The sequence below is a fragment of the Lissotriton helveticus genome, chromosome 12 (assembly GCF_964261635.1).
Source record: "Lissotriton helveticus chromosome 12, aLisHel1.1, whole genome shotgun sequence".
Taxonomy (NCBI): Eukaryota; Metazoa; Chordata; class Amphibia; order Caudata; family Salamandridae; genus Lissotriton; species Lissotriton helveticus.
In genome coordinates, this window is record NC_136073.1 from 384899157 (window position 1) to 385043335 (window position 144179).

Sequence of the window (144179 nt, forward strand, 5' to 3'; positions counted from 1 at the left end):
GACCACTTTGAAAGTCTAATCGGCTGCAATTCTTTGCCTTTTGAAGTTCTTGAGGTAAACTTAGGAAAACAATTTATCTGGTCCCTTGTCTGTTTAAAGAGTTGGCCAAAATTTCTCCACCATCCCAGAAGCAGTTTCCTCAGTGGGATTTGTTTCTGGTATTGAGGACTGTGACCTGTTCTCCGTTTGAACCACTTGAACAAATAGATTTTTGGATTCTGCCTTTAAACCCTGCTTTATAGTTGCTATCATGTCGGCCAGAAGGTTAGGAGAGTTAGGTGAGCTTTCCCATAAACCACCATACTGTAAAATATTTCAGAACATGATTGTGCTGACTTTGTTACCTTCGTTTATTCCAAAGGTGAACTCCCCTTCTCACAGATGGAAGGAGTTGATTTTGCCAGCATTTTTTCCTAATTCGCCTTCAGAGGAGCAATCTAGACTTCACTGCCTAAATGTTAGAAGGGCTTTATTTGGATAATGTATCCTCTTTAAGGTGGTATTAATCTTTTTTTTTCAATTCTGGGACAGTCAGAAGAGAAGGTAAGCCGTCCACTAATTCTTTAAGTTGTTGGGTGAGAACTTTCATTTCCATAACTTATGAAGCAGTATACAAGGTGAACAACCATTACAACACAACTATTACAACGACATACCATTACCACGCAACTATTACAACGCAAGTCATTACAACGACTTGCGCTGGGGGGCGCTCTAGGATAGGGAATAGTTTAATTTACTATCCAACACCTTCCCTACTATCCACGGGGACTGGACTGGAGTTGGAATAGTAAATTAAACTACTCACTATCCAGCACCCCCCAACGCAAGTCGTTGTAACGACTTGCGTTGTAAAACTTGCGTGGTAAAGGCATGCGTTGTGAAAGCATGCGTTGTAATGACAGACATCCGTATACAAGGTTCCTTCAGCAGGTATTCGGGGTTGATCAATTTTGACTTTATCTGTAGCGGAGTTGCAATGAGGACCGATAAGTGAGATTACTTTGTAAATCCTTATCAAATTGATCACACCTCATTAGAGGATGTGTTTGGGTCTAAAAGTTTGGATTCGATGACGTAATTGAATTCACTGTGGGTTGCTGGTTATGTTATTGGGGTGAAATAAACCCAGTGTGGGGTGCACGCAAAATCTTCAGTTGTCTGACTTCTTATTGCTTGCAAGATCTCACATTATATGGACTTGAAGTGAATCCGGGACGCTGGGGTAATGCATCAGTTACTTACCTGGTATTTGCATTCCCATAGTCCTTCTCCCTCGCTTCAAGTCATAACCCCTCCCGCCCTCCTGATCCTGGCTAGTACAACTGAGTTTATGCTTTGTTTGGGCTTGGTTTAGATACAGGAGGATTCCGGCTGGGAGGGACTTTTTATGTAAAAAGAAGGAGTGGGGTGTCTAAGGATGTAGGACTGCCTCATATTGTATGGACTTGAAGCAAGGGAGAAGGACTCAAGGTAATGCAATTTCCAGGTATGTAACTGATGCATTTCTCCGAATTCTAGTCTTCCTCACCAGAGATTTATCTTCAATTCATTGCCACCCAAGTAAGAGTTTAAAGATCAAAGTTTTAGGATACTGTGATATAAAGTGAAAGTAAGTATTGTTCATTTGGTTAGAAAGTTCTTATTTTCATTGGACATCAGAAGATGGCAGAGTTAAGTCCTACCTATAGCAGCAGGAAAGGAGAAGCTAACGAGATGCAATGGTAGAGGATAGGTTTAAAGTTTTTTTTTTATTTTTCTCTTTGACAAGTATAGGTGGAATCTGTACCTATGATGAGGCAGAAGCAAGGAATGGGATGACGAAAAGGTAATGTTCAGATCACTCTTATGTTCAGAAGTTGGTGACAGGGTGCATTGGCTGTCATGTGGATGAAAGATGAGGATAATGCAAGGTTTCTGGCAAAGGAGAATTTGCAGAGAGGTTCTAACTGAGCAAATACAAGGGTAGGGACATCGAAAAGAATTGGAACCCTTAAGATGAGCTAAGTAACAAAATGCAAAGCAGTTCTACATTTGATTAGAGTCTTCAAGTTGTTTCATATCAGCAGGTCGAACAGTGATGCATATTGGTTATCATTTAATTAAAAATGGTGGGCCTTATTTATGAAGGCCTTGCGCCACCGGTGCCTCACTTTTAACATGGGAAAAAGTGACGCACCGGTGGCGCAAGGCTTTCATAAATGAGGCCCGGTATGCTTTGTTCTATTTAGTTAGTGGGAGATGCATACCAGTGAAAATACATTTTTGGGACTCATACACTCTGGAGATTTGGGACAATAAACAGCCGCTTGCATCATCCTCCACGTTTGGAAAGGAACTCTACAAAAATTAATAGTATTTCCTCTCATTCATGCTTGATATTCTTCTCTGCTAATGCTGATATCTGCTTCTTCGTTACGTTCATTTGTGTAACTATTTATCATTGTTTGGACTGTTTTCTTTTGTTCGGTAATCAAATTACATGTGTTTCTATATGAATTTCTTTCTGTGAAACTACTCAGTCTAAAACAATTCCCCACCCTCATTTTTAGGACTGGATGCTATATTAATCTATGTTTAATAACGATGAACGCTTAGATTCATAGCAACTTTTTAAGAGCTAACAAGTACTTTTTTTCAGGATACACAATTTTATTTCGTATCTGATATCAATTAAGTCACATGAAATGAAATTAACATATGACAAACATTACGGATCAGTGAATTATATGTTGGACCATAAGAGGATACTATCATTTTTGCAAATTGTGCTGTGTGAATTTCGAGGAATTGTGCAAAATTCCAGGAAAATTCCCCATTCTTCCTTCACTATAATTTTGCTATCAATTGTTGATAATTATACGGTGTGGCGAATTACGTCTGCGCTATTTAAATTCAACGCAGGTCTAGTTGTAAACCGATATACATTAAAACGTCTTTCTAATTCTCTTTCAAATATAGTGACTTTGCTTTTTCTTGAAAATCCTTGCGAAGCACTTTGGTATTTAGCAAAGCAAAAAGCTGTACAGTGCTATCACATCCCTAACGCTGGGCTGAAATAGTTGTCTGCGCTCATAGCCGTTAAGTATTGAATGCTGGGTGTACTTTTCTCTCTATCATATACTCACAAAGATACAGCAGGAAGCCTGCCTTTCTTTAGTAGCTATTGGCTGAACAACAGCAATGGATTTATCTAAGCCCATTCTCAGTGTTCATGTAGAGTATCCTATGCTATTGTGTCAACAATAATTGAGCCTTACACAAACATATCTCATTATATTGATTTTTATATTGTTAGTTAATATATCTAAGCACCAATCAATAATTGGCAGCCTTGTCATTTTAAATGTAAGCGTTTCTTTGAAAGCAGGTTTTTTTTCAAGATAGTACAAATACTATGAATACGGTAGATACCCATGGACATAATGACAATCGTGTCCCTCGAGGAAAAAAAGATTCCTGCCAAAATGCATGGCATGTATAATACTCAAGCATCAGTTTCCAGTAATTGAATGTAATTAAGACCTACATATATATTTAAATCTATAGGATGAGACTATTGCGCCCCAAGGATCAGACGAAATTGTATGTAATGCTGTTGAAAATTATTTTGCTATTTTTCTCTCAGAAAAGATTTACAATCCATTTCTAATGTTCAATGCAGGAACATATTAAATTATTATTAAAACATGAAGACATACTATCAGCAATATTCAATTGAATGAAAAAGTATTAAAACACTTGACTAATTGATTTCTTTATTGGATTATAAATATATAATCATAAAGGAGCAAACATAAAACCACATTAAAATATGTATTTACATTAGTACAATAAAAACATTAAGAATAAGAGAGAAAGGAATTCATAATTAAAAACAAAACTATTCTGCTTTCTAACACCCTTTGTGATCAGTCCAGCTTCTATGCCGGTGATTTAGTACTTAGATACAAACAAAAACGAGGGTTTGCAATGCAATAGGTCTCGCATTTGTGAGAGTTAGAGCTATTGGTATTGTAGACAATGTCTTTTACTGACGTGTTTTTGGTTTAGAGTGGAGTGGATGTATTTTATTTGAAGTGGAATTATGTGGGTTGAATTGGAACAGTTAGTTATGGAATTGTGTAGAGTGGAATTGTGTGGTGGGGAATGGATTTGTGTAGTGGAAGTATGTGGCATGGTGAATAGATAGGGGTGAGAGCTGCAAAGAATAGATAGAAAGGAAGAACGAGAGCGATAGGTAGTTTATGCACAAAGTGATGAATGAACTCTAGATAGAAGAGCAGAAAGAGTATCTGAGAAAGAGAGAAAGAAGGGGAGAGTAGGCCATAGACGCATAAAGAGTGTACACAGAAGAGATCCTAAGAAGCAGAGAAGAGAATTGGTTCGAGGGACAGAAACATTCAAAAGGCAAGTAAAGAAGTTGTGCTTGAAGACCTGAAGTGAACTAATATGAGAGTGGTGGGAAGAGGGTGTGAGAGAACGAAAGAGAGGTGTGAGAGAGACAAGAAGAAGGAGCACCCGGAGGGTGGGGGATGCGAGAGTTTTACGTTTGGGCTTGGATGTGCCACTGCCTGTAGCTACTTCTTCTCCTCTCAATGAGTCTAGATTCACAACCAGTAAAACCAGGTCTGGAGTTTTAAGACCTCGTAATTATTAGTGCAGAAATATTAGACCACTCATAGTTGCCCAGACTGCTCTGGGAAACTCATAATGGGCTCTTATGAAGACATACAAAAAGGTTTTAGAAACACTTGACAGCTGTCTGACAACATAACTCTAATCATCATTCGTCTGAACCTTTCAAGAGCTGATGTAATGACAATATTTCAGACATGCAGGTTTGAGGGTTATTGGAAAAAATCGCTAATTGTGAAACCTTCAGTTCACACAGGGGCTACCTCTTTCCCACCCAGCATGCTAAATTGATATACAGAGTACCAAGGTTAAGCTGATTTATACGTAGATAGGAGTGCACAGTCCTACCCATCAGAATCAATCTTAGTAAGCAGCCAATTAGGCTGCAGCACCCGCCAACAATCATGTCATTTGATTCAATCTCTAATATTACTTACAACAGGGTGGATACCAAAACACATACTACTGCTCAAGCCAATGATATATATTCTTTAATCCAAGAGATTCAAACGTTTAGCACACAAGGAGGATCATTCACACATCTAAGACAACTTGAATTTTTAGCAAGAAGACCTCTTAATCAAAGACTCAATGTGTCTACTTTAATCCAGTCCCACAAAGTAGAGGGAATTCCAAGGGGTCTATGTCTACCAATCAAGCCTATGTTATTCCGTTTCCAATTTAACAAACCCTTAATGGATAAATGGCACGCCATTTTAAACAAGTGTTCACTCGTTTTGATCTTGTTACTTGTGGAGGTACTATCTAAGACTATAAAAGAACTGGAAGAAGAAATTGACTTCATCAAAACAGATCTAAGCAAGAGCCGTGAAGTGGTTTTCTGGCACACAACTCTAAAAGATCTGAACGAAAAACTGGATTGCTATGGAAAAGACACACAAGATCGCAAATTGCGAAATACAAAAGAGACACAATTGACTACAAATTGAATGAAGTGTACACCTTGGCAGAGGTGTACGCACAAAGAAGACATCCACCAAAAGTAGTCACTTCATCCCAGGAAAGCGTAGTATCAGACCAAGATTTTTCATCAACTAGACAACTAATCAGCGTGGACTCTGCTCAAACTTCTCAATTAACAACTGGAGAAAGCTCATCCATTGCTGACACACCAAACCAACAACAACAACAGGCTTTTTTTGAGAGGGGGCCATCAACTGGCAGACCACCAGACCCAATCAGTTAAAAAAAATCAGTTGAGGCCAGAGAAACTATTAGTCAGAATCTCGGGAGCAAAACCAAAATGTTACTGTTAACATATCATCCAAAACGTTAAACACTCAAGAACTGCAGGTCCTCATTAAAGGAACCTCTTCCATACCCACATATCTTAGCGATAAAATTGAAGTGGAAGTATTTATGTTTAAATTCATGCGTGACTTAAGATTATGACATTCCTTCAGAAACAAAGTTCCAACCTTACCTGACAGCAACTTTCAAGCAGAGATCATGGGTACACAGGAATACCAAAAGTTTAAACCTCGCAGTACATTCATGGCTACCATTTCTCACGAGACACTGGATGTTTTTGAAATATTGGTTAAGCAAGATTTGAGCAAATTGAATTGCAGGCCTAAAATCAAAACAAACCTCATCAAATATGAACAACGCATCATCACAGAGTTGGCAAATGATACATCATTAACTTTTCAAACAGCGGACAAGAGAGGAGCGTTTGTTGTTATGGATACCACCTTTTATATGATGAAAGTAAATGAACATGCAAGCGATCAGACGACTTATAAGAGACTCACACACGATCGGTCTAATGACATCAGAAAAACTCTGGATGACATTCTGAAGAATGCTTTGGAAATGGAATGGATTAACTATAATACTCTCAAATATTTATTGACCAACTATCCCAGATGTCCCAAGCTATATATGCTTCCCAAAAGTTCATAAAAATGTAACTAATCCACCATTCATACCTATTGTTATTGGATGCAGGTCCATCTTAGAGCCATTGGGAAAATATATTGATTGTTTTTTCAACCCTTTGTCCAAGAATGGACAACGTACATTCGGTACACCACACATTTTTTGCAACTGCTAAAACAAATAGAGAACATAGACACTTCTAACATGATTTTGTGCACGACTAATGTGACTGTACTGTATACATCAATACCACTGGCTAAAGGAATGGAGGCCTGTGAATGGGTATTACTACAACAAACTAATGTGCCAGCCAACAAAGTGTTTATTTTAGAGTTACTACAATTTTGCTTACAGCATTCATACTTTAAATGGAATAAGGAATTTTTCCTGAAAATTAGTGGAACATCCATGGGAATTTCCAGGAGCCCCTGCGTATGCTAATACGTACATGGCTAAATTTGAAAATGACCCCCATACTTCACTGATCCAGGCCGGCAGAAGAACTTACTATTCTACAGTCGCTTCATTGACGACATCTTTTTAATTTGGTCAAACACTAGGGAAGAACTAACCAGCAGACTATCGGAGTTGAATCAAAAAAATCCACAGATTCAATTTACCCACTAAATGGACAGACGTCAGATTTTATTCTTGAACGTTTTAATCATCAACACCCAAGGCAAATTAGAGACTTCTGTGTACCATAAACCAACTGACAAGGCAAATTAGAGACTTCTGTGTACCATAAACCAACTGACCGAAACAATTCCTTACTGTATACCAGTTTTCAACCAAAGGCACTTTTGCACAATTTACCATATTCACAAATTTTGAGATCAAAACGTATATCATCAACAGCACACGCACTCTCAGAAGAAATGGATCAACAAAATAAGAGATTCTTGGCACATGGATATCTTTTGGAAATAATTGCTGCAGCTGAGTTAAGAGCTAACAGTACAACCAGAAATGAACTGCTGCAAACTAAATCTAGAACAGATCAGGACAGGTTGGTCTTTGTGTCCTCATTTTCTACAAAATCTAACCAAATTAACAAGATTCGTAATCATCGATGGGAACTGCTCCAGTGTGAAACAGATTTTCAAGGTCTGTTCAACCTTTATTTCCATATACCAGGAGCAGAAGTTTGAAGGAACTTATAAATAAAAGAAAATTTCAGAGCATGTCGGCAGTAGCTTGAGCAGGCACAAGAAAATGTCATAATTGCGTGTATTGCAATAACATCATCACAGGTTCAACCATTTCACATCGCCAAAATGGAAAGATGATCATGTTGCGTGATTTGGCCGATTGCAACTCGATGTGTGTAATTTATTGGATCAAATGTCCCTGCAGAAAGATGTACGTGGGTAAAACTGAAAGAAAGATTAAGGTTTGGATCACCGAGCATAAAAGCCATATTCGCAATAGGAATCCCAACTCGAGTTTGGCATCACACTAGCAGCCGCGGTGCATCCATTGGGGCGTGGGGGCGTAGCCCCCCATGCCCGCACCGCAGCTCTGGTGTCTTTGAACGAACTGACAATTGTGTCAGTCAGCATGACGTCGGACCACCCACCGGTCCGGCGTCATGTTGACTGACATGATGGTAAAACCAGGAACAACAGGCAGAAGCACAAGTGCGCATGAGTGGGGACGGAGGGCACCCTGCTCACTCATGCGCACTACTGTCTGCTCTGCTGGCTCATGCCCATTAGGAGAGCCAGGCTTAAGCAAAGGCTCAAACCTCGGTCTCCTAATGGGCAGGCGGGCGAAAAGTAACCGTGCCCTTAACCAATCCTGGTGCTGCTGGCAGCACCATGATTGGCTGAGAGGGGTTAGCAGTGCCACCCACCTGCCAGTCCACTCCTCCCCAGTGCCATTGGAATCGTGAAGGCAGCAAACGACTTCCCCAACATCACCCTGACCCGATCCGGCCAGCCAGGAAAGAGACAGCTCAGTAACAGGCAGTAAGGTAGGGTTAACTTTTAATTTCCTAGGGTAGCCCGCCCCCTCCTCCCTCCCGTGAGCATGCCGGCCGGTATTTCACCCACAGCCTCCCTCCCCGCCCCGGAAGGCATTTCCCATTAATGCCATTATATACTGCTTCCATAATGACCCCCCCCAGTGCAGCCGCCCACATGCCCTTTCCGTTCCAGCCACGATTGAAAAAAGTCCCCTCATACGCATAGTATCATCTCCACCGGGGGTGAGGGGCTACTTCACAGGATGGGGAGGCAGGAGGCAGGGTTAGGGTAGAAGTGCCAGGGGCCCAGAGCCGTGTACCCCATGCATGTTTGATGGGTGGGGGTGCGAATCTGCAGCCATTGGCATCATTGCTCCGAAGGGCAGAGCTGTGTAGAGGGCTCTGGGTTTCCAGTTCACCCTCTCTTTCACTCTGTGACCTCAGCTTTTCACCATTGTCCGTGTGAACAGAGACGAGAGATCTTGTGACAATACGGCGGCACCATGGCATGTGCGTGTGCAGGCCTGTATGATAAAATAAACTACAGTTTCCATTCAGGGACTGTCATTTTCCATCCACAGAATCGCAGCAGCCGTCCGATTTTGTGTTTCTTCATTTACCCACACCGACACCAATCAGCATAGTGCTGTTTGCTGCTGTGTAAAGCGTTTCGTGTAAATCTGCTTGAATTTCTCTCTTGCCAAAACATGTATTCAGCAGCTGGTATGGTCTGCTTTACCTTGTCTTGCTGGGTCAGAAATGTATTTATGGATGGAGATACATTTTTGAATGCATCTCACAGCCTTGCAACAGATGCATTAACCCATTGGAACTCTTGAGACAGAAGTTTACCGAAGCACTACTGTGCCTTTATGAGTGTTCCGTCGCGTGTTGACAAGCCATATTCAATGATGCTTGTGTTTAGCTGTTAATGAGCTCCCCGCTTTTTTTACACTGACTTGCGGTAATTGGCTGATTTATTGCTCTTTCTTTTCTTCATAGTGAAGCAGACTCACTCGCTTCATCAAAAGCAGTTCTTCAATTGCCTTCGAGTCGCATTCCCACTCTATAAACACTAACAATCTTCACTCTGCACTTCGAAGAGTGCTAGTGTTTATAGAGCGAGAACGCAGACTGGTGCAGTCGGGCCAGGCCCAGTGCTTCTGTACAGTGCTCCTTTGCTTTGTGTAACCAGGTTGGTGCTTCACAAGTGTGCATCCAGTACAACACCTCTAATGTGTTACAACGTTTATTTACAGGTTTTCGTGATCGATTGATTCTTTTAGGGTGTGCAAAAACTCTTGGAAGCCCAGAAATACCTTTCTGATTGACTATAATGAGACTGATTCCATATCGCAATTATGTTAAGCATAACATTTCTTCTTGAATGCTGCTAATCTGTTACCGGTTTAGTTCTTTGTTTAGTTGTGTGCAGTTTAAATTAAAAAAAATCTGTGAGGTTCCCAGCATTGTATCTTGAAGTTTGCTATGAAGCTCTGTGGGTATACTGAATAGGCAGCTACCATCTTGTTGTAGTATGACATCCCTTTATTAATGTAATAACTGCACTTTTACAATTGCATTATTAACCTTCTTGCTTCTGGAATTTGCTTGAAAATGCACCATTTGCCCACTCTTTTTTCAAAAAGGTGCTTGCTTGCCACAGTGCTCGACCAGAAACGTTACGCCACACCACTTTCAAATGTCACCAGCCTCCCCTGCACACTAGTTAGATTTTAACCATACTATACCACAATTGAGATTTATGGTACTGGAGAAGATAAAATTAATACCGGAATGTCATAACGCCAAATGGTTATCACAGAGAGAAATTTGGTGGATGAAATTTCTGCATACCATGTTGCCCATTGGATTAAATGACAACCTTGATTTGGCATGTTGTCTCTAAACTGCCGTATATCTAGACTTTTTCTTCTCTGAATATGATCACATACACTAGTGTCCTTTCTGTATGTTCTACATTTAATCTCTTTTATTTCTATGCACACAACACGCAGTTTACAGTGCAATACCTACATCCAGAATTCACACAGGCAATCATAATTTTAAAATGCCAATTGTAACCTTGTGAATGTCTGATGACATTCAGTTGTTGTTTCATATGTTATTTGTCTAATCAATATGAGCTGTCACTGCATTATTTTGTTTTTTATTCACTGCATGCTCTTGATACCCTTTTTATCAGATGAGGTCGTCATTAACAAGTATTTTTCAAGTCAGTTTTGCAACACTGTGGCGAAATGTTTAAAGGATGTACTTTGTTGCATATTCATATATACTTTGAGAAGCAGCAAGTATTTCAGATGATCACTGTTTTTTTATAATGATAGTTAAGTTAACATGAGGTATTTCCTCATTGTTGTCAGGAGCATTGCTTAGATTTGGGCATTTGATTTTAAGCATTACTTGAGATTGCATTTGTTGAGTCTTTTAGTTATTATTAGAATATTAGGCAATTTGCGGAATCAGTTAGAATATTATTCCAAGATGTCCACCTTGCAAATAGGAGACGACTACCTAAATGCTGAATGCTACTGTCTTTTATTTTGGCTATTCAGACGAGATTTCAAATGAGTCCACGCTCCCGAGAATTCTTACTTCCGGCAGCGGTTCATGTGTAGTATGCGGTCCGCATTGCTTGATGCTATAGGTAAGCTGTTACCGTTGGACATTTCTTCAAGGATTAGTAGAGCCGTGATGCTGTAGGTCACTTATGGAGATTATTATTTTGCAGTTTGTCGAGCACGATACTATTGATGCACAGGATATCATGGAACTTTATATTGGGTGTACTGCCGCAGTGTAAGGTATGTGTAGGGTTTGATTACTGCAGATGCGCATACGCACATTACATATGGCTTGAGTTTTGTCCCTAAGCTCTGATTTTATATATTCAGGTGGCTGTCTGATATACGAGTACTGTGGGTATCGGATATAGTGCATATCATCATTGTGAATGTAAGTTGTGGTGTTTTTAGTCTTGATATTTTTTTCAGGTGAGTTGGTGGTTAGACCCTGTCGAGTTCACATTCATTGGTGAAGGTTGTGTTCACTAGCATCACTATTCAGTATTTGAAGACACTATGATGTAATACTTCAACATGTGGTCATGTTGTTACAAGTTGATAATGTTTTGTAATCCATCTAGTATTATTTCCTCCTTATATGCTTAACTTTGGAAATGTATGCTTTATTTTTAGTTCCCATGACGAAGGGATAATGTTATCCTGAAATGCATTGGGAAAACAACTTCACAGATCATTGTTTTTTGTTAATGCGACATATATGATGTCTGTAACAATCACAAGTTTCTGTACATGTCTATGACAAGATGATCATGGAAAGGAGTCCGTAATAAAAAAGATTAATATTTTGAGACATTGTGTGAATAATATATTTTTAACATTGAAGTATTGTTGATTATTTTGATTGTATAAGTAGGCAAATCATTATTTGCATCCACAATTGATGTTGACACACTCTGCTGCACTGTCCTTCTACTGAGACATTTTGCAAGAGAAGAACGTGTTGCAACGGGGCAATCCTGCATGTGGTGTTAATTAAGGTGAGTGATTCAGTTGTCATTGGCTCTTGAGCTGAGTTACATCATCATCACTGTGCATTTCGTTGATCACACTCCCTCTTGGTGACCATTGTCCAATGTAGTTGTGGCCCAGCTCACAAAGCTCTGAGTGCAATCACTTGTTGCGAATGTGTGTGCTAATAGTTCTCTTTTATATAACATAATGTGCAGCACAGATCTCAACAAATAATATGGCAACAACGCTGACAAAGCAATCAATACAACTCCACCAAAAAACACGTACATATTTTGCATGAAACATGGTTTTAAGGCAATGTATCTCTAAATTTTAGACTGATTATCCCCATAATGTCAGTCCACGTACCGGTCCCACCAACGGTGAGTGTCCAGAAATAGTGTCTCTGTAACAGACTGGGGTTAAAACTGTGCCTAACATTTACTAATTGTAGATGTGATCAGTAAATCAGCACGGATTTTGAAAATGTCTTTGTGAAAATAATCCTGATATGGTCAGACAGTTACAATACTAATATGCTCTGGCTTTGTTTGAAATTAGTTTATATTAATAACATTTAGCTATCCCTATGTGAAGCCAAGAGAAAGTGCTTTGACTCTAAACTTCGCGCTGACATCTTTAGCCATGATTGGTTTACTGATGATTACTTTTATTCATAAACTAAACAAACGGTAATGAACGCCAACTCCTTACTCTATCAAACAAAGCATTCTCTCAATGCACTCATATTTCTTAATGGAAGTATTAAAAATAGCATGTTTACAATGCATTCTGCCCAACAAATAGCATCTCGTTTCTGCATTCCTAAAACTCAGTATATCAAAATAAAGCTTTAACTTTTTTTTTAAGTTCAAGAAAATTTTATTTGAGAATAATAAGAGAGAAAACCAGGTGTCAAAGCAAAATACAACGTGGTAACAAATGAGAAATCTGAGCAGAATAAAACAGTCATGTAAATGTAAGCATTATAATCAAAGAAATCTGGGTGCAAAAATGAGAGAGAAGGAAAAGGAAAAGAGAAGACATATTAAGCATAAAATATGAAAAGCATGAGAACATTGGAAAAAATTGGTACAATAGAGGATAAGTGGAATGTATCGAGCAATTAAGGAGGTTTAGGAACTTCCTGTTGTGGAGGCGGAGGGTGAAACAGGCGTTTACTACAGGAGTCCAGATAAAGTATGACAGGAGTCCACAAGTCCATGCGCTTTGTAGCCATACATGCCGGAAAAACATGAGCAGTATCGAGTCTATGATTATGGCATACATTAAACCACCATGCTTTGAAGGAAATCTTGGAGAAGTCTTTCCAGTTGACCGTTATTTGTTGGAAGGCTGCGGCAAGTAATAGGTCAATGATCTGGGGTTTTAGATCAGCGTCAACCCAACAAGGGGAAAGGCTCCCTAGAAAGATATGTGTGTGAGAAAAAGGAATGGAGGTGTGGAATATTGAATTAATTTGAGTCCAAACCTGCAGCCAAAAATTACGTACATGAGTGCATAGAAATAACATATGAAATAAATTAGCTTGCGATGACGAGCAAGACCAGCAGGTGTGGGGAGTGTTGGGGAAGCGTTTGTGGAGGTCAGAGGGTGTGAAGAGAAGCCTATTGTAAATAAAAAATAGGGTCTGAGTGAGGGTCGCTGCCCTGGAAGACTTGCGGAGCTTGATCCAGATTTTGTCCCAAAAGGAAATCGGCCAAGAGACAGACAGATCATGCTCCCAGGATTCTTCCACTTTAGATTTAGATCTGGGGGTCTCACCTGTGTGAAGATATTTATAAATTGCAGCTGCTTTCGGCGTAGTACGCAAGAAAGAATGAAGTGTGGAAGTGGAGGTAGGTGAAGCAGGAGGTGAGCAGGGCTGAGAGAGGCTATTGTATTTTGTTAAGACTGCGTTTTTAAGCAGGTGGTATTTACCAGCAAAGGAGGCGGGTAAGTCATGAAGAGAGCGGAGGGTGTCGAAGGATAGGATGGAGGAGTGAGAAAAAAGTTGGGAGATCCATTGCAACCCTCGGGTATGCCAAGTTTTCCAGAAAAAGGGTCTGTTACGGATGAGTAGTGATGTATTATGCCATATGGGGGAGGAGAGGAAATCAGCAATGGTAGTAGGGGGTGAGTGAGTGGAAGAGATGAGTAATTTAGTGGTAAACTTATGGATTTGAGTAGAAATAGAGGCAGGTTTACGAGGAAAGGAGAGGTATTCAGCAAAGGTGAAGGGAGAGAGAAGGAGGCGTTCGAATTTGGCCCATAAAGGACATGGGGCGGTAGAGTCTTGTAGCCAAAAAGAGGCCTGCCTCAACTGGAACGCCTTGTGGTAAACAGGGAAGTCTGGGAAGTTAGCCCCTCCTTCTGATTTAGGACGAATCAGACGTGCTAGGGACATTCGTGGCTTCTTTTTATTCCAAAGAAAGGAGATTAGAATAGAGTTAATCTTTTTGAAAAATTTTGAGGGTATAGGGACCGGAATGTTGGAGAGGGTGTAGAGAACAAGGGGAGACAACATCATTTTAATGGTATCCAGGCGACCCCACCAGGATAGGTAAAGGGGGTGCCACTTGGATGTGAGATCCGTTAATTTTTGAATACATTTGGATAAGCACAGGGAGACTGTATCTGGAATGGTAGGGGTAATATGCATCCCTAGATATTTAATATTGGAGGATTTCCACGTGAAATTAGAGGCGGCAAAATCGGGTTGGAATGTGAATTTAGTCAAGGGGAGGATCTCACATTTATCATTATTGAGTTTATAGCCAGATATTTGGGAATAAGCTTGGACTTCAGTAAGAAAGGCAGGAATGGAAACGGAAGGGTCAGAAATAAATAGCAAAATGTCATCCGCATAGGCGGCTAATTTGATGTGGGAATTGGACAGTTGGAAACCATGAATGGAGGGATTTTGACGAAGCTTGGAGAGGAAGGGTTCTAAAGCCAAATTAAAAAGAAAGGGAGATAGGGGACAGCCTTGGCGAACCCCTCTCTTTAGATCAAAAAAGGAAGAAATCTGCCCGTTAGCACACACCGCTGCACGTGGGTTAGAGTAAAGTAGTGAGATTAAGGAGATAAAAACAGGACCAAAACCAAACCAACGGAGGGTGTGAAATAAATAAGTCCATTCAACCATATCAAAGGCTTTTTCGGCATCGAGGGCAATGGCCGCAAGGGGATAGGGTAATGGGCGAGATTTAGAGAGGATGTTAAAGAGAAGCCTGGTGTTGTCAGTGATAAAGCGGCCTTTGACAAAGCCCGACTGTTCCTCACCCAAAAGGTCTGGAAGAAGAAGGTCAAGACGCGCTGCCAGAGATTTTGCAAAGATCTTATAGTCAATGTTGACCAAAGAAATTGGTCTGTAGTTCTTGCAGTGTTGAGGATCTTTGCCTTCCTTGGGTATGAGGCAAATATGGGCGTCAGAAAAAGAGCCTGAGGAGGAACCTAAGGAGAGGAAGGTGCCAAGGAGGGAGTGGAGTCTAGGGATAAGGAGCTTTGAAAAATGGAGGAAAAATTCTACTGTGAAGCCGTCCGGCCCAGGGGCCTTGTCTTTTTGAAGGGTTTGAAGCGCTTGAAGGAGTTCTTTTTGGGATATATCAAGTTCTAAGTGGGAGAGGTCAAGTGGAAAGTGAGATGGTTTTTGAATGGAGGAGAAAAAAGTGTCCAGAGCGTGGGGGGTAGGCTGAGTTTCAGAAGAGTATAAGGTCTTGTAGAAGGTAGAGAATTCGGTGAGGATGTCTGCGTCTGTGTGTTTGAGATTCGAATTGGTGTCGTAGATTGATTCGATGTTTAATTTATTATGTTTCACCTTGAGATAATTGGCTAAAATCTTGCCAGCCTTATTTTTGCCACCATAGAATTTGGCACTAGATTTTAACAAGTACAAGGATGCATCATCCGTAGATTTTTTGTTGAATTTCATCTTAGCATTAACCAGGGCGGTCAAAGTTTGCTGTGAGCGGGAGGTGAAATAAGAATGCTCCAATTTCTTAATATCCAGAAGGATAGCCTTGGTAAAATCGCGAGCAGCTCTACGTTTTTTAGCAACGAATCCAATAATGAAATCCCTCGCCGCCGCTTTAAAGGCATCCCAAATGGTATGTTTGGGGACAGGGGAATCATCATTTAGGGAGAAGAACTCATGGGAGAAGGAAGTGAAGGAGGTGGTAAATTTAGGGTCCAGGAGGAGAGAATTATTGAAACGCCAACGTTTAGGGCCCGTTGATTTGGGTAGGATGTCCAATTGAACTAATGTAGGGGCATGGTCAGAGAGCAAGATTGGGCCAATTTCCGCATATGTAAGAGTTTGGGCAATGTTGTGGGTAACAAAGACGTAATCAATTCGGGATTGGGAATGGTGACATGGAGAATAAAAGGTAAATTCTTGAAGGTCTGGATTACAAAGACGCCAGGCATCAATGAGTTTGTGTTGGGAAATAGCTTGAGAAAAGGATTTATGAGATTTGTTAGGGATAAAGTGTGCTTTAAAATTCCTATCTAAAAAGGGATCCAGGGGCTGATTGCAATCACCTGCTAGTATAAAATTATCATCAATGAATCTGGTGATGTGTTGAGAAAATGAGTGCCAAAAAGTGGGATCACCAGTGGTAGGGGCATAAACATTTAGGAGAGAAATTGGAACATTCTTGACAGAGAGTTTGGCATAAATCCATCGACCTTCGGCGTCTGACTCTTGAGCAAGCAAGGAGTGAGAAAGAGCCTTGTGACATAAAATAGCAACGCCATTACGTTTACCATCTCCAGGAGAATAATAAACATCCCCCACCCAACTTCTTTTCAATTTAGCAGATTCATCAGCAGATAAATGGGTTTCTTGTAAAAAAGCAATGTCCACATTCAATCGTGAAAGATGAGATAAGATTCTTTGTCGTTTGATAGGGGAATTGACGCCCTTAACATTCCATGTAAGTACTTTCAGAGACATATGATGTCAAAGAAGAAGAAGAAGTCAAAAGAGAAAAAGGGAGTGGAAAAAAGACCCAGAAGATTAAAAGGATCAGGGAGATCAGGGAAATTGATGAAAGTCAATACAGTGCAATAATGAGCAAAAGGAGAAGTAGAGAGAAAATAAGGTAGGAAAGAGGAAAAGAGAGGCGAATAGTTTGAAGAAGAGGATAGAGCAGTCCGTGAAATAAATAGAATGAGAATGAGAGGACAAGAATAGAGAAATGTTCGAAAACCAAAAAAGAGAGACACCTGTGAAACATAGGACATTGGGAGAGTTAAAGGTGAAAAAGATACAAGAAGGAAAGTGAACAACCAGGAAAGAAGGGGAAACATACTTACGGAGGGTAGAAACGAGGAGGATTGAGCACCAGGGGGAGGATACATGAGGAAGTGGATGAGGGGGGGGCGCCAGGCAGAGGAAGCAAGCGCCAGAAGCGAACGAACCAACAGGTCGGAGGGGAAACGCCATACTTGTTATGAAACCTGCAAGGAAAAAAAAAAAAAAAGGGGGAAACCAATGGTAAGGGAAAGAAATGAAAGAGGGTGAGAGCAGAACAATAATAAAGTACAATGAGACGAGTGAAGAAAACAGTGGGGAATCGTACGAACTAACGAACGGAGATATGAGATAAACGACGAAAAAAGAGGGGAAGGACAAGGAAACATGAACGGCCAGAAAACACGGCATAAACCAACAGTAATGCGTTTAACAGTGCAAGACAAGTATGCATCTTGAGTAGGACTTCAACGCTTCTTCACGCAGGAATCATGGCGGGAAAGCAGAGGAGGAGCCAGAGAAGTCCATATCAGAGGCTTGGGTTGCATTCAAAAAGCTTCGAAGACGGACAGGATCTTCATATGTCGTAGTTTTATTGTTGTAGGTCACTCTGAATAGGCAAGGGTGAAAAAGACCATATCTGGCTCCAATGGCTCGGAGTTCTGGCCGCATATCCAAGAAGGCCTTGCGACGGCTGGCTGTGGCTCTTGCATAATCCTGCGCAAAGAAAAGACTGGAGCCCATCCATTGCAACCGAGGTGATGCACGAGCCGCTGAGATAACTTTGAGGAGGTCAGTGTACTCTAAGAAGTACATAATGACACCTCTTGGTCGTGAAGAAGGAGAAGAAGTGGAGGGAAGGCGACCCAGCCTATGTGCACGCTGAATGTTAAGGACAGTGTCCTCAGGTAGATGAAGTAGCTTGGGCAGAAATGATTTGAAGAAGGCAATGGGGTCACTCCCCTCACAATTTTCCGCCAGGCCGTAGATACGAAGATTATTGCGTCTGTTTCGGTTCTCCAATTCTTCAACTTGCTTTTGAAGAGAGGAAATTTGAGACTGCATGTGTGATACTTTAGAGGAAGACTCTTGGAGAGAAGTTAGAGAATGTTCCACCTTGGTGACTCTGGCATCCATCTGAGACCAGTTGTCAGTAAGAACCTGCAGCTTAGTATTCGTTTCTTCCATGAAGGGTCTAAGAGCACGGATCTCTTCCAACAGTAACTCCATTGAGACAGTTGATGTGGATCCCGGTGGCGATGGAGGGTCTTTGTGAAGGCGTTTCGTCGTGACCTTCCCTGAAGGATGGACGGACCGCTCCGTACTGGACTGCGACATTTGAGTGACAAGATCCTGAGAAGCTTCGAGGTGCGCCAAAGCAGAGAAGACTTTAGAGTTTTTAAGGAAGACACGACGCGGAGGCTTGGTATTGCGGTGGGATGCCTTTTTTTCCATAAGAGAGAAGCAGAAAAAAGTCAGTGGTGAAGTTCAGTAATAGTCTCTGCTCATCCAGAGGCGATGAAGAGTGTGCGTCAAAGTCTGTATCTGGCAAACCGCATAGGATGCAGGTGTACCAGGTCGCAAGGAAAATGGATGAAACAGCAACACATTCGCTAAAGGAAGGAGTGAACGCAGTGATGATGGGGGCGTGAAACCACCATGAGGACGCGTGTAGATAATTAGCAGGTGACAGAGCCGAGGAGGTCCATCAAGGAGAGGATATCATAGACGCAGGGGGAGCACGAAAGGGAGAACGTGCAGCAACGATGCTTAAAACTGTCTTGAGTGGTAAATAGCGCCAAACACATGCGCATGAGAGAAGACAGCAGTTTCAGCGAAGAGGCAACTGAAGGGGGAGAGTTCCTCAGAGAGAAAAGTTCACTGGCTTAAAATGGCTGCCAATTAAATAAAACTTGAGTGAAGCTTCATTAAAATGCGCAGAGAAGTGATATGTGGCACACACATGCAGCAGTGAAGCAGAGCAGTGGACTGTACCTGAGTAGGAAGACTCAGTGATGTGTGGGGCTCCGTGGCAAACTTAAAAGCTGGCGAGGCAGAAGCGTCATACTCCCCGGTGGCAGGAAAACAAAATGGCGGGCGCGACTTTCAGTCAGCCGCGTCCGCTGCAGAAGTCGGCAAAGCGGCAATTCCGCTGCTGGAAAAGGACCGCATCCTAAAGCCCCGTGTCGGCGGAGGTCTCCGGTCGATGGGATGGTGCTTTGCAGGTGCAGGCAGGGTAATAGAGGCGGCGAAAGCCCTCAGCAACCCGGAGCGCTCACATCCGCGCTGCCGTCCTCGTCGGGCGCCAAGCCACGCCCCCCAAAGCTTTAACTTTTAAGTCACAAAGTTTGGTTCTACAAAAAAAAATTCTAGCAATAGGATTCGGCATAGACCAGTTTTATTAGGTGAGTGTACAGCCCGCCACAAGAACAAGGACTCGTATGTTCAAATGTTTACATCTCGGGTGAGCATTGTCATTTCTATTTTAGGTACTCATATACACTGGGTCGCGGTGCACCTATTTGAGTCAGTTTGCATTCCATTCTCCGCGGGTCGTTTTTTATAGATTAATTTTATCATATGTCTGGCTAAATTAGTGAGCATCAGATCCACGATACATTTAGGTAATGATCCTATATAATTTGAAGTATATACAAAACGAATTAATAATTACATATTTTTCTTTTCGTTATAGGTATATTTTAAAGACCATATTCAAATCATCCATCTATAGACCCACCTGTGGGAGCCAGCATTGGGGTATGATGTTTATGTCACTTCTTTAGAGCTTGGTATCTGAAGTGCATATTAGTATATGTTATGCCACTTGTGAGGGCTATGGTGCAATGCATGCATCACAATAGGTCTTTGAGTGGGCTGCACAGCGAATCAGCGTGATACTTATTAATGTCTATATTCCTCTTTCATAGATTTTTCATAGATTTTCTGCACCAAATCTTGGGTGCATTTGAGTGCCTATATATTTGTGGGGGTGTTTTCACCACCAGCAAGTCCATAGACACATAGACACATAGCAAAATAATCCATATGTTTACCCATTTAATCATTGTTTCTATATTCGCAGGTACTATGCAAGTGTCCTTTGTATCCTTTTCCTGACGAAGAGGGGAATCTGTGTTTCATACCCATTGTTATTTCAGCAGCTCATTTGTTTTCAGTTTCTTATCATTTTGATGAAATGGCTCTTATATGTTAGGGAATATGAAATACTACAAGTTTATCACGATCTATATATTTTGTTGCGTTGTTTGTATATCTTGTTTCAGTTTAGTATGTCTGTAGAATTAATGAAGATATGATTGATGTGTGTGGTTTTTACATTTTTCAATATTTATAATATACTACTTGAATACAATTTGTAATTGTTTGTAATACGGCATTGTGATCCCCATATATGACTGTATACTATGTCAATTCTTGAATATATTTGAGTTTCCCAAGGTGTTTGCACTCAGTGTTGCAAGGTTGCACCATTCCACCATCTCCTCTAAATACTGTGGATGGTCTGATGGCTTACCTGCAATGTCTCCTGTTATGGTTGGCAGCCCAAGTTTTACACCCACAGAGAAAATGTTGCTCTGTCGGCATACGACGTGCAGTCCATCCAACTCAAAATATGGGTGAATGGACCTGGAGTTTGGCAGGTGGGGCACTCTGTCGACATTGCAAATGAGTGTCCTCCTGCCAAACTCTAAATCAGCCCCAGAAGCCCACTTAATGTGAACCATTACTGTCCCTGCTCCTCATGGGAACAGTCCATCACAAACCTTGACCATCTCCCTCATTCACCCTATGGCACACTGCTCTTTTAGTTGGGAAATTGGGTATTCACACCTTCCGAATCTCACTAACTATGCTACGTCCCTGGAAGTCAGAAATCAGTCGGCAGGCAGTGAGTTGACATCAGTGCTTATTTTCTGAAAGAATAAGTGCTGGGCCCTCGTCAGGAGACCACTGCAGCTTGCACCCCCCATTCTCCTATCAGTGCTGCCAATGACAATAACACACTACTAACCATCACACGCCTAAAAGTGTTACAATTCAAACAGTTCCACGCCCCAAAGCTAGAGTAATCGCTAGAGTAATCGCTAGGGTATCAGTAATTCTTAATATATATTTAAATAATAAACAAGTTTAATAAATAAAACAAGTATTGCGAGCTCCACTCTGAAATACACAAACAGCACCACCATGTGGCAGACTGTCATAAATGCTGTGTTAACAATTAATGGAGGTTGCACAGGCATTCAGCAGACAGTGAGGCGGGGGTGAGAGAACAGGGGGCATATTATCAAGGGGTTTATCTCCTCTTTTTTGGCTTTAAAATCCAAGAAAGCGGAGATAAAATTATCTCCCTATTACCTAGCTGTGGCTAACACCAGTTAGCGACAGCTAGTAGGAGATAGCGACCATCTTGGGCCCCACTTCGCATGTCAGTGATATTTATCACTAATGACATGCAAAGTGGGCGTGCCAAGATGTTAGCGACTGGAAACAGTCGCTAACATCGCTATCTCCTATTACCAACAAGCTAACACCTGCCCTGAGCAGTTCTTAGCCATGTTATCCAATGGGAGGTGGATAACATGGCTAAGAGCATTAGCTCAGTAATGCATGAATATCGCTGACTTTTCAGCGATATTCATGCATTGCGGCAGTTTTTTATCGCATTTGCGATAAACCTTGGTAAGGTTTATCTGCGATAAAAATCGCCGCAGCTCAGTGGTAAAATGTTGTCTCTAACCAAGCAATAGCGATAATTATCGCTATTGCTTGGTAATATGCCCCACGGTGTAGTGAATGGTTGTTAATCAAGCAGTGACAGTGATGGCGGGTTCCATAGCGAACAGACAGACTTTCACAAGACAGTGAATGGATGTCCATAGCCTTGTTAGTTCAACTTGACAAAAGCTCTCTGTTAAAAGTAATGGCTCGTGAAACAAGCAATTAAAAGCATTCAGTAGGATTCTAAGTAAGACCTAATTGATATAAGGTTGTAGCACTTCAAACACAACATTTCCAATGCACTATCTACAGTTCACTTGTTTTCCTTTTCCCATACTTCTAACACAGATTTTCATATAGCTCGGGCCTTGCTGTCATGTGACTTCATTTTGCAATGGATATTATGGAAAATGGAGAGCAACAATATTCCTAGACAACAGCTTTGGTACTGTGGAAGTGTACATGTAGATGCCCCTTTACAGAACACATGCTACAGACATATTGCTCTATGGAGTACCTATGTGAGAGTGTGTTTTTTTAAAGAAAACACTAATGGCTTCTTTTCAGTCTCTCAGCATTCATCATTTTCTGATTAGGGAAATAAAGCAGAGCAGAAACAGTGGTGTGCACGCATAAGCTGGAGTTAAAGCTGTAGTCCTGTAATCCCACAGACATTAAGATAGCTACCAGCTCGTATGTCGGTGCTAGATAATTCCAAAATTGTGCTTCACATGCATTTATCCTCGCTGCTTATTACTCATCCCATCACATAAGGCTGCTTTCTAGGGTCACTCGCAAGACATCCCTGGCAGCTGTCTTGAAGACAATGCACAGGAAGCGCCAACCGCCGCTGCCAATGTAGATGCCTAGGGTGGCAGCGAGGCTCCACGACCAGGGCAGTCACATGAGATGCATGAGACTAAGGGAGCCGAGGAAGGCCATGCTGGCAGCCATGGCGAGCATCCTGGAACCGAAGGGAGAGGTGGCAAAGTTTAGTGCCAATGTTTGTCATGCCATCAGAGCACCTGAGAGAAAGAGAGTGGCTGCCCACATCCAATCACCAAAGGGGGTGATACTTCTGCCAAAAGAACCCATTTCACAGAGCTCCAGTGACCACTGCCCTCCCTGGTTAGGCAGGAACTCTTACAACTAGTCTCTCTCTGGGCAGTCGGAGGAGAACCGCTACCAGCACCAACAAGAAAGCAGAGCAGCACCCAAAGGCGTGGCGTAGGTCTGAGAACAAGTAAAGGAAAGCTTGGGAGGAGCAAGGAGGACCTAGGGAAAAAGGGGAGGAACAGCTGCCAAAAATATAATTGGGTGAGAGAAGTGCAGAGAAGTGATAGGAGTGGGCATGAGGATCTGTTGGCAAAGGAAGAAAGATAAAGGCACACAAGCAGCGTGCGCATCCCTGCTCGCTCCCAAGGCAATAATCCATGGGATTGAATTTGCAGGAAAAGTTGGAACATGCACCCGCCATTAGCCATTTGCAGGCTACAATTCACAAAGGACACCCATAACAGCCAATCTAAAGTGTGGGAGGAGTCAATCCCCACAAAGTGCAGACAATAGATTACAAGCACTGTTTAGGCTCAACCTAAAAAAGAATGAACAAAGAAAGAGCGACAGACATGTGGGGGGCGACACAGGCATGCGCCGAGCACTGACACAAGCATGCAGCAGTGCAATAAAAAAAAGTGTTCCCCCAAATAACAAATAGGCTGTCCAAGAGTAATGAAACTGGACTTGGCTGGTGATACACTGTAAGAAAACAAAGTGACATATCACTGCCTAAACCAGTTACTAGGCAACAAAGAAGACCAACACTGCGCAGAATAAATGGTAAGCAGCAGGGGACCATGTCCTTTACTGAATACTACAGGTCTTGCAGACAGCGCATGCACACTGATGCTCAACCTAAAAAACAAGGAGCTTAAATGCAGTGTATGTGCCCAATAGAAAAGTAGGCAATCATCCTCAAAAGGGTCTCAAAATTGATGGACTTTTGCCAGCAAAAATCACTTTTTAGGAAAGATCCCCTGGAGCAATGAACATCATTGAATGGGAACAATGCTGATAAAATAAAATTCAGGCTTAGAATGGTAGAAACCCCAGTTTTTAAGGATTGGAACTTAAGTGCATATCTATGAAAAAGGCATACAGTGCAGCAAATCACCTTGCTGCGTTACGTGATAGGTAAAGGGCAGGAATGCACTGTTCACCATTACAAGGTGAATTCCTGTCTTTTACCTGTGCTGGTGCACAATATGCTGCCTAGTGCCAATACAGATACCTTTGTTTCATGCACAAAAACAATCCTCTGAGGCATTTTCTTCTTTCTATGTGTGCTTTAGATTGCAGCACTCATAGAAAGAGGAAGTAACAAGGAGAAATAAAGATATTTCTCCTTGTTGCACCTTATTTGCGGGGGGGGGGGGTGCAGCATTTTGATGCCGTCCCAGGTCTACCAGTAATGATAAATTTTGGAATGCACTAAAATCTATTGGTGGATGTGTAGGAACACCACACCACATCCATGGAATGCATCCCAGGGGCAATGTAATGCAAGGCAGCGATTTAGCGCTGAGGTGCTCTAGATTTATAATTTTTTTCTGTCTTGCACCCCATTGCGTGGCACAAGGGCGACCCAACTATGTGATAAATATGGCCCTAATAATTTATGTCTGAAGGTTTGATAAAAATTGCAAAAGAAAAGAAAATGATCCAAGAGTTGAGGGGTAGAGTAATCGCAGAGAAAATAGACTTAGAGTCAAATTGGCCAGTAAGGAAGCAGAGATAGCATCTTATGATCCCCAAACGAAATTTCGTCAAACGTGCCCTTTCCCATACATTATGTACAAAATATAGATATGACAGTTTGGATACACACAAGCTCTCTCATTTAGCATTATAATCTCCCCACTCTCTCTGTTAACAGCTACTCTGTTCACATAGAGTTCCTTGATCTTCCCTCATTACCCTTTTAAGATGGCACGGTGTGGTAAACAGCTCTGGCGTACCCAGGGCTTCTGCTGTTTTCTATATGTAGTTGAGACATGGAATCCCAAGCCCATGGTCATATGTCTGACAGTCATCAATAACTTCTTGGTTGTTATTGTTATATGCATTTATAGCACGCGTGGCTTCTCCGAATATTGTCCCGGCGCCACACCTGAAAGGATCATGTGCCAGAGTTTAAAACAAGAAGGTTTTCAGCTTTTTCTTAAAAGTCCGGGAGTCTTGGACGTTGCAGAGAGCCAACGGCAAAGCGTTCCACACCAGAGCAGCTTTCCGGACAAGAGAGCATCCGCCAAGCCTTTGACGAAATAAATGGAGGGATCTGAGCCAGTAATTGGGAAGAGAAACGCAGCTGTCTCGTCGGGACATGAAAAGAGAATCTCTTTTGTAGGTAACTGGGGCACTATGGGCAATCAACACGATTTTAAATGTAATCCGCACCTCCATAGGCAGCCAGTGCAGGGAGCATAGATTGAGGCACACACTACTCCTTCTGGGAAGATCCAACAGAAGGTGGGCCACTGAATTCTGCACTACCTGGAGCTTATTCAACAAATAGCCAGGGGTCGTGTACATACAGCGCATTAGCGTAGTCCAAGCGGGAAAGGATCAAAGCCCGAACCACGGTTTGCCTTGCAGCCTTTAGGAAAAGAGGAAGAAACTTCCTCAGCGTTTTTAAAATGCCGAAGCAAGAACCCGCTAGCTTCTTAGTCTGGATGGGAAAGGTAAGGTTCTCCTCAAACCATATGCCCGGATTTTTTGCGGCGAAGCCCAACAGGCAATGCAAAGGAAACCCTGCAGGCCATATTAACTCTCTGAAATTAGGCAGGAATTTGCCATACAGAAGTATTTTTTGATTTCTCCTCATTACACTTCAGCTGGACCTGAGCCAGCCAGCGAAATACCGAGAGTAGGCAGTGTTGGGCGGAGGAGACCTCAGCATCGTCACCATCCCAGGTAAACAGAAGCTGAGTGTCATCCGCATAGGCAATCACCTTAGCCCCAAGCTCCTCGGCTAAATGTGTCAGCGGGGCGACATAGATGTTAAAGAAAAGGGGGCTAAGGGACGAACCCTATGGGACACCTGTGTCTACTGGCTTCAGGTGCAGAGGTGCAAGGTTGAAGCCAAGCCTGCTGCGACCGATCAGCCAGGAAGGATGTAAGCCAACCTAAGGAGCAACCGGCAATGCCTATCTCTGAGAGGCAAGCAAGAAGTAGGGAGTGAGGCACCGTATTGAATGCCGCCGAGAAGTCTAGCATGATCAAAGCTGCCCTCCCTCTGACTCTGTGCTGTAAGAGGCTTGGAAGCCAGACTGCGCTGGATGCACCAAGCCAGCACCTTCCGCAAAGTCAGTGAGTTGTCTCGTGACCACCTTCTCACACAACCTTGGCAAAAGAGAGATTGGGCGGTAATTTCCAGGGGACAATGGATCTAGTAAATGCTTTTTAAAAAGAGGGAGAATTTTGGCCTGTTTCCAGGTGCCAGGCAACCGGCCCTCCGACAGGGACATATTGACAATATTGTTGACTTCTGGATTAATAATGTACGCAGCTGAGGCTAAAAGCCTAGCTGCACACAGACCAGCGGGCAAGCCCGATTTCAGACCCTTAAGAATTTTGAGGGTACATGGCAGCTCTGCTGGAGAAAAAACATATAGTTTATGGGTAGGGTCAGCTGGAGACTGGGGGAGAAGAGGTAGAGCTAAGGGTCCCATAGAGCGAACCGAAAAGGCCGCCTGGATGGCCTGAATCTTGTCCAAAAAACCTTAGCAAGAGCATTGCCAGGTCTCAGAGACAGGCAGCAGACAAACCTGGGCACAGGGAGCCACAAAACTTTGAACTATTGAAAACATTTCTTTTGAGTTGTTATTCGCCTGGTCAATGCGCAAAGAAAAATATCGGCTTTTGGCTCCAGCAATCGCCCTACAGTAGCTCTTTTGTTTGGTTCTGAGAGCGTGTTTCACCTGTGGGCAGTAGTTATTGGAACGCCGCGCCCTCTCCAATACCTTACAGTCATGTTTCAGTGATTGGAGCTTGGGCGAGAAACAGGGTTTGGAGAGGGAAACTCTTGCAAGCCTAGGTGCACGTGAGAGAGAGAGCGCAGTCACAGAATTGGAAATCCACTCTGTAAACCTCAACAGGCTCCCTTCAAGGTTCTGCAGACTAATGGATCGAGAGGAATCCAATGCACTATTAAACTGCAGAGGGTCAATTTTACTGAAAACTGGTGGAAGATCGGATCGAATTGGCACAATCCGCTCCGGGACTTCCCAGGAAAAGCAGATGAGAAAGTGGTCCGACCAAGAAACTGGGAGGGGCTGGTCCACCTGAATAGGTAAGTTGGAACAGATGGGGTCTATTATATGGCCATCTTGATGCGTGGGATGACAAACCCATTGTGAAAGTTGGGCCAGGTTGAGCAAATCCAGAAAGGCTCTGGAATCCCTGGTCTCTGGCTGATCAAGATGGAGGTTAACATCGCCTAAGACCAAGTAAGCGAAAAGCAAAGCACCTGCTCTGCCACAGCATTACTACAAGAATTAAGAAAAGTACTGGTCAATCCTGGGGGACGATAAATACGTGAGCCCCCCAACGTAAAATGGGCAGAGAGGTGTAGGCTAAAATCCAAAACCTCAGTGTCGCCTCAAACGTTGGTGTCTTCCTTGTGAAAAGTAGCTTCCCGAGTCACACCGAATTGGCCAAATAGGCCAAGCCCAATTCCTCATGCAAAAAATGTTGAGAGCTGCTTAAGCATAACAAATATCTGCAAAAGCAGTACTCTTCTTTCTGATGGAAGGTACAGTCTTAGAATGCATGTATTCTAGCTCAATATATAAGCACTGGTAGGCACTTACATTTTTGAATTTCCAGCAATGACTGTATAGGTTTGCTACAGACTATTCTGGATACACAAAACAGGGCATGGCTGAAGTGGAGACAGCGATGGGGAGACAGGGCAAGAAACTGTTGTGGGCATCAAATGTTACTCCCAAGTAAGATAATTCTTAAACCTGGGTAATGTGTTGCCCTTAATGGAAATAGGCCTAACTTTATTGTTATGTGAGCCACACACCATGTAATGAGTCTTGGTGATATTGATACCTAAGATTATCCATGAATGATACAAAATTCCCGACTGGAGCCCCTTAGGCCATTAGGTATGCAGAGGAGCAGGAACACGTCAACAGCATAAAGTAATGCAGGCACAGGGTTGAAATTGACGATGGGTATATCTTTACATTCAGTGGTAGGAAATAAATGTAAGTCCTTTATGCACAAGAGAAACAGGATCTAGGCCAGGAGACACCCTTGGCAAATGCCTCAGCGCAGGGGAAAATATGTACATTCCCATCCTTACCTAACAGTTTCTGAGACCCCAAGATGCAGTGCTCATAAGAAATCCACCAAACTTTGGGACATGCCCATCTGATGAAGGATGAGATATAGTTTGGATTGGCTCATGCAATCGAATATCGTGCTCAGGGCCATAAAGGCAAGATGAAGAGAGCTTTTCTTAGCAATGGTATATTTCAGGGGTCTCCAACCTTTTCTGTAGTGAGAGCTACTTCTGATCAGTGAAAATCATCGTGAGCTACTAAAGGCGAAGCAACGCGCACATTTTTTCAAGGGACCCCCCTTACCCAGCTTTATTGACTTTAAGTCTAATTTCTTTGGAGCCCATACTGTGGTTTGAACAAAATACTTAGAGTTCCGTGGAATATATGTTCATGTCTCACATTTTACTCTAGGGCACATGAGACGCTTAAAAAAAGTCTGCTTTATTTCAATGATTCCATAGTACTCATCCCATCTTTGATTAATAAAACGTCACAAGTCACCCGCACACTCAAGCAGTACATCCTTCAGTGGAGCCACAAACAAAGCAGAGAGTGTTGGCCTGGAAAGGAAAACACCTGGATGCTGTTATAAATGAGACAAAAGCTCTTCCTGGATTAGACTGGGCAGCTGAGTATGGGGTTCTGATTCCTGGAATGGGAAGATGGAGGCTGGTACTGAAGGTGTCTCAGTATTTCCAGATTGAGTTTCATGTGCTCTTAAAAACAATACCTTGGAGTACAAGACTTATTGAACAGCAGGAGAAACAGGGTGTTCCATGTACCTCACATGCACAGCCTCATGTGTGCCTGCTCCCTGCATCTCACATGCAATATCATAAGTTTGTTCCCCATATCTTACATGTAGTCCTCTGTTTGCTCCCTGCTCCTCACACACAAAGCATCATGCCAGCTTGTCCTTGTACTTCAAATGCACAACCTCATGTATGCCTCCCCGCTTTGCACATGTACAGCCTCTGTACCTGCACCTCACATTCACTGTCATGTAATTTGTTTCCCTTCACCTCACATGCACAGTGTCATCTCTGCTTGTCATCATAATGTGTGCCAGCCCCTCAAGTGCAGCTTTTTAATAGCCCCCTTCCCTGTGCCCCACATTAGCAGTATGAGTGTGTTCCCTACACCACACATAGGCTCATGTTAATCTGTCCCTTCACCTCACATACAGAGCTCCCGGTCTCTGCTGCACTTCAAATATTCAGCCATCATGTCTGCCTGTTTTAGAAGCTAGTAGTTCATCTGCAGAGTGGCATGTCTGACTCCTCATTGCACAAAATATTTTTATTCACGCATGCATCATTAATCTCTTCTTCCCCCTCCTCACCCTCTCCACGGCACGCCCTCTCCTCTTTATTGACAGTGGCTCTGGGCAAGAATATTTTTGACGCCAGGGGCTGAGAAAGGCTAGGGCAGGGTCTAACACTTATCCAGCAATTAATTCAGTGGCCATGGCACAGTGAATAAATCAAGACAGGACTTACCTTCCGAAAGACTCAGAGTCGGACTGGAAAAGGCAGGTGGTGCAGGCACTGATAGGGCGGTAGCAGTTCAATACTGCCTGTGTCACGCCACTTGCACGCCAACACGCTTTTCGAACCCTGCTGCTCCGCACCGGCAATGCACACCACGTGCAGGATGTAAGCACGGTGCAAGGCTCCTAAAGGGACTGGGAGCAGCTCCATTCCAGTAGTGCACACGTTGCACACAATGAAAAGCGTGGTGGCAGGCTCTTAAATGCAGGGATACAGCCGCTACGATGACTCAGATACGAATAACGTCATCCTCTTCAGCCCGACTCACCCCGCCCCAGCTAATCTTAGGCCTATCAGAGCAGCTGGTTTGAGTGAGGGTGGGCAACGACTCTTAAAAAAGGGCCTAAAAACGATAAAGACTATATAGGGCCAAGAAATTGAAAATGCCATTGTGAGCTACTCATGGGGCCTCTGCGAGCTACCGGTAGCTCGCGATTGACCGGTTGGAGACTGCTGCTATATTTCCCCACCAACAGGCGAAGATGAAGGCACTTTTCCAGCGATGCAGTGCGCGCAACAAAATTTGTTTTATTTATTTATATGTTTACTTACCTTTAAACCTCCGTAATCCATAGATTATTACCCCCCCCCTTCCCCTCCCCCTCCCCACATCATCGCCCGACAGGTACTCCCACTACCGACAGCAGCTGCAAAGGATCCTGGGGGACTCTCTCAACGTGGACAGACCGACCCACCACTTTAACCACAGAGTCCAAAAGTGGAATTGACTTGTCGCAACGGAGATCCTGCCTGTTGTCTTTTTTATAATTTGGGACAATGAAAGTCTGCTGCCAAGAGGCAGGAATCCTGCAGGGTACCGCAGCGTTCAACATGATGGTAATTATTGGGACCCATTGGGCATTATTCTCTTCATAGTGGTCCATGGGGACTCCATCCGGCGTGGGGTCTTTTCTAGAGGGGCTTTAAGAAACATCCATATTTCCCTCTTCGAGGTTAAACCTAATAGCTAAGGGGAAACGAGGGGAGGCCTCGTCCAAGTATATGGAAGGGGGACTATCTAATGAACAGATTAGCATTGATGTTAGTACCCAGAACAACGCTCCTATTTTCAATTTGCCTTTTGCAATTTACTATGGCCCAAAAGCTTTTAGTAGCCTTTACCTTGCACGACCTGGTAAAACAGATAAAACACTTGATTTTTAATGATTGAAGCTTATACTGTCGTACAAACTACATCATCATATTGTCACCATGGTTTTTGTCTTAGACATACACAATAAAGTCAACTTTTCCCAGATACAATTACATGACAAAAAGCTAAATGAAGCGAATGTTAATCTTTCTAGATATGCCGTATTACTGTAAAGTAACAAGGGCTCAACACATTAAAAGTAATTATCGAAGTTGTTTGATAGAATGTCCATACTGGTAATTAATCTTTTGAAAACAGTAAAAAGAGATGGGGTTTTCGTTGCATAGCGAGATATTTAATTACATACTGGGGGTTCCAACTGCACACCACGCAAGCAGATGCGCAACAAAGAATAACAGTAGAGCACTTTGACGTATAGTAGTTGTTGGACCGTCTAATTTAATTACATGCCCTGTGATCCATATTTGTTCAGTTTCAGTGAAGGTTAATCACTCAAGTGATTTACTGTGATATCTTTGCAAACAACAGGCAGTCACATTCACAGCAGGGTCTCGTTAACAAGCTTCAGAAATGATTAAAAACGTATCTACATTTTAAATACAGTATTTTTGGCATTTTGTTCGAAAGATTGTATATGTGTTTAGGGCCATATTACAAGTGGGAAGTTAAAGTGCATTACTTGCACAAGCTCTTTGCGCATGGAATGTAAATTTATGAAGGACTTGCGCCGCCGGTGCGTCACTTTTAACATGGGAAAAAGTGACGCACCGGCGGCGCAAGGCCTTCATAAATAAGGCCCAAGTTGTTCTGTAATTGCTAAGTGCAACAAAGATCACACCCTTTGTTAAATTTCGACAGCTCAAACCTTCTCAAATTTAACAAGAAGAAAAGTGCAGTTATTTACTGGAACATGCAGATTTTAGTGCGATAAGCAGCAAAAAAATGTGCGATAATTATAACATCTGATAAATTCAGGACACCTTTATAGCAGTTATTTATCTAATGCAAATTTGACCTGGCCTATTCATATTCAGGGCCTTAGAGCTAAATGTACAAATTCCCAACCACAAAAATGCATTTTTGTATTTAACCCGAAAGTGCCATTCGGTGTCCGAATCTCAATTTGGAATTGTGTGTACATACTGATTTGGTATTTGCAAGAGGTGTGTTTAGGGGGTCCCTTCCAAATACCGAATCAGAATGAGATGTATGAATGTTTTGGGACTGAAATGCGGACGCAAAACATTTGCACTTTACTTTGAGGATGTTTTAATAAAAACATTTTTAAGAGCAGGCAGTGGTCCCAAAGAATTACTGCTTACTACTGAAAAGTTAAATGACACTTTTCATTTATTATTATTAAACCCATAAAAAAAAGTATAGCTTTATATAAAGAGCAATCATAGACATTTATGGTCTGCTTTTTTCCAGCAGGCTACTGTCACTGTGATGGCAGTGAATCCTAGTGGGTCACAAATTGCAAACTACTGATTAACATTCATGCGGTAAGTCTATTTAAGACCCACTTCGATCACTAATGGGCCAGATATTACCTTTGTACATTATATTAGCGATTACCAAATATGGATTTGCAAAAAATCACTAGCCGTTAGTGCTTTAGTGCAAAAATGGGTGGTTGAAGGACTAAACAAGCAGAGGTGACACTTTTATATAGTGCTTTTGACATGATCACATCCTGGCAGGTTAACAATTTACAAAAATAGAAATGCACTGATACCCCTACAGTAGATATGGGTAATGAACAGTAGCTTGCTTTAACTATGGGGAGGGGCTGAGATGAGCTGGCCTATAAGAGCATATGTCTGCTGCCTATAATGCCCATGCCGCATGCATGGGCTATGATGAAAATTATGTATAAAAATTAACTACATTCATCTTTGAATAAATGCACAAAAACATATGTAATAAACCTTGGGAAACCAAATTCACAACAAAATCTGTAATTATTGACCCTCAGGTTCACTTCCTTGCATGTGTGTACATTTAGAACTGTATGGAAATTACATAGCATTCTAAATGTATGCCTGGAAAGTTGCAGCAGTTCCAGGTTTTCGGTCAAAGTCTTGACCAACATCTGTGAATTCCTTTTTTCCCATGTTAGACTGTACAACTGTATATTCTTACCTGCAAAAAGAAGCCTGGGTAAAACCAAGAGCTCTGGCTTTTTTTGTGAGGGGGAGTGTTTCATAAGAACTCAGAATCTTTGAGTGTGGTACTCCCAGATGCCCTAGAAAGACCCATACCCTCTAGAAACCAACATCCTTGACTATAATATTACGGAATCTGGGAGTAGTGCCTATTTGCTGAACAAACTATATAAGCAGAGTTATGCCGCATCTTCAAAGTAGAGTGTTATCAAAGGTATCAGAGGATGATATTTGTGTTGTAAATGGTGCACTTAAAAGGAATGCACAACAAAATATTACATAGTGGATACTTTTGATAAATATTTATTATTTTTGATGTACCTTTACAAAAGCCCATGTGTACATATCATTACTATGTGAGAACAAAAAGCTGTAAATCTTCAAGATTTCAACATGCAAAAGTGAAAATAATGAGGGCACAGGACAATTAAAGAAAATGATGTTTGTTCATATGACAAGTAAACCTATATAAACAGCAAATAGTGTCCAACAAACAAAAAAACATAAATCAGCAAAAAAATGTTGTTGTGTCAACAGTTCAACACATCGAGGAACACACACTTTATTTATTTACAGAGTTTTATATAGCGCAAACTTGACCCAAATCGGGTATCAGAGCGCTTTACATAGCACTAGTTGCATTATGTGGGGACGCATACAATTATTATTTTTTTTTGGTTAGGCACAGGGAGATTAAGTGATTTGCCCAGAATCACAGGATGTTCAGCGTCATTGCAGAGACTCGAACCCAGTTCCTCAGACTTGAGGGCAACCGCCCTAGCCGTTAGGCCAACTCCTCTACCCTTGGTCTCAATAAGAAGCTAAATATCAGAGACGTATTTTGACAAGAGAATCTTTGATGCCCTATCACCAGACCATAATGGGAACACCAATGGAACAATGCGATGGTCCTTGACATACTACAGCCTTAATCAAAAGCAAACCCAGGCATTCGCAAACTATGAAAACCATATGAAAGCTGATGTCTGATTGATGTTGACGCAAAGCCCACTTCCTCTCTGTACTTATTCTTAATGTCCATTTTCGAGTAATTGATGACCTGAGGTCATCCAGAAATCTAAACCTGTTTGCAAACAGATCTAAAATAAAGAGCCAATGTCCAGGCTCACTTTTTCATACAAAACCCTCCAGGGATTTTGGCTCCCACAAGAGTATATTTACTGAAGTGAAAAGGAATGTATGAATAAATATAAAAGAAATGCAAAACCAACTTTTATGAATTTAAAAAGTGATTTTGTTGCATGCATAAATTAGTTCCATGATATTGAGTTTTAAAATTTAATTATTGCCTCCTACTTTAGTTGGTCCTTTTTGACAACCAGCAAATATGAACATCTTAGTACATTTGTATCATGCAGATCCAGACTCATACAGCCTACCTCTATCTGGATTTGAACACAGAATTGTTCTTGTCTTCATTTGTTTTTTTCTATTAAGTATCTCTCTCAAATTGCTGACTTACAGTGTTTATGTAAGACAATAGTGCTCAACTTGTTATCATTGAAAATTAACTTTCCACTTTCAAGTAAGATAGTCAACATATCACAAAAAACTAAAATGCTAAATCACCCATAACTATTTAGAGACAAAAAAAAGAGCATACAGTAAATACAAAATTGGAATTACGTGTAATGCAAATATAGGCGGCATAGAAAAACAAATAAATTAGACATAAAAAAGTGATATGGTTGTATAGCACAAAAGGTGAATGCACAGTACAGGTGATAAGAATTAAACATGAAACAGTGACTGTCAATAGTATTCAGTATTTTTTTATTAGATCAAATGGATTTCCTAAAATTTCTTTTTGGCGAGACAAGTTGAAGATGTATCCACCCTCATACAATTGTAGGAATCTTCATCAGAACAAGGGATAGATCTAAGCACAATAACGGTCTATTTTCATATAAAGTTATTGTGTTAAGGTCAGTATAGAGAATAAAACAGTATTGGTGCAAATGTTACATGATCAAAAAACGTATAACAATACTGATTACATTCCCTTAGCTTTCAAAAGGGATAATCAAAACCTAAGTAAGAAAGCCAGGAATATGAATAGAGATGTAAAGATGAAAGCAGTGCTAGTGGGAACAAACATGTTCAAGGTCACACTTCTAAAGACACTTATGAAAACCTACTGAGTTGATGGAGAGAGGGTGCTCAGCAGTCCCCATCTGTACGCCAAAAGTGTAAGCAAATATCCATAGGAAACATTTTAAAAGAAAAAAAACTAAAAACCACAAGCTGAGGTGAAAATTACTTACAGTGAAGAAAGTAGGGATGACTGTTAATTGAGATGTATATAATGGCCTTGAAAATACCAGCAACACTTGTGATAAAATTGTGAGCTACCTGGAGGAATAGTGGTGAATAAAAAAAACTTCAGAGTGTTTGTCATTGTATGATTGCTTTATACTGCTGAATTCTCCTAATATCCTCAGTGGGATAAAATATCTTCTATTGTGAGATATAAAATTGCTTTCCTTTGAGCCTTCTTGTGGCACTAAGTATATGCGTGGGTCTCCGAGATAATAATCTATTTCCTGACTCATTCGCTTCAAACTGATTTTTATACACTTAACTGGGTAGTTATAGTTAGGTCAGCGATTCTGTGGGAAAGGTGTGTTTTGTGTTAGCAAGGATTTGGAGATCTAGTCCCCTGTCCTGAAATAAAAAAATAAAAACTAAAGTAGGGGCACATTAAAAAATACAAAATGGTGGCCCAGAGCTGCATTGTTTAATTTAGGAGAGGGGACACGAGCCCCCCCCCTCCCTGAGCCATATTTAGCACTGGGAACTGTATTCTCTGGGGTCTGATCCATTTAATATGGAGGAGGAACACCCAGCACCTCTCCCTGAGCTGTATTCGGCCACAGGGACCCCATTCCTCAGGGCCTACTTTTTCTTAAGGGGAGGGGCCTTGCAGGTCCCTCTCCCTGAGTATTTAAAAGGGCCTAGGGACCCCACCCCAAGGGCTGTCATTGTACTTTAAAGGGAGGAGGCATGCGGCCTCCCTCCCTGAGCATTTGTTGGACCAGGGGATCCATCCCCATGGACAGTTCCCTTGCTGTGTCCTGGGGATTCTTCCCCCAGACACAGCAGTTTCCCTGCCTGTACTGGCTTGGGGAGGAAAACTTGTGATTGTTTCCACCTGATGGGAGCATTTTTTTTAAATTCCACAAACTGGGAGCAAACACAACGTGTGCTCCTGCTGGCAGGAGCTTTAAAAATGCTCCTGCTGGCTGGGAGCATACTTTTGATCTGTTTCCCTGCCCTCACTAATGTGGACAGGGAAACAGATCAAGATATTGCTTCCACCCAGAGGAAGAAGCATTAATATCTTCTCTCTCTGGATGGGCGCAGTGCCTGCTTCTACAGCATGCAGGATGCAAGGTGGTAGCCCGATGGATCGGGGAGTCTCTAATTGTCATTTTATACACTCTAAGCTGGGCGACCATCTTAATTATTTGATATTTCATTATGATTTGGGTTAAGCTAATGACCTAGTTCTTTCTCCTGTCCCTATGTCTGCTACTTTTAATGGAAGAGGTTTATCCTCTATTATTGATTTTATTTTGGTTTCATTCACATTTGCTTCAAGTTTGTTATCTTTTGATATATATGGACTGTTGTTTTGAGTGATCACTACCCGCTTTGCCTTAAGTTTCTTCTGCAAGCTTTTGAGTCTTTGGGGAATAAAAACGTTAAAAGTACGGTGGGTCCATTAGAATTGAACAGAATCAATGGAAATGCCATCCGCTGTTCGAACGTAGATCCTGAGGTATTGACCAAGCAGCTTATTTCTTCCTATAAAACTGCTTTTGATATCTGCCTCAGTGAGTCCTCTATCCCGGAAGAAATAACTTCCTCTTTCAATGAGATAACTAATGAGGTTAAGAAGTTACTGTCCGCCCAATGTGGTTCTGCCCGTAAAACATCTGGTTCGTTTAACAGCGCCTGTTCTAAAGCGTATTCCAATCTTAAACTGGAACTTCATAAACAACCCAGATCCCAAAGGGAGGTAAGGAGGACTACAGCCATCTATAGGAAGGCAATGGCTGACAGAAAGAGATCATTGAGGGAGGAAGCGTGAGGGAAGTTACATGAGGCCGCCCAAAGAAAGGACTCTGCGGCTTTTTGGAAAATCTTAAGAACTCCAACCTTGATAGGGGACGGGAGATCTACCATTGAAATGGCTATTTCAGAAACGGACTGGATAAGCCATTACTCTGCCTTATATAATGGTCCACCCCTTAACGAGTATTCACTTCCGCAGTCTCCGTGTACATATAAGGGCAACCTACACGTTACCCTGGATGAAACAATTGTAGCCCTTGAGCGAAGCAAGGGGAGCAATGCCCCTGGTTCTGATGGGGTCCCAGTTGACCTGTTTAAGTCAAACGTTTTGTTATGGGCCCCTCTTTTAAAACAGCTGATTAATGCCAGCGACTGTTCGACCTTTCCTAAAACATGGTCTGAATCAATCATTGTGCCAATTTTCAAGAAGGGAGATCATCAAGATCCTGTATGCTATAGATCAATCTCCCTTCTTGATTCTATGGTAAAGGTGGTAGGTCGTGTCATCTTGCAACGGCTACAGGATTGGGCAACAGAATCCAATGTTCTATGTGACCTGCAGTATGGGTTCCGGGAGGGCCTGGTTACCCTTCAACAAAGTCTTAACCTGGCTATGATCGTCGGGAAATATACACAAGCAAAAAACGGGAAACTTTATTTAGTTTTCGTTGACTTGACTGCAGCCTTCAATTCTGTTGTCCATCTGAGGCTATGGGAGACACTCATTGATCTTGGAGTGGATCATGGCTTAATCGCTTTCCTGCATCGCTTCTAAGAGAGAGCTACAGCCAGCATTAGATTTGAGACGAAGGGGCAATGTACTTTGGGATTTCCTGTCAGAAGAGGGGTCCACCAGGGCTGTGTGTTGGCCCCTTTTCTTTTTCTTTTATATATAAATGGTATGGCTGAAGCACTTCTTAAGGGTGGCTCGGATTTTCCGCAGGTTGGTGGGAGAAGAAGTCCTACTCTCCTTTATGCCGACGATGCGATTCTTATGGCGTGAACAGGTAATGGTCTACAAAAACCCCTGACCAGTTTTAGTGATTTTATGGGAGACCTGGGATTAAAAATAAATCTCTCCAAGACATTCACAATGAACTGTGTTTCTGGGTCCCGGAGCACCACTGGTCGAGACATATTTTTGGAAGGAAGTAAGCTAGCTACCACAAGGACCTTCTCATATCTTGGTGTCTTTTTCAGTTATAACGATACTTGGACCCAAGCAATCGCCAGAAAAAATTGTCTTTTAATATGTCCACCAGTGCCTTGGCTACCTTAACTAAGAGATTAGGGAGGAAGCCTCCCAATGAACTTATACATATATACAAGGCACAGTGTATTTCTGCTGCGGTATATGGGGCTGGGGGCTGGGGCATTTCCAATCCCTCATCTTTGCAAATAGTAGAAAATTCCTTTCTTCGTTATATTCTTAATGTTCCACCTGGTATGTCTTCTTTTGTTTGCCATGAGGAGTTGGGCCTTTCGTATATTAAGGATCTTATTAAACTTGAGCCCATACTTCCCTGGCACAGAATTTGGGTTAGCGAACAGACCCAATTAAATTGTGACATCCTGCATGATTGCATGAAGCTAGATGGAGAATTGAAAATTCCTTGGCTCAGGTATATATTTCAGTTTGTTAAAGACCTTGGTCATCCTGAGTATTATTTAAACCAGAATTTAATGACCCAAATATCAAGAAAATCTCTGAAGAAAGACTGTTTGGATAAAAACCCACAGTCATTTATCATCAAGTTTAATTTTTTATTTAGCAGAGTTACTTAAAACCATTGCTACAAACAAGTCATTGAAAGTTCAAAAGTTAAAATCGATTAAAAAACATTATAATGTTACAGTCCATTAATAAAAAAATATTATTCTAACAACGTCAGTCTCTTTCCTTGTCAGCTGCAGTGCCGATCTGATTTAACATTTTCTTCTCCACTTTTCCTAAAAAATTCACAAGCCTGTAGTTAAGCTGCGTGCCCCAGGTGAAAAGCACGCTAACACGGCTTGCCTCCGTGTACGGATGCCTCTCTGATTGAAGAGTGGTTTTAAAAGCTGTCTCATTTCCTCTGTTAGGTCTTTGCACGTACAGATGAGATGCAGCATATCTTCCTCCGCTGTCCCACACAGACGGCATTTAAAATCAGATTGGTTTTTCAGCCAATGTGGAAAGTGCCTTGTGCATGGCAACACGCCTAGTCTGTATTTTAAATTTTTTATTTTTATATGTTTGGTGAAGCCGGAAGCTAAGTACTTTTGTGCAGCCTGAGAAGAGTAAGTGCCCAGGGTCAACCAACCATGCGACCTCTTTGCTAGGGTTGCCTTGTCTTTGATCCAAGATTCCATTTTTACAATTTTCTTTGTAGCTTTTTTGAAAAGACAGTGGCTTGTCGGGTTTGCCTAAAGGTCGGTTAGGCCCAGGATTGACACACTAGTAGCTAAATATTTCGCTGCTGGAGATGACTGTTTCTGTTGTAACTCAGTCCATAAGTGCCAATTTAAGGTGCCTGGTTTGGATTTCCTGACTCTGTCCCAGAAAATAACTGTTGCACCTTTCCTTGCAACAGTCTGGTTTTGCACTCCAAACTCAAGCCTTTTTGTGCTGGAGAGACTCGTGTAGGGAGACCTAATACCAATCTGTATACTCTGTATACTTTAGCAACCACGGTGCCCGAGAGCTTGGAATCCCTTCCTCTCTGTGCCTCGCTCCCGTAAGTTATTGTCTGAAGAAGTTGTGCTCGTATAACTTCGACCAAAGGGGCGAGTGAGGGGCCAGTTAATCTGGAGTTTAGGTTTCTCATTGACACGGCTAAGGGTATGCCTTTCCTTTTGATTACATCTCTTTGGGTAACAAAATGCCCGCCTTTGTCAATAATCACCCCCAAGGTATTTATACTCTGAGACTGAATCGATTTGGATCTTATCCCAGCACCAGACAGGTATTTTCTTCAGGTTCTTTTTGATTGTCATGGTTTTGGTTTTCTCCAGGTTGATGGTTAAGTCATTAGCCTCAGGGACGTGATGTCTAGAAGACGCTGCAGACCCACCTTCGTTTGACTAATTAATACTAGGTCATCAGCGTAAAGGAGACATGGTAGTGTTAGATTCCCAATCTTTGGGAAGTGTGAGTTGCAGGCATTTAATAATGGAATAAGATCTGTAAGAAACAGGTTGAATAGCGTTGGGGCCAGTACACAGCCTTGCTTAAGGCCTTTTGTTGTTGGAATTTTCCTAGATAGCGTTGACCCGTCGCCGAGCTTTACTTGTAAACTTGTAAACTTGGGGATTTATAGAGCGCAATTGTTGCCCGAAGGCGTCCCAAGTTTCAGTGTGCAAGTTGATTAACAGGTTCAATAAAACCTGGGGAATGCCCCAGCCTGCCAGTTTCACCCAAAGTTTCTGTCGGTTTACATGGTCAAAGGCTGCCCGGTAAACGATAAAGCATAAATGTAGTGGTGTTTTTGTGGCCTCAGCCTCGTCAATTAACAAGGCCATTGTTGTTATGTTTGTCGAGGTCCCCACGGATTTAGAGAAGCCTGTTTGATTTAGGGGAATGATTGAGTTATCTTCCACCCACAGTTGCAGCTCATCCAGCAGTGTCCCAGCAAAGTATTTTGCATCATTGTCCAAGAGGGCGACTAACCGATAACTTTTGGGGACAGGACTTATCACCTGATTTGTAGATTGGTGAAATTATCAAGATCCTCCAAGATGGAGGGAGTCGGCCTGTTGTTCTTATTTCCCAGAACAAAGGGCTAAGAGCCTCTGCCCAGTATTCTACGCTTTGTTTATAGAGCACGGGTGGGATTCTGTTAGGCCCCGGAGCCCCTGCTTGCCTTCCCTTCTTGATGTACTTATTGATTGATTTTGTATAATCACTTAAAGGAATAAGTCCCGATGATTCTCCTTCAAACAGTTCCTCAGAAATTACATTTCCCTCATTGACTTGATGCTTTGAGATCCTATACCGCTTTGTAGAATCTATGCTGGTTTCAGCGTGCGAAGCAGACCTTCCTTGCTTAAAGTGGTTTCCAAGAAAAGTGGCCCAGTCCTCTTCAGATATATTTGAAGACAGGCCCTCTTGCGTTGGGTGAGTAAATCTTTTTATAGTTTTCCAAAATCTCGCACTGTTTTTTTATTTGGTGTCCAGATGCAGTTTTGCCCATAGGGTATCCTCGTTGTTGTGCCTGGCATCCCAGATTGCTCGCTTTAAGCATGCTTTCTGTTGTCGCAAGCCAGCAAGTTTTATGATGTCAGTTGGATCCTGGCGCACCTGCCGCAAAGAGTAATTAATGCCTTTTTTTATGGATTTTACCTTACTCTTTTGTTGCATGGTAAAGTTAGCAAACCCCTGCTTTGTATTAGATTTAATTGGGGCGGAGTAAGTCGTAGCCAGGGCGTGAGTAAAGCTTATCCATTTCTCTATTTCATTGTCCCCAACCCGTGATTCAAATAGACATTTAGCATTTTCCTGAACGTTATCTTGCGATGCCAGCGTGAATTCTATTTTCCTGAGGTTAATAGTTGCAACTGTGCCCGGTAAGCCCTTCCGTTTTGTAAATCCAGGAATATTTGTAAGCAAAGTAAGTTCCTGGGGCCGGTGATCGCTGTCAGCTTTATCTCCCATATTAAATGAAAAGATTTCTTTGAAGAGAGTGAGGGACACAAAGGTGTAATCCAGCGTTGAATTTTTTGTTAAGGAATGATGAGTAAATGCAGGGGATGCATCACCTGTGATTCTTCCATTTGTTGCTCGCAGCATAAGATGTTCAAGATCCTCTATAAAAAGCTGACCAATTTTGGAGTGAGCTGCTGCTGAATTACTTCCCTGATGCGGTATGTCCTATAACTGGTTATGTAAAGAGGCTTGCTCTGCTTTTGATGAGCCAAGTAGATGTAGATTAAAGTCTCCTGTTAGTATCATATCCGATGTATTGAATTCACTCAAACAAGACTCTACGAAGTTAACCAATTGCTTTGCGTCATCAGATTTCCTCTTAGGATGTATGCATGTATTTATTAGTATTATCTCGTTGTGCCTATGTGATGGCCTTTTTATGGATGAGATTTTAATAGCGATTGTTTCCAGTGTTAGAGCAACTTGATGGACTGAATGTGTGCAGTTGTTGCTTACGTAAGTCACCAGACCACCCTGGAGATGACCGAATCTTGCTCTTCTAAGAGCTGGGGTAAAGAACCGTAGATATCCTTGTAGGTGAGGTGGATCCGTTAACAAAGTCTCCTGGAGGGCAATGATGTGGAATGACTTTAGATAATTCATAATGGCGCAGTCTGGCAACTTGCTGTTTAAGCCATTGATGTTCCAGGAGCATATCCGTAGTAGATTTATTTCACATTCTAAGAGATTATTGCCTGCTATCCTGTCAATTACTTATTTCATGCTTGGAGACGACCTCTCTCATGGGCCATCTTGGGTCTTCGTAGCAGGGGTCTCGATAGGAGTGATTCTGACGGTGGCTCCCATTGTCCTGAGACTGCCTCAGGTTGACCGGTGAGGGACCCCTTGCCCCTCTCAATATTGATTTAGACGCGTTAGGTCATTCGGACACCCGACAGTCCCCTTTATTTTGTAATAGAGGTGCAGGATAACCAGAAGAGGTAAAGGGTTTTAGTTCTATGCCCCAATTTTCAAATATTGATGATTCCAGTAAGATTTTTTGGGCAATGAGTTCCGACCCCCATGTTGTCCGTGTGGACTCACCCCCACTTTGGCCATAATTGATAAATTCAACTAAGTCCAAATCTTTTGAATTTACTTCCCTTAGTGAGGGTATGTGTGAAAATAAGCGAAGAATATTACCGCGATTCAATGTGTCGTGAGCCCCTCTAGATCTATATACTGGAACAAATTCTATTGTTTTCATATTCCTAATGTTTTTTTTTACTGGATTATCACTTTGTGGTCTGTTGATACACTCATGGGTGTTTGTACTTGGGTTAAATAACTTTACAATAGTTCCTGGCCTGCTCTGGGTATCCGACGATGTATTTATGGCAGTCCCAGCATATAGCTGCCTCGTAGATTCCACGCAGGCGGACTCAGTTCTTAAAATCTCATGTTTAGGTTCTGTATGTTCGTCTTCTCCAATTTTGGGAGCTGAGACCGGCAGATAGGTTGGCGTCCTTCCTAATTGCTGGTCAGGCTGGTTGCCAGAGATGGTGATTGTAGAAAATTAGCTGTCTTTAACTGTAGTTCCTGCAAATGATCGGTAGAAAATAAGATCCTGTGCAGTAGGATCTTTTATCTTCATTTCATGTGGTAATAGTGGTATGTTACCATTACAACGCAACTTTTACAACGGACTACTTTTACAACGCAACTTTTACAACGCAGGAACCATTACAACGAACTACCATTACAACGCATTTTTTTACAACGCAATACTTTTACAACGCAATACCTTTACAACGTAAGTATTGGTAAGTATATTATTATAGTAAAAATGTTATAAGTTTGGGTTTTTGGGTAAAGGGGTATTTTTAGGGTTCAGGGCAAGGTTTGGGTTTTTTAGTAAAGGGGTATTTTTAGGGTTCAGGGTCAGTTTTGGGTTTTTGGGTAAAGGGGTATTTTTAGGGTTCAGGGTCAGTTTTGGGTTTTTGGGTAAAGGGGTATTTTTAGGGTTCAGGGTCAGTTTTTGGTTTTTGGGTAAAGGGGTATTTTTAGGGTTCAGGGTCAGTTTTGGGTTGTTGGGTAAAGGGGTATTTTTAGGGTTCAGGGTCAGTTTTGGGTTTTTGGGTTTTTGGGTAAAGGGGTATTTTTAGGGTTCAGGGTCAGTTTGGGGTTTTTGGGTAAAGGGGTATTTTTAGGGTTCAGGGTCAGTTTTGGGTTTTTGGGTAAAGGGGTATTTTTAGGGTTCAGGGTCAGTTTTGGATTTTTGGGTAAAGGGGTATTTTTAGGGTTTAGGGTCAGTTTTGGGTTTTTGGGTAAAGGGGTATTTTTAGGGTTCAGGGTCAGTTTTGGGTTTTTGGGTAAAGGGGTATTTTTAGGATTCAGGGTCAGTTTGGGGTTTTTGAGTAAAGGGGTATTTTTAGGGTTCAGGGCTAAGTTTGGGTTTTTGGATAAAGGGGTATTTTTAGGGTTCAGGGCCAGGTTTGGGTTTTGGGGTACATGGATACAGGGTGAAAATAAATTAAAAATAATATTAAATTAAAATAAATTATATTAATTTTATGTTCGTCTTCTCCAATTTTGGGAGCTGAGACCGGCAGATAGGTTGGCGTCCTTCCTAATTGCTGGTCAGGCTGGTTGCCAGAGATGGTGATTGTAGAAAATTAGCTGTCTTTAACTGTAGTTCCTGCAAATGATCGGTGGAAAATAAGATCCTGTGCAGTAGGATCTTTTATCTTCATTTCATGTGGTAATAGTGGTATGTTACCATTACAACGCAACTTTTACAACGGACTACTTTTACAACGCAACTTTTACAACGCAGGAACCATTACAACGAACTACCATTACAACGCATTTTTTTACAACGCAATACTTTTACAACGCAATACCTTTACAACGTAAGTATTGGTAAGTATATTATTATAGTAAACATTTTATAAGTTTGGGTTTTTGGGTAAAGGGGTATTTTTAGGGTTCAGGGCAAGGTTTGGGTTTTTTAGTAAAGGGGTATTTTTAGGGTTCAGGGTCAGTTTTGGGTTTTTGGGTAAAGGGGTATTTTTAGGGTTCAGGGTCAGTTTTGGGTTTTTGGGTAAAGGGGTATTTTTAGGGTTCAGGGTCAGTTTTGGGTTTTTGGGTAAAGGGGTATTTTTAGGGTTCAGGGTCAGTTTTGGGTTTTTGGGTAAAGGGGTATTTTTAGGGTTCAGGGTCAGTTTTGGGTTTTTGGGTAAAGGGGTATTTTTAGGGTTCAGGGTCAGTTTTGGATTTTTGGGTAAAGGGGTATTTTTAGGGTTCAGGGTCAGTTTTGGGTTTTTGGGTAAAGGGGTATTTTTAGGGTTCAGGGTCAGTTTTGGGTTTTTGGGTAAAGGGGTATTTTTAGGATTCAGGGTCAGTTTTGGGTTTTTGAGTAAAGGGGTATTTTTAGGGTTCAGGGCTAAGTTTGGGTTTTTGGATAAAGGGGTATTTTTAGGGTTCAGGGCCAGGTTTGGGTTTTGGGGTACATGGATACAGGGTGAAAATAAATTAAAAATAATATTAAATTAAAATAAATTATATTAATTTTAATTAATTACATTAAAAAAAATATATTATATAATTACCAATACAAGGATACAGGGTACAAATAAAATAAAAATAATATTAAATTAAATAAAATTATATTAAATTTAATTAATTACATTAAAAAAAATATTATATACTTACCAATACTTACATTGTAAAGGTATTGCGTTGTAAAAGTATTGCGTTGTAAAAAAATGCGTTGTAATGGTAATTCGTTGTAATGGTTCCTGCGTTGTAAAAATAGCGTTGTAAAGGTATGCGTTGTTAAAGTATGCGTTATAACGTCATACATCCGGTAATAGTTGATGTTCAACTTCTTCCCTGGGTAAATTGCAGTCCTTGGGAGTTCGACTTCTTCCGATTTCCCCTGATGGATTTTGTTGCATGCAGCTCGCTAGAGCCGGCTCTTGTTTGAAGTTTGAGAGCAACCCTGGCCCGGTGCTCGATGTCCTCAGATGAATATGGCCCTTCTCCTCTAAAGGACTTTGATTAACTAAGTCACGTTTAGGAGATGGAAGACGATTAAAAAGACGAGCAAAATCCTCCTTTTTTGTGATTATTTTTTGGTTCCTGCCTTTTCTCCTCTGAGTTCGCCTTTGTTTGGCAGTAGAGGTTGCCCTTGTTTCTGCTGGCTTTTACTCCAGATCCCAAGAGAGTCCTGTTGCTAGTTCCTGCTTCTTAATGTCCTTGTCTTTATTTGGAGATCCTGTGCTTCCAGGGTTTGTGACAGGCTTTATTAGACATTGGTCTTTCATGTTATTTATGATTGTTCCATGCTTGACTTCCACCGGGTAGGAGGCCTTTTTGCTGTGCTCGGTGTTACGATTCAGAAAAGGGGGTGGTGATGAACAGAGTGTCTGAATTAAGCAGACCACTCTTACCCAGTCCAAAGATCAGGGCTTGATCCATCACCGTTATTTAGCTCACTGCCCCATCCCAGCTCAGAACCTGGCTATATGCAAATTAGTCTGTCCCTGGCCCAGTGCATCATGGGAACAGGGCAGACCAAACTACCAAGCCAATTCTTCACCAGAAAGGAGACAAGCTACCGGGGACCGGTTTCTGGCATTTCAGCCTCGTCGGCCCGGCTTGCTTGAATCCTGATGGAGCAGTGAGCAAGGGACTCATGTCTGAGTATACCCTGCCACACCTATAGTGGCCAAAAACGATTTAGAAAAGGGGGTGGTGATGAACAGAGTGCTCGGTGTTAATCCGTTCAGACTCTTTAACTTGGGCGCAAAAGTCCTCCAATATCAGGGGGAGAGAAGTAAGTTTGTCAACTATTGGGCCGCAGCCGCAGTGTATCTCCCGAACTTGCTGTTTCCCACGAGAGCTCTGGAAGAGTAAGTTCTGTGCGCCGAGTTTTTCATCAATTGCCACCACAAACACAGCCAATGTGTTTAATAAAGTTCACTGGGCGTCCATTTTGTCCGACTGGTATTGGAGTGCTTCTACCAGCAGTTGCACTGTCTTTAGTAAGCTGGCCCAGGCGTTTTCAGAGTTCAGCTGCTGGTGAGCTTTGGTTCCTAACTCAGGTGTTAGTGAGAGGACCTCCCTGCCCCGAAGCTCTTTCAGTTTTATGCTCTCTGCTGGGGTTTTCACCACTGAAGGGGAATTATGGGTATTTAACTTGAGTTTCCCTGGTGTTTCTTGTATGTGGTTTATCAATGAGTTATCCCAATCCCCCTCATCCAACTTCTGTATTTCCTTCACTTTTTCAAGCTTATGTCCAAGTACAGGTTCACTGATGTGCGGCGTTGATTACAATAATTGTCAAAACCTTGGCGATGGTGTCAAGCTGATCCTTGGTTTTTTAATACTAATGGGTGGAGAACCTATCTCTATTATGGACTGATCCTGGTTTGCTATGCAGTTATTCCCCAAACCCCTGCTGTAGGTTCTCACTGCGTCCTTCTCCTTGTTATGCCCTTGAGGTGTTACCTTCTAGTTTGATGTTTCTAATTTGCTTGATGAAATTGCTTTTGATGTATCAGCTTCTGGGTCATCCTGTGAACCCTGCCACAGTGGCAATAGTTTAATTTTGCGTTGTGCAGCTGATGTTAGGTCCAAAGTGCTCTGTGGATTGTGAGTTGGTTTATTTGATCCGGGGATACCTTTTATGCCAATTGTTGCTCTTTGGTCTTCGGCTGGAGGCCTATTCTCCCCATTATCTGGGAATATGAACGGTGAAATTGGAGTTTTAAGGCCTTGTGCTGCGATTGAACTTGATAAAAGAGCGTCCCCCGGATTTTTTAGGAACTGAAATTTTGTGTAGATTTTGGGCTGTGACCATTTTTGACACTTTTGAGTGTGTCCTTCCTCCAGGATGATGCCACTTATATTCAAACCCGCATCTGGGGATGATCTGCTGGTTCCAGATTTGTTTTGGGTAAGTGACTCGGCCAAGCTATCCTTAGATGACAGTGGTTCCCTTTTGCGCTTGCTCATTTTTTTCTCTTTTTTGTTCCAGATGAGCACCCCCTAACCCTACCAGATCTTATTTCTTTGTTAGGGGTGATGACAGAAACGTTGGTTGGCCTCCCTGACTTTGGCCTTTATTCAGTATTTCACACGCCCAGATCTCGCCCAGATCTCATAGAGCAGTTTCAAGTCGTCAAAGAACACACAACAGAACCTTGAAGAGGTTCCCGATTTCCAGCTACCTCCCCTGTCTGCAGTTACACCACTTGAAATTACACCACTTGAAGACTGCAAATTCCCAAAGTACCTCTCTCAATTCCGTGGCCTCCCCTCTTCTGTAGCTGTATAGCTTTAGAACGAGTACTAATCCTGGTAGTTATTGGAGTAAGCAAAAAAATATATATATAATTTTAAAATCTTTCTTCCAGCTGTGATTAGTTTTTCAAACTGGACTTTTGCATCTCATGCTGGTTAATGCTAATATCTTATTTCTAAATCAAATCAAATCAAATCACATTGAAAAATTGCCCCTCTGCAGTGCAAAGTGGGGTTTTTCTAGCTGGATACCTGGTTGGTGTCAAGAGTGTCAGCTGCTCCTCAATAGTGCAAGGCAAAAAAAAAGTACTGAGCTCCTCTGTGCTCCTCTGCTGCGTGTGTTTCTGAACAGACCGGCTCAGTCCTTTGTCCTTTGTCCTCGGTCCTCGGAGCTCAGCAGGATAATAGCCTGAAAATCAGCCTGCTTATGGGCGGGGGTGCTAGGGAGCACCTCCTTATCTTAAGAGCTCCGCTCCGCTCCGCACCTCTCAAGCTCCGCTCCCCCCCTCGCCTCACCAAGCTGCTCAACTCCGGCCCCTTCCAGCTGGCTTCGCTCCTCCAGTCGCCTCCTCCTCCGGGGAGCACTCAGGGACCGGCACTCAGCTGTGCAGCTCTGCAGTCCACAGGCCGCGACTCGCGGTATGAGCAGGCACAGTGCACAGTGCACATGCGGTAGCTCTCAGACATGTTTTTTCCACGCTCCTGCCAACTCAGCTTCTCTGCCTTCTCTGCGTTCTCTGCCTCGCAATACTGTTATGGCGCCACACTGCTCCGCCATTTATCATCAGCTAAGGCTTAAAACCTTTGCCATTGAACCGTATCTAAATTTTGTTCCTAAAAGCCATGATAGAGTGTTATTAACAAGATTTCGACTAGGAATAGTCCATAGGATTTTGTCTATTCGGTTAATGAATGATTGGTCAAGAGAACTCTCTGGGTGTTTGTGTGACTTCACATCGGAACAGTCTACCATCCACTTACTTTTCTTTTGTAAGTTTTTCAATTAACTAAGGAAATTTTGGATACTTCCCATTTTAAGATTCTTTGGCCTAAGGCAATGCCGTCCAACCCTCGTGCGACTGCAACTACGTAGAGAATGAATTTGTGGCTTGGAGGGTTTCTAGTTTCCTGAAGAAAGCTGTGTGGCTGAGGAAAAGTATGTCTTTTGAACCCCAATGGGTTTTTTCTCCTTTTAAATTTATTTGTATAAATATTTTAAAATGTATTGTTTTATCATCCTTTTTCGACCTGTACCTTTATACTGTGACTTATTTATTTTTTTGAATTTGATATCTGCTTTTATGATTATATGTATATGATCAAATAAAGCTTGATTTGATTTGATTTTCAAGGTGGGGCTCCCGCTCGATCACCATCATCTTCATGGTGGGTGCCTAGGCTGTGCACTGGGACTCCCACCTTTTAAGGGGTCCATGTCGGCAACATAGTATTGGGGATAGGGGCATGTGGCCCTCCTCCCATTTATAAACAAATCACCCTGGCATATTGGGTCTCCAGGGCCTAATGAGGTTGAGTGAGGGAGGCCACAAGGCCCCCCTCCCCTTTAAACCACATAAGGCCCTGTTGAATGTTGTCTCCATGGACTAATGAGGCTCATGGAGGAGGGCCAGGACGTCTTCCTCCTGTTTAAAAAAAAGGCCCTAGGGAATGGGGTCCCCAGGTTCTAAGGAGACTCAGGGAAGGAGGCAATGCTGACCCCTCCCATTTAATATAAAATTACCCTGGTGGATGGGGTCTCCAGGGCCTAATGCAGCTTAGGGACGGGGATCAAATTGACCCTGTCCCCTTTAAGAAAAAAAGGCCTTGTGGGATGGGGTCCCCAGCGCCTAATGAAGATTGGGGAGGAAGCCCCCCCCCTTTCTTATTGGTTTAGCCCCAGGAGATTTCTCGGGAGAGAGGCTGCTCAGTCTCCTCCCATTTTTTAATTGTATTTTGCCCTGGGAGATGTGATACCTGGGGCAAATTGAATTTGGCACTGGGGGATGGGGTCCATGGGGCTAACCAAGGATCAAGGAGGAAACTGTCCATGCCCCACCCTTAAAGTATATTTTTGGCTCAGGGGATGGGGTACCCAGGGCCCACAGGCCAATCCTATGCTGTGCATCGCCAAGCCTGTGCATGATGTGGGGTTGGCAGCCTGCTGGGAATTTGGCCATAGGATCTGGTGGAAGGCCAAGCCCTGTGACCATCCCACTTCTGTGCATGGCCAAAGGATCTTGCAGCATGCAGTTGGCTAACTGCAGGGAGTTGGAAGCAGGGCCTGGCTGCAACACAGGCCCTGCAGCTAACCCCACACATACACAAGCAAAGTCTGTGCATGTGTGGTTTTCTGCCTCCTGGTGGCTGTATGTGGAGAGTTAGATACCGGCTTGGCTGCAAATCAGGTCCTGCTGTCAACCCCACGCCACACATGATGAAAGGTAATGCACTGCATGAGATTGGCTGCCTGAAGGGGGTGTCAGCTGCCTCTGAGTGTTTGGCCATGGGGCATGGCTGCCAAAGGTAGTGCACAGGGTTGGGTTGGCTGCCTTTGCGGAAAGCCGTGGGCAGTGAGGGGGGGGGCTTTAAGCATGGTAAAAAATATTACAGGACTTGTGTCCAGCATGTTTCCCAAAAATGTATTAATTCTGCAGAAGTTGTCAACAGGGCAAAGATTCTACATAGTGACACTAAGCATTTATAAGAAGCCTAGAGTTGTTAGACAGAATCGTCGTAGCATGACAATTTCTACATAAAAAAGAAGACTGTGTGCACCAGGTACTCACCCATGTACATGTTCGTGTTTTGCTTCATACGATGAGTTATCTGTAAAGATTTCACCACAGTATGAAGGTTGCAGACTGTATGATCTTTGGCACCTTCAGACGTTGGGTATTTTAGGTAAATAGTGTGTTTTTTAAGTGTGCAGATACTTTTAAAATACTCTGTGGTGTACTTCCCATGAGAGTGTCACTTTCTGCAAACAGTGTGGTACAGAGTAAAGTCTCTCAATAGAGTAAACACTGTTTACATAACCCATTTTTCCACTCATATCAACTTCATTTCTCAGTGTAGGTTCAATGACTGAGAGAGGTTTGATGCCGATAAAAGCTGTCCATAATAAGGCATTAATATTGGTTAATTAATTAACAGATGTTAAGTATCTTGATGAACTTGGCTTTCTCTGAACAGTTCTATACATACTGAACACTGTGTGTAATGAGAGTTTCCCATATATCTGTGGTTGATCATTAATTTGAACTATGCTACCCTGTGATATGTATGGTAAGGGTCTATGTTCCACATACCAGATGCATGCTAAACCTAAGGGTCTTTTTTATCTGTGATGGCATTAATGATGCTTCATATTATTCTGAGCTATTTTGGACTTACTTTTAGGACCCTAATGCCATACTAATTTTTAGAGCAATGTGTAAAAAAGAAGCTTGAATTTGTCATCAGTGAAATCATCAATTATATCATTTCAGATGTCATCAGTGATGTCATAAATTATGCCATATAACATGTGATGAGTGATGTAATATGTGAGGTCATAACGAGTGAATGGTGGGGCACAATTTAGAGTTAGCTCTTTTTTCAGTTCAAAACGTTAATGATGTCACTGACATTTATCTAACTATAATGTTACTTTAATGTTTGTTTTGTTCAGTGAATTGCTAAGGTTTTCTTTTTTTTAACAAAACAAACCACATCCAATTATATCATTACTTTAACCTTTGTTTTTGTTGTTCAAATATGAATTTACCTTGAAAAAGCAAAAGACAAGAGATGCTTGAAAAAAAGGAACTGCAGGTTTAATTAAACACTGCCACAGGGACTACAGCCTACAGAAAAGGGACCGAGGACTAACTCAAAGTACAATCAATCAGATAAATTTTTATACAGTTTGGGAGCAATAAAAGTGCATCCGGAAAACCTTGATTGGTAAAAGAATGCGGGCATTAACTGTGGAATCATAAAAAAAGGTCCCTGATAGCAAATGCAGGTGGGCCTTGACCATGAATGGACACATTGAGGGCCAGTGGGTTGTTTGTCCAGATGTCTGGCAGGAGGGGGGCGAGATCCCTGTGTATACCATGTGTTTTGTGTCCTGATTGGCTGCATGTTCCCAACTCCAAGTGGCATCTGACTTTATGTTATTTTGGGAATGTGCGCTTTAAATGGGCCAATTTCCATGGACTATTGTGGTGTTGCTCCTCTTAGCTTGGGATTGAACCTGAGTTTTCTGTGTACACATTTGTCAGCCGGCTATATGCCACCCCACCTGTGACCTGTTAATCAGTTACTGCAGGCCTGGGTTGCAGAGTCAGTCTAATCACATATTTTCAAATTGGGGTTGATGGAGAGTTCATAACAGGCAAATTTAACAATAGCGATGTGATTTCGATTGTGTATGCAAGTGTACTAATATAAGCATTAGCATACATTTTATCAATATGAAAACAATTTACTGTGAATTTCCTGTGTTAAAGTAATATTTTATTACCATTTGTAAAGCCAGTCCCACTGCACACAGTCTTTGGAAGTTGCTTTCTGACAGCCTTTCCATAAGGGAAGGGGTAACATGGAAAGGCTGTCAGAAACCGACATCACAATCCGGACGGAGGAAATGCCATCCTTAAGGGACTATGATCGGTTTCCGACTGGCCGACTGGCTCCCTGAGCCCGTCAGAACCAAGTCGGATTTCCCGGCTGATTTTGTGTCCGACCACCATCATTGATATACGGCGGTCAGACTTCAAATCACTAATGTCAGTCGGAAAGCCTCCCATCAGCGGTCAAAGGCTTTCCGATCAACATCGAAATAAGGCCCTAAGTGTTTGCTCCCATTTGGCAGGAGTTTTAAAAATGCTCCCACCAGGCTGGTTTAAATACAGGTTTTTCTGCATACACCGGTGTGGACAGGGGAACCACTGTGTTCTGGGGTGGGCTCCCTGGGACACAGTATGTGAGCCTGTCCTGGGGGATGGGATCCCTGGGGCCATTGAAGGCTCAGGGTGGTGGGCCGGGTGCCCCCCCTCCCCCTAAATAATCAGCCCCAGGGGTGGCATCACATGGGCCTTTGAAGACTCGGGGAGGGGGCCACGCGCTCCCCCTGCTCTTATGGAATGCAGCCATGGGGCCTATAATTGGAGAATGCAACCCCCACTGACATTTGGATCACTGAATAAAACCTGTTTCAGCCCTTTCCTACCGGCCTATGTGAGGTCCTGGGCTTTTGTCAGGATGGGTAGCGAAGAAGTCACTTTTTTTTGCAGAGTTTTATATAACGCGAACTAGACTTGAACCGAATCAGGTATCAGAGCGCTTTACATATTTTTCAGTTACGTTACATGAGGACACACTTTCATTTTAGGCACGGGGAGATTAAGTGATTTGCCCAGAATCACAGGAGGCTTTGGCGTCGTTACCGAGACTCGAATCCAGATCCCCAGGTCCGAGGTCGAGCGCCTTAGCCGTTAGGCCAACTCCTCTTCCCAGGAGATGTGAATAACATGTGCATGCAAGTCGCATGTGAAAGAATTAAAGACAGGTATATACTTTCCTCAGCATTATGAGAGAATTACCCAATTTTAAAGGGGGCATCTGTTCCCATGGGGGCATGAGAGGGAGGCCTTGTGGACACACATTTTTCAAAGGTCCCGTTCCTGCATAAAACCTACTTTCAGCTCTGCTCCCCGCTTCAGGGGACGTGACTTCTTCAATACCCACCCTGACGAAAGCCCGGGACCTCACATAGGCTGTTAGGAAAGAGCTGAAACATGTTGGTGTTTCAGGGTCATCGGACCAATACATCATTTAGCCCTATATACTAATTTTAATCTTCCCTTCCACCCCACTCATAAAGGATACTTTTGGAGTGGGTGAGGAATTTTATCTTTAAAGTTTTGCCCCCACACAACCAGTCTTCATAAGTGCTGCCTGGAATATGGTTGATCCCACTTCGACCTTTAGGATTTGGGATGAGCCGGATGATGAAGCAGGTCACTTTTAGTGCGAGTGAGGGTTATTTAAAGAAAAGGGTCTTTTTCCCTTCCCGCCCACAATAGTGGTTGTGCTGTCACCTGGCGTACTGATCACCCCACTTTTCTTCACCTCTTCCTAAAGAACCATTCTGGTTCTAGAGGGGATACTTTTGTTTTTTGAACATTTGTTATTATTAATTGCAGATCTCTATGTTTGTGTCTTTCAAAATAAGCAAATGTGTAACACAGAAGACATTTTACAAAATGCCCTCTGAAACACATGCCAATATGGGTACCCATAAATTCAAATATGTACAAACAACCACTGCTCCTATGTATCAGGTGTACATTTCAGAAATACAGAGTTTTCCTTTTTCCATTCTTTATAATTTATCATTTGAATTGCTATATAGTCGGTACACAATTTTTGTCGGCTCTGGGTAACTTGGGTCACTAGAGAACCTATGAGCCCTATACATCCCCACAAACAGAAGGGCACAGTGGACGTAACAGTATATTGCTTTTGAAAGCCTGCCATAGTAAAAAGAAGTTACAGATAAAAACATAGACACAAATAGCTTTTTAACTCATTTTTTTTATTTCAACTGTTACATTTTGTAGGAACACTTTGAAAGATCTACAACAAATAACCCCTTGCTGAAGTAAAAATGTTGTATAGTTTTTGTATAGTTTTCAGAAATGTATATCATCCCTAGATTCACCATGGATTTCACACCCTATTCCATCACAAACTGGAAAGAGGTTAAAACACACAAATAGGAAAAATGGGCTATCTCCCACTAAAATGCCAAAACTATGGTAAAAAAAATGCGATCTTCTGAATCAAGTCTGCCTGTTCCTGAAAGATGGTGATTTTAGCACAGCAAACCTTTCATTGATGCCATTTGCCTAGAAAAATGAACACTTTCTTCTGCAGCACTTGTTTCCCATGTTGCCCCCAAAAAACAGATTGTAGGCATATTTTGACTAATTTTGCAGCCCCTCCAGGAGAATGCACAAACCCTCTGTACCTTTAGAATCACCACGATGCTGGAAAAACGGATGCAACTTTGGTGTTGATAACTTAGGTGGACAAAAAGTTATGGAGACCTAAGCGTGAACCCCAAATAGCCCAAAAAAGGCTTAGCACTAGTGGGTGGAGGCTTGCAGCAAAGGGGTTAATTTCTAAAAAAAACTACTGAATGGATTTACACCAGATCACATGAACTCAAAATCTGTGAACCAAGATCTAGCTTCCTGCAAACTTTGGTTTTATTTGGTTCATCAGTGTTTGTTTGCGGTAGTGCTTCTTGAAGAAATCTGTGGAAATTACACAGGGATGTTACATTATGGGACCCCCCCTTTTTTCTTGGCGTCTGCTTGACAGATTACCTGAAACTTTCCATGCACAAATTAGGTGAAAAAAAGCACTTTGTGGGAAAGTTTTTTTGAGATTCATCAGATTGAGCCAATGTTATTTACAAAACAAAAACATGTTTCTTATGGGACAGCTGACTTAACAATAACTGGCCAGTGGCTACTACTGCCGGTTAATATATATATATAAACCTGAGAGGTGGCTTCAGAGAGAAGAGGCTAAGACTCTGAGAATCAAAGTACATCATTCTTCTCAATAGTTAATCTCCTTATGGTCTGAATGTGGACAAAGATCTATTTGTACACATTGGAGGAGTACATGAATTCTGTATTCAGAGGCTGAGATTTGATCATTTTTCCATGTAACTTTCTCATTGTTATCTATGTTTCCCCATGATATTTTGTTGCATGGTGTTGTGAATTTCCTACGAATCATGGGATCTGCACATTGTTTGGACACCATAAACTAGGGGCTTGGTGCCAAGACCGATTCCGGACACACCTGCGGGATATGTTGGCCTACAGACCAGCTAGCGCACAGTGCCACTGTTAGCCATCATGTCCTTATCAGGGAGCAAATGGTTTCTGGCAACCACTGAACATGACAACTCTGACCCCTCGGGGATTGTGGAAACAGTATAGAACCTTTTGCTCAGTCACTCCTGTTCACTTATTCTCAGAGAAGTATAAAGAGAATACACAGTGGGAAGTTTTTAATAGGTTTATTTAACCAGCGTTATTCTTGTACAAAAATCACATGCTGCATAAATAGTAGATATACTTCTACCATAGTGCTAAAACAGTATATATATGCAGGCATATAAAACAAGGCAGTAATCAAGCATACTCCTACTATGCAAACCCTACTCTACACGTACCTAGAGTGTCTGTAGGTGTAAAGCCAAGAATTCTCCCAAGGGATGATCCAACCCCATTACCTGATGGGAGAGAATGAAGAACCCCATCTGGGTCGCAAACTGGAAACCCCTCACAACATGTCAGGCTGCTGCATGGTGAATTCTCAGCATGCAAGGCCCGTCAGGCTCAACTGAAGTGCCTTCTCTACTAATCTATCGAAATGCTCATCCTTTATAATAGAAAGAAGTTTTGCAATGTGTGTATAGATTAGTTATGTTATGAATTTGTAGAGAGCCCTGTCGCCCCCAAAGATATAGATTACATTTGTACATAGTGCAAAAAGAGACCTTGTACATGCTGTTAAAGGCATTGAGATAATGTTGTGTAAAGCTAGATGTGTAAACTAGGGGTGGGCGAAATTTGTGTAATCGCGTTACGCAAATCTCCGCAAAACGGTAACAAATCTCAGCAAACACGCAGAAATTCCGCGAACACGTGGAATTGCTTGTTTGCAATGCTTTTTTACTGTTCGCAATCGCTGTTCGTGTGATTGGGGGGAAATGTCTTGCGAACACGCTTTATGAGAACACGAACAAGCAGAAAAATTCGCAAAGTCGCGGAACACGGAATTTTGGGCAATTTTGCGTTCTCCGTGGAACGCGAAATTACCCAAATTCCGCCAATTCCGCGAGCGGGGCGGAATTTACCGCTCAGGCCTAGTGTAAACAAGTTTAGTTTCAGGGAAATTGATTCAACATTGTCGTGCTCTCAACTTTGTGGAAAAGATCACAGCTGAAAATGTTATTGGGATTGCAATATAAGAAATAAGCTGCTTCACTAGATGGGGCTAACCCGGGAATACAACAATGGATACTTTGGATGATTCCATCCTCTCTGTCTTCTCTTCTGCCCTCTAAGGCAAAATGATTATTCAAGATGCATTAAATGTGTATACATCTTGCTATGGAACTAAGATGTAATGCAATTCCCAAAATCAATTTATGTTACATGGGATTTTTTTGGGATTTTTTTAGGACTTGTTTAGGATTTATTTGCACAAATATTACTGACTATGAATAACCATTCTGGTTTTCTCTTTGACAGCTAGTACATGGTACAGGGAGATTTATTTTCAAGTTTTATTTCTCAATAGCTTGTTACCATTTTCTGGCAATGATGTAAAATGTCAATGCTAGACAGTTGATTTAGGGGTTGATTTGTAATCTACAGGCCAATTGGCCACAATTTTGTGTTAGAAATGCTGAAATATCAGATTTATGTTAGTAATCAACAAAGTCTACAAAATAGGTTTGATTTATATGTTGACAATATTACTTCTCGATTAATGAAGAATTTTCATTCTCCTGCAAACGAATGTGAAAAGGAGTTTGTCTTCTAACCCCATTTGGAGTTTTACTTGATTGTAGTGTGGATGCATGCATGGTGTTTTTAAAGGTGGCACCAAAGTCTGGCTGTAGGATTATTTGGATCACCATTTTGTTATAGCCCTAAGATGTTCAAGTATCATTTTTATCACTGGGAAAATATACTGGCAACCACATGTGCAAGGTGAGACATATATACAATAATCACTGTTACAGGTAAAAAATGTACTTATGTTAACAGTTTTTCCTGGTGGTCACTCTTATGTTCTTCTATTTTTACTTCCTATACATGCTTTACATCTCCCATACTTATAAACATCATGCTGTTCCTGCAATCATCCTTCATTTTTCCTCTGTTTTCCCATGCAACTGTGTACCAGTATGTCTTTAACTGACCTATATTTGCTATAAGTCACAAGAGGGTAGGGTGTCATCTGACTACCTATCACAGGCTATGGCTTTATCAAATGCCAATGCTTGGAAGAAAATTCATTTGATGACAGTTGATTAGCTGTTATGAGTGGTGATTAATCTAACCTTATCAAGTTCACTTTTGTTGTTACATTTCTTTGTGGGGAGACTATCCCTGGAAAGCTTGCACACCTTCTTGTTAGCAGTTCTGAGTACCTTTGAGGGGTAGGCTCCAAACTTAAACCTGCTGATCATTCTCTTTTCTTCCTGTATAAAAGTCTGAGGAGTCCTGCAAATGCAATTTTCTAACTATCAAATACAATAAAATATCGTCTAAAACACACATCTTTGATATTTCTGTTGATGATATTTTTGACATCCCAATATTTTTCACACATTATTTTTGTATCCAAATATTTTTTCTGATATTTTCTCCAAACATGCGCCACCAAAATCAACTCAACTGCACATGACATGGACACTGGCAATTGACAGCAGGGTCTGGCTAAAGACCAGACCTTTCAATCTTATTTATTTATTTTTGGAGCTCTAGATCAACAATTGGATGCTTGTATTCACAGCGCTGCGAGGCCTCCGGGTAGCTATGCGCTATACAAGTGCAATTTTCATTTCATTCACACTGGAGGACACTGCTAGCATCTACAAATTCAGATGCTGAATCTGCTGCTCTCTTGACACAATTATATGTCATTTTTTTATTAAATATAGGTGTCTGGGATCAGGTTGGGCTCATCCTGCCTCTTACATGCCCTTTCTCTTTTTGTTCAGTACACAGCGTTTTCACTCAACGGTGCGGCAAACAATCAGATCCTTTCAGATCGATGGATCCTGCTCAGCATCTTCAGATTTGAAATGGCAGATGAGAGAAAGAGCTCCCTTGGCCATAGGTTTTGTTTATTCTTGGATTTTGGGATTTGAGGATATCCACAGGCACTCAATTGTCAATATATCGCAAATGTTTACTTTTATGTAACCCCTTCTTCCCCAACCTAAACCTCTCTTGAAATGCTAATTTCTTAAAAACCACTCAAGGGATTTACACCAAACCAACAAAAGCACAAAGCTTAATTAAAGCTGTACCTTCATGCCAATATTGATATAATTCTGTTCAGCTATTTGTTTTATTTCAGAATGCAAATCTTCCAATGGGAATTAAAATGAAGAATCACACTTTTGGGACCCCCTCCCCTTTTCTTTTTCTGCTAGATTAATTGACACAAAACTTTCTGTGAAGTAAACAAAGCTGCGAACTTTTTTTGGGAAAGTTTAATGCAGATTATTTGTTACTAAAAACAACAAAAATGGCTTTCCATTGAACACTCTATCAATCAAATCAAATCAAAATGAGCTTTATTTGATTTTGAAAAATTAAAATCGTACACATAATCCAACAATACATCATCATACATATCATAAAAGTACTCATTTATGGACAGCCGTCATTATAAAAGCTTCTAAAAGAGTTAGGCTAGTAGTTGGGGGAATTATCTCTCAATCAATCAAACAATACTTATAGAACGCTGCTTGTCACCCAAGAGGGTATCCAGGTGCTGTGCTGTGGAGTCAGTCCAAGAGCTAGGTCTTGACTCCTTTCTTGAAGTGGGTCAGCGGGGGTGAAGTGCAGAGGTGGAGCGGAAGGGTGTTGCAGGAAATGGCAGCAAGGAGGGAGAAGAGATGTTTCTTACCTGTGAGATGAAGAGAATGGAGTTTCCTGGGAGGTAGGTGGAAGTTCAGGCAGTGGTTCATGTAGCCAGGTCCTTGCTCATGGAGGGCTTTGTAGTTGTGGGCCAGGGGCTTGATTTGGCATCTTTTCTGGATGGGGAGCCAGTGACGGTCTTCCAGTTGCTGTGTGATGCTTTGACAGGTGGAGGAGAAGTCTAGCTGCCGTTTTCTGGATCTCTAATCTAATCTTAACTACATTGGCGATATTGCTGCCAGTGACATATACATTTAAAAAGTCATACAAAGTGGGCCTCTGCAAATTTGAGAAATCTGCTTGAATTTGTGCATGATCAATCTGAAGTTCCCTTCATTTTATATGTCATTCATCTACAAACATGTTCAGCCAAATCGATGTCAACCTAAAATATGGCACCAGCAAACAGTATTAATGACTACTTGGTAGAGGCTGTGAATATGCCATGCCACATGGAAAGCAGTAGGGTTACCTAGTACTGAGACAACCATATCTTAGAGGAGTACAAGGTGGAGCCTGGCCTCTTGGATCTTTGTCATTGCTGGGAAGTGAAGATGTCTCCTTAGTCCATTTCACATATAATGGCAGTAATGAAGACTGGTGCACCACCCTGATTTCCTGAAACACTGTGGGCTACTGTGAAAAACAAAATGTCTGCTTTCCACTTCTTGCTGTTGCAAACACGAAAATGCCAACCATGATGTTGAAGAGATGGTACAACTGACAGTAGCATCCCTCTGAGTCTGGTACTCCACACAGTGCTAGTGATGCAAAGGTGTAAACAAATGTAGGAAAGGATAAGGAAGATGCAATCATCTAGTGCCAGGTAGTGGTTGAAGCAGCACAGTAAAAGCAACCCAGAGTGTTATGGTGGGCCATAATGGGTGGCCATTTCGTGGAAGGTAATCTCACCCACTTACCAGAGATCTCTCCCACTTACTAGAGATCTCCTGCGCATGTGACGTGGCTGGATGCACCAGGGAAACAAATGTATAGGGACATTTAAAAACGTAGAGGAGAAAAAGCAGGACAACAGTAGTGGTTATTTTGGAACAGTGTGAAAAGGACGTGAATGAATCCAACAGAGGAGCAATTAAGTTATTTGTGCCCAGTTTACACATAGGTGTAAAATAATAGCGAAGGACATACGAATGGTTCATGTGTCCATTTGAATTGTTATTTCACCTAGCACTTTGCTTTACAGTGGCAAATAGCACCATAAAGGACAAGAAAACTGGACTAAACTCCAGGTATAAGGGTCTTGTATAACATTTATTGCAGTTGTATTGACTAGTCCTTAATGACCCGGTGAATATGTTTCTAACCTTAGGAGTGGATGGAGATTTGTATGTCGGCTATGTAAAAATATACTTGATCTGCAGCTTACACTATACAATTGTAATTTATGACTCAAAATGTTTGAACTATGAAAGTTCCTTTCAAATGATTGAGGTGAAGAATCTCTGAAGAGGAAGATCTCGACAAAGCACTTTAGAATTCATAAGTGTCTGCTGAGTGCATTGTTTCATTCTCTGTGTGATGAAAGTTATATTGAGCTGAAAAATAAAATTCCTATCATTACCGATAGCACTCTATCCCTTTGTTTCTTCTCGCTTTACATTTAGAAATTAGAACACACTCCAAAGAGAAATCGAGTGACAATAACATTTTTGTTTTTTTAAAGAGCTTTAGAGTTCAATTTACGTGGCTAGTAAACTCAGTCCACTCACCTGTGTGCGAAATATATTAATGTACGTCTGATTGGACATCACCCTGGGCACAATAAAAGAACACGTGAGTGAAGCCGGAGTCAGGAGCTGTGAATTTAAGTGCCCTATAGTCCATTTAATGAGGGTTTTAAATTATTGTAAAATAAGGTTTTTGTGGCATTTAGCAGAGGAGTAGACGCAGAATATATGTCAAATATATCAGCGCTTTAAGTGGGATGACAACAGTGGGGGTAGGGGTGCTTAAAGTGGCATGACCTATATAACTTATGACTAAGGGCTTGGCTTAGACACGTTATTTACATGTCTCTGATTCCCATAGTATGGTAAACAACCGGTTTTCTGTCTCCTCTCTGAGCTTTCTGTTATTGTGCCCAATTATATAACACAACAACTGACGGTGGGGAAAACATGGCGGCCACTGGCTAGAGTGGTGCGCGCGTCCAGGCAGCTTCCCGATGCACCACTACGCAGCTGCTTCCAGACGGCTTTTGCTCTGCCCCGAAATGGAGCAGTGAAAGGATGATACTCCCCCCGGCGTGAAGAGAGCCTAGCATTCACTGCGTTTCACGCTATTTCTCGGCCGCATTGCCCGTTGGACCCTCACCTGCTGGGTTGCCCCGCGGATGTGCGTGTCTCCGGGGATACGTCTATCCCCTCCCGTCTTTTTGCCTCACTGGAGTCGGGCTGTCGTGGAGCTTGGGGGCAGCCGTAGAGCGGCGGCCCGGGGGCTCCTAACGAGCAGATTGGGCAGTAGCAGAGGGGCTGCTACTGACTTGAAGAAAGTGCCCCATTCATGCACGCCGGATTTTTCTTCTCCTACGACGGAGTCCTCTGGAGTTCCAGGAAGAGCAGAGCTGGATCAGGACACCAGAAGTAAGGTGGAAGGGGAGGTGGGGGTTCTGTTCCTAGTATTGTTGCCATTAACTCGAAAAACACTAGCAAGAAACAACCCCTCAAGCAGACTCCCAAAGCCCAAGGCCAAAGGAAACAGAGAAAAAATCAGAAAACTGGAAAAAAACAGCAAGTCCCAGAATGCACTATCAGTGAAGGAGAAAGTCCGGGTAAAACAGCAGGGGGTGCTAGCACTGCGGGATCGGCGAAGGAGGCATGTACAGGAGGGGGGACCGAGGCTAACCAGAAGGGGGTAAAAACCAGGGGCAGAGGGAGGAATAATACGTCAAGGGTTACTCCCTCCCTGCGCTCTTTTTTTAAGGTACTACCCCAGGTACTGGACCTGCTGCCAGCTGCTGACTCTCGATCATTAACATCCACAGTACTATCATCAGCAGTTACACCCACACCCGTACCCACACTGCCCGGGATGGCGGATGTACCTATTACACCAGAAAATGAAGGGGACCTCGGCTCCCAAGATAATGCACTAATAGCGCTGGTGGGGGCTGGCAACATAGTTGAAGGTGGTGTGGAGGGGGAGCAGGCGGAGGAGGAAGGCACTGGTGGAAACAGTGTCGGGAATACACTGGAAACTCTGGTGGCATCCATAACCTCAATGAGGGAAGAGATAAGAAATGATTTCTCAGTCTCCAAGGCTAACCAAAACGACATAAGGTCCTCATGTGAGATTTTAGAGAGGAAGGTGGATGGCCTTTGTGAGAGAACAGAGGTGCTGGAAGGGGCAGTGGGTCTATTGCAATATAGTCTCGAGATAGCCGAATCTAAAATTCAAAATCTGCGACGAGAGGGAGAAGTCATGCGTGAGAGGGTGGAATCATTGGAGAATTACTCACGGAGAAACAATGTTCGGCTTTTGAAGATCCCTGAGGGCAAAGAGGGTGGGGATCTCAAGGCGTTTGTAATCAAGTTATTAAAGGACTCTCTGGACCTCCAGGAATCAGTGGAGGTGCTTGATAAAGACATTCAACGGATTCATCATGACCCCTTCCGTTTAAAACCGGGCAGAACTAAAACCAGAAAGATCTTGGTCAATTTCCTCACTTATTCTTTGAAGGAAAATTTTTTGAATTTGGCACTAAAGGCAAAAACACTGAAGGGCCCGGATTTCACTTTCGATATACGGTCGGACCTGTCTAAATCTACTCTGGACAGGCAGTGGGAGCTAGGCCAGCGAATGGACAAGTTCAGGTCTCTAGGGGCAACGGTGCAGATGTGGTTCCCTGCGTTCCTACGCGTGATGTACAATAATAAAATGCACAACATTCGATCACCAGCGGAGGTCGATGAGCTTTTGGAATCCATTCACAATCACATTCACTCTCAGGGAGGGGTTTAGCCTAGAATTTCTGACCCCAATTTTTTATGCTCCACCCTGTTCCTATTGGTAGAATGACAGCCTAGGTAGTCGCCTAGGTAGTAGAGTGTCAGGCTAAGTATGGTCAATGTATCTCTTCTCTTTTTCCCTCTCTTCCTCTCTTCCTCTTTTTGCAGGATTTTGGGATTTTGAATATAAGGCAAAACAAAACCGTGGAATACTAGAGAAGGTGGGAGAGAATTAATAAAGTTATTCCCTCCGTTAACCAATGTTTGTATTTAGGGTCGAAATGTGGCCCTATTAAGGAGGGGAAAAGGAGGGGGGAGGGGAAAAAAAATCAAGGGAAATCAAGGTTTAAAAAGTAAAAGGGAAAGAAATGTATATATATATAAATCGAAAAAGGTTTGTGCACATAATGGGGGGGTCAATGCTCGATGGTGTCCACCTTTAAGTAGCACTCGAACAGCAGCTTGGTTTATGTATAGGTGAGGACGGGGATCCACTCGTAGACGCCGCTCCGTACGGGATCTGCCCGACGCGTTTCGAAGCTCCATTTGCTTCTCTTCAGGGGCTTTAACGGAAGCGGTGTGCGCAACCGCCGACCCACTTCCCCATTTATTATATAACACACCCACCGATGGGAAGCTCAAATGAGACTGTGCATTCTGGGAAGTGTGGTCCGGGAAGCACACAATCAAGTCCTGTAAGGACTCCACAAGTGGGCCCGTCCTCGATTCCAAGTACGACTGCTGCTTCACTTAAGTGACCCCCAGGGTGCCGGGGTGGTGCATACTCCGCGGCTGGACGGCCGCGTATAAATCAATGCTCGAAGGTGTCCACCTTTGAGTAGCACGCGAACAGCAGCTTGGTTTATGTATAGGTGAGGACGGGGATCCACTCGTAGACGCCGCTCCGTACGGGATCTGCCCAACGCGTTTCGAAGCTCCATTTGCTTCTCTTCAGGGGCTTTAACGGAAGCGGTGTGCGCAACCGCCGACCCACTTCCCCATTTAATATATAACACACCCACCGATGGGAGGCTCAAATGAGACTGTGCATTCTGGGAAGTGTGGTCCGGGAAGCACACAATCAAGTCCTGTATGGACTCCACAAGTGGGCCCGTCCTCGATTCCAAGTACGACTGCTGCTTCACTTAAGTGACCCCCAGGGTGCCGGGGTGGTGCATACTCCGTGGCTGGACGGCCGCGTATAAATCAATGCTCGAAGGTGTCCACCTTTGAGTAGCACGCGAACAGCAGCTTGGTTTATGTATAGGTGAGGACGGGGATCCACTCGTAGATGCCGCTCCGTACGGGATCTGCCCGACGCGTTTCGAAGCTCCATTTGCTTCTCTTCAGGGGCTTTAACGGAAGCGGTGTGCGCAACCACCGACCCACTTCCCCATTTAATATATAACACACCCACCAATAGGAGGCTCAAATGAGACTGTGCATTCTGGGAAGTGTGGTCCGGGAAGCACACAATAAAGTCCTGTATGGACTCCACAAGTGGGCCCTTCCTCGATTCCAAGTACGACTGCTGCTTCACTTAAGTGACCCCCAGGGTGCCGGGGTGGTGCACACTCCGTGGCTGGATGGCCGCGTATATATCAATGCTCGAAGGTGTCCACCTTTGAGTAGCACGCGAACAGCAGCTTGGTTTATGTGTAGGTGAGGACGGGGATCCACTCGTAGACGCCGCTCCGTACGGGATGGGGGGGTGGGGAACATATGCTAGCAAAAACAAAAACAAAATAAAAAAAAAAAAAAGGGGGAAATGAATACGTAAAACGTTACTAAAACACAAGGGATATAGGGAGGTTTTTTCTGTCTTTAGCACTGGGGTAGAACAAAGTAATGTCTCCCGACAGATGGATTTTTGGTCAGCCGCTTGGTTCAACAGCATGAGGCGGTGCGGAGAGGGGGAGTTGTCGGTGGACGCAAATCCGGCTATACATCTAGTCGGAGTAAGTATGGGCGTGTTTTCCAGGGGTGGGGGGTGGGTTGGGGTCAGGGAGAAAATGATAAAAAATCCTCATAAGGTTGCTCTCCACAAGAATGGTTGGCATTTTAGCTGGGTAGCTACTCAATTTGTGCTCAGATCATTAGTCAGGAAGGATTATGGAGGGGGAGGTGTGGAAATTTAAGCGCTAATGTCAGTCCAGTTCTTGTCCTGGAATGTAAATGGTCTGCGCGTGAGGAGCAGAAGAGATAGAATAATGCAATATCTTAGGGACTCCCCCGCGCAGATCATTGTGTTGCAGGAGACACATCTTTTGAAGGCAGAGGTTAATGGGTTATTGAAAAAGCACAGATGGATAGACAGATTCCACTGCACGGATCATAACGCTAACATAAGAGGAATCCTCTTTATTTTTTAAAAATCTGCGAAAGTTCAGATCTTGGACTCCAAGGAGGACCAAAGCGGGAGATAGCTACTGCTGAGAATCTCAGTGGATGGATGGATTTGTACAATGGTAGGGTATTACGGTCCTAACTCGGATGATACATCTTTCCTCGATGCCATCAGTAATCATCTGATCCCTTCTCTAGATCCCGTAGTTTGGCTGGGTGATTTCAATATTGTGCTCAACCCTAAATTAGATAAAACATCTAGCTCTAGACCCAGTGTACCCTCCAAATCAAGACAGACCCTTATCGCAGCCATGACTCAACTTGGCTTGGCAGATTTGTGGCGGGAAAGAGCCGGTAACAAACTAGGGGTTTCCTTTCGTAACTTAAAATATAAGCACAACTCAAGAATAGATTATGCTTTATTTAGCTACAGTCTTAAGGATATACTAAATGCCATTGAATATCTCCCGTCCCACCTGTCAGACCATTCAGTCCTAATGTTTATTCTCAAAATAGAGCCTCAGGCAAAACATCCTTCCTGGTCGTTCGACCGCACTATATTGTTGGAGGAGGAGGAAGTGGGTTTCCAATTATCTGAACGACATATTTTCTGGAGATCAACCTAGACTCTGCAGCAGTAGCAACAGTCTGGGAAACTTTAAAAGCTTTTCTCAGAGGATGTATCACAAACAGAGCCTCTTATAGGTGGAAAACATATCAGGAAATGATACAAAGGCTAGAGGTTGATATGAGGCTTTTTGAGAATAAGCTGGGGGACTCTATTGGGTCCCTAGAGGAGCAAAAGCCATTAGGAGCAATGAAAAGTCAGCTGGAGAATATTCTTCAGGAAAGGGTGATGAAGAGATGGGAGGCCAGTAAGATATCGCACTTTGAATTTGGAGAGGCGGCGGGACGGATACTGGCTCGGAAACTCAAAGCGGAACAAGCCATGAAATCTTTCAGAGAGATAAAAATGGAGGGAGAGTCCTTCGCAAGGACCTCTAATCAAGAGATAGGGCGAGCATTCTTCGAGTTCTTTGAGGAGATCTATAGGGAGGATACCCCGAATGACGTGGCCAAAAGGGACACATGGCTACGCAACATTTCTCTGCCTACTCTTTCAACAGTCCGGAGTAACTGTCTGGAGATGACCATTACAGAAGCTGAAGTGAGTAAGGCCATCGGGCAATTAAAGAAAGGGAAGGCTGCGTGGTCATTCCGGTGGTGCCGTCATTCCAACCCTGACGACCCTATTCAATAGAATACTTAGGAAGGGGGAAGCCCCCCCAAAATCTTGGGGGAAGGCGACTATTGTTCTAATCCCCAAGCCAGGGAAGGATTTAACAGAATGCGGATCTTATATACCAATTTCTCTTTTAAACAGCCACTATAAGATCTTTGCGTCCATCATGTCTGCAAGATTGTGGGCTGTAATTGGAGAAATCATACAGCAGGATCAGAAGGGGTTCATTAAAGGGAGGCAGCTCTCTGATTTAACATATGATTTGTTAGGGTCCATAGATATCGCCACGACCTTTTCTCTCCCCCTGGCCACACTCACCTTAGACGCGACAAAAGCCTTTGACGGGGTCAATTGGCTATACCTGGAGGCAGTTCTGAAGAAGTTTGGCTTCGGCGAGGGCTTTTGTCGTGTCATTTCTCTGATGTATAGCGCTCCATCGGCAAGGCTGTCGATAAATGGAGCTCTGTCCAAACCTTTTAAAATCACAAGGGGAACGAGGCAGGGGTGGCCGCTCTCTCCCCTCCTCTTCGATCCGTACATCGAACCTTTCGCTCAGATTCTGCGGGGAGATCAAAATATCCCATCGTTTAGATTTGGGGAGTGGGAGAGGCGGGTCGCATTATATGCGGAAGACATCCTTATTTTTACATCGGATCCAGATCAAGCATTTCCTGTTGTAATTAAGAGGGCGGAGGAGTTTGGACGTATATCAGGGTACGAGATTAACGCCAGCAAAACAGAGATCATGGAGTGGAATATCCCCAACTTACATCTCGGGGTGACAACTTCTATGAGGTACCTTAGCATACGGGTGGTTCAAGACATAAGGGACAAAGCTCAAATTAATTTGGAGCGTATACACAATGAGTGCAAGAAGTTCATGAAATCATGGACTCATCTCCCACTAACAATCTTGGGAAGGGTCAACCTGATCAAGATGTCTATCCTGCCTAAATTTATTTTTATTTTCAACTCCATCCCTCTGGCCTTTGTCGTCAAATCACTGGACAAAAGCCAGCAATCATGGACTCATCTCCCACTAACAATCTTGGGAAGGGTCAACCTGATCAAGATGTCTATCCTGCCTAAATTTATTTTTATTTTCAACTCCATCCCTCTGGCCTTTGTCGTCAAATCACTGGACAAAAGCCAGCGAGAAATTAACTCCTTTGTATGGAATTATAAATCCACCCGACTAGTGTGGAAAAAGCTGAGGAGGATTAGGGAGAAATGGGGGGCTTGCTTTTCCGTACCTGCAGTGTTATGCATGGGCTTTTCAGCTGTCCCATATAAGAATGCTTTTAAAAACACCAGTTGGTACATCTTCTGGGACGATGTTTAAGGCTATGCTGTTAGGAGCGGACCTGTCAACTGATGGATTCCTATTTAAATGTGGGGACCAGAAGTTTTTTAAAAAGATTAAATTAAAAATCTTATCATCCTTGGTCACAGCCTTGTCTCAGATTAGGAAGAGAATAGGGCTGGGCTAATATTCCAACTATGCACCGATATGGGACTCCCCTGGGTTGCCATTATGCTTGCAAGATAGACTGTCCATCCCGGTGAGAGATGCTGGGCTTGTAAGATGGGGGGAGCTAGTGGCTGGTGGGAGGCTGAGGGCTTGGGAGGATTTACGGGAATTGGTCGGCCCGGGCTTTTCTAAATTTAAATACCTACAACTAGAAAGCTGGGCCAGAGTGTTGAGTAGGAAAGGGGTTCCATTGGGAAAGACCTGCAGCCTGGAACAGCAGTTGGTAGATCGGCCAGGGGGGCCAAGGAGCTGGCCCTATTGTATTGGAGTCTGGTGGAAGAGGCTGATAGAGACCTAGTCCTTCCAGACGAATTGTGGGGGTAAGAGATAGGGTTCCCATGTGAGGAGATTTGGGTAAATTCTTTCACCCTCCTTTATAAAATCGTGAAACCAGCCTGGCTTAGGCGAAACCATCTCTTCACGGCACATCGAGCCTACCTCTCATCGCTAAGACTCTCTAAATTCCTCCCAGGAAAGAAGTGTAATAAATGTAATCATAGCGAAGCATCTGACGGTCGTGCATATGTTTATGGACTGTCCCTACATTGCCAGTTTCTGGGATAAAGTAAAAAGGACTTTGGATTCTATTTTGAACTTCTCGCTGTCTTTTACGTTGCTATTGATCATCTTTGGCTTCGAGGCAGGTATAACCGGCCAGGCAAGGTCCTTTTTGTTCTATGCGATGTTGCTGGCCAGGAGGCAAATCTGTAAAGTTTGGGTGGAGAACACGGCCCCTTCACACTCGGGATGGTTAACATCGTTATGTGAAACATCTAAAATGGACCTTGCTAGACCTGGCAATAAAAGAAATGTGGCCTTTTGGGACTTGTTGGTTCAGTGGAGATAATGGCTCCGGGCTTTTTTTTTTTCTTTTCCCCGGGTCCAATGATTATGCCTAGTATACTCCATGGACCAAGGACAAGGGCCCCCTTCGAAAAATTATCGGTCCGGCAGGTTGAAAACACCGAGATGGAGCAAGAGCCAAAGTGCGTATGCACTCCACTCTCCTCCCTCCATATTTTCTTAGAATTCTCCTTCCGCCAGTATAATTAATTTGTGTCTTGATACGGGAGATGGTAAAGATTTGAAGTCTTCTGGTGTGTAACACGCAAGGAGGTTGGCAATTCTAAAAGGGGGGCAAGACAAATGAGGAAAAAAAAAACACACAACAACTGACACACACCTAAAGCCAACTATGACTGTTGACTTTGTCAATGGTTGTTAGCTGTTTAAGATAAATGAAATACAACAAAAATGTTGTTATAAGTAATGTTGGAACCTTTTTTATTCTGAAATTGTGAGACTGTTAATACAACATTACTGAGGCCTTTGAAAAGGGTAGTCTTTTTCAGAGAGTCTCAATCACTCCCGTTTTGTTTACTCCATTTTAGATAAGTGCGCCATTTTCTCTGCACATTTCGTCCATCTGCATATATTAAACCTCATGTATCTGGTCTTCTGCACCTTCTTTGCACTCGCTCCTGAATGTACTTTCTCACATCTCCTTGAGTTCGCCATCCTCAAACACAATGCACCGACTCACATGTACGCGCAGCCTTTTCTTTTACTTTCGCTTTGGTAATATTTTGACAACTGTGTACCCTCCTTCACACACATTTCCACAGAATCACAATTGCGACTGAAAAATGTGACCATTGCTCTCTCTGATCTGAAGAGAGGCCAAGGATTAGATGACCATGAATTCGGAATACTTTTTCGACCCACTGACAAGCAGTGAGAAACTCGCACTGCCTTCATACTCAACTCCAGAGAGCTCAATTTTGACTTGGTTTTGTAAGAAATTGGGTTGTTGGTTGGGTGAGGTGTGAGACCTTTTCAAGCAACAGCCACAATCTGTGTCAGGGTAAACCACAAAAAGTCACTAAATTAACATGGCTCAACCCTCTGGTAACTTGGAACAAAAGCAGTCAAACGTAACTTACAGGCAATGTGTAAAGTACTTATGCAGCACTTAAGCAGTAATAAAGTAATAACACAGCACAAGAAAAATCCCACATCAACAGAGTAAATTTTCATAAATTATTTGACACCAAAACACCAAAAATCGGATCAATATAAGTTTTAATTGTAAAATAGCTCCTAAAAGATCTAAGAGCCAACCGCAGTCTTCTAGAGTCACAAGACCACGATGGAGCAAAGTTCATATACATGAAGTAGATTGGGCCAGGGCTCCACTTAACTTTGGACTCAAAAGAATTTTTAAAGAAAAATGTCTGAGAAGGTGAAGGTCAGCGGTGCAAGCAGCTTGCGTTGTTGGAGAAGGAGGTGTCATTGTCGGGAATCTGCTGGACGAAATTACAGTGACTATATCTACGTTTGGTTCATTTTTATGGAAGTCCAAAATCTCTAGTGGACAGAAGTTCCAGTCAATAGCCGACGAGCTTCCACAAGGCCAGATACCCTTTCTGTGAGAAGCAACTGAACAGGGTTTGCAACTGCTGAGATTAACATGGCAGAAGCTGCCCCAAAATCAGGCCAACCGGTGATGCACCTTGGGCGGAGCAGCGAGCCAGTAGGCCTTGGTCTCCTCTCAGTTCTCAGAGCACTTTTTGGCAGAAAGCTTTCCAAGTCCCAAGTCTTGCATTCAGGATATCTGAGTACCTTTAGCACCACTTCCAAGGGTCCAAGACCATAGAGTCACCACTTGGAGGGTCAAGACTCACTTAGGCTGGATCCAGGTGCAGATTTATGATGATTGGATACTTTTCTGTCCCTGAGACCCTGATCAGGACGTGAGCTTACTAGCCCTTGCTGTCACTCAGAAGTCTTGTATTCAAGCAGAAAAGCAGGTCTCGAGTAGCAGGGCAGTGCTCTGAGTGCACATGGTAGGCATCAGGCAATAGGGCAGTGCTCTTGCTGCAGCAGGGCAGTCCTCTGAAGTACACAGCAGGCCACAGGCAGCAGGGCAGTCCTCTGAGACCCCTTTGACAAGTCCAGAAGTGAACCAAAGAGCGGATCTGTGGGACCTATTTTTATACTTGATGCCAGCTTTGAAGTGGAAGAAACCTCTGATGTTTTCCCCCACAGAAGTGTCTGGAATTGACTGGTCTCAGTTTGTCTGTAGGCACAACAGGCTACTGATAAGTTCTTTGTGTTTGAGCTGCAGCAGTGTCTTAGAAGCACAAGTAGACCTGTGCACAGCTCTGAGCTCCCTTCCTGCTTTGAATAGCCCATCCTGCCAACTCTGAGGCCTTCTATTGTGTAGGTTGTCTGCAGGAATACACAAGGGCCAACTCCCACCTACACCTAGTCATGTGACCCGGCAAACAGGTCGCAGCCACTAGATGGCTAGGAAAAGAAAATGCCAACTATCTAAAAGGGACATTTTCAGTAATGTGACATACAATTTTATTTACCATTAAAAAGGATGTTAAAATATATTTTCATAGACACCAAACATGTTATTTCCATCTACTGCCAAACAAATATTATCACTTATTTAATATAAAACAGTAACCCAAAGTTATCCTATAGGAGAGATATGTCTCACAGTAATGAAAAATGAATTCAGGAGTTTTTCAGTGCCAGAAGATGTAAAACGTAAAAGTACATGTCTTGGGGGCCAACTACAAGTTTGGTGGTCTGACCGCCTGAATGCCACATCCACGTCATCCACGACACTGCTGCGTCGGCAATCTACCGTCCACTGTATTACAAGTTGTGCTATCTGAAACGCCAGCCATCTCGGTCCACCTGGCAGAACCAGGGTGGTCTGCAATGTTGGCGTTGCATCCACCGATGCCATAAGCCCTCCTGTCCACCGTGAGCATATTACAACTCCACCGTTGTACTTGCGGTGTCCCATCGGTGATTAATAAACAGTGGTTACCCAACAGCGGTTGACTTCCACGGTACACATGAAAGAAAACACCACAAAAGTGACCACTGGATGGATTTAAAAACTACCCACCTGATGTGCTTTGGAAAGTGGACACACCTGCAAATCACACTATAAACACAAACAATCCCTGACCAGCATCCGTTGCTTCACAACTGTAGCACAACAAGGCAGACAGTCATTTTCTCTGTTTCCTTTTTTCATCTTCCCATTTAGCACTCTCCACCACCTGTAATTTTTATTTTGCACCTTTGTACCTCTATCATTAGTTTCTTTTTCTTTCATATACTCACTCACATTTAATTTTGTCAGCACGCCTGGAAAAAAATCCCCGCTTCACTGAGCAAGTTTTGACTGTCATGGTAGGTGAAATTATTAGAGTAGAGCCATACATTTTTGAATCGCAAGTATTACATGTGTCTCTCAGTAGGAAAACTGAAATGTAGGACAGGATAGTCAACTGAGTGAATGCTGTTGGTACCACCCTGAGCACACAGGCTGACATTAAGAAGAGGTTAACTGACCTCAGTCTGAGGGTGCATACCAGGTATAACAACTACCACCTGGAGGCTCAGAGGACTGACAGTGGCCCTCCCAGTGCACCATTACAACTCTTTTCCTGGGAGGTGAAGGTTTTGGCCAACCTGTATTCTGAGGGCTTGACAGGAATAGAGGGCATAATGGATTCTGGTGAGTTATACTTCAATAACTGCCACAATGTCACAATGTCCTGTTTGCTCTCAACTCTGCTTTTGCCATTGTGTTATTTATCTACTGTCCTAACATGCAATACTCAAAGTATCTGAGATATTGGTGTGGCTGTGGCAATGGTCAATGCTGCATATAGGAGCACATATATCCAAATCCATTATGTACCACATGTTGTAATGCTGTCTGTAAGTGCATTGCCATCAGAATTTCAATCCAGGACCCATGTTACTTGTTAAAATGTAAAAGTATGGCCTATCCCAAATGTATGTTGCCAACAGGTATGGTACACTAACCGTTTGTCAAGTTTTGGTAAAGTGAGATTGAAGTGACTACAACTACCATGAAGCCCTCTCACTCCAACTCTAGCCAAGATACTAGACTCCCTTTGCCCCGTCTCACTTGTCTGCCATGTTACAACTGATCCACACTAGCCATGCAACTTACCTTTTCTCAAGTGTTGGTAAAGTGATATTGAAGTGACTTGAAATACCATGAGGCACTGTGACTGCAACTCTAACTAAGATGCTAGACTCCTTTTGCCCCTTCTCGCTCGTCTGCATTTTACAACTGATTTACAGTTTTCATGCAGCTTACCATTTCTTAAGTGTTGGTCACGTGAGATTGAAGTGACTACAACTACCATGAAGCCCTCTCACTCCAACTCTAACCAAGATGCTAGACTCTTTTTGCTCCTTCTCACTTGTCTGTCATGTTATTACTGATCTACACTAGTCATGCAGCTTACCATTTGTCAAGTCCTGGTAAAGTGACATTGAAAAACTACCACTACTCCCATGAGGCATTGTGATTGGAACTCTAACCAAGATGCTAGACTCCTGTTGCCCCTTCTCACTTGTCTGCCATGTTACAAATGATCTACACTTAACATGCAGCATTCCTTTGTCAAGTGCTGGTAAAGTCAAATTTAAATTACCACAACTACCATGAGGCCCTCTCACTCTAACTCTAACCAATCTGCTAGACTCCTTATGTCCCTTCTCTGGTGTCTGCCATGTCACAACTGATCTTCACTCATCATGCAGGGTCCTATTTGTCAAGTCTTGGTAAGCTCAGATAGAAAAGCTACCACTACTGCCATGAGTCCCTGTGACTGCAACGTTAACCATTATGATATACTCCCATTGCTCCTTCTCACTTGTCTGTCATGTTACTACTGATCTTCACTCATCATGAACTGAGCAATGCAAAGGCAATGCTTCACTTGGATATACATCTGAATATTTTGCTTGATGCTGTCCTGGACCCATCAACTGGAACTATTGATGGCATGAGGGACACCATAAAAATGATGTACTGCTAATATATGTGAGCCATGAAGGAAATCCAGCTCATTAGCTGAGTCAGGTGACCCCTTGACTCTGCACTTCTCACATGATCCGCTACTGCACCTGTACAGAGGTTAGACATTGAACAGAGTTCCTCTGCACCCCAGGGCGAAGCTTTCAGTGATGACAACGCTCCTGAAGAGGTGGACGTGCGTGACGGTCCTGGCCCATCTGGTCAGCCTGGGCAGATGCCAAAAGGGGGGATTACCTTGCTCACAACACCACCTCCCACCCCAACCCAGCTGTAGCAACACAGCAAACCATTGCACCCCCAACCTAGCACAGTGGGTCCAGTCCTGGGTCCCCCAGTCCTGGATTCTGAGATAGCTAACACTACCGAGGTACAGAGGAACCAGAACCCAGTTGGAGGTTGCAGTCCAGGCCAAGGGCACAGGGCTGTGTTGTTAGATGTATCGGGAGTGTAACTGTAGGCCTGCAGATTGAGCTGCTTGAGGCCATAGATACCCAGGCAGCCATCACCCAAGTCCTAGGCATCTACCAGGTCTCCAAAAGTGTCATTGTCCAGGTATTGACTGAAACCTGGGAAATTAAGGAGCTGCAGAAGGACAAATACCAGGAGGTTGCCTCCATTCACACCGTGGTGGCCGACATCCACACGGAGGTAGCTTCCCTGGTTGGGGTGCTGTGGGAAATCAACACCTCCCTCTGCAGGGGTTTCCCACCTGCCAGATGTCAGAAGAGGACATGTCACATGTGCCCCTGTCTCAGCTGCTCCAGATCCCCCTCTGACAAACCGAGGGGACGTCCACACCAAAAACCAGGAGCCCGGGATGGCAAGACACCCACCACTGCCAGAAATATACCTTGCCCCAATGTCTTCCTGTGTGTGCTACACATTCACTTTATTGTACTATTCCTGCCCACTTTTCCATATCTGATGATAGGAGTATGTTGGACTTTGGACTCCTGACAATTTGGACTCTACTATAATCGTTTCAATCACCATGACTGAAGACTTCACTATCTACTTGCAATGTGTAATTTGAAGTTAATTTCTTGATCTTACCCTTGTTCAATTGATTAAAAACACACATCACCAAAGCATTGTCCCCATTTGTAATTCTCACATATAACAGTGTGAATGTACTACCATGTGAGCATTGCAATGTCAAAACTAGGGACTTCTGGAAGCATGGATATAATGTATATAAACAACATTCAACTCTGTATCACTACCATGTCACAACAACCCACACATGCAATTGTCGGGGCTGAGAACATCTTTATTCCATTGTTCAAAAATCATAGATGTCAGACACCTAGCAAATAAGAGATGACTCAGTTATTCTGTGTCAGTGATCACATATTCACTTGCAGACTTTCGATAAATGGAAGGAGGCGGTTCATCTGACAATATCCTACACAACAAGAAGCAATAAATTAGGTCTACATCAACAACTGGAGACATATTGCCTACCTCACAAAAGGAATCCCACATCAAATAAAGAAATAAAAAGACTCAAGACAGTACAGCAGTGTCTGACAACGGTGCACAGACATAATATCGACTACAGAATATGGAATGGAGAAAATATCGAGGAAAAAATATCGACAATATAAAAATATTGTCAAAAAAAATATCGTCATTAAAAATATCGTCAAAAATAATGATAAAAAATATCGAGTACAAAAATATCGACTCAAATAAATCGACTTGACAAAATATCGATATATAGTGGAAGTTAAAAATATCGAAAATATGTAGAAAAAAAGTTTAAATAACTAATTTTAATTAATAGTAATATAAATTGTAGTTTATGTTTAGGAGCGGGATGTTGGGTTAATAGGGGATAAGGGTGGGGAGTAATTTAAAATAATTAATAAATTAATATATGTGTGTAAATTATTTATATAATTAATTAATTGCTAATTAGTTATCAATTATTATTTGAATAATGTTTAATAAAAAAAATAATAGGAAATAATTAGTAATTAATTAATATTAATTAGTTAATTAATTAAGTAATTAGTTATTATTAATTAATAAATGCAATTCTAGTTTATGTTTAGGAGCGGGAAGTTGGGTTAATAGGGGATAAGGGTGGGGAGTAATTGAAAATAATTAATTAATTCATATATGTTTGTACATTTATTATATTATTAATTAATTGGTGAACAATTAACAATAATTATTTAATTAATTAACTTATTAATTAGTTAATTAATTATTACAATGTGTAATATTTTTTAATTAGTAATTAATTGTTAATTTATTAATGTCTATTAGTTAATTAATTAAGTAAATAGTTATTATTAGTTTGTTAATTAAATTGTAATTTATGTTTAGGAGCGGGATGTTGGTTTAATAGGGGATAAGTGTGGTGAGTAATTACAAATAATTATGTAATTAATATATGTTTGTCATTTTTGATTTACATAAATTATTAAATAATAATATACATTATTTTATTAATTAATAATAATTAATTTAATTATTAATTAGTAATTAATACGTAATTAATTATTATAAAAATTGTAAATATATTAATGAGATTTTTTTGGCCTATTATTTCGAAGTTATTGTTAATTATTATTTAGGGAATATAATTATTAATCATAACAATTTTTTTATTACAGCTATTTTTTTTAATATTATAATTTTTTTTATTATTAAATAATTAGTTATACAATATTATTTCTTTTATTTTTGGTAAAGGAGTATTTGTAGGGTTCAGGGTCAGTTTAGGCTTTGTGGGTAAAGGAGTTATTATTTTTTGAGGGTAATTGATCAGTTCTGGGGTAATTGTTTTTTTTTTATTGTGGGACAGTTTTCATGTGTTGTATAAAGGGATATGATTTGGCTTTAGTGTCAGTTGTGGTTTATTGGGGGAAGGATTATTTTCTGTGTTGTGGGTTAGTTTTTAGTCTTTAGATACAGGTTTTTGTAAAGGCTTCAGGGTTAGTTTTATGTTCTTGGGTAAAGGGGTATTTTTAGGGTTCAGGGTCAGTTTTCTGTTCTTGCGTAAAGGGATATGTTTAGGCTTCTGGGTTACTTTTCAGTTCTTGGGTTAAGGGTATTTTTTGGGTTCAGGGTCAGTTTTCAGTTTTTGGGTGAAGGGTTTTTTTTTGTGTTCAGGGTCAGTTTTGAGTTCTTTGGTAAAGGGATATTTTTGGGGTTCAGGGTTAGTTTTCAGTTTTTGGATAAAGGGTATTATTTTGAGTTCAGGGTCAGTTTTCAGTTTTTGGATAAAGGGCTTTTTTTAGGGTTTAGGGTCAGTTTTCAGTTTTTCCGTAAAGCGTTTTTTTTAGGGTTCAGGGTCAGTTTTCAGTTCTTCGGTAAAGGGATTTTTTTTGGGTTCAGGGTCAGTTTTCAGTTTTTGGAAAAAGGGTTTTTTTAAGGGTTCTGGGTCAGTTTTCAGTTTTGGGATAAAGGTGTTTGTTTAGGGTTCAGGGTCAGTTTTCAGTTCTAGGGTAAAGGAATATTTTTGGGGTTCAGGGTCAGTTTTCAGTTTTTGGGTGAAGGAGTTTTTTTTGTGTTCATGGTCAGTTTTGAGTTCTTCGTTAAAGGGATAATTTTTGGTGTCCAGGGTCAGTTTTCAGTTTTTGGATAAAGGGTATTATTTTGAGTTCAGGGTCAGTTTTCAGTTTTTGGATAAAGGGCTTTTTTTAGGGTTCAGGGTCAGTTTTCAGTTTTTCCGTAAAGGGTTTTTTTTAGGGTTCAGGGTCAGTTTTCAGTTCTTCGGTAAAGGGATTTTTTTTGGGTTCAGGGTCAGTTTTCAGTTTTTGGAAAAAGGTTTTTTTTAAGGGTTCTGGGTCAGTTTTCAGTTTTTGGATAAAGGGGTTTGTTTAGGGTTCAGGGTCAGTTTTCAGTTCTAGGGTAAAGGAATATTTTAGGGGTTCAGGGTCAGTTTTCAGTTTTTGGAGAAAGGGTATTTTTTTGAGTTGAGGGTCAGTTTTCAGTTTTTGGATAAAGGGTTTTTTTTAGGGTTCTGGGTCAGTTTTCAGTTCTAGGGTAAAGGAATATATTTTTGGGTTCAGGGTCAGTTTTCAGTATTTGAGTAAAGGGGTATTTTTAGGGTTCTGGGTCAGTTTTGGGTTTTTGGCTAAAGGGGTCTTTTTAAAGGGTTCAGGGACAGTTTTCAGTTCTTGGGTTAAGGATTTATTTTTGGGTTCAGGGTCAGTTTTCAGTTTTTGGGTAAAGGGGTATTTTTTGGGTTAAGGGTTCCTTTGGTGTATATAAAGTGTGCTACAAAAATATTATACTAATAATTAGTAGGAAAAAGTTATACATTTTTGTTCTATTTATATATTTTTGGACTACTCAGCTACAAATATTATCCAAATATATGTAAATAACATTATTTAACTATTGTACCTTTTTAATAAATTTACAATTAACTGTAACATTATACTAAAGTAGCAATTCACATTTATACATGGTCAGTGTCCAGCAGATTACCTGATATTAGCTACACTGGAGTTGAATTGAAAGTAATCATTGGTCACTATCCAGCACCTTCCCTGATATTATCTTGACTGGAGTAGGATTTGTAATTCATTATTGGTTAATGTCTAACACTATACATTATATTAGCTTGACTACAGTATCAATAGTAAATATTAATTGATCAGTGTACAGCACATTTCCATATAATTGTAAATTTTTATGTTATTATATTACAAAAAAATGCACAATGGGTGTTTTCACAAAACTTTATTACCATTTTAATATTTTTTATGTGAACTATAATACAATCACAATCAAAAAGAAAATAACTGTTTTTGGAAATGTAGTATTTGCAGATTAAGACATTAATATTTATGTACATGTTCTAATTTTTTACATACATTTCTTTAACAACATTTTTTATGAACATAAATATTTTTATCAACATTAACATTGAGTAACAAGTTTTTATATAAAAATAAATAAAGAATTAGTGTTCATTCTGCTTATTCATGTTATATTTAATAATGTTAATATTATATATTAATATTATTAAATATTTTTTTTTTACACTTATATTTTTATAAAGTAACATGACAATTATTATATTTGCTGAAGATATGGAAAAACAATTTATGACATTTTTGCCTACATATTTCAGACAATGTTTGTATATCACACATAAAAATATATAATGTTGTTCAGTTTGTCACTGTAAAGGGGAATAATATGTTTATTAATAATTTCTGGTATTGGAAAAATATTAATTATGCAAGTATATACTTTTATAATACTTAGAAATTATTATTAACATTTTTAAATAATTAATAAAAAAATATGTATATTATTATTATTATTTATTAATAAACTTAAACATTTATTTTTTCTTTTCAGAAATATATATATTCAGAGAAATAAATATATATTATTTCAGGGTATTATTTTTATTATAAATGGTTACAAATGTTTTATTAATAACAATAAATAAGTTATATTATTTATTATTATTAATTATTCACATTAACAATTATAATGTTTAGTTATAAACAAACACAACATTATTCCTATAAATTTACACAATTACAAATTAGTTAGATATATCATTTCAAGTGTTACATTATTTTTTAATATTATTAATATATAATAATTATTATATATTATTTAATATTAAAAATATTTTTTATTTTTTTACTGTTTAATTTTTAATGAGTCTAGTTTATTAATTTGTTAAAATAACAATGTTTATGTATTACTTTTTTATACTATAACATTGTATTTTCTATAATACCTTTTCCAAAATGGTTTAAGGGGACTACTTTTTTACCGCGTAACGTTATTGTGCTTCATTCCGGACTGGAGAAGCTCGCGGTTGGGAGTTGCTTCGTGTGGAGGGAGGTAAGGTTGATTTTACATACAATTTAGAACAGAGTGGTAATGTTTTATGGTATATTCTAACTGTGGAGGGTTTGTGTGTGTATGTATGAATTGTTTAGGTAGCGTTTAGGTTAAATGTCGTAGTTAGACATGCGTCGTGTATGTTTTAGTTCTAATGTTATTTTAAGTGTTAGGAAAGGTCTTCTTACATGGTTAATGTTAATTGTGAATGTATTTACTAATGTTATGGGCTATTTGTGGGTGGGTTTCGTTATGTATGTTTTTTGTAGAGGTTCCGGTTCCTCGCATGAAAACTACATGGAAGGAAGCGTGTTTTTTTGATGAGATACTAATGTATGACTTTTCTAGTTATATTTTGACGTGTATCTCCTATATTTCGTGTTTGCCAGGAGCGGTTTTTTATATTTTATAACTGTTTTTCGTGTTTTTGGAGGGTTTCGTATTGAATTGATACATTGATATGTGTGACCGTTTTTTTTAGAAGTTGTGTGTATATCACTTTAAATGCTAAAGTGTCCACACTACTGTTTTCGGATTTTCATGGAGCGTTTATTTCATTTTAACATTATTTTCGGGTTTTTGATGGTTTCTTATACTGGAATTATTATACATTGCAATGGACTGTATTTTGCTTCATTACGTTTTTTTCATCAACAGAAATTGTAAGTATTTTAAGTAATTATTTTGTTGGGTGGGAAATGTTGAACTTAATGTAATGTGTATGTGTGATGTAATTATAAATATTGCATATTTGTTCACAAATATGGTACGAACTTTTGATCCGTTTCTTAAACAAATATGTATTATTTATAATTTTAACAGACATTTTTCTATTGTTATATGTATAATTATTGTAATAAGAGATTAGTATCTATTGTAGACATTTTTATAGTAGGCTTTTTGCAATTATTGACAGGTATTCTAATCCTCTAGTTGTCGGATATAGTGTGACTTGACTTTGCAGTAGTCGGAACATTTGTTTAGTTTGTTTCATTAGTTTTGGACCAATTTGGGTCACAGATTGTTCCATTCTTAGCTCTTGATAGCTTTGTTCTTTTTTCAAAGCTTCTACTAGGTTATGGAATGTGGGTCTGGCTCTGCTTGTGGTAGCTTGGAAAGCATTATGCCACCCTTCTACACTGTTGTTTGTTTTAGCCTCTTGGTTTAAAGTGCTAAAATAGACATTCCACCAAGGGATATGGAATTTGGGTTGGCGTCGATGTCCAGATCTGTGCAACCTTCCCACCCAAGTATCTTCGAAATAGTCCAGTAATGGGGTTAGTTTATCTTCATTCATCTTGTAATATGTGCTGTCAATTAATAAATTGTAGTGTTCTGCTACATCGGTAACAGGAACGTAGGCCAGTGCAATCAATTTTTTTATTTGATAGGCAAATGTGCTATCTGTTGAGTATAGAATACTTAAAGTGGATTTCTGGAGATGTCTCCATATGCTCTGGTTGAAATGATAGTAGCAACCCTGGATTGCTGTGTGGGGAAATGTTCTCAAAATGCTATTAATCATAGCTAATTCGAAATCAATAATTATTTTTTCTGGAAAATAATTATTGATTTCATTTTTGAGAACATTTAATATTTCTGCATAAGTGTTTTGCTGTTTGTTTGGTAGCAAACAGTAAATGAAAGGGATGTTATAGTTATGGTATAAACCGTGGATGGAGTATAGTTGATAAAAAGGTTTTGGGCATGGTTTAAATGTTCCATCCATCATCCATTGGGGACACTGTTGGATTTTTCGTAAATTACTTGCAGTTGCAAACCTTATGATTCTGTTTGTACTGCTTTCATTGTCAAAAAGGATAAATTTGTCTTTATTGTGTGTGATGGACATTTCTGGTGAAATAATAATTTCCTCAAAAGTAGTAGGGTTGGGTGGGGTTGTGCAAGTGCGTCTTTTAGTGTATGCAATTGTGCGTTTTAGGGATTCAATAGAGGGTAGTTGACCGGAAGCATGGGCTGGGACTTTTAACAGTTCTTCCTTAAGGATTTGTGTTGTTGGTTTATCACTTTGTGTGCTAGCAGTTTTTATACTTTCTAAAGCATCTCTTATTTCAATTTCTGTGACATTGGGGGGATGATTGTGTTCCCTGGTAAATAACACACTAGTTTCCTCAGTTGTAGCCCTTCCATAACATTTGTTAGAGTAATATTTTGTACATTTCCAGAAAACTTTTCTACCACTTTGTCTTTCCTGATTATAAACATAACCCATATAACATAACAGTAATTTATTTTTCTGTGACATCACAAATTCTGCACCTTCTGTCATTTAGCTTAACTTGTTCTAGGAAAGAGTAGAAAGAAACAAAATTATAAAAAATATCTTTCACTTTGTGGTGCTAACATAATTAATTATGTATTTATACTTACAGTTATTAACAGTAGTAATCAGAAATCCAGAACTGTATTTTGAAGGGTTTTCTTGCATGTATTTCTTGATTTACTGTTGGTATGAGAATATAGAAATGTTAAGTTAATGTTTACACATAACAAACGATTTTTCTAGGAAAAAGCAGTTTTTATTTTAGTTTACTATTACATTTGATGTGAACGTTACATATACTTACTTGATAAAATAGTTAAATTGTAGAATTGGGTGCAGTAGATCAAGGTTATAAAGTTCTGATCTGTAGAGAAGATAGAATAAATAATTGTACAATATTATTAACTATTTTTGGAAATGTTGGTAAATGGCAAATATTTAAAAGTATACTCACTTGAAAAAAAGTAGTTTTGTTTGCTGTAGGTAGAATAGATGTATGATGTATTCAGAATATCTATTGAGAAAATATAAAAAACATAACATGGTGTTAAGAACATATATTTTGTTTGATTTCTGAGGTTTTAGGCCAATTACAATTATACTTACATTTTTTACAAGGGTCGTTTTGTCTTTTGGTATAGTTGATGTTGGATGTTATAATTGGATCTGTAGGGAAGATGTAATATGCAAGATATGTTGTTTAGAAAATATGATTTATTATATTGGGGGTTTACTAACAAAAACATATATACTTACATGTTTAATGAGTCTAGTTTTATACATTTGTAGTATAGAGATAGGAAATTCTCTGATTATCTGTGAATAAAATGTTTAAAATAGAGAATGAATCTGGTGAAATAGTGTTTAAAAAAAGCAGTTGGTGTATAACACAATATTAATGTATACTTACTATCTGATTTTCCAGGTGAAGAAATAGGAACATGTATTATGTATTTATTTGTAGTACTTTCTATCAGAAATGTAGAAGGAGATAAAAAGTAAATAAGTGCAAGAGTTAGGAGATATAAGTACATTATCACACTACTAATTTAGATTTCTACATAATGCACTGTTACTTACTTGAATAATTAGCTAGTGAGCTGGATCTTTAAAGATGTTTGGTCAGGAAGAAATCTTCAGAGTTTTGGCATCTTCTTTGTAAGAGTTAGCAGCACCAAATGGTAGAATGTATGTATCCCTTTTATAGTATGTGTATTTTGTGTGCTTTCATTTAATTGGTTGCAGGGTGAAAGGAAGGATTGTATAGGCTAGTTTGAATTTTTTTGGGTTAATTGGTATGTTTGTCGATGTGAGAATGGTGGTATGTGGTGATTTCTGCATTAAAGCCAGTTAGTTGTTAAATAAAATAGATATGTAAGTGGTTAAAAATAATGAAAATGTTAGTTAAATGTGCAGAATATTTTCCAAAAGATAGAACGCATTTTATAGAATGTATAGGAAATGTAGTTAAATAGGAAGGTGATAAAAGTAACAGGTATTATATGTAAAATGTTTTTTCTATAGAGCACTGACTTTTATAGACGATTAATATGGTATTTTAGACATGAAATGTAGAGAAAGCAACTCGATTTTTTTTTTTTTTTCGATATTTTTGTAGTCTATATTTTAGTAGTCGATATTTTTGTAGTGTTTGTGGTATTTTCATGAACAACGATATATTTGTAGTCGATATTTACTAAGGCGATATTTATGTATTCGAGATTGTTAATACTCGATATTTTGTAGTCGATATTTTAGTAGTTTGTGTAATAAGTATAGAAAGTCGATATTTTAGTACTCGATAAATTTGCTACGATATTTTAGTAAGTCGATAATGTGACCGTCGATAATATTTCAGTGATCCTCTGACAACAGGGTCATTTCAATAGAACAGTTAGTTCGGGTGCTAATTGTTATTTCAGGGCTACATATAGCTCATTCGGTATAGCATCAGGCCCAGATGCCTTACTTCTTTTCAAGTTATTAATTGCCTACGTTACCTCTTTCAGGTTGATAGCTGCATTTAATGATCTGCAAGAGTCTTCATCTAACTTCAAAAGTTGAGCCTTATTTAAATAAGAATTCACAGCTGTAGGTGAGGGTGATGGATCCTCCTCATACAATGACTTGAAAAAAAGTTTGAAGGCTTCTTCTATTCCTGCTCTGTCCTCTGCTATCTGTCCACTATCGCCCTTATGAATAGCTGTTATTTTGTTTCTATTAGCCTCGGTCTTAAGTTTCCAAACTAGGAGTTTACCGCTATTCCCGCCAAACTCATAGTTCACTAGGGAGCTAGTTTGCCATCTCTTTCTTACCTTTTCCTCCAAGTCTAAAGTTAACTCCTGTTTTTTTCTTCAAAATTACATCTTTTAGAGTCTTTTGGTCTTTTTCTAAGGTTGTGGCATCCAATCTCATTTGTATTCCTAGCAAGTCAGCCTCTAGTTGTGAAATTTTACGCCTCTTCTGTTTGTTTATTGCTATCGCTATACTAGGTAATGTGCCTCTAAGAACCGCTTTATATGTGCCCCACACTGTCATAATAGAGGTCTCCCCCTCAACATTTTCTTTAAAGTAATTTTCTATCATTAATCTTATGTTATCAATAACTTGATGATCCAATAAAAGTGTTCGATCCAAAGTCCACCTTTTCTCTCCCTACACTGGCTCCAGCCCTATGTTTAATTGAACCATTGAAAGATCTGAGAGGTAGGCCGGCTGATGATGAACTCTCCTAGTTTTATTGCTTAAAAGTTTATTGAGTAAGAAAAAATCTATTCTTGATGCGTGGCCATATTTGTGATTTCTATAAGTAAATTTATTGATTTGATCTCCTCTAACTTTCCAAATATCAACTCGGCCCAAGTCATCTTTAAGCCTGTCCAGACACTCTCGCATTCTAGGAAGATTTAAATCTCTACCAGGAGGGTGTATATCTTTCTTAGGGTCCAACAGAATATTGAAATCACCACCCAGTATAATTGGTGTAGTTGATAATATTAGATGCGAATATTAGGATTGGAGCGGGGCGGGGTCATACGTGTTGGGACCATAATATCCCACCATGGACAATGCCACCTCTCTAACTTTTATATTAGCTATAACCCATCTTCCTCTTGTATCTACGGTTTGTCCTACCAAGGTAAGATGGGGAGATTTTTTGATTATAATAGCGACACCCTTAATATTGCATGTTTGAGTTGTGCATACTGTCTCACCAATCCATTTCTGATATTTTATAGCTTCGAGCCACTCATCTCCTAGGAGATTAGTTTCTTGTAATACAATTATATCGCTGTTCAGCAAGTTGAGATACTCAAACATTTTATGTCGCCTCGCCCTAGTTCTTAACCCATTCACGTTCCATGATACTATTTTTAAATCACCCATTACAACTGTATTCTTTACCACTATTTTTTACTCAAACCCTGTTTACTATATCGTTTGCATATCAGACAAATATTTTTTTAATTTTTTCCCAGATGCTCCCCACCCAAAAAAATCTACAGTGTGCGTTTGAAAAAGAGAAACACAGCCCCGTGTTTACCCCCACCCTGGAGAACCCTCCCTACTGACATTTGAGCAATCCTAGTTGCCCTTTTTGAGAACCGCAACCGTAGGAAGGTTTAGTTACCAAGAGTAGGCTCATTGTACTACTTGTCCTTATTTGTTTTCATACGTTCCAGGAGTAGTTCTACCTCTTTCGGATCTCTAATGTTGTAAGTTTTGCTACACCACATTATGCGTAAGAGTGCTGGGAACTTCATCTGGACAGTTGCCCCTTCAGCCCTGAGGTCTTGCATGAATTTTCCTAAGGCCCATTGCCTATCAGCTGTTGCTTTGGATATATCCAAACACATTTTGCAGTTATATCCATCTTATGCTAATGTTCCGGAGTTCAGAGCTTTGTTCAAAATACTTTCTTTTATTGAGTACTAGCTTACCTGTCGCGCGTTGCTGCGATCTCAGAAAAAAGGAAATTTAAGGAAACTTGTTATGATAACATTCAATTTACATTGTGTCATTTTTATTGAAACTTATTCATTTTAATATGGAAAATATTTCAAAGTGTTGTTTTAATTCTGTTTTTTTATTCGAGTGCTTGTGAATACACGATATTTTTTGTTTTTCCGTCTGGTGTGTAGACGAAAAAATCTGAAGTTTTTCCGACGCGTGAGCTGGCCACATACAGTTGTCCAAGTGAGAAGCACGGATTCTCCAAATCTAGTCCACACACTTGTAGCGATTGTCCTTTTGCTTTGTTGATGGTCAGTGCAAAAGCGAGTGGCACCGGAAAGTGTAAACGTTCAGTATTGGAAAGATTATGAGGGCCCTGGGGGGCCGATTTTTAACAATTTTTTTTTTTTTGCCAGAAACCTTTGCGGGAGTGTACTCAACAACTTTTAACACATTCTTTATTTTTTATTTTATTTTTTTAGCCAGAAACCTTTGCGGGAGTGTACTCAACAACTTCCCAAAGTTTCATGCCGATCGGAAGAATGGTGTAGTAATGCATAAAGGACAAACGGACATACTTTGCTTTTTATATATATATAGAAAGATTTGAAATCTGCGGGTGTTCTTCCAATCTTTATTGAGCCTAAATGGGTCTCTATGTACCCTTTGAATGTCCTCGTCCAAATCTTTTTCATCCAAATCCGGGACAAAGCCTTTCAGGAGATTAATTATGAAGGACCTTATATTCTGGCCTTCTTGAACGTCAAGAATATTTAATATTCATAAGTTGTTTCTCCTAGAATTATTTTCTAAGGTCTCTATTTTGTCTCTAAGCTCTCTCTCTGAGAGCAATGCCTTGTCTGTGTCCCCTTGGCATCTCCGGACTTGATCACTGAGTTGATCCAGGGCCGCTTCAACCACCACCACTCTGTCTACTAAAGCATTAAACTTAGTTTCTAGGGCCTCGCAGGTTGCCTGAATTTTTCCTGATTATTCTCTGACCTTGCAAATCCAAGTATCAACTCTTTTAAGAGAGAGGCCACGAGATCACCAAGGTCGCCCTTCAAGGGGGTGCCCACAACTCGAACCATATCCTGTTCCCTGGTACTTTGTTGAGGTTGGGTCACACAATGTGAGGGTTCCTCTATTACATCCCCTATTGTAGTAACTTCCTCCTCGTCTACCTCCTTTGACATAAGAATCTGATATTTATTTAGTGATTCCATTTTCTTTAGAGATGATGAAGACATATCTTTAATCGGACCGACCCCCAAGGCTGGCTTCTCTTGAATCTTAAAAAAGGATCGCAATGAAGGAGTAACCTTCAGATTTGGAACCTTCTTTAGCTGCTCCTTTTTGGCAGATCTAGTAGAAACAACCACTGCAATGGCTCCTTTGTGTTTCTGTGTCCTCAGTTTCCTACTGCTGTATTAAGCTGTTCCACTAGCATGTGGAGTACCCAGATCCTCTTCTTGCTCCTGATGTAATTCAGCAACTTCGGCTGACTGAACAGTGACCTGATCCCCTAGAGATAGCAAGACTGACTTTTGGGCGCTTTTAGAGACACTTGACGTCCCAGCTTGGTCGTGATCTATATGATTGTAGCTTGTATTTTCACAGGGTAACGGTGATGAGGGTAGTTTAGGAATCGATTGACCCCTTCTCTTGCCTCGACCCTTTTTCTTGCTTGAATTCATGCATGCAGTGACTTTTACCGCCTTATCACAGTTTATAGGCAGTCTGAAAGAATCGGTATAGCCATTGCTATTCACTGTAAGAAACCTTAGGTCACCCTGTAGGCAATCTGATGAATAAGGGGGTCTATGGGGGGCCCCCATACATTTTTTCTTGTTATGGCCCTACGTGATTGTTTAAAATTGCCAGCTGCTTCTGCCCAAAAGTCCCCTGGATTGTAACTTACTTGTCTTACTTGTCTAAAAACGCCTCCACTGCAGGGATACCTTGGACCTTCACCCTCCTCGGGCTTGTCAAACCAGTCCTGTTGTCGATCCAGCTTTTTTATGTTTTTTTTTCCTTTTTACCTTTTGCGCTTGCTTGCTTTTCCGTGCGAGCATGCAGTGATCTCCAACCGCCGCCGTAGCGGTTTCTCTACTCCCCCGAAGTCCCTTGCAGTCTCCGCCCGGAAGAGCTCAGCCACGGCAGCCGATAGCATGGCAGCCCGGCGGGGGCTCCACCTTAAACCCCTTCGCTGCGGACCTTGCCTCGCCGATGCCGAAGTCTGCGTCGTATTTCTACAGCGATCTCCACCGGTTTAATCGGCCCTCGTCTTCCTGGTATGCAGAGAAACAAAAAAGCCTGTGAAATCCACTCGAAAATGAGCCGTAATGATACATTGCAAAAACGATTGCGGCGCCTGCAACCTAGGCATTCAGCCGGCCGCCATGTTCTCCCCCAGAGCATCAGCCGAGCCCTTTTTCTGATGGGCTGTCCAATCCCTAAATCGTAGAATGATGCTACAATTAGCTTGATTTTAAAACCTGGCAAAGCCCCTTCGTATTGTGAGTCAAACAGGCCAATTTCCCTTCTCAACACAGATTACACGATCTTTTCTCAAATTCTAGCCAAAAGACTTGGCTCCCTTTCTGGTAAACTCATACATGATGGTCAGAAGGGCTTTATCAGGGGTAGACATCTGCACGATCTTACCCATCAACTGATCGAGCCATTGATATCGCAGCGCATGAGAAGGTTCACCTGGTAATATTTACCTTTGACACAGCTAAAGCTTTTGACCGCGTCAATTGGTCATACTTACAAAAAGTTATTCTAAATAATAATTTAGGCCAACATTTTTCCAAGGTAATTAAAAATATCTACTCCGCCCCTTCGGGGAAAATACTCATCATTGGAGGTACATCTAACAGCTTTCAAATTAAAAGAGGCACCGGACAGGGGTGCCCACTTTCCCCCCATCTTTTTAATTTATATATAGAGCCCCTGGCAAATGTGATCAGGTTCACTGGAGAAATTACCCCCTTTAATTTTAATAGCTGGAATCTAAAAGTGGCACTATATGCAGATGATTTAATGATTTACTCTAGTAAACTAGATGAGTCGTTTAATATTATAGCTAGGTTATTAATAGAATTTGGGGCAATCTCTGGCTATCAAATACATCAGCAAAAAACTGGGGTTATGCATTGGAATATACCCACCACACGAATTGAAGCCAACTGTAGAATTAAATATCTTGGGATCCAAGTTTTAAAGAGTATTGAGGAAATCACCCAGGTAAATCTTGAGCTAAAAACTAAAGAGATGAGGAAACTTCTTAAGTCATGGAACTGTTTATCTCTCACTTTTTTGGGGAGAGCTAACGTGGTTAAAATGGTCATCCTACCAAAATTCACTTTTGTTTTTAATACGATCCCTCTAGAGTTTAGTTCACATGCCATAAAAAGGATACAGAGTGAGATAAATACTTTTATTTGGACATCTAAATGTCCTAGGATACGCTGGAAGAAATTGAGCCAGAAGAAAACCAGAGGAGGTATTGCAAGTCCGGATCTCATGATGTACTATAAAGCATTTAATTTTAAAAACAGAAGGCATCTGTTTTGAGCTCATGAGTTGTGTCCCCCCTATTTGAAAGCAGTAACTATTCAGGACCACTGCCTCTACAAGTTTGGCCACCAAAAGTACTTAAAAAAAAATAGATTAAAAGTCCCAAGATCCGCATTCAAACTGTGGGCAGAGGTAAGGAAACAATGGCAGTTTCCGTACTATAGCCCCCAAGCACTGATATGGAACTCTCCAGGAACACCTGAATGTCTGAAAGACTCATTAGCACTTCCGCTGAAAAGGGAAGGCATTGCTAAGTAGGGGATCTCTTGGTCAATGGTAATTTAAAATCTTGGGACGAGTTACTGGAAAGAACCAAGAATGAAATATCCAGGTTCAATTTCTACCAGCTGACCGGGTGGTCAAAAGGCCAATATCTATGGCCAGATTACACTAAGAACCTAGAAGCTGAACTCCAGGAAAATCACATGCGGAAGGAAGTCGCAAAGTGGTATGGCTACTTACTGGAGGAGATGGAAATCGATTACGGCACCCCTGAACGTATTTGGAAGAAGTTTTTTCCGGATAAAGATCTGCAACAATCTTGGCAAGTATCCTGCAATTATTTATGGTACACTATAGTTTCTAGACCTCGCAGGAAAAAACATTTGTTTTCCTTGCACAGTTCTTACTGGACTCCTGAAAAGTTACCAAAATGAATAGACAGATGACGAAGAAATGCCCTAAATGTGGTGAGAGGGAAGCAAATTATATCTACATGTTTTATTCATGCCATCACCTTTATATATATTGGGACGAAATTGTTAAGATCATTGATAAATGATTAAACACATCTATCGAGCTAAGCGCTTTTATTATTATTTTTGGCGTTTTGGATATTGAAGAACCCAGTATAATTTTAACAAAATATCAGAAATATCTCCTATTTACTCTAGTATTGCTAGCTAGACGTGAGATTTGTATGAACTGGATTATTCCCTCTGCCCCCTTGGTAGATGATTGGGTTCGATCAGTGGCTAAATATATACGTGGTAGGGTAGGAAGGGATGCCCAATGATTTAACCAACGCGATCTCAGTCCAAACGAGTTACCTGGGGTGGAACAGTGTTACGTTAACTCATTGATATGGTTGGCTATTGCATGGCTTCCACCTCATCTCAGAGGGTGTTTGCGTTGAGGTAACCCTGTTGCTAAACAAAATAGATCGCATAAATGAGGACAAAAAAAAAACAGGGTAATTTCAATCTTTTTTCACTTGCATCTGGGGGGGTGTCACATACAAGTGTCAGTGATGTGCTTCAAGCACTTTGGCCTACAATGAGCAGATACATCAACAGCTACATACAGTTCATAAACAATGAAGAATTAACAAATGTAAAGGCAGAATAGTGGGAATTGGGCATAACACAACATTGTGTTGGTCCACATGATGTCACATATTGCATTTGGACCAACACACCCCAGTCATTTAGAAGCCAGGTTACTTCCATTCTATACTTTTGCAAGCTGTCTCGGTATCGGCTTTGTACATCCAAACTCTGTGACAGACATTCCCAGGACCAATCCATGTCCTCTTCATATGTCTGAACAGCATCATATTTATTCCTTGATACCTAGCAGAGTTTCACAACTTTGAGGGCTTTCTGTCTGGATTTCGAACCCTTATGAGTGCCGATAAGGATCTATAAATTGGACCTAGTTTGATTATATTTTGAAGATTGTGTGGCCTTTGCTTGAGCAGGTGCCTCCCTGAAGTCCCATTTAGCTTTCTTGCGTTTGTGCAGGCACTTTGATGTTTAACGATCTCGGACAGGGATACACGATCAGTGTGCTATTTTCCTTCTCTTTCCCCATTGTAAGCTCTGTTCAAGTGGAGAATATCAGATTTTAGGCCCTGAAGAAGGTGTCGGCAAGATATACAAGTCAGCGCTGACTACAGCAGGAACACTAGGAAACTATGATTAGATTATTTAAGAAAATTCTTCTTACAATATATAATGGTGGGAAGCAAGATATGTTGACAGCTATTTAGTAGCTTTGCATTATCTATTGCATTGAATGCGATGTGACTTCCATTTTGCACATACATTCAAAGCACTTGCTTTTCTGATTATTGAATATGTGAACTCTGGCATTTGAACTATTAGATGCTTACATTTCAGGAACTACCTTCTGTTTATTTGTGCTGTAATCCTTGAAGATATTCGTTTTAGTATGTTGGATGATGGAGGTATGTGTATGAGTGGAGTGACTGTAGAGATATTTTAAGGAGGATCTTTTTGACTGTTGTGGGTTTGTAAAATTTAAATGTATTATCATTTTTTCTTTCCTTTGATTATTGACTGTTGCTTTGAAAAACTGTGAGCTATATATAATAATGAATGTATTTTTTTGATTAACACCACATACCCAAGCACGTCAAATTAAATTCTTCGATTAAATATCTATATATATATATGTATATATATATATATATATATATATATATATATATATATATATATATATATATATATATATATATATATAGGATCTGTGTTTGGTGTTTACATTAATAGCTGGGTCAAATATGGGGAATGACTATCCCAGATAAAGGTCTCATATTCTGCCTCATGTATGAGTTTGGGCAGGGTAGTTTGATTGTACTTTAATTGAAAAGCATCATATACCTTGTAAATTCATAAATCTGAAATGTCGCCATGAAGATGCCATAGTAAAGATACCTAAAACAGACCAACACATAGAGATTAGCTTTAGCTAAGAAAACATACACATGACACACAACACATTTTCAACTTCTAGAGAACACAGTCCAAGACAACATTACAGCTGAACAAAGCTACACCTACAATACAAACATCTTTCACCAGATATTTCCTAATCCATATATTACTAGTATGTAGCATTAACATCCTCCTCACAACATCACTACAAGAGTTGCAAGAAAAGTGAAAGTCATCACTTCTCACACCATACTTACATCCAGGAGAAGCAATTTTGGATGAGATCTTGAGGCAATTCAGCTCCATCTTCACCACTATCATCATCTTCATTTGGCATGACAGGGTCCCCACCCGGTGGGTCCTCCGGGTGTGCATCCTCTGCAATGTAAGGTATGTTCTGTCACAGCAGGAGACTGTGATCTTACACACCTTGACAGGTACATCGAGGAGGGCTCGCACAGTCCTGTTCAGATATCTGAATCTGGCTTTCAGGAGTCCAAAAGCCCATTCCACTGGATGCTGTGTTCTTTCTCTTGCTTAATTGAAGCAGACTTTCCTTGGTGTTGTAGGATTCCTCAGCAGTGGAAGCAACCATAGCCAGTTGAGATACGCTGAGTCTCCAAGAAGGAAGATAAACAAAAGTGCAACATTTAGTTACACACTTTCAAGTCATACTACCTGACATTTCGCACCAATGTTAGGACAGATCACATTTACCTACGAGCCAGGCCCTCCCAGGATGTAGTTGTGACATCAGCTGGGGTATGGTGCTGTTCCGCATTATGAAGGAATCATGTGCAGATTCTGGGAACCAGGCACATACATTTGAGACGTACATATCCAGTAAGCAGACAACTTGCACATTGGTAGAAATGCTTCTTGTTCTGGTACACTTGTTCCCTGTGGTGTGGGTGTCATCAATAGATCCAATCACATGTGGGATGTGACCAATGCTACCTGCACAGTTGCTAAATCCTAATATCTGGGGAATTTTATGTAGCTGGTCACGTGTCTCAAAAGTGCTGCTGGTACCTCTGTGAGTACCTGGCTGAACATAGGCTGTGACATTCCACCAGAAAAGGCAACAGTGAATTGAAATTAGCCTGTGGCCAAAAATGCAAAACAGACATGAGTTTAACTGATGTGGGGTATGAGGGCAGGCTCTAAATGATTGTACACAACCTAAAGGAGGGAGAGGTTACATCCCTACTACTACCTCCTTAAACAGTAACTTGAACACACTCAAAGGAGCAGGAAATAAAACATAATAGAAGTGGCACGGACTTAGTGTGAAAAAACTGCCTTCACTCACAAGATTGTGACATGCTTCATCATAGGGCATGCCACTAACACCCCTGAACAGACCAACACCTGGGATGGAGGAAAAGGGAGGGGAAGACAATACAAACAATGAAAAAAGTGCAGCCATTGAAAATTAAAACTAGCTTGGATGTGTATCCACTCAAAATGGTTTTTACCCACTCAAAAATTCATTCCGGAGACACCTTGGCAGTAAGGAGGAGTGAATGAATCCTAATTTTCTCCTTTTACTTCCATCCTTCACATTTTTAAACCTAGCCGCATGGCCCCGGAATACATTTTGAGTGGGTACACAATTCTTTCCTTCTGAGCTGACACTGGGCTGAGAGAAGTGAGAAATCATCTAATGTTCTAAATCTGGGTGACAATTACACCACATAGGCAGCTGATCTTATTTGTGTGAGAAGTGATGTACCCTCACTTACTGTCTGTTATGTGATGGTAGCCCTATTGCATGAGACATAACATAGAATTCACAGTATATGTAGTGCCCATTGCTAAGTACTGGTCATGCAGTGAAGTGAGACTGCATATTTACTGGTGTTGTCACCATTAGTGCCTACATGTTGGCCAGTGTGCATTTACTAGTTGATGGTTTATCTGCAATAGTGTTTCAATGCAACCCTTCACCGACTGCTGAAATGCATGAGGAAGTGAGATCTAGAACTGTGGGGATCCAATGTGAGTGTCTCCACTGATCCTTACAAGGCAATCTGAGTATGCAATACCAAAGACTGGTGTGCTGTGCCTGCCCATTGGGATTCTAGTAATCCTACATCTTTATGTGATAGATGTTCAGGGACACCCAAAATCGTCAAAGGTGTATTAGCTTGTGGATATACAATCTATGACTGGCATCATCACCTGTACCAAGCAGACTTGCGGATGTTCACATGGCTATACGGAGTTCTCTGCTGTAGAAATGCAAAGTATCTATCCTCCAAATGTATGGAGCTCAATGTTTTTAGGGGATTTTATCTGGTAAATGTGATACATAGCTAAACTACATGTGTACAGCTGACATTTGACTTTTCAGGTAGTGGACATATGATGTATTTTGGAGTTTTATCAGTGTGCACTGAGTATTTGTATATGTCATGATGTCTGTCACAACAGTAAATAATGGTGCATTAGTGTACAACTTGACCTTCATGACATGAAATGAAATTAAATGAAAGGGGTTTTGTAAAGCGCGACTGCTGCCCTTGGGCGTCCAAGCGCTATTGTAGCGGAGAGTGCTATGAGGAGGGAAGCTGGGATAGGTTAGTTGCTGAAAAGGAGGGTTTTAAGATCCTTGCGAAAGGATGCTAGGTTGGGGTTTGATATGAGGTTTAGGGGAAGGGAGTTCCACAGCCTAGCGGCGTTGAGCGTGAAGGACCTTCCTCCTGCTCTGACATCATGTGTTATGCGTAATAATTAGATTTGTTAGATTCTGGGCCTGTGTGAACATTGTGCAAATCTCACACTGGGATCCATCCTATTTGGTTACATCTCTTTAGAATGGTATACAACAAGTGCCAAAGTATGCAAGGTGATCAACTAGCCTAGTATGGACATAAGGATGGAGTGTAGAGAAATCCATTAATGCATTTGGGCCTGTCTGGGGTCATGACTTAAGTGGATCCAATTGTGTACAGGTCATTTACCATGCATGCATGTGCTCATGCTAAATTTAAAACCTATGGAATGAACCATGAAGGTGGCGTGATATGTGAACTTCTTCAATGTTTCCAAAGGATTTGTGATGGTCAGGTGTGGAAACATAGTTGCAATAAATCCATGCTTTATGTAATTTCAGATAGGTCCATGGCATGCGAAAGAGAAGGGGCCAATGTCAGTTGGAATACAGCTGGTCACTACGGTCTGTATGAGATGTCAGACTCAGAGGGACATAGTGACCAGGAGGATGCAAGGAGTGCCCCGGAGGACATCAGCTCAAGCTCATCATCATATGAGTCATCCACTTGTGGGCACTCCCGAGTGGTTGTAGACTCAACAGGATCAGCTCCAACTTCATCCTTGTCCACCCCTCAGTTCCATCTCCACTCTCCTGTTCTCCCAAAAGTTGGCCATTCCCGCTTCTCTAAGAGGCGATCAGTCTCTTTGCTCCAGGCACCTCAGCCCCTGCCCCTGTTAACCCCACTACCCTGAGTGAGGTGGCTACTGACCTCAAGATGAGCATCTCTGTGTGTCAGAATGCATTCCTGAATGCCATCCAGGGGCACAGCACCCAGCTGACCCAGTTTGTTGCCTAACTGGAAGGAATTTACACTGCCATGTCTGCCCTAAAAAGATCATGTCAGGCTCTAGCTTCCACCCTCATAGCAGCCCTCCACCCATCCCACCCGACCAACCCTCCTCATGCCACTTCCCCAACAACATTCCCTCTTCCCATTCCTATCCCGAGCACACACACACCTAATCTTGCACACACTTCATCAGGCACAAGTGTGACACACAAACACAAGACATCAAATAAATTCAAACATACATGCACACAGCAGACACTCACATCCCTCACCATCTCCTCACCCTCAGAATACCCACAGGCACCACAACAACATATACAGGGCCATTCACAGACACGGCCATACCCTCAGCACCACAATCCCAGCCGTCTACAACACCCAGCATTCACGCAGACACCACACCAACTACCATAGACCCCTCCCTCCACCACACCCATATACTGCACCAACAGCCATAGATACCCCCACAACACCCATATCAACAGACAACACAGCAACAGCCACAGACCACTCCACAAAATCCAGCACATTCACATCACCCCCACCAAAAAAATACAAACACTCACAACAGACACCAACACAACACACAGTGCAGTCAGCAGACCCATCTCACACTTCCACTCCCTCTTCTTCCCAAACTGAACTCCATCCCAAACACCCTACCCAATGTTCTTGTAAATCTGTCATGTATGCCCTTGTCCTTACCCCTTTGAAACTGACCCCCTCTCAAAGTCCCAAAACCCCTCCCTCACCCAAACCCATCTTTTCCACTTCCCACTCCATCCCTAGAAAAAAGCCTATCCCTCCCCCAAATCCAGCCCCCCAGCCCCCCAAAAAAGACAAAAATCAGAAAAAAAAACCCTTAAAGCTAAACCCAGCCCCAAAGACCCCAAACCCAAAATCCCCCCTCCCCCCAAGCACAAACCCACTCATCCCTAAACCTCTGCACCCCCTTGCCAAGTTCCATCATTGAGGCACCTACTATACCCAATGGATGCCCCTTTGTGAGGAGATTCCCTGGCGGTGTCAGTAAGGGCAGGTTTAGTGGCACAGCATTGTGCTGTGGTAAATTGGCAATGAATGGACTGACCATTGGCCTTTGTTTTATTGCTTGTTTGCTTTAAATTCAATCATTAAAAACTTTAACAGTTTGGAAGTCATTAGTCCTGCCATTGCTTTCCTATTTATTTGAAGCTATTGTATGGTTTGTGATGTGTGAGTGCAGTTGTGTTTGTTTGATCCCTGATTGCTGATCCAGTTGAAGTGGTTAGGATTATGTGACCATGGAGCCAGTGCTGGAGTTGGACAGAACCAGGGGAAATGATGGATGGATGTTTATGTGGGTTGACATCCAAATGGGGCAGACATTGCATTGGGTGACATGTTATGTTGTTTGTATTTCAGCTTGGCCTGTCCGCACTCAACATCATTTAGGTTGTACTCCTCCCTATGCTGTAGGTTGGATATGTGTTTGATGTGCTCAAGTTAGATATTTGTGCATCCACACATGGAGGATGTCAACTTGTCATACCTTTGTGGAGTACTGCATGGACAGATGTGTATCTTATAGCTACTTCATCTAGACGTGTCCCACATGCTGTAAGTGTTGTGTTGGTTTTCATAAATTACACTTACCCATTGCCTACACATGCATGGCTCTTGGTTATGCTCTTGGTTTTCCCTGATATATTTTAGTTCCCAGGTCCAGTGCACATGGATTTTGTCAGACATGTGCAAACTTTAATGTGCCCAAGTGCCCCATCATTTCAGAGTTTCTCCTGATAGAGGCATAGCTATACTGCAGAGAGGGTTTCCATTGTGTCCTTAGAATGCTTCTCACACTGATTGTATGTAATCCCATTGACTAACATTGTCTTTTCATGTGGTTAATGTTTGAGAGTCCAGCACAGGGTTGTAGCAGAGAAGGTGTGTTTCACTTTAATGACACATCCATACCGATATTTCTTTGACAGCAAAACAGGACCTTGGATGTGTGCAATGTGAGTGTGTCACATTCACTATAATGTCTTTGTTGGAGTTGCAGTGAAAGAGCCTCATGGTAGTAGTGGTAGCTTTTCAATGACACTTTCTCAGTGCTTGGGAAATAGTAAGCTGCATGACTAGTGACAATCAGTAGTTACATGGCAGACAACTGAGATGGGCAATTGGAGTGTAGCATCATAGAGTTCCAGTCACAAGGCCTCATGTTAGTTGCAGTCACTTCAATTCCACTTTCCCAACACTTGAGAAATGGTGAGCTGCCTGACTTGTAAAATCAGAAGTTGGATGGCAGACAAGTAAAAAGGGGCAAAAGGAGTCTAGCAACTTGGTTAGAGTTCCAGTAACAAGGCATCATGGTAGTTGTAGTCAGTTTAATCGCACTTTACCACATTTGAGAAATGGTAACCTGCATGACTAGTAAAGATCAGTAGTAACATGGCTGATAAGTGAGAATGTGAAAAGGAATCTAGCAGTGTGGTTAGAGTTGAAGTGAGCGGGTCTTGTGGTAGATGTAGTCACTTCAATGTCACTTTCCCAAAACTTGAAAAATGGCAAGCTGCATGAGTAGTGAAGATCAGTAGTACCATGGGAGACAAGTGAGAAGGGTCAAAAGGAGTGTAGCATCATGGTAGTTGGAGTCACTTCAATGTCACTTTACCAACACTTGAGAAATGATAAGCTGCAAGTCTAGTGAAGATCAGTAATAACATTACAGACAAGTGAAAAAGGGCAAAAGATGTGTGATAGACATTAATAGGTGTGATATTGTTAAGGAGATGCTGTTATTGAACACAAAATAATGCACACATCACCATCACTGTTTATAATTTGCAAACACAGTGTATCTGCCTACAGTGTGCCTATGCAGTTCTAGTGTTTTAGCCTAGGATGGCATCCTACAGCAGATGTATGTGTGATTATTGTTTTGAAACAATCCCAGTCAGGGTCCCTGTATATGTGTAAATTACTTAGGGACCCGAACTCACTTGCCTTGGCCATCATGGGGCATCATTTTGCAGGGGAGTCTATGGCAACATGTACTTGTATGACGTAACACCGATTTAGTCCATAACAAAGTGGGTTTTGAATGTGGTTGAGCAGGTAGAGCAGCAGCATGACGTGTCCAATGGGCTCCAAGACAGTAGAAGACATGTAGAGGTGAGTACAGGTGATTTTTGGCCTTATATACCTACCTTTTCGCCATCTCAGATGTAGTGGTTGGAGAGCCAAAGTCACGCCGGCTATAAAGCAACTCGTAATTGGGCAGGTTTCAATGGCGGTCCGAACCTTCCACAGCCTCATAGGCCCATTCCGCGGCCACCACAGTGGGAGTCAGCTGCTGGTGTCAGCAGTTTGGCTGTGCTCTTCGCTTTTTGCACAACTTGTAATATGGTGGTCTGACTGCCGAGCTTGCAGCAGTTATACCGCCACCACCGGTACTGCAGTCCACGGACTGCCTAACTCATAATAAGGCCCTTATTTTTTAAATACAATGGCCCCTGCCCCATGGTTTGCTTAGTGCCTACGTCATGGGTGACTTATAAGTAGCAAAAAGGGAGATTTAGGCCTCGCAAGAGGTTTATTTTACCCAGTCAAATTGGCGGTTTAAAACTGCTGACAGGCTGCAAATTGAAAGCCTAGGATATGTTTAAGAGGCTCGCAAATGGGTGGCACAATAGGTGCTGCAGGGCCACAAGTAACATTTAATTTACTAGCCCAAAGTATATAATATACCACTTTACTAAGGCATTATAAGTAAATTAAATATGCCAACCAGGAATTAACTCATTTTATTATGCTTTGAGGAGTGAGCACAGGCTCTTTAGCACTGGTTAGCAGAAGTGGTAAAGAGCACAGAGTCCTGATGCCAACACAAATGAATTCAGAAAAATAGAAGGGGAGTAGGCAAAATGTTAAGGGGAAGACCACCCTAAGAGTGGCAGGACTACCAGTTATAAACACCTGGTGGGGTCTCAGTTGAAAGTATGTACTACCTTACTATTATGCTACAGTTGTAAAAAATACAAAAACTCAACATCCTGGAAATAGCTAACACTCTCAGGGAATGCCATAGTTAGTAAAACATGACATATAAACAAGAACGGAATCACTGACATTGATTTCCTCACCGATTTTACATTCATAAGTCAGTATTCTTTCATTGTTTTTGCCATTACACCTAAGGAAATGAATATAGGGCCTAATGGGGAACCGTTTAATGTCTGCTTTTAATTACTACTCTGTCTGAGACTGAAGGAACCCAGCCCTTTTAAAGCCCTGGAATAAAGTGTTGAGAAACGAAAAACATCTAGCGTGCTGTTCTACGCAGCAGGAATTGACTAATGCAGTGGTTTTGACCTTTCTCTTCTAATGTTTTGTTGAACCTGAGTGTTCTAGACAGAAAATTAGATTTATCTCTTTTTCTCTTTTCTCAGTTATAAAACTCCTTCTCTAAACACATAGAGCCTGCTTTGTGAGTCTACTTAGGAGACGTGGCTGCTGTTGAATTATTTATTTATGCTACCAAAGCAGAGTTGTCCTCCTCATCTAATGTGGGGTTAATGCGGGTGCAGCACATTGGCTATATATAAACTAACAGCGTTGGACCAGCTTTTTCAGGCAGTCTGGAACTACCAGATAAGCCGACTTGAAAGGGCCAGTGTGTGAGCTGTTTCTTTTAGTCCTGCCATGGCCCGCTGCGCCTTACTAGTTGGCCCATCCATCATTTCCAGGCTGTCAGACCAGGCAACAGGCCATTCCAACACTGAAAACGTACCTTGTGGGCAGATTGCGGTATGGGAGAGCTTCAGTGGACTGCTCCGTTTTCGTCACATTTACCTCTGTTTTTTTCCGATCAGACACAATGTTGTACGGTCTTGATGCACTTGTTTGAAGCCTCTGCCTGTATGGCTGCTCTTGGGGAGAAATGTGAGCCCAGTGATTAGTGGTTCCTCAGTCATCTTTGGGATGTGCAATATAGTATTTCATTCTGAAAGTATTTCACTTCCCACTACCTCAGCATTCTAAGTTTGAAGTATGGGGAAGATTGGTGGATTGGGGCTGTTAAGTAGAGGTCTACCAAACAATTTTCCCCACCTAGTGGTGAGGTCAAGCCTCCCCATGTCTGTAACTCCTCAGATGCTGAAGGAACTCATAGCTTCTGGAGCAGTAAATGTGCTTCTGCAACATGAGATGGCTGAATCTGTAGTCAAATAGGCTCACTTGAACATTTCAGAGGAAGATGATGTGGTTTAAGGGGAACAGTATGACCATGGTGTCTAAGAACTATGAGTTACTGGGTGTACTGAGGAATGTGACAGATAATTTGGGATTTCCTGAATCTGTTAATAGTAATGTAAAAACAAATCAGTCATTATCATGCTCCAGTGTTAGAATGCCCTGACTTTGCATCAAGCCGTCCATTTTGAAAAATTACCTTGTCGTGCTTTCTCTTTAAAAAATACATTGCAGGGGTTTGATGCTGTGGGTCCTTCTGTCTCCATGGTTGACTATTTTTCTGCCGCCTGGTCTCTCCAGTCTTATGGTGTCTTGCCAATGAGAGCATCAAGAGCCACTGCAGATGGTGAGCTTATGAGCAAGCTATGCAGGGGTGCTGGTTGTGTGACTCTCTAAATAATGGAGCTGGTTTTGAAGATGGTGCGATCAAGCAAGGACTGACAGTGTAGCACCATCAAAATGAGAGCTATGTATTTCTTCAAAACCTGGAAAGGTTTTCTGTGGCATGTATGATGCCCTTGGAGATGTCAGTGTTTAGTCTGAGAGAAAATGGGCGGGGCATTGCCATCATTCAGATGCACATGTATGAGATCTTGTACAGCAGTGCTGAAATCATTTTTTGCGAGAACAAGCACACTTTTGTTCAGTACAGATAGCTGGTACCAGCTATTCTAGCTTTTTTGGCAATATGTTCCTTGAAGGTGAGGTTTGTTTGTGTCCAGGGTGAATACAAGTGACTTGAGAGTGGTCAAAAGTTGCTGTTTGAGTCCGTCTGCATGCCTGTCATTCAGCTAGGTTTGACCTAGCTGATGCTTTGTTGTTTTGGTACGTTACGTTAAACAGGGTTGACCCAAATATAGTCACTGGGACCTGGGTAGATAATTGTTATGGGTAGGGGGGTCCCAGACTGGGAAAGGAAAAGAATATTAGAAGATAGAAACAATATATGACATAAATGAAAAAACAGAAACAAATCTAAGGTACGATGTTTTAATTCACAAAGTACTGAAAACCTTATCATTAGTTATATGATATACATTCAAAATTATTTTAGCATTTTTTAAGAATATTTGTGCCCACATATACAAAAGGGGGTAGGGAAAGGGTAGTGTGGTGAAGGGGTTCCGTGAGGAAAGTAAAGAAATACAGTCTTCATTAAATGTTAATGTTAAGCTAAACTTATAAAGCGCACTGACACCATAAGTTTCCTGGCGCTAAAATAATTATTGTGAGGTGGTGACAGAAAGACTAGTTGGACTTAGAGAAGAGCCAGGTTTTTAGACTCTTCCTGAAGCTCAGGAGGGTGTCAGATGTCTTGATTACCAGAGGGAGGGAATTCCACAACTTGGGTGCCAAATAACTGAATCTGCGGCCACCCAGCTTTTTAGGTTTAACCACCGGAGTGACCAGAAGGTGAAGATGGACTGAGCGAAGATTGCGGGCCGGGCAGTACGTGGCAATGAGTGACTTCAAAAAATCAGGACACTTGCACTGACGGGCTTTATAAATTAGACAGCCAATCTTGAAAGCGGCCCTCTGTTCAATTGGCAGCCAGTGCAGTTTGGACAATAAGGGTCTTGCTGACTGCCATTTTGGGACTTTCTAAATAAGCCTTGCTGCCTGGTTCTGCACAATCTGAAGACGATGAAGTAGGAACTTGGGAAGACCCCAGTAAAGAGAATTAGAGAAGTCAAGGCGGGAAAGAACAAGGGAGATGACAACTTGCACCAATGCATCATGCGAGAGTAGATGAGAGATTTTACGAATTTTTCGTAACTGGAACATACTGGCCGAAATAATAGCTCCGACATGGGTTTTAAGAGATAGGTCGGTAACAATGGTAACGCCCAGGCTCTTAACCGAGTCCGAAGGGCTGGGAGGCGTACCTAGCTCTATTGGCCAGAACTGTGGGCCCCAGTGAGCCGCACTGTTGCCAGGCAGGATGAGTTCCGTTTTCTCCGGACAGTGACAAATAAATCCAATTATTTTCGTTTATAAATACAATTATGAAGTGGTTCCCCTGCCCGGGGCCACAATAACCTGTACAAATCAATTCAGTGTTTTAGGACCAGTCTTCCAATACAGCCGTACAAATCCTGCTAGCGGTAGAAGCTGGTGTGGTAGGGGTAGGCAGTCTACGTTTCGACCCTAGTTCTTGTAGGGGTAATTTCCCTTACGGTGTTGTTGGTAAGCAACATAAATTGTTACTTGGTGGGATTGAATTCAGGAAGATGCCGGATATCTAAGTCTGGAAGAGGTGAAAGCAGTCTTTGAGGAACAGCTTGCCTAGAGAGAGAAGGTGTTCAAGTGCAGTTGTGTATCATTGGTCTTGCAAGCTAGAACGTACACAGTGTAGTCAGTGTTTCCAGTCTTTCTTCACAGGAGGAAGATCCTATGCCCTTGCTGGCACTCATTGAAGAACAGGCCTACTTTTTATCAGACAGAACTTTTGAACAACTCTCCGTGGCTGTCTTGGGAGCCTCCATCACTGATTGGCATCATATGCGGTTTAGGACTTGGAAGCTGAATGAGCCCAGTTGGGCTGTTGATCATCTGCCCTTATAGCAGTTGGTGTTGTTTGCCCAGCAATTTCAGTCTCTTATGAAAAAGTCCAAAGAGGATAAAACTATTCTCCTGCTGAGGTTGTGTTTTCTTTAGGAGATTTCTTCCTGGTTGATGTTCAAAAATTGTTCACAGTTCTTTCATGGTATGCCCTCTTGTCACGAGGGTCATCATTTCATTACATTCCAGCCCAGCAACTTGATTCTGCCTAAAACCATCCTGCCCCCCAAAGCATGACTATCAGCCTCCATCCTTTTGTCATCCCAACTCGCCATTTGGAGCACATCAACAGCACTTTCTGGTAAAATGGCACAATTCAATTATTGATCTTTACATGCTTCAATTATTAGAACAAGGCTGTTGTTTGCCTGGGTGCCTTCTCAAGATTATTTTCAAATAATTACTCTTCATCATGCTAGGGTATTACAAACTGCCCTGTGGAAGGAATTCAGTTTCAGTTGGCCAAGAATATAATTTGTAACGTGTAAATTGCAGACAGGAATGGTTGAATTCCATCCCTTTTCTGGTAAGACAGCCATATGGAGATTACAGACACATTGGGGGTTTGAAACTGGTGAACAGGTTTCTGGTGAAAAAACATTAGATAATCACTTTGCAGACCATCCCATCCATGTTGCATCCTGGAGACTTTCAGATGTATATGAATATAAATGATATATCCTTCCTTATTACAGTCCACACCAGTCATCAGTAATACCTATGTTTTGGAACAGAATCCGCCCATTCCAGTTTCAGATACTGCCTTTTGGTTTAGCTTCCACACTTCAGGTATTTTCTAATAATCTTGCTCCTTTGGTAACACTGTTCCATGTCAAAGGAATCAGGGTTTTACCTTCATGGATGACTCGCTAATTGCTGCTTCTCCTATCAGTCCTATCTCAAAGGCTTGGGAAGATACAGAGGTGGTGCAACAACAATGATAGGACCATGGTCTGCTAATCCACCTGGAGAATTCCAATCTCCAGGATGAGAATTCTGGAAGTCCTAATTACAGTTCTAATTAAACCCAGGGTCTGACTTTAATTAGGGTTCATACCTTTGTGGACCTATGGTGGGCGTTCTTTCCCAGATAATGGATGAGAAGACTGCAGTCTCAACCTGGCCTTTTGTGTTATAGTCTGCTTTAACGCAAACCTGGCTGCGTCTTCAGGATTTAGTAGTGGCCTGATTTAAAACCCTTCGTCAACTACATCCTGGATCACTGGTCTCTTCCACCTGGTAGTCTCTACAGATCTGCTATCTCCTCTCTAGAGGTGTTTGAAGAAACCTCTGGACCCACCAGACAATATGCTTATGATGACATCATATGCCAGGCTCCTCAGGTGGGTAGTGACATTCGGCTATACTAGTGTCAAGAAACACAGTAATTTGAATGTGGATGTCGAGGGTAATGCATCTTTCTCCCCCTCGAGATCAATTTAACTGATTGCATTGGAAAAAGGATTTTAACAAAGACCCATACCTCAGGGACATAGGGGGTGGGGAGCGACAGAGTGAGACATACAGTCCTGCAAACTGGTGTTTGGAAAAATTGAAATGGATTTTTGAGGCACAGCATCTCAGAGGCAAACTATGTATGTGAACATCTTCACCTATGGGTGAGAGAACTTAGTTACTAAAGGGTTGATAAAATTGGATAGGAGTTAGACATGAAGGTAACAAAGTGCACAATTTACCTGGTGCAAGCAGAGAAGAAAATGTAAATAGCCTCTGGAATACTGCAGACACTGCTCAGAAGCCAGGTATAATTTACTTCAGTAGGTGAGAAGAGGCCTGGACAATGAGACAAACTGACATGAGGGTAACAATACAGGAATTACACACAGTGGGTAGGGTAACTAGACCCAAACAAGGGAGAAAACAACAAAGGAAAATGGGATAAAACAAGGCAAGTGTGAACTGTAGTGAATACTCAAAAGTCACGACAACTGCTGTTGCCAGACAAACGTACTCAATACAGATGAGGTTGAAATACCTGGTTTGCCACTATTGGACTGCAATTTTGGAGGATTGTATTTGTCCTCTAGTGGCTGGGGCTATGTATATGAGTCTGGGAAATGTAGTCTTTCAGATTCAAGTGCATATTTTCCACCTCCCTGTATGCCATCTCTTCCAGGTTCCCAGTCTCCTGTGCCAAAATCTTCTTGAGACCTGCCACCTTGATGGCACAAGGGCATTGGACTCCTCTGAAATCGCCAAAATTACGGGAATTAGCTGTCTGTCAGAACTGTGAGTGGGCGTAACTGGCGTAATTCACAATAGTGTAATTAGAAGTAATTACTGTAAAATTAATAGTAATTATGCAGGGCGTGGCTAACCCCCTAAAATGGCAGACGTGTTCTGGTGAGGATCCGGACCCTGCGGGGAAAATCCTGCCTAAGCACCCTAATTAACACAGTAATTACCACCTGCACCTCAGAGCACTGAAATGGCGAAGAGAGCAGCATACAATCAAGTCCGGACCAGACTCTTGTAACGCCGCTGCAGATTGTAACCCACCCGAGGCGACAGACAGAACGGCCTACCTGTGACGCACTGCTGATGCCGGAACGTCAGGTTTCTTGCCTGCGGTCGAGCTCAGAGCTTCCTGTGCCCGGAGGAGACAAACGGAGGCTGCGATCGAAGGGGGCTCGGCGGAGCACCCAGAGGCCCTGCTGGCTCCAGAACCGGGGTGCCCGTATCCCAATTTGCATACGAGGTGCTCGTATCCACTTCGAGCCAAAGAAGGGCGGTGAGTGCCGGGGGCTGCGCCGGGGTCTGTCTGCTTTGTGCGCCTGTTACCCCGCCTCCTGCGCCGCTACTACACAGAAGAAAGAGTGACATTGACAGCTTATTAAACTGCAGTAAGGGGTGAGGGGTCTACTTTAGTCCATCACTGCTGAACAGTCGGATCCCGTGCTTTGGACCGGGAGGCCCCTGGGGGGGGGGGTGCCCCTATTTCAACTGGGACCGGCGTTAATGTAGCTGGTGGAGAACCGGCCCGAGACAGAACAGTACACCCTGACACTCCTCGAGCCTCCATATCCTCACTGCCACCTACCGTCGCTGTGGGCCACTGTAGACAGGCCTCTACTGCACTCTGATTCAAAGAACAACAAAGCACCTCACTAGAACACTATACCATAAGTAACACAACCATCTATCATACATATCCAACTGCTTCCGCTGGCTTCAGGTCCATTGGGACTCTCACTGGGCCCTCATGAATGTACTCGGGAGGCGGCCATACTAACAAGCGCAGGCTCTAAGACCGCTAACCCCCCCCCCGCAATCAGCTACAGGTTGCCCATGGCCTATAAGGAACAGCACCGGTTATAACAAAGTATACAACTTTAATAGCCTGGATATTGCAACGACCGCCGGCCTGCAACAGGGAAGTACAGGATCACACAGAGCCTACACTGAGCCCCATGCCACACAGTGGTATTCCATCAGGACAAGACCTTGGCAAACGCTACAAGTTGGGCAGAGTCTGATCATGGAAAGGTAGCGGAGAAGGACCAGGACCTCGGAAAAACTCTACTTGCCATTGAACTCCAAATTACTGAAAACACCACACAAATAAAGCAACTTCAACCACATGTCAGCAGCCTACAAGACAGGGTAGAGGATGCTAAAGGTAGGAATAGGCGCAATAACATACGCGTCATTGGCCTGCCGGAGCATAGCGAAGGCACCAAGGCTGCAGACTTCATGGAGGCCTGGTTCCGAGAACATGGGGCACAGGATGGACTATCACCATATTTCTGTCTGGAGAGATCGCGTCGGATCCCAACTGGGACATCAAAGATGGGAGCCATCAAGAAAAAGCAATGGACAGCCCAACTAAAATAGGCTTTGCTTTTCCCAGCTAGATTAAAAATTATTCACAACAGGAAAACCTATTTCTTTGATAGCCCAAACGACGGAGAGGAATGGTTGGAAATCATGAACTTAGGATCAGGCCACAGTGGATCATCGGATGCAACTGACCGGGGCCCTGTGAAGTCACAAAGACATGGCCACCCCCGTACCTACAAGAACTTACAGGACAAACTAAGCACTGGTCTGACCCTGGAACAACAACGGGCGGATAGGGCGGAGGTCCTTGCCACTGCCGGTTCCTTCAGAGATAATACCAATAAGATCCTGTCGGACTCAGATGAAAGCAACGTTCACTCATAATCTGACCACATCATCACCCTGTTCCTTTCAGTAACACCTTAGACTGTGGACAAGTTAGTGGATAACTGACAACCCACCTGTCTACCATACCAAACCCCATGATGGGGCCTGATGAGTGATATAGCAGAAGTTCTAATTATTACGATATCCTCCTATAATCCTTTGTTTACAGGAGCCAATCTAAACATAATCAAACCCCTTTGAGATTTATTATTAAACAGTTCTATAGAATACAGCCTGTTTACTAATACAGTGCAGAACTTTATAGCTGCTGTTCTCTGTAGGAACTGCTCAGGTAACATAAAGATGTGTATGAATGAGGCGATTGTACTGTCTTTGCAAAGATATGCTTACACACACCCCCAGGGTCCGTTGAGCTACCAGAACTCTGCATTTGCGCCCACCACGATATGGACGGTAGCAGCAACACCCCACTAAGCAAATGCACTGTTATGTGGTACCTGTATGTTGGGAATCTTTGTTAGGCCCAGCGCTGTTTGTTGGCTGAGCCGAGAATTGTTAGTTTTAAGGGAAAGGGGAACTCCTGGTCTGCGACAGTAACGCGGCTCCTCGCTACAAGGAGCTTCATCTACCATAATAACTTATGCCTAGAGATCACACCACTGTAGGCTCTTACAATCTGCTGACTTGGAATGTGCGGGGGTTGGGGGCAGTACAAAAAAGACACCGTGTTCATGCTCACTTACTTAGGTGCAAACCCCATATTGTATTCCTCCAGGAATCGCACCTTACTGACTCAGAGGCTTTAAAGACCCGTAAAAAATGGCGAGGCAATATATATTCCACTAATTATTCAGTGTTTGCCAGAGGAGCGACCATCTTGATCCGGCATGGGGTACCATTTACGGAGGTCGATTGTTGCATTGATGACCAGGGTAGATATATGTTATTGAAAGGAACTCTTGACGGCGTAACCATGGTCTTGGGATGTATCTATGCCCCTAACTTTGAACAAGACAAATTTTTCCACAGTTTAGGTACAGCCCTTGTAGGGGGGATATGATATATGATTCCCTGGATTCTGGAAGGGGATTACAATACTAGATATAGAACTAGACAAGTCCCATCCCCCATTGCATGGCGCTGGCACCTGCAAGCAAGCGGATCTCCTAAAACCATGGTTAGATGGATGGGAACTGTTGGATGTCTGGAGATCAATGCACCCTACTCACAGGGAGAATATTCCTTCTATTCCCCGGTCCATCACCTCCACACCAGGATAGACAGATTTTTATGCTCAAACACCTCGCTACACATATCAGTCAGTCCACATACCTAGCCAAGACATTTTTGGACCACAATCCCCTAGAACTCACACTTACCTGGGGACGAGTACCGACCCCGGTGCCCACCTGAAAACTGTGTCCCCAGTTCTTGGAGGAACCCCGTTCCGCATCGCTATCTCCACTACCATTTATAATTACTTCTCTGAATATTAGAATACTGCTTCCTCCCACCTAATAGATTGGGACACACTTAAGGTGTGGGTGAGGGGGTCTGCCATTGGACAGGTGGTGGGGGCCAGACAAGAGGTACATCAACACCTGATTAGAATAGAAAACCTGATGAATACTTCAAAACCGGAGGCTGTGGCAGATCCAGAAAAATGAGAGGCCTTTCAGGACGCCTGCATTGAGCACGCCGACACTCTAGAAACTCTGCAGGTTGTTAACCATAGGGCCTTCACACAGCAGAAGCTCACTGAGGCAACAAGGCAGGGACACTGTTAGCCCGCACAGTACGGGATAGACCGGAACCACCAATCATTACACACATTAATGCACCAAACAAAGGACCAGTCCACACACAACTCGCGATGAATGAGGCCTTCTGTACGTATCTTAGTGACCTTTATGCGGCCCCAACACACAATAATGACACGCTGATAGTGGACTTCTTCCAAGGCTTAACTATCCCCTCTCTACCGGTAGACACACAGAAAGACCTCACAGGCCATATAACCCAACAGGAAATTTGAGCTGCAATCAAAGGCCTTAATCATAACAAGGCGCCTGGCCTAGATGGCCTGCCTATAGAATTTTATGAAACTTATTCGGAAGCCCTGGTCCCCAAATTGGAGGAAGTATATAGACAGCCCTGGAGGTTGGCCACTTACCACAATCCACCATGCAGGGAGTGGTTGTCTCACTTCTTACACCGGGAAGCGTTAGCACTGACATCTCCAACTATAGGCCTTTATCTTTATTAGCAACTGAATAAAAAATCCTGAACAAAGCCCTGGCAAACTGCAAACAGCCATACTTAACTATCCTGATACATAGTGATCAATGCAGGTTTTTGCCAAATCGCAGTATGTCCCTCAACACTAGACGCTTGCATTATATCATGGCGGCTACCCCGGCTGAATATCGGAGGCTGGCTGGCTGGCGCTAGACCTATGCCAGGCCTTTGATTTTATAGCATGGGACTATATGCTCGCTGCACTACAGCGATTTGGCCTCCATAGCACCTATCTCAAATGGGTACGGCTGCTTTACACCTCTCCCACGGCTCGAGCACGCACCAGCGACCATATCTCCTGTGAATACACGGTACACAGGGGCACACGGCAGGGATGCCCTCTGTCCCCCCTGCTGTTCCTGCTAGCGCTGGAGCCCTTATCCATAGCCCTGAGACAGTCAGCAGAACAACTGGGGATACCCATTGAAGGAACTGCACACTTAATTTCAATATATGCTGACGATATTCTGCTTACATGATTTGACTGTTGACGCTGCACCTCTCCCCACTATATTTTCCACATTTGAAAGTATATCGGGCCTTACCATCAATCCACGATAATCAAATGCCTTTGATTTTTGTGACAGGATCCACCCAGATATGACACACTTCGGTAATTTTACCTTACCCGTAGCACAGGCTACATTCAAGTATTTAGAAATACAAGTGTATCGGGCACAGGCGGATCAACTAGAATGCAACCTGTTAAAGGCAATCACTGCTCTGCGCTTGAGTGTGGCCTTCTGGAAATCCCTACCGCTATCCGTGAAGGGACGGATTGCCATATCAAAGATGGTGGTGCTTCCCGGTTTATTATATTTTTTTGTAAATTTACCACTGGTGGTCCCACCCTCCATCTTCTGCACCTTGAACGCTATTCTTATAGAACTCATATGGGATAAGGGACACCAGAGAGTAAGTCTTCGGAAATTACAACTAGAGTCCCACAGGGGAGGCCCGGAGGCCCTGATTTCAGGGCCTATTCCTATGCCTGTCAACTCCAGTGGCTATCCTACTGGACAGCGGCTAGGAATCTACAAAAAAAAGGTTATACACCCCGGGACTTAGAGCAGGGCAAACTACATTCCTTACTCCTACCAAAAGCTAAAATCCCCTTGGAGGGGCCTCCGTTACTTAAGACGGCATTACAATGTTGGAGAAAGGCTCTGCTTTATACTTCAGGAACAACCCCCCATGCAAATAATATCCCATTACTGGGCATTCCCATCCCTGGGGGTGCACTAACAAAGGCCAGGCTACATGCCTGGTCGGAGACTGGCGTGGAGAATTTCGGGTCGTTCTTTGGAGACAGCAACCTCCTTGATCACCACCATTCATACACACCTGGGTCACAAGTCCGCTTATATCTGACATACGAGCAGTATCACATTATATCAGGAAGACATGGGTGCCAGAACGCAGGGTCCCACCACAACACAAGCCAGTCCATTTGCTGGACTACATGGGAGAAGGAGGCCATCCAGTCAAATGGTTATGCACAGGTATTAGAGCGCAAGCATCCATTGTGCTTACTGATCTTAGAACAAAATGGGAGGCGGATTCAAACACAGAACTCACTGACAAAGCCTGGGCAAGCATTTTGGAGCATTCCGAATGGGTATCCCGTGACGCTAAACTTAAATTTATTCAAACAATGATACTACATAGATCTTACTTAACCCCAAAGAGAATACACCATATGTTCCCAGAGGCCAAACACTGCTGCCCCAGATGCAAGGGAGACGAGGCGGATTTTATCCATATGTAATGGCCTTGCCTACGTCTACATGATTATTGGGATGGAATAAGACAGTCACTGCGAGAGGTTACGCACCTAACTGCTCAGGAAAATATCATGGAGTGCCTTATGGGTCTCCGCAAACGCACTAGAGCACAGAAGGTACAGTTAAGGTTCCTGGATCTTAGTCTTATACTGGTCTTAAGAACAATCATCTCAAGATGGAAATCCCCTAGAAGTCCGTTATTGACTATATGGCAGGAAGAAGTGATACAAAGGGGCAGTGCAGAAAGTACGGCAATTAGAAGAGAAGAGGAAAGGGGTATGCAGAAAAACCTTATTTCTATGGATTGGGACATCATGATGGAAGACTTTAAACAGCAGGACGTTATACCTACACATAACAACCCCACACAATAGCAGTCCTAAACATTCTAGGACCGTACGCCGTAGATCTTCACAGGCCCTAGTCATGACACCACTGTACTCAAGCAGCAAAGAGCAAATAATGATATATAGATAATACTAATGAACTACAAGTTATAAATGTTAAGTTTTTTTATATTGAAACATACAATGTGAAACCACTCTAGGAGAAATATTGCGTTCCAGAGCTGCAGTGGCGGATATATAACCAGGAACAACTGCAATTGAATTGTCTGTTCAGCATACCACTCTGCACTGTATGCGATGGGGAGAACATCAAAAAGATAAAATGCCAATTGTATTCCCTTTATCACATTGCAATGCTATTTTGGCAATCAATAAAGTATGTTTTAAAAATAATTACTAGCAATTATGGGTAATTATGTGAGAAGCCTAATCCAGAAATTAGCACTATTTCCTTTCAAAATGCACTCTTAAGTATGTATATTATGCTAAGTAAATAACACTAAATGCTACAGCACCCGAACAGCAGTAGCCAACAGCCGCTCCTCCTTTCTTAGTTTGTTGATCATGTGCTCCTGCAGTAGGCCTTTTGCCTCAAATTACCCTAAATTACTCAAGCTGGTGTAATTGCATGAGTTTGATAATTTTGCATCACAAGAGTAATGCGCAATTACTGATGTTACTCAGATTACTCTGGCGTAATTAACATTTCCCCAGGCCTAGACAGAACCGCTTTTAGAGGGCCACATGGCAAGTAGGAACTACGGGGCCTGGCCTACAACTACTATAGGCTCTGAACAACTTGCCTAGGACCCTTTCAGTGCCTGACTCTCAGTGGTAGTGTGGATTGAGCAGCCCTAGGCTTTTTCGGGAGGAGGCAGGTGATGGGCGAGCACAGACTCACATCTCAAAATATGCCCAACATCCCGAATAAATGATTTTCCAGTCAAATACTTGCTTTTATGTTAAAAGGAGCATGTATCTACTAAGACAAAGTACAAAACAACGCACTGGAAATGTTAGACACAGCCTTCTTAAAGCAGGCCCACTAGCATTCCCCGGGTCAGCACCTGTGCCACTTCCCTATCTATGAATAATGGTTATTCCCCATTCATGTGTGCGACATCAAAGATTAGACCCATTTACTAGTTGAAAATCTTAACAATTCTTTCAGAGCTTTTAGCAAAAGTCCATGTGTCCCCATACCTGGGCATGTCAGTCATAACAAGTTCCCCAGGGACCGACGGGCTGGTATGAGTCTTACCGGCACTGATGGGATGGCAGTCTGGAACCACAGGCACATGTTCCCAGCTAATGGTGACCAGGACTCTAAAATCTGTGGCTGCTGTGGCAGAGATCCATGGTGCTGCTCCAAACTGGTGGTAAATCTTACTCTTTGTCTGGGAACAGTTAATGGGTCCTCCATGTCTCAGGTAGGTGAAACATTGGTTGCTGTGCTAGGATGACAGCCCCCTTCTAGGCTCTGTCCCTCTCTTGACATGCAGGGGGTCTTCACAGCACACGTGGAGCAACTGCTCTTAGTCTTCTCTGCTATCCTCTCCAGACATAAGTGGGTCACTTAGCAACATCAACAAGGTGATGGCCGTCTTCATGTCAGAGCGTTAGCAAGGGCAACAACCTCCCCTTACTTGCAGTAAAGCACCAGAGCAGGTACCCTTCCTCACAGTAGTGCCTCCTCTTGAGATCAGGGCGTTGCATAATGCACAAAAGCTAGTGTCCTGATTAGTGCAGTGGTCCAGTCCTTTCTGCGTCCCCCACATGCCATTTGGTGGTCATGTAGTGCACATGGGCAGATGACTCATTGGCACACAGTACTCAAAAGACCAGATTCTCATATTCTACTCCTGGGATTCTCTTGGTAGGATCCCCACTGAACCTCATTCTCTGGAGGCAATCTCACAGGGTCCACTGGTCTTGAGTCAGGCAGAAGCTGATGCTATAGGCTTGTGATCTTGATTCTCCTGGGTGATGTCCCATCACCCAGCATGAAAGAGTGGCAGATCTTTAGTCCCCAGTCCATGTCATAACAGGCAGAGCTCATGCTGAGCTTATCCACACTGATGTACAGCTTTGGACAATTTTGGAGTCTCAAGCTCCACTGTTTATAATCCATTTCCATACACACTTGTGATGTAGTGTCTCTGAGCCTGATTTAGAGTTCGGCAGACAGGTTACTCTATCACAAACATGATGACATGGTAATTTTAATGTGGTGAATGGGATATCCATCAGATTTGTGATGGAGCAACCCCCTTGCAGAACTTTAAATCCACCACACTGTCTTTAAAGTTTGTATTCTAGCAGTTGCCCATTTTAAAGTGTACTATCTTTGGTTGTGCTCTTCCCCCAGAGACCAATCTATCAGAGTAAGACAGTATCCAGTCTTGATTTCATAGCCCTAAACACAGGCCATGGGAGGAACTAGAGGTTGTCACTTTGATATCAACCTCAGTGATGTGCAAATCAAAAGGTTACCAGAGGGCCACAGCCCTATTCTGTATGATTTTCTTATTATCCACATATCCTACCTCAGATGTGCTCAGGTCCTTTTGACCAATAACCTCCTTTTAGAGGCAAAGAGCCCATATTAATGTTCAATTAACAGCCTGGCTCTTTCATTTTCCAATGTGCTTTCCACTCAACTCTGAGAAATGCAGTAACCCACAAGTCTGTATTGGGGAACCTCTACCTCTCTCTCCTCTTCCAGCAAACCCTAGACCTCCCAAAATGGAACCCAGTGTGTTCCATGTCTTGTACAGATGTGCAGCCTGCTAAGTACTGTACCCTTGCACAGGCATCCATATATCCCAGTGTGCTTGCTTAGCACTTCTTGCTATCTCCTACATGCAGTACCTGCTTGCAGGCTCATATATAGCCCCATGCATACACATAACCACATGCTCTATTTCCTGTTGCACTGTACCTTCTCAGAGTCGCACCTGTATCCAAACAAGCACACACAACCCTGCAAGCTATTTCTTGATGTACTGCACCTTCTCACAGGCATACATGTGTCACAGCATTGAACATGCTTCCTGTGCATTATCTTCTGGTGCACTGTACCTTCCCACAAGTACATATGCATTTTAGTGCTGCACACAATCCAATGTAGGCCCAGTGTGAGTTAGGAACACAGCAGCAGAACTTTACAAGAGTGGTTAGGGGGTGCCACTCACATTACACAGGTAAAAAGGCCTGTTCATTCTACTGACTGCTAAAAAGTAAGAACCAGATATGCTTCCACTACCGCTCTTATGCTGCTTAATTCCTCGGGAAGTCAGTAGCCTTCAACCACTTGAGGAAATTACTTTGGGCGCACCTCCTGGCCCAAGTAGAATGCAGTCCATCAGACAAACTTAGGTCAAAATGCACATGCATGATCCATATATGCACTCATGACCAGGAATCGGTACCAAGAATTCAAATATCACCGCACCTGTGGCACTCAGATGCGGAGTACATGCCTATCACCATGCAAGTGACTTTTATGTCCCAAAAGAGCCATTCTTTGGATCTGCATTTCTTTGCTTCTCAGATACAGCATTGCTGTTTTTAGTCTAGCCGGACAATTAGGCACCCCAAACTGACATCAACCTACAGGGCGGTTTCTGTTTCATTCCATGTTCAGGATGGCTCAACAAACATTTATGTGGATAGGGACTCACTGTCTATCCTTGAAGGCTATGTATCTGCCAGGTTGAGAGAATGTCTTGCAGACAACCACAGTCACCTGTTGTTCACATCCTCATATAATTTTGCTCATCTTCATGTTTCAGAAGATAGATGCATGTAGGGGCACTCAACTTGGGTATGGTATAAGAATATCATTGTGAGATTATCATCTGAGATAAATATGAAATCCTAAATAATGTTTACTAAAAATATTGCCCCATTAAAATTAGTTATAGGAAGCCTTCTTGCAATGGGACAATATTTATGTAAACAGCATTTAAAATATGGTACTTAAGTCAGATGATATTTTATATATGATGTTATGACGTATAATCTTCATAGGATGCTCTTGTTTCATTTTTACAGGGAAACTCCATGCCTACAGATTTGCATGGTTCAGGCCCATTCTCTGTGTTAGCCACAGTAGATCCTGTATGCCTTCTATCCTATTTTTCTACATCCAATGTGGTTGGTCTGGCTCCAACAGGAGAGATAAGAGTTGGTAACCCTTGTATGGTCTCATGTCCTTTGTTCCCCATCACTTTAACTTAAGCTAAAAAGCTGTTTTGCAGTCGCATAGCTGTTGGGTACACAAAATAACTTTTGGGTATGTTTAAAACCAAAATTGCAATTCGGTAACTCGTTACTGAATCGCCAAATAGGTCTGTGCCTACATACTGCATCATAAATTGAAAGCGAGTCGCTTAGGACGTCCCTTCTAATTTGCTATTTCTCCTGGTTAGTATCATTGGTTTGTGACTACAATTGTAGTAGGAAATCATTGATATGTTACTGACACCTCAAAGGAGATGGTAACTATTAGAAATTGTATTTCTGGTTGACTTGAGTGTGAGCCCTGGTCAAGCAGTAACCACAATCCTAGTAAGGTTAAAGCACCAGCAGACCCCAAATTAACACATGATACACCTCAGGTGGCTTGTCACAGAGCAGTCAGGATTAACTTGATGGCAATATGTAAAGTATTTGTGCAAACTTCAAACAGTAAAACAGTGAAACACTACACAAAAAGAACCCCACACCAGGTTAGAAAAATAGATATTCATTTTTAAAATAAAACAAGACCAAAAAGAAAAAAATCCAATCAGTAGATCCAGGGTGTTGGAAAATGTCTCTTTCTGAAGGGGAACTCCTAACCTTTTGCCTTTCTCCTCCTCTTTTTCTGACCTTGTTTTTGTTTGCTTTAGGACTCTGAGTGCTTTACTACTGCTGACCAGTTCTAAAGTGCATGTGCTCTCTCCTCTAAACATGGTTACGTTATCTCAAACCCAATTGACATATTTAATTTACTGATAAGTTCCTAGGAAAGTACACTACATGTGCCAAGGGACAGTAAATTAAATGCTACTGGTGTGCCTGCAACACTGATTTTGTCACCCACTTAAGTAGCCCCTTAACCATGACTCAGGCCGGCCACTGAAGGGCAAGGGTGTGCAGTTTTGAACTGAAATGCCGACCTGGCAAGTCAAGCCTCCTACCAGTCCTAAACCTTCCTTTTTAATACACATAAGTCACCCCTAAGGTAGACCCTGGACGGCCCAAGGACAGGGTGCCATGTATTTAAAAAGTAGGACATACCCTTTTAAGTTTTACATTTTCTGGTAGTGAAAAATGTTTACATATGTTTTCACCACTGCAAGGCCTATCTCTCCATAGGACAACATTGGGATTACTTTATTAAATTTTATAAGTATAATGTCCAATTGGGAAGAGATGCGACCTCCAAGACTGGTGCCTTTGGAATCACAATATAATATTACAAATTATGGTGAAGTCGTATTTTAAATTGCAATTCTGAAAATGTCACTTTTAGATAGTTGGCATTTTATAACTTTAGCCATTTCGGTGCCTGGTGCCTGCCAACTGTTTAGTCTGAGTTGGGCGACAGTTGGGCTTTGTATATTCCTCTAGACAGCCACACACAAAGGGAGCTTAGGTGTGCCACACACAAAGGGAGCTTAGGTGTGACTTTTCGGGCCATCCTGGGAGATGGGAGGGAGGAACTGGGCACAACCTCATACTCACACATGAATAGGCTGTGTCCTGTCCACACACAAAGGCAAGCATAACCCCCTGTAGTGAGTTTGGAGCCAGGGCAGTAAGAAAGGACCTCTGTGCACTTCAAAGTCCTTGTTTGAAGTCTACCTCACTTTAAAGGCGCCACTGGGTATATGAATTGGACTTCTGACCCTACCACTGATGACTAGCGCTAAAGTGTATGCACTCTTTCCTCTAAACATGGTAACAGTAACTCATAAATAATTTGCATATTTAATTTACTTATAAGTCCCTCGTAAAGTGTACTGCATGTGCACAGGGCCTGTAAATTAAATGCTAATAGTGGGCCTGCAGCACTGATTGGGCCACCCACTTACATGGCACCTTAACCTTGTTTCAGGCCTGCCACTGCTGGGCCTGTGCATGCAGTTTAAAACAGCAATGTAGACTTGGTAAGTTAAACCTCTTGCCAGGCCCAAACCTTCCTTTTTTAGGTCTCGGCTAAGCGCGCGGAAGCGCGTTCTCGCCGAGAACCTATTGTGGCCATGTCTGCTTCCCAGGAGACAATCCTGGCCACACGCATCGCCTTGGAGGCGATTTGAAACTGCCACGCGCACGCGAACGCGCGCTGTGGCCAGACGCTGTCTCCCTGGGAAGCTCAAAACACTACACACGCATGCGCATACACACAGACACACACACAAGGGCACACGCACGCACATACATACAGAGACACCACCCCCACACACATACACACACGCGCGCACACACACAAGTGCACCGAGGCGCCCCCGTCACCGTCGCACACATACATACACACACGAGCATGCACACACACACACACGAGTGCACCAAGCCCCCCCGGCCCTTTGGAACTTACCTGGCCAATCTCTGGGGACTCTGCTCTCAACACGCGGCGCACAACCTCCTGCTGGCGGCCCCGGGGCTCTCCACCACTCACAGGAGCCCTGGGCCGCGAAACGCATTGACTCCGCCTGCCTCCTCTTCCGGTCCGGACGCGGCCCCGCCCCCATCACAGGCGACCTTGCCTGACTTCCGGTGCGGCCGTGGCGGGATTCCGGGGGCATTTTCTGACAAGAGCACTTATCCATGCTGGCTGGACTCCATTTGATTCTTTTTGTTAACTGGCCCACGTTTAAATCAAGAGAGCAGCCTGCTAATTTGTAATTTGTAATTCTTGTGCGTCATTGCTCCTATGTTGATATCTATGGAAATGGGGAGGTGGTCACTCACTTGTTTGCTGGACCTTACAGGTTATTCGTCTTTTTAGCAGGTCTTTACTTAAAAAGATATAGTGTAGAGTTGATATGTCTTTGAAATTGTGAATTGATTTGCACCCTTTGGTCCTTTCTAAATTGGATTATCCCAGGTCAGATTCTTTGAGGCAAGCTTGTAATAAGGTTTGTTGATGGTCGCCCTGGGTTGCCTAACACTGGCCCATGTCTCGGGTGTTAAAGACTCCAACCACTATGCACTTGTGCATCAGTTGCTCATATAAGAATGTTTTTACTTGTTCAATGATGTTCTTGATATTGGCCCTTTTAACATTACATTGAGCTATTGGCATTGTAAATGACAATGCCATTTATTTATATGTTTTAAAAACAAAACCATAAATAAAAATAATGTCATGAGCAATGCCAATAGCTCTAACTTTATCAATTGCGAGACCATTGCATTGTAAATGCTTGTTAAATGAATGTCACTCCTAAGGTAGGCCTTAGACAGCCCAAGGGCAGGGTGCAGTGTATTTAAAAAGTAGGACATGCACTTTTAGGTTTTACATGTCCTGGTTGTGAAAAACTCCTAAATTAGATTTTCACTACTGCAAGACCTACCCCTCCCATAGGATGATATTAGGATTGTTTTATTGCATTGTACATGTTTAATATCTAATTGGAAAGAGATAAGAACTCTGATTTCTCTGGAATCACAATTTAAATTAACAATGTATGCTGAAGTTGTATTTTAAATTGCAATTCTACAACTGCCAGTTTTGTATAGTTGCCATGTTCCTACTTTACCCATTTGGTGCCTGCTGCATGTCTCTATTTAGTCAGGATTGGGTGACAGCTGGGCTTTGTATATTCCCTCTAGACAGTCACACACAAAGGGAGCCTAGGTGTGACTTTACGGGCCATCCTGAGAGATGGGAAGAAGGAACTGGGCACAGCCTCATATTTTCAAATGAATAGGGAGTGTCCTGTCCACACACAAAGGACTCCATACCGTCCAGTAGTTAGTCTGGAGACAGGGCAATAAGAGAGGACCTCTGTGTGCTTCAAACCCCTTCTTTGAAGACCCCCCCACCTCAAAGACACCACTGAGTATAAGAACTGGACTTCTCACCCTACCACTTCAGTACACTTCTGGACCTGTAGATACTCTGCCAGGAAGAAGGACTGCTGTGGTGCTGAAGGACTGCCACTCCGCTTGTATGCTGCTATAGAAGTTATGGAAGTACTGTTTTCTTGCTGTGCTGACCTGCTGAATGCTTCCCCCGACCTGGGTGAGAAGGACAGGACCAACATCTCTTGAACCCAGAACCAGAGTGACTCAATGGGCTTACTGGCTTGCCACTTGATTGAAGTCCTAGGTTAAGCAGCAGACCAAATTAGCTGGTCTATCGGATGCTGCATTGCCACACAAGCTCACGTTTGCTGCACACGGCCCTGGCCTACTGGAGGATGGCTATGTAATTCACTACTTCATGGGTGCCCTATGCGCCGAAAATCCCATTATGAGGCTTACCTACAGCTTCAGGCACACTGACAGCATGTAGGCTGGGCCCTTGGGATCAGGCGGGTGTAATGAAGATGGGTTCACTTTTTGTGAATGGCACACTGATGTCCCATATTGATTTTGTGCATACTCATGGGTTGCCAGAATTGTTATTTTTAACACACCAGTATCCTGAGCTATCTTAGTAAGCACTGGGCTTAAGATGAGAGAGAACCCACAATGCATGAGCTAATCCCGGCGCTACTACCATGGGACATGGTAGACACCTAATATGATGGCTCCATAGGGGCCTCCAGGCCCATCTCATGACACCACTTACTGCCTTAAAAGCTAAATGGGAATCAGTACTTGCCCAGGAGAAAATGGATAAAGAGTGGACTTGTTTACTGGAATATCCCAAGAAAATCTCACATAATGGGAGATTAAAATGTATCTAGTTCTCCTTATTACACAGAACATATTTCACTCCACATAAAATTAACAAAATGATCTCCACTGCTTCGTAGACACGCCCTCTTAGTCATGTTCTGGATACCAACCTGTTGCACATGTTACGGACATGTCCCCCCTTATCCAGCTACTGGGAAGATCTATCGGCAGTACAATCAGAATTGATTGGCCTGAATCAGTACACTGTATCTTAGAGGTAAATCTGCAGCCCAAGTGCTCTAAAGTGGTCAAGTGCTTTACTGGCTGAGCATTACTATTAGCTAAAAGTCTGATAAAAAAGACGCTAGAAGTCCCCTTAAGCCTACCAGGTGGATAGATGGTGTGAGGAAGTAGTGCAATGGGTTCTGGCTGAAAGCAAGGCTTTACGCTGGAAGGAATATAGGGGCCTTTGTAAAAAGACCATATCGTTGGAATGGGACATGTTACTAGAAGGATTCAAGGCTCAGGATATCGAGGCCTGTGATGAGGGGTAAATCTGTTCTACTCACATAGACAACTGAAGTGACTTTTCCAGCTGGGTCTACCACCCTCCCCCCCCCCCACCGTTCTGTGATTTTGTACACTATATATCTTTAACCGAACTCCTATAGCGACATAGCCTGCCCACACCAACACGCTTTTTTGCAGCGTTAGCAGTGACATATACTGCACCTTCTACCGAACACACATAGTCATTCATCAATTCTCACATACACAGCTGCCAATTATAGATTTCTCAATAGGTGACATGGCCCAGTTGGTGGGAGGGAGGAGCAGGGGGTAAAGTTATTGATATTGCATATTATTTCATGTCCATGTCATTGTCTATGTAACTATCCTCAGAATGAAAGTGTAACTCAATCTCAAGTTCTGTATACTGAAATGCCTTAACAGAAATGTGATTCAATGTATTGTGTATTGACAAAATGCAAAATAGAAAGATGTTGTTGAAAAATAAGGCTTGTGGTTCCTGCTTGGACAGTGTGCATACCTCTGCCAACCAGATACCTAATTTCTAACAGAGTTATGAATGTTTAAAGATTAAACTGTAGAATAGCACCTAGTAATAGAAAGTGCAAATCGCAGCTATCTGGTTGCCCTCGTCCAGATCAAAGTCAAAAAGTCAGGCTGACCACCGAGGCGCATGTGTCAGATACAGTCCCAGATTAGTACTGATGAAGTTTTACCTTCTCAAGTTTTGTGCCAAGGGTCCAGTTTTTGGGTAACAAGTGCACTGGGAGTAAGGAGAGCGCTACTGGTGATGGTTGGTGGGGTGCGAGAAGTAGGTCGGCATCACGACGACCAGCTGTGACCGTGCTTTGGTGATCGACACAGGAATCGATGCTTGCAGGACAAAGAGACAAACGTGCAGCAGCTTGTGCAGATTCTCCATGCGAGTGGCACAGTTCTGGAGCGAACGGGCCCATTCACGAAGAACCTAAAATCTTGACTTTAACAGCTCAAGAACCACTCCATGGCCCCAGGACCTGAGAGGTGAATCTTGGTGGTCAGGAACTAGTTGAAGATGGATTTTGTTCTTTCTCACATTTTGTGTTGCGGGTGGAGCAAGCGCCCTTGTTAACTAGAATAATGTCTTTGTTTATTAGTCAGGCAAGGAGAGAAGAAGATACATCGTAAGCGTAAGCCGATAAGAAAAGTTGTATTTTCCCTCAAGGGAAAGCCTGGGAATTAAGGTCAACATGTTGCATTTCAGGAACACCTCAATCCCGTGGAAAGTTACCTATGAGATCGTGTTCGGAGTGGATGGCGTGACCTGCAATGCTTCTGGAAAAACACCTGTAATAATCCGATTCTAGAGCAGGGAAAGGGACCACTTCTTCTCTGCCTCCGGGAAGAGAGCATCTTAGAACAAGCTCTGTCTCAATAGTTTTCTGCTATCCGACCCATCAATGGTGGGGAGACTTCTTAGGAAGACTCCACATGTTAACATTTTGCAGACCAGGCCTGTGTCTGCCCCCTCTGCCTCATCCGAGCCACTCAGACCCCACGATGGCCCGCATACTGTAGGAAATCACCGTAGTGGGTTGCCGTCTGGGAGGGCATGGAAGCCAAGATGTACGACCTTAGATGGAATCAAAGTCTATTTGAGTGTATATGAACTGTTTCAATGACGGCATGGAGCAGTGTCTGTCAGCGGTGGAGAAGAGGCTCAACCGTGCTTCAGAGAGGGACTTGTAACTTTGGTACTCTGTAACAAGATCATTGGCCTAGAAGATTGCAGCTGCAGGGATAATGACTGCATCTTTGACTTTCCAGAACAGATGGTAGGGTCTGTTGCCCGCTACTTTCTCAGGGAGCTTTTCCCTACCCTCAAGGGGTTTGCCTTCTCCTACCCCTGGAGATACACAGGCCCGCAGGATTGAGCCTCATTGGATGGCAATGCAAGTTATCATTCTAGTCTTTCTCAGTAATGCCTACACTCTCTATTCTATATTCTATGTTCCACACTGCCTTCTCTTTGTAAGTTCCACTCTCTGGCAGTTGACAGTGATCTTTTAAACGCCTTTGGGTAAGGGTCTGGCCCATGTGCCCCTCATGTGCCAAGGCCAGTAACTTAGTTCTTATGCCAAAGGGGGGTACAAATTTCTCACCTTTAAAAATAATGTCCCCAACAATAGAAAGATCATCTAGGACCTTAATGTAAGGTCGAACAGCGACAGGGACAGCACTCTCTCGTCTAGGCCCTAACCTTATAAGTTTGATGACCTCCTGAAGAGTGGCATCAGCAGACATTTCTCTAGACCAGTCACTGGGAGAGAAAATACTCTCGCCTACAAAAACAGCATCCTCCACCGAGGCCACAGCTATATCATCTGAGTCAAGTGAAACAACTGAATTGTGAGGAGAACGCCAATCCATAGATAGTCTCGAGAGACAATCGGCTTGGACATTCCTCCAACCTGGGATGTATTCTACTGAATACTGAAACTCTTGTAGTCTGGCCGCTAGCTTCATAAGGCGGGCAGAACCCTTACCTGCCCCACCAGGTGAAAGAACTTTGATCAGGGGCTTATGGTCGGATCGCAGAGTGAACTTCATGCCCCACAAATAAGTACGAAAATATTCAACCGCCCAAGAGGCCGCCAACGCCTCCCTTTCGATAACGGAATAGTTCTTTTCCGTATCCGTGAGAGTCCTGGAGGCAAAGGCGATGGTGACTTCTGATCCCCCACACAATTGAGACAACATAGCCCCCAGACCATGTGCACTAGCATCAACAGTGACGATAGATCTGTTGTGTACATCAAAGGGGAATAACATTTTAGCATTGCAAATTTCATTTTTGATGTTTACAAAACATTTCTCTTGCTCAGACCCCCAAATGAAACTTACACCCCGTTTAAGCAAAGATCTAATAGACACAGTCTTGTCAGAAAAATTTTGTACGAACTTAGAGTAATACTCTATCAATCCCATGAAGGAACGAAGCTGGTCTTTATCAGAGGGTGAGGGTGCAGAGCGAATAGCTTCACATAGGTTTCTTTTGGGTTTAATACCAGAGGAAGTGATGGTGTAGCCCAGATAGTCTACTTCACACACACCAAACAAACATTTGTCCTTCCGTAAAGTCAGACCAGCATCAGATAACTTCTCAAGAACAACATTCAGAGTGAAATTGTGTTGGGATTCAGTTAGACCATAAATCAGGATGTCGTCTTGAAAGTAGACTACCTTGGGCACACCTTCGAAGATACCTGAGACCATGCGCTGAAAAACGCTGGCTGCTGACTTGAGACCAAATGGCAGACGAGTAAATTGGAAGGTACCCCAGGGAGTGATGAAGGCTGTCAGGGACTTGGAGTCTTTGTGAAGGTCAATTTGATGGTATGCACTCCTGAGGTCCAATTTTGAGAAGAACTTCGCGCCATTAAGAGTGGTAACTAATTCAGATATATTAGGTAGTGGGAAGGTGTCGGCAACAACACAATGGTTGAGAGACCTGAGGTCGACACAGAAACGGAGCTTGCCGTCAGACTTCTTGGTGACTACAATGGGCGAAACCCAAGGGGAGGCTTCAACAGGCTCAATAACCCCAGAATTCAACATGTCATCAAGGAGACCCTTGACTTCATCCCTAATGATGATAGGAATGCGTCTTACCTTGTGTTGTACGGGGACAGAGTTGGGTTTGATTATAATTTTATGTGAATAGCCCTTGAGGCGACCCAAACTCTCACCAAAGACATTTTTAAATTTAGAGAGTAAAGAAAATAGATCAGAGTCTTCCACAACCATGACCTGTGGATCAGCTCGGGGATTCACGACAATGCAAAGGTCATATTGGTGTATCCACCCAAGTATAGCGGGGCCAGACTCTGAGACATATACCTTACCAAAAATTTGTCTGGTTGAGAACACAATGTCAGCCTCAAAATATCCAAGAATGCTCAGAGGTTCCCCTTGATATCCACCAGGAGAAATATCCGTAGGAAAAAGAGGACTCATACCCCACAAATCAACAAAAAGTGAATTGGGAATAATTGTGTATCGCGAACCAGTGTCCACCATCAAGTAAACTTCCTTTTCATTAATAATGAAAAGAGCCTTAGGCCTATTCCTACGTTTGTGGTCTTCATGTTGAAGATCACTGTTATTACCAACCACCAAAATTTTGTCAGTGTCATTTTCAACTACTGTAATATCACTAACATATGAAACAGAAGGACGTGCTTTGCCTCTGCAAACACGAGCATAATGCCCCAATTTACCACATTTCATGCATTCCTGTTTGGCTGCAAAGCAAAACTTAGAATCAGAAGCATGTGCAAGACTACCACATCTAAGACATTGTCTAGAAGAAAAAGGTTTAACAGTGTTATTAGGCTTAACATTAACAGACTTTTTGTTGAAGAACTTTCTCTGTTTAAGAAGTGCAACCTCGTCTCGGTCATCATCCTCTTGACTTGAGGACATATACGAATGACAAGACACCTCACCGACGTCACTTGAAGTTGCCCTTTTTTCTAACTCTTTCATACACCCTTGGGACTGTTCAACAACCTTCGCCAAGTCAATTGCTGTTTGCAGATTGGGATTCTTCGCTGCCCAAAGACGTTCCTGTATTTTTTTGTTATTGCATTGTACGATAAGCTGATCCCTGATCAGCTCATCAGTCATATTGCCAAACTTGCATTTCACTGACATTTCGCGCAATCTAGAAACAAAGTCATCTATACTCTCACCAGTTTTTTGACTTTTGGTGTAAAATTTATACCTGTTCATTACCAGGTTTTCCTCCTTGGCATACCTGACCTCAAGGCGAGACACAGCCTCCTTATACTCATCCAACGGGGCCTGTGCGCCAGGTAAAAGAACTTGCGGCAAGAACCTGAAAACTCGTTGTCCTTCCTTACCAAGACAACCCAAAAGAAGTGCTTTCTTGCGTTTTGCAGAAAATTCTTGAGCATCCAGTGCATCAAGATAGTTCTCAAACATGGGAAGCCAGTCTTCCCATGATATGCTGGGTTGGCCAGGCGAAGAAAGAAAACTAGGCGGTAAAACAACAGAGCCTGACTGAAAGGGTAACTGTTCAGCCATGTTTGGATTGTGATGAGAAACACGGAATGCAGTTATTGCAATCGATTGCGGAAAATAGTACACAGAAAATTGAAATTGTCAGGAGAAATAAATGAGTAAATAGTTAATTAAGGCAATGTGTTCCAGGGCGAAACGCTACAAACAGGAGTAAGTAAAAACTTTACTTGTTATAAATGCGCACAAGACGAGCGCATCGTCGTTGCTGGAGTTGAATGCGTAACCATAGAGATCCAAAATGGCTCCCAGCGTGATGACGTGGACGTTCAACGCGTTGGTCGTCTGAGGGAGACGGCGTGTTGAAGCAATCACGCAGAGGAAGAGGAGCACATACTAGCGTCACAAGCTAGCGTCACAAGCAGGATCGCTGACTCCCCCGGAGAATTCCAATGCGTCATCAGTACTGTCGAGACGCTGAAGGAGTAGGAGATCGCCAGACTGGAGACAGCAGAGGAAGAAAACAAACGGAACAGAGGCAAAAGAAGGTAAAAACTTGCCGGTTCCGTATTGTAGTTGAAAGTGAAGCTGTCAATCCTCTTAGGCAGAATCTCGAAGCGTAGACAGGGATTCAACTCGAATCGGTCTGCTCTTAGCTGTTTGAAGTCGGAAGGTGGCGGAAAGGTGCAGGGTTCGAAGAAGTGTCGCCAAAATACTGTAGTAAAGAAGTACCAGACACGGTGGGTGATTCCAGAAGATTCCTTTATTCTGGTTAGGAGAAAGCATAAGAGCAGACCACCCACAGCAGCAACAACCGGTCAACTGCCAGAGAGTGGAACTTACAAAGAGAAGGCAGTGTGGAACATAGAATATAGAATAGAGAGTGTAGGCATTACTGAGAAAGACTAGAATGATAACTTGCATGTACTACAGCAATGCCAGACAGGGTGCTACCCCTCATTGCCTGCTTCCTCCACCTTGAGCAGGTACTGCAACTCTTGACTGCTGCTCGCTTCCATGGGCCATGTGACTATGAGGGCTACAAGATCCATGCCTCTGCGGATTTTTCCGAAGAGACCAATGACAAAAGGAAGGTTTTCCATGCTCTCAGGCCTCAACTGTGCAAATGTGACATTAAGTTTGGCTTCTTTGAGCCTTCTTGGATGTGGATCATGAAGGGCGGCAAATCCAAGGACTTCCACGACCCAGAGGAGCTGCAGTCTTTCTTGTAAGGCCTTCAGGACTCTTTCTCCTTTTCCCGCCCCCTTTCCCTCTATCCTTCCCTTCACTTCCCTTTCTCCTTTGACATTTTCACCGGTGGTTGCCTTTTTGTACTACATATCTGTGTGCCCTCTCCCTGTTTTCACAATACCGCTTCCTGATGGCCAGCGCTTCAATGCACCAACCAAATACTCTGCGTGCAATCTCCTGGAATGTGAATGGCCTCACACACTTCATCAAAAATAAAAAGGTGCTTGCGTATCTTAATTCTAAATGCATTGACATGGCCCTGCTTCAGGAAACCCACCTCATGTCTGTGGGGGTGGAGAAACTCTGACACAACTGGGTGGGGAAGGTCATTCATAGCAGTTGAACGCCCTGACCAGCTAACAGGACTGCACCGCATTGGCCACTCTGTGGGCTGCTATCCACACTGGGCCGCTCCTTCTTTGTCACTCCCTCCCCTTTCTTCTGAAAGTTGCAAGGCCATTGGTGGGTACCTTTCCCTCTCTTCCCTCTTTCCTGTTCTTCTCTTCCTCTCCTCCTCCCCTCCCTCCCTCTTTTTCTTTTCTTTTCTTCCATCCGTCCCTTTCCATCTGCATCCCTGCACCCCCTTACTCCCGGGGCCGAGCCTCCCCATGCCGTCTCCCCTTTCTCTCTTTGTAGCCTCTTTTAGCCTGTTCTGACCACCTGGAGTCCAGGCCCTCGTTTCTGTCAATTAGGACACATGAATAGCCAATGTAATGGGCTGGCATCACTGTATTACTTCGTTAAATTCTTTATTTTGAAAACTAGGTATGTAACGTATTACTGGAGCCGGACTGCACCTTTCGTTCAGGCGATGATAGCTAAAGATTCTTCCCTAGGAACTATTAGAATGTCGGAGATGCTTCTATTAAACGGTTAAAACTAATAAAAACAGCCCTTCCCTTGTAGGTAAAGCTGGAAAAGGGATATATTTCAGGTGAGTCAGCCACATTCAGAAAAACTCCAGGATTAAAATAAGCATACCTAGTCAGCCTCATTCACCTTCCAAAGCCAGTACACCTCCCAGAAGACCCTACGACCTTGCCGATTTTGAACTCTCATTTTTTGTGTTCTCCTTTTTTTCAGCTCATTCTCTCTTCTACTTTCCTATTGTTCTTTCCATCCTGTCGCCGCCTTCTATTTTTTTCAGTCACTCCTTTCCTTTCCTTCACTTTGTTTAGCTCATTCTTAACTCTTGCTTCATCTGTCTCTGCTTCCACATGTGGCCAGAAATCACTTCTCACCAGGAGAGCATACTAGACCGTTCCACATAATGATAAAACCTATAAGATACTATTCCATACAAGCCTTCCATCGGAGCTGAAGACCGGAACAAAGGAAACCACACCGGAACTACTCTATGCTCATCAAAATGTATTAATGGTCGAAAAATGATGCGTTCTGAACCATTCGGGTCTTGCTCACACTGTATAAATAACCAACCGAATGCAATGTGTAAAGAACAACAAAAAAGAAGCACCATGGTTCTTCAACATGGAAAACCATAAAAGTACATAACAAAAGCACTAGGCCATATTGTTTATAAGCTCGTTGCCAACAGACTTGAACTATTTGCACAAGTAGATTGAGATGCAGGTAATTAAACATAGCAGTGCAAAATCATATACATTAAGTAGTATTTTGTTCTAGCACACCTCGCAAAAAAAATAGAAAATAAGATTCAAAATGAATATCCATGTTCACAGATTTAAGAAACTAGAAATTGTAATACAACAGTAACAAAACATCAGTGCTTTAGTGGTGCAGACGTCTTTAGGTTATATACTTTCTATGTCGATAGTATTCTAGTATATAGCCTACCTATTCCCTTTTTATTTGTTGTAGTTCCTATTACATGATACATGGTGATACAACGACTATGGTGCCCAAGGCTGTCATCCTATCAGGCACAATTCATTTGGTGAATTCACAGGGGCACAACTGAAAAGGGGGGGCCCTCGGCCCCCCCGCACGCATGGCGGCGCGGCTACCGCTTCCCCCCCTTCCCCTCTGTGTGCCTCTCGGTGGTGGGGGCGGGCCCTTGGGCGCGACCCACCACCGATTGGCCGGCGGCCTCCCTGACCCGGATACCAGTGGAGGATGTCCGGGTTAGGGGGGGTGGGTTACTGGAGGGGCGGGGCGGAGGGGCGTCGCTACTCCGCCTGGCCCCTTGGGAATAAAGAGGCGGGGAGCGCCCGGGAGACCCCCTTGTCCCTGGACGCTCCCCCACAGCACGGTGTGCCCCGCGCTCGGGGCTTCTTTGTTTTCCATTTATTTCCCCTTCCAGGTTCCATGCAAGTCGGGATCGGTCCAGCGGGAAAGGGAGGATGTCCCTGGTCGGTCGTGGACCCGGAATCGGCGGAGAATGGCGAACGGCGGTGCTCCACGTGGGCAGGATGACCGGGGGGGCCAGTTTTTCCGAGAGAGGTTTCGGGCGGGACGATGGCTCGTGGAGAAGTGTGCCTTGACACAAGTTAAGTAGGGGGAGAGCAGGGGTGTTATGGGGGGGGGGCTCGTCAGGCGATCTACACGAATGGTTTAATTCCAGTAGCATGGGCTATGGAAATCCCTTGCCGTCGTTGAGCGCGCGTGCGTGCAAATAGCATGTATGTCTGCGTTGTAATGGCAGTGTTTCCCTTGCGGAGTAGAGGGGGAGAGCAGAAGGTAACCTCATTCTGGGAGTTCTGCAAGGTGTTAATTTTGGATACGTTCATGCTTGCTCATTCTGGGAGTTATGCAAGGTGTTAATTTTGGATACGTTCATGCTTGCACACGTTTGGTAGTTTCCTGCAGACTACATGTAAATATGGCAGCCTTCTATTTATCTATGTGCATGGCCCTCTACTTGCAACTTGTCTTTTGTGTGAGTACAGGTTAGGTTGTCACTTTTTTCTTTGGTCACTGTAGTATTTCCCCTACGTCAGTGAAAATCCTTACTTGGTGGGTTGACATTTCCCATCCATAAATCTGACCTCCTGTTTGTTGCGTCATGCAGCGAGTTCTGGTGATTAGTGTCTGTGCCTCGTGTATGCGCAGTACGTGTTCAAGTGAACCGCAGTTCTGAATGTTTTGGCGTTAAAAGTTGCCCGTGTGGGTTTAGCTGATGCTGTTGTTCCATATCGCCGAATCCTCGCCTACTGCTCATACAGCTGTGTAATCGTTCAAACAGCCGCAGTGTGTAGAGAATGTCCGAGAATCTTTCAGATACGGTGAGTGAGGCCATGTTATGGAACGGGTTCCCTGGACATGGTTTAGAGCGATTGATCGCATCAATGTTGTTTTTCTTATTTACTGGTATATTTCATTTTTTGGTACTGTCGCTTCACGTGTCTTTGCTTTCCTGCTCTAGTTAATAAAACGTATATGTTTTGTGCATTATGTGATGTGCAGGTGATAGGCTGGATACAGTATCGTTATAATGAAAGTGGTTTGTCTGATGTTGCCTTCCCTTCTACAGACTACTCAACTCTGTTTAAATGTCATACTACTAGCACTGAGTTCTCAAAATGACAGTACATTTAATTACGCCATACTTCCACAGTTGACATGTCGTAGTGAACCCAGCAGGACCTCAACCTCTTTGAGTTTTGTCTAGTTGGCTTACTGCCCTCTCTTTAGAGTAGTCAGACTTCTTGTGGTCATCATATTTCTTTACCTCCTTGCACGTATGTCACTATCGTTTGTTCTCCTCCACTGACCAGTCCTCAATCGACTGTAATTTCTTCCATTCCTGCCATCATCAACTTTGAACTGGATGCATGGCCCTGTTCAGTGAGGGGCCTTGCGAGAAGGGCCCACATGGGCAGCTCAAAGATGAGATTGAACCCTCGTAACACTTATCATTTCTGAAATCCTGGAGCCGTGCTGTCCAGCCAGTCACATGTGAATCCAGGTGGTGGAATTAGAAAACTAAGCAGCTGGAGCTAGGTTGGAAACATACTTTATATGCCCCCTGCAGTTTATTCAAGTGCTATGCGAAGGGCGCTTATAAACATGCGAGTCTGAAAGCAGAGTGGTGGTGCAAAGACCTGCTCTGCCAAGACACACTGAAAAGTATACTTAGAATCGAATTTTGACTGTTTCCGCAAAGATCAAAGCCACCCATGTACACCAAATGGTCACTCTGTGAACTTAAATACACTAGTGGTGGAGTTGTCTGTTTCCACGTTGGCCACTTCATTTATACCAGAAACAGTAAGCTTTAAATAATTGGGACCCATGTCAGCGCTCGTGGATTGTGGTAAAATATGCTTTGCGGTGAAGTCATGCAGAGTTTGGCGAGGAAGGGGAAGAAGATCTGTGGGATGAGGGATTATGCCAAGGAATGGTAGAAGTACATCATTTCCATTTTGGAAAGGCAGCGGCCATGAGTTGGTTTTACAAACAAGATCATGGAGAAAGTGACTCCGATTATAACTAATGATCAGTCTCTGAGAAGTGTGACATTGTGGACCACTCCTGGACATATCAAAATGTATTAGTGGCATGGTTTCCCACACGGTCCTGGCGGGTACCCAGTGAAGAAGCGAGGCAGCAAGTTCACACCCTAGTGTGGCCTTTGCATCGGTCCTTTCGACTATTTTAATAAGATAAGAATAGTAGTAAATGCACAAGTCTAACCTCCTGTGATGCAGGGCAAATCACTTAATCACCCCGTGCCCAAGTCAAGGATATTAATATGTTAAGGAGTCTTCATTTTACATCAAAATTGAAGGTGTTTTATTGCGAATAAACTGGCCGAAGTGTAAAACGCGTACTTTGCTAGAAAGCGTTGTACAATCGTTCGACAAAACTATTGGGTCTTGCCTTGGGCCGGGGTCTGCTGAGAGTTTCTATTAGGTAATGCACCCCCCATGATGACTGTCTGGATAACAGAAAAGGGTTATACGGCTGCTTTCACTATACAATTGTTCCTAGTATTAACAGCAGTGTTGAGGGCCGACTATACAAACAATCTTTGGTAGGCATCCCACCAAGGCCCCACATTTTTAGCGTTTCCAAGGGCATCCACTGTAGTGCAGTGCACAGGGCACGTATCAGAAGCAGAACGCAAACACTCTGCGTCCATGTTGGACACACCAACTAGTTTCTGAGCTGCAGAGCACAAAGAGTAGTATTTTTTGTGTTCATTCCTTTATTGATGTCCTCCAGGCACTTGCAATATTTTATCCAAGCCATGGTTGCTGCTTATTTATCTTACGCAAGGAACAGCCATTGACATAAGTCAAATTTTGACACTCTAGAATTACTATCATTGGTGTCTGCTGAGGTGATAGTTAGAACAATCGTGGAACCATTCACGAATAGGGTATACCCCCTTCTCTTGGGGTCCTCCTGGGGATTAACGCACATCTAAGGGTAGGGCTTGACGAGACTGAGAAAGCCAGTTTCCCAGGTCCCACATTCCTTTGCAAGCCAAAGCAGAAAGCCAAACAAGGGACTTAATTCATTGTGAAGGTAATCAACATCTGAGGTGCTGTTCACTATTCTAGGGGGGACATTGCACCAGTCCAAACGACCCTTCATTGATGATAGGTTAAAGTCAACATTATTAGTAAGCTATCCTAGTGGTAGCTGTATTGCGTGCAGCCTTCAGGCTAAGTCTTGAGGGAATGTAGAGCAGCTTGTTTTACCAGTCTATAATCTCATGAATGAGTAAATGAAAAGAGAACAGGTGTATAACAAATATATGTATTTGTTCTAAACACATCCCTTTAGTTCCTTTACGAGGCTAAAGGCAAGAAATTACAGTCAGTAAACTTATTTAACACACAAGTAAATTGGCACAATATACGTTGAGCCTATGATGAGATTAGAGGCGAATAATTACAGTCTGTAAACCTATATAGCACACAGTAATTTAGCACCATATACGTTGAGCTCTAGGGGTGTACCAAAGCCATATATTAATAAAGTGGTAGGGGAACCACGAATGGCATAGAGACAGGGCCTAGAGCCTGTAGAAAGACTACTTGGGGTCCTGATAATCCTACACACCCTGATGTCACACCTAAAAGGTGCCCAAGAGCCTAGTTGCGGCATCACATAGTTCTGGGGATGCGTGTGATCATGTCCGGTTGGCTAGGATGATATTTACCAGAAGCCAAAGTGGCGAGCGAAAAAGGCCCTTGGGCCAGCTTACGGCCTGGCATAGTTAGGGCTGTGCTAATCCTTTTAGCTAAAGACTTTGATGCTGCACTGTTAAGTAGACTGTCTTGTTTTCACACATAGATCCTATGGATAAAGACGTGGGTAGAAAACCAGGATTAAGAGGCGATGTCCTCGCCTGCAGCACAACTTTCTTGTAGTAACAATGAATGTGAAAATAGGAAGCCATTTTACAGCCTAGCATGGTTAGGGCGGTGCTGATCCTATGCTTAACGACCTAGATGCTGCACTAGAAAACAGACTGGCCTTTTCAAACCTAGACCCTATGGCCTAAAGACGTGGGTGGAAAACCAGGAATAGGAGGTGATGTCCTGGTCTACAGCAGAATTTTTAGTAGCCATAAATGTGCCGTGGCACTGCCACTGGGTCACTGTACTGCACACGGGATATTGTGGCACTGCCACTGGGTCACTGTACTGCACACGGGATATTATTCCTAATAAAGGTCATTCTACAGGGCACTCTCCGTAACACTAATTCAATCACAATACATGGGACACAAACTGAGGCTATGCTTAACATTTACTGTCGAAGTGTTAATGAGTAGTCATCCGGCGCTAATCTTATCTAAAACTTAGCAAGTGATGGTAATGTAAGACTAGCACGTGTACAGCAGTTATCGCCAGAAACACTAATGGTTTGTGTTTATCTTTTCCATTTATGTATGACCGGGTCCATGGTGGATACCTGGAGTGCTCCACATCACAACAGCTGCAACAGGTGGACAGCCCAAGGGATGCTTACGTCAGTCACGGCTGGGTCCATGGCGGATATCTGAGGGGTGCTCCACACCGCAACATCAGCAGCGGGTGGACGTCAAAAGGGAAGCATACGTCGAGAAAGAGGACACCAAGGGCCCAAGTAGTGCTGGCAGGTGTAAGTGCTACCCATTCCCTAAGGTGGAAGTGGGAATTGTCACCCAGGTTTTCTTGGTCTTTTCCTGGTTCTTGCAGTTTCTCAAACCTGTGACGCAGGGGAGGAACTCATCACCAGAAGTGGAGGAGCTACAACGTCCCAGCACAAGCAACAGGCTGGACGCGGGACAGGGAAGATCTGGTTTGGGGGTCTGTGCCTTGGTCAGTTCAGGAACTTCTTTCAGGGACTCTTAGCTCAGCAGCCCGACCCCCCGTCAGTGGTGATACTTCACCTAGGGGGGAATGACTTGGCCAAACTTGGGAGGCGAATACTCATTGATGAGTTCATCTCCACTGCGGGTGGGTCTCCAGGACTTGCCCGGGTGGCACAGTAGTAGGGTCTCAACTTATTCCGCGGTGGCAGGGGCGAGGGGCGGACTCGGTCAGGGCGTTGAATCACTCGGTAAAGAGGGTCAACACACAGTTGGACAAATTATTTCAAGCCCCCCCGGTTGCAGACGATCCAACATGGGTGTATTTGGGGTGCATAATTCTACCTGGTGAGGGGAGTTCATTTGACGGAGGAAGGAAAGGTCCTGTGGTCTGATAATGTCAGGGCCTGGTTGGAGGGTTTTGATAAAATGAGAACTTTCTAGGGTAGGTCAAGGCAGGGGGAGGCCAGATCGTCGGTTAACAATGCTGGCCTGTGGCGGTAAGGTCATGACCGGTGAGCACATATTTTAAGGTCTGAGGGGGCGGGCATCATCCTATGGAGGTTCCCACCCAGGGGGAGGGGCCATTGGCCACTCCTAGAACTCCAGGGGCAAGGTAATTGATGCTTCAAAGGAGCGCGGGTCAGGAGTAGTCACGCTTTCCTTAGGCTGGTAGCCACCCCGCGCGCGCATACTCATGACGTCACCGGATGGCGCAGAGTAAGGGCCCTCCTTTAGTGGGTAAATGGAGTTCACGGCGTAGACCGGGCGATTACCGGAGCACGACTGCGCATGCGCACAGCTCTAGGTGAGGCGCAGCTTGTAGGACCTGACACCGGTTAGCGACCTTGCCATATGGCCAGAAATGTACAGAAATCAAGATGAGGATGTTAGATTCGGTTAGGAAACAACATGTATTAGAATTTTTTGTTAAGGTTAGCCTCTCAAACTTGTTGATGATATTGTATCTAATGTCCTGCTGATTTTTGTATACATTGTTGACCATGCAATTAAAACCTTTTTTAATTTCATATCTTAATAAATACGGCCGGGGGACTAGCCCCCGCCTTCCAAAGATAAAGAAGCCTCATGTTCATGTTTCTGGGTGTTGGGTGCCGGATTGGGGGGGGGGGCGGCAGCCAGTCGCTGACCATGTGAAAAGGGGGGCCCTCGGCCCCCCCGCACGCATGGCGGCACGGCGACCGCTTCCCCCCTTCCCCTCTGTGTGCCTCTCGGTGGTGGGGGCGGGCCCTTGGGCGCGACCCACCACCGATTGGCCGGCGTCCTCCCTGACCCGGATACCAGTGGAGGATGTCCGGGTTAGGGGGGGCGGGTTACTGGAGGGGCGGGGCGGAGGGGCGTCACTACTCCGCCTGGCCCCTTGGGAATAAAGAGGCGGGGAGCGCCCGGGAGACCCCCTTGTCCCTGGACGCTCCCCCACAGCACGGTGTGCCCCGCGCTCGGGGCTTCTTTGTTTTCCCACCCACCATCCCTGGAACCAAAAAATGTTGTTGCTTCACTAAGTCTGGTTTGAGGGTCATTTTGCTAGCGTACTGTTAACATGTCTTACATGCGTAATCGAACTTTATCTGGACTGTATATTTTGATGTAATTTTGTTTAGGAATTTTTCCCTTTGTAGCGAACTGTGTGTAAAGTGCTTTGATGCCAATTGTGTCTAGGCCTTTTTTCCCTTTGTAGCCTTACGTTGATGCGTGTTATTAATTAGCCAGTGTAGCTGTCCTTTAGAATTTTTTCCATAGGTCGTCGTATTTATTAGGTATGGGGCATGCGGTAAGGTCATGACCGGTGAGCACATATTTTAAGGTCTGAGGGGGCGGGCATCATCCTATGGAGGTTCCCGCCCAGGGGGAGGGGCCATTGGCCACTCCTAGAACTCCAGGGGCAAGGTAATTGATGCTTCAAAGGAGCGCGGGTCAGGAGTAGTCACGCTTTCCTTAGGCTGGTAGCCACCCCGCGCGCGCATACTCATGACGTCACCGGATGGCGCAGAGTAAGGGCCCTCCTTTAGTGGGTAAATGGAGTTCACGGCGTAGACCGGGCGATTACCGGAGCACGACTGCGCATGCGCACAGCTCTAGGTGAGGCGCAGCTTGTAGGACCTGACACCGGTTAGCGACCTTGCCATATGGCCAGAAATGTACAGAAATCAAGATGAGGATGTTAGATTCGGTTAGGAAACAACATGTATTAGAATTTTTTGTTAAGGTTAGCCTCTCAAACTTGTTGCTGATATTGTATCTAATGTCCTGCTGATTTTTGTATACATTGTTGACCATGCAATTTTAATTTCATATCTTAATAAATACGGCCGGGGGGACTAGCCCCCGCCTTCCAAAGATAAAGAAGCCTCATGTTCATGTTTCTGGGTGTTGGGTGCCGGATTGGGGGGGGGGCGGCAGCCAGTCGCTGACCATGTGATATTGTGCCCCTTTGAACGATTCCCGGTATATTTGATTCACTTCAACGAGTATGATTTTTAAATACTTGAGTTTGTTTATTTTGATTAGACCTGCATTTTAAAGAATATTTAAAAAAGGTATTCCACCTTTTACGGCTTTAGCCGCCTCTAATGTTTCACTGTATATAATTGTAAAATACACTTAGTTGCCCATTTAAAATAAAGTTCCATCAAGATATGTCAATTACAATTCACATAATAGTTGACTTTTGATATATGATTTCTGAAATTCCACCTTCTTCTTGAGGGGATTCTAAATTGTTCACGTGACAGCAGATACTTCAACTAGGTGCTATGCCCATTCTCATTACACAGGCTAATGTACTAATGGGTAGATCTGCTAGATTGAACTTTTCACCGATATAGGAGAGTTTGCCTAAAACACTAAAAACTAAATCAATTTTAAAATTATGTAGACGTATGCAACTACTAAAATGTTAATTCTACTGTCCTCATATCCGTTTTAAAACCATTAAGGATAAAATATAACACTCATTGCTATCAAACCGATAACGTTTCCTGAATTGGTTGTACATTCTCAAGTGTATGTGTAACTCATGGTCCACATTCATTCCCTGGGGATAATACACCCAGCTTTAATTCTAATTAAGTCTGGGTTCTCATTTGCCCAAAATAAAGGTTCTATCCACCACACCAGGTGTTTTTTAAGAATGTTGTCAATTCCACAATACTGCATGCTTCCCAGAAATAACATGCCTTACTGTCTGTCATATTTTTATTTGATATTGCCCTTTTGTGCTACAGTATCCTTCTTTTTACTGGAAGGATCGCCAACCCAATGCTCCATTTGGTACACGGGCAGGCAATGACATAAACAAGGAAATCTGTTTTGCATGTTATAAAATTGGTGCTTGTTTGCTTGTCTCTCTTTGGTTATTGGAAGCTCGTACTTTTTTTTACATTACAACTTTGTTTGCGAGTTTGGTAATGACCACAAACATAAAACCCAGATGGAGATTTTAATCATTTGTGGAAGACATTAGTAAGATGACTGTGGGCTACCCTGTCCTTAATATATTCACCTCAAGCCAATTCAATGTTATTGTATGGTTAATAAAAACCTTTACAAACAGAAAAAAGCATTGCAATGCACAAAAGTTCTCTTGCTCAGAGGCTGGTGCAGTCCAGACAGTGCTTTTTGAAGCGAATCTACACAAGAAGTGTCAGCATAAGGTGCATAAATGGAAGCCACCTTTGTGCAAAAGGGTTATAAGCTGTATGCAAATTTCGCAGCGACTGGAATCGGGAGAGAGAGTTCTCAAGTTCAGTGGCTGGCCTTGTGCAGTCAGGCCAGTTAATTTGTAGCATATAGGTGATGATGGTAGGCACAGGGGTGTAAATGCAGAATTTGAGAGTGTGTCCCCGCAGCACTAGTGCTGCTGACTAATCCAAAGAGTTTCAGAGACTGAGCAAATTTACGAGGCACCGGCCTGAGTACAGAACAGTGGAATCAAATGTTCTCCCACTGGTAGGGTGGCCTGACTGTGTATTTTGGAGCAGCTCTGTGCAAGCAGTGCTAGCGTGCAGTGGCTAAAAATAAGCCAATTTTACGCAAAGGGGATAGGAGCTGTGTGCAAATTTAGCAGAGCAAGGACCTGGATATAAAAAATCGACTGGGATGGCGAGCAAGAGTTCCCTTGTTCAAAGGTTAGCCTAGTGCAGAGGTCTTCAAACTTTAGGATGCAAAGAACCCCCCAATCAACATTTTCAGGCATAAGGACCCCCTCCGGAAAAAAAAAATTCTAAACCTGTAGGCAGGGCTACTGGAATTATGAGGCAGGTGAGGACCAAATTACACGACAGACTTGACCAAATTGTGTGGGAAGAAAATGTAAATAATGTTATGTGATGCCGCGTATTTTGGGTTAGCATTGCTACATTATTTTTACACACAGTAACACTAAGAAACCATTTCACCCTATCAGTACCAGTTTATAACCAAAATTCAGAAATTAACGTCAGAAAGATGTCTATTTAACCTTTGTGATGGGCCTTCCACTCCACAGGAAAACGTGCTGCCACATTAGAAGCTCACCTGGCCCTGGCCGGGACCAGCAGGTGTACCTTACAACCCTGGCGGTCTTGTGCAAAATTAAGCAGTTTACCTAGGCCGCTTTCCTCTCACCCCCTCTCCTCTCCTCATCCCAGATCCCTCTCTCAATTTGCAGTCCACTTCTATCACCCCTTTTTACAATTTCCGAACTCTCCCCATTCAACCTCTCACTTCACCTTTAACCACCTTCTGCTATTCTGTCTTTTCACTGCCCTCATCTCTAACAGTTGCTCGCATTTATAGCATGGCCTCTCTGGCCCCGTAACCTCCCGTGCCCCTCAGCACTTCTCATTCACCTCAAGTCTCTCCATTCAAATTTTTGTCTATTTGTATCTTACATCTGTTCAGTCCCCCCATTCACCTTCCACACCTTTGTTCTTCTACACCTTCTTGAAGCAACGTCCCTCTCCCCTGTTACCTCAGCACCAGTGCCTAATTTGAGCCGTGGTTTCCAGTGCTTGGCACTGGCACCTAATTGTGCACACTGGCACTATGAGAGTCTGCCTCATGGTGGCTCTGTCTAATCTGTGTAATTTAGAGATTAGCAGAACAGCAGTTTATTAATTCAATATTCAATGTACATTAAAAATGATAAACTCCTGACACCCATGCCATTCCTATAGCTTTGGAGGCTTGAAATAGTCTGAATAGTCACACTTGTACAAGTGTTATGGTTCGTAGTTGCATAGGTATGGTCATTGGGCGGGCAAGCAAGGCAATCAGTGGGTGGTTAAAGTTGCAGTGGCCTACTGGTGAGTGCCCTGACACATGTTTTATTACAAATTAATCACTGCTCAGCACCCACCCCAGTACTCCCTCTCTTCCCCTATCACTGCTGTCCCGCACCCAGTCCTATGATTAGGGTTGCCAGCTCATTATTTTGATGTCCCAGATGGTTCAAAAATAAGCAGTCACCTAAAACTGTATTTTCAGCACTTATCGGTGCATATTTAGAGCAGCAAATATAAATAGAAAGCACTTTTAATTATGTTCTAGGGCTGCTTCTATGATTGATAATTAAAGCGAACAAAGACAGAAAAGTCACATAACAAATGAATACATATTTTTTTACTTAGAAGTCTATTTAGTGTCAAGAGGATGTATTTGCAGGCTCTTTAAACAACACAGGGCTGTCATTTTCTTTTGGCAAACCTCCTTATATTACTTTTCATGAAATGCATTCTCACACTACCCCAGTAAATGTAAAATGCAAAAACATGGAATAGGCAGAGTGGGGGCCCAGGGGGTACTGGAACTTGAAAAACCCCAACGCCTGCCTCTGTAACCAGTTTACTTAAAGGTATGTAAATATGCTAATGATCTTTAATGACCTGTGAAAAACTCGGGGTGTGCCGGAGATAAGACTCCAGACACTGCCCTGCCGAGCCCCCAGAAGCTCCAGCTGCACTCCAGCAGCCCTGGCTGAGACACACGACGGGGGAGGAGGGGGCTGAAGCTATGGGCCTGGGCAGAAGTGTGAAGGGAATGCGCGACCCCCTTCCTATCACTCCACGGCTCCCCTGGGGGTCGCGCCCCACAGTTTGAATACCCCTGGCCTAGTGCAATCCGGACAGTGTGATTTGGTGCAGATCAAAGGAACCAGGACCAAGGATGGTGAGCACAAAGACCAATGAGTGCAGCGTTTAGGGATGCGGTGCTGCAACGCTGGCGCCATTGGCTGAATCCAATTTGGTCACTGCCATACGAAGAAATTCAAACAATTAGAGAAAGTGGCCGTGCACTGCATTAAGTTCTCCTTTATGTTAAGGCGTGAGTCGTGCTCCTATGGATACTCCCCGCTCAGGAGTATTAAAATGTCATGAAATAGCGCTGGCACTAACTAGTGCGAGTGTCTCCTAGGGCACTGACTGCTTTGTGCTGAATTTATCAGCTAAGATATAATCAATAAAGTTTTTCACCAAATCATTTTTCTTTCTGAAGTTTCTTGAGTATTTTATTCATACTTGTAAAGTTTTTCATTTGTAAATATGGTTTCTTTCACCTGAAATTATATATATTCAGTATACGTATTTTACATCCAATTTGTTTTTCGAATAGACAAAAAACTGCATTCCAATGCATTTCGGCCTGGGGCCTTCATCAGGGAAATCTGTGAAACAAGAATTGTATCCATCACGAAGTGTTTCAATATGCAACATGGAGTTAACAAAACAGTTGACTAACATGGTGAAAATACATACTTCTTAAGTTACAAACCCTCCATAATTGTATTACTAACTTTCATTGTCATTGAACATAAACACAATGTTACCCTTCGCTTTACGCGTTTACTGTGTGTTTGGTGTGTGTAAGGAAAATAAAATAAATGGCTTTTAAACTAAGCGCTTTAGCCCGTGATATAACGTAAGTATTTCATAAGTTGCTTTTATGTGGTAGCTTGATGCGGCAACAATGAAATGCGGGTAAATATACTAGAACGCGGTGGCGTCTTACCTAAAGTTATGTGAACTGTTTTTAAACCAACATAACATCACGCGCTTTTGATTAAGCACGCGTGGAGATTTAGTAAGCAGCCTACGCATAACAGTGAAAGCGCGATGTTGCATTAGATACGGCTAAGGTTCTTACCGGAATACGCTGTAACAAAGTATCAAGTCTGGATTAGGAGCCGCCGTTCTCTCAACTGCAAAGTCGGCGTGTGACGTATATGGGATGGGTTAAGCCTTAAAATAACGCGCGCTACTATTAAAGGGCCAGTGTACAAAAAGGAAGTAAACCGTGTGGGTACATTAATCTCAAAAAGCGGTCATTGCATGAAACTCACAAATACATGCACAGCACTGTACTGACACTCTTATATCAAAAACCAACTTAATTATAAATAACAGCTAAATTCTGTCCGTTCATTAATTCCATGTGGGCGTAGAGTCTGTAAATAGTATATCCAGTGGTTTTCACATTTTAGCAAAGCTTTTTTATTGTCCGTCGCCTCATTTTTTTCCACTATTTCTAAGATGCAAGCCTTCATTTGGTTGATTTGGTGGTTATGTTCAATAAAGTGGGTGGCCAGCGCTGATTTTAACACTTTGGTTCTTATGTTACTTTTGTGCTCTGTTAATCGGATTTTGAGTTTACGTTCTGTTTGTCCGACATAAGCATGGCCGCAGGGGCATTTTATCATGTATATGATGTTTTTTGTGTCACATGTACCGTTAACCTGTAACCTGATTTTATTGCCTCTCATAAGGTGGGTGATCGTGTTGCCTTCCATAATGTTATGGCAATTGCTGCAATTTCTACAAGGTGATGTTCCTTTGTATATAGTATGCAGTTTTTCCACTGATGGTTTCTTGATGATTTCTCCTATGTTTTTGGCTCTGGTGAACGCAAATATGGGTTCTTCGCTGAATACATTGTTGAAATCATGTTCAGTCTGTAAAATGCGCCAGTGTCTTTTAATAATTTTCTTGAACTGTAGGCTAGCTGTGGAATATTTACTAACACAAGTGGTTC